General features: G+C 43.4%; 10 protein-coding genes and 1 long non-coding RNA gene across 15 annotated transcripts in view; 7 read left to right on the top strand and 4 right to left on the bottom strand.

The window, feature by feature from the left end:
• LOC138766195 (oocyte zinc finger protein XlCOF7.1-like) overlaps positions 1–2754 on the bottom strand; it is an 11363-nt gene extending 8609 nt beyond the window's left edge. Inside the window, exon 1 of one of the 4 annotated variants that reach the window (XM_069943588.1) lies at positions 2652–2754. The gene's annotated coding sequence lies outside the window, so the exon portion shown is untranslated. Of the gene's footprint in view, positions 1–604; positions 930–1523; positions 1724–2639 lie in introns of those variants that run through there. The other 3 variants (XM_069943591.1, XM_069943590.1, XM_069943589.1) reach the window with 3 other exon arrangements.
• Positions 2714–17300, top strand: LOC138766197 (gastrula zinc finger protein XlCGF66.1-like). 2 transcript variants are annotated; one of them, XM_069943595.1, is made up of 7 exons: positions 2714–2892; positions 5874–5974; positions 6871–6930; positions 8220–8367; positions 9569–9679; positions 11229–11318; positions 16237–17300. In XM_069943595.1, the coding sequence occupies exons 2-7, from the start codon at positions 5891–5893 to the stop codon at positions 16953–16955; spliced, it is 1212 nt and encodes a 403-aa protein (XP_069799696.1). In that variant the 5' UTR covers positions 2714–2892; positions 5874–5890; the 3' UTR covers positions 16956–17300. The 2 variants fall into 2 exon arrangements, with proteins under 2 accessions (XP_069799696.1, XP_069799695.1); XM_069943594.1 differs by having other exon boundaries at positions 2714–2910.
• A 12181-nt stretch (positions 17301–29481) lies between these two features.
• LOC138766446 (olfactory receptor 6C1-like) lies at positions 29482–30426 on the top strand. Its single transcript, XM_069944040.1, has one exon. It carries the CDS (start codon positions 29482–29484, stop codon positions 30424–30426), a length of 945 nt encoding a protein of 314 aa, XP_069800141.1.
• A 4756-nt stretch (positions 30427–35182) lies between these two features.
• Positions 35183–36133, top strand: LOC138766445 (olfactory receptor 5AR1-like). The gene has a single exon (XM_069944039.1). It carries the CDS (start codon positions 35183–35185, stop codon positions 36131–36133), a length of 951 nt encoding a protein of 316 aa, XP_069800140.1.
• A 7050-nt stretch (positions 36134–43183) lies between these two features.
• Positions 43184–47040, top strand: LOC138766444 (olfactory receptor 8D1-like). Its single transcript, XM_069944038.1, has 2 exons — positions 43184–44094; positions 46935–47040. Exons 1-2 carry the CDS (start codon positions 43184–43186, stop codon positions 47038–47040), a joined length of 1017 nt encoding a protein of 338 aa, XP_069800139.1.
• Positions 47041–47877: 837 nt separating this feature from the next.
• On the top strand, positions 47878–62403 carry LOC138766194 (zinc finger protein 436-like). Its single transcript, XM_069943587.1, has 8 exons — positions 47878–47914; positions 53820–54343; positions 54429–54514; positions 56385–56441; positions 58322–58460; positions 58559–58666; positions 60098–60199; positions 60855–62403. The coding sequence occupies exons 2-8, from the start codon at positions 53830–53832 to the stop codon at positions 61619–61621; spliced, it is 1773 nt and encodes a 590-aa protein (XP_069799688.1). The 5' UTR covers positions 47878–47914; positions 53820–53829; the 3' UTR covers positions 61622–62403.
• An 8525-nt stretch (positions 62404–70928) lies between these two features.
• Positions 70929–78771, top strand: LOC138803046 (oocyte zinc finger protein XlCOF6-like). Its single transcript, XM_069986872.1, has 2 exons — positions 70929–71078; positions 75972–78771. Exon 2 carries the CDS (start codon positions 76025–76027, stop codon positions 77585–77587), a length of 1563 nt encoding a protein of 520 aa, XP_069842973.1. The 5' UTR covers positions 70929–71078; positions 75972–76024; the 3' UTR covers positions 77588–78771.
• Positions 78772–83863: 5092 nt separating this feature from the next.
• OVOL3 (ovo like zinc finger 3) lies at positions 83864–92704 on the top strand. Its single transcript, XM_069943597.1, has 5 exons — positions 83864–83943; positions 84208–84311; positions 88865–88923; positions 89764–89926; positions 91344–92704. Exons 2-5 carry the CDS (start codon positions 84212–84214, stop codon positions 91664–91666), a joined length of 645 nt encoding a protein of 214 aa, XP_069799698.1. The 5' UTR covers positions 83864–83943; positions 84208–84211; the 3' UTR covers positions 91667–92704.
• Positions 84953–88110, bottom strand: LOC138766201 (uncharacterized). The gene is made up of 3 exons (XR_011358701.1): positions 87933–88110; positions 85523–85642; positions 84953–85415 (listed from the first exon to the last, which is right to left on the bottom strand). It is a non-coding gene; the product is annotated as an uncharacterized lncRNA (long non-coding RNA).
• Positions 91740–97074, bottom strand: POLR2I (RNA polymerase II subunit I). Its single transcript, XM_069943598.1, has 6 exons — positions 96895–97074; positions 96097–96151; positions 93859–93932; positions 92966–93040; positions 92801–92852; positions 91740–91888 (listed from the first exon to the last, which is right to left on the bottom strand). Exons 1-6 carry the CDS (start codon positions 96978–96980, stop codon positions 91826–91828), a joined length of 405 nt encoding a protein of 134 aa, XP_069799699.1. The 5' UTR covers positions 96981–97074; the 3' UTR covers positions 91740–91825.
• Positions 97075–117438: 20364 nt separating this feature from the next.
• Positions 117439–136033, bottom strand: LOC138803042 (sphingolipid delta(4)-desaturase/C4-monooxygenase DES2-like). Its single transcript, XM_069986869.1, has 4 exons — positions 135950–136033; positions 135037–135148; positions 122193–122935; positions 117439–118432 (listed from the first exon to the last, which is right to left on the bottom strand). Exons 2-4 carry the CDS (start codon positions 135116–135118, stop codon positions 118289–118291), a joined length of 969 nt encoding a protein of 322 aa, XP_069842970.1. The 5' UTR covers positions 135119–135148; positions 135950–136033; the 3' UTR covers positions 117439–118288.
• Between the last annotated feature and the right edge of the window lie 8146 nt (positions 136034–144179).

The following is a 144179-nucleotide window of genomic DNA, read 5'->3' as shown; positions in this document are numbered from 1 at the left end:
ACAGTTCCTGACATGGACAGAGGTGGCAGCAGAGAGCACTGTGTCAGACTGGAAAGAATACACCACTTCCTGCAGGACATACAGTAGCTGATAAGTACTGGAAGACTTAAGACTTTTAAATAGAAATAACCTATACATGTGCATAACTTTCTGACACCAGTTGATTTGATTTTTTTTTCCCTCCAGAGTTGGCCATTCATTTCATATTACATAGACACGTGCACCTGAGAGCTAAATATTTTTCGTCAGAATTGAGCAATCGGCGAACGAGCGAGAGCTGACCCCAACCCTCTAACACAGGGCAATATCTGCCTGATCTAACAAATCACCCCCTTTTCCCATTTAAAAAAAAAAAAAAAATGTAAACCATAAACATATTTGGTATCGCTGCGGGCGGAACTGTACAAACTATTAAAGTACAATTTTCCCTTACTGTGATCGGCATAAATGAGAAATGATACCAACAATAGTAATACTAATGTCAATTGCCAGAATTGCTGATTTCTGGTCATATCATACTTCATATAAAATTAATGGGAAAGTCCAGCACTTTTTAAAATTTGTCAGCCGGCAGGGGGGAACATGATAAACAATCAATACTTACCTCTCCCTGTTTCTTTGCAGCGTTGCCTTGTCACTCCAGGTCCCCCACCAATCTCCTGGATCTCCTTGGGCTGGAACGTCATGACCTTACTGATGGGCTGCCCACTCTGGGGTGGGATACCACTGCAGTCACTGATTGGCTGAGAGGGCAATCCATCAACCGGGTCATGACATCATTGAAATAAAAAAAAAAAAAAGCTTTCGGCAGGGGTCCCAGGGCCTGTAACATGGCACTTCGCCGGAACAGGGAGAGGTGATTGTTTAGTAAAGGTAACCAGTCAGCCCAATTGGGCTGATATGTTCCCTGGAGTGCTGTATAACACTCCTGTAGCTGGTACGTGCCGCGGCTGTTGCAGAAGCTTTATAAAGGAGAAAACCGAGTTTAATAACCTGGGCACGTGACAGGCAGAGGCGGGGAGGTTGTCATCTGGGCGGCCCCCGCCCATCACTAGTCACTAGGCCAGTAACGGAGAGCTAGAGAGCGGTGACTAGTGATGGGCGGGGAGCCGCCCAGATGACTCCCCGCCTCTGCCTGTCACGTGCCCGGGTTATTAAACTCATTTTTCCCCAGTATAAAGCTTCCGCAGCAGCCGCGGCTGGTATGTGCTGCGGCTGCTGCAGGAGCTTTATACATTGCTCCCTATAACTTCCCCCCTGCCAGTTGACGAATCAAACATGGTGTAAAGTGAAACTGGCTCAATTGCCCCTAGCAACCAATCAGATTCCACCTTTCATTCCTCACAGACTCTGGAAAATGAAAGGTGGAATCTGATTGGTTGCTAGGGGCAACTGAGCCAGTTTCCCTTTACACCATGTTTGATAAATTTCCCCCATGATGTTTTTTCTGCGTTTTTATCCCCGACAGCCCACTCAGCCAATCACTGGCTGTGGCGGTCCTGGCCAGTGATTTGCTAACTAACCTGTCAGTTCAGAGACTGCTCAAAAGCTACAGCGACGACTCCGTGAAGCGAGCAGAGGGCTGAAGAACACCGGGAGCGTGGGGAGGTCATGAATACAGTTATTCTTTGTACACAATCGTCAGCCTAAAATCGTCTGCAGACTGCACATCACTACGTGTATTAGCGATGCACGGTCGGCAGCTGACGATTTTAGGTGACGACCAAAAGACGCGATCAGCTGATGACCGTTGTCATGGTCTGATTGTTGTTTCTTATGCTGCGTTTACACAAAGCTATAATTCGCCCAATCGATCGTTTAACGATTTTGAAGTAACTATTTGGTTTTATAACGATCAGCGTTTAGAAGAATAAATCGTTAGAATAATCATTAGAATAATTGGTAGAAAAATCGTTATTGCGATCGTTTTTTAAATCGCTTAAGCCCATCTCAAGGGCCTATTACACGCGACAATTATCGTGCAAAAAATCGTTATATCTTTCGAATTTAAACGATAATCGTTCTGTGTCATTGCAGGCAACGATCGAAAAATCGTTTGTGTGTGTCGTTGATCGTTTATTTAGATCTGAACCTAAAATCATCGTTAAACATTCGCTAAAAAACTAACGATTATCGTTCTGGGTAATATGGTGAACGATTTCAGGTTAACAAAAATAATCTCGTTTGTAATTGCTTATCGATAGTCGTTAATGTTTACACAAAGTGATCTGCGCATTTTCAGCAAACGACCAACGTCGATTTGAGAACATGTTGAAAGATCACAATTAACGTTTTTTTGCTCGTTGCTTGATCGTTCACTGTGTTTACGCGGAACGATATCGCTCAAATGTGATCGTTATTGCGAAAATTCGAACGATAATCGTTCCGTGTAAACACACCATAATACACAGTGATAATCGGACTGATATGGCTGTAATAAGGCTCATGAAAACGATTGGTGGTGTTGCCTATAGCAACCATCTTTTCCCATTGGATTATAGGTTGCTATGGGCAACTGCTTCAGCTATTTCTTTTGCCTTATAAAGCTCCTATTTATCTGCATACACAGAACACTGTGGCCCCTTAGGACCCTGCTGCACTACACAGAGCCCCCACACTGCGGGGCCGCCACCTCTCACCCCTGCATTCACCTCTACAGGTTATTCACAAGCCGCTGTGCTAAACTTCCAACATCTCTTCCCTGATTGGCTGCCTCCAGTCACGTTACTCTTTCAAACTGCCGTCTGGGAATTGTAGTTTCGGTTTAAATAAACTGTAAAAAATATAAGTTCTCCCAAACTACAAATCCTACAATGCACTTGGTGAGGCTCGTCCTCCTGTCTCCTACCTTGCTCACCCCTCCCCCCAAAGTTCACTTCCTCTAAACACAACGTGAGTGACTTCTGAGAGGTATATAGCAGCTTCTGCAGCCTTGTCTGTCTGTCCTTGTGTTGTGGCACTGCAGTATATGTGTCTTTCTTCTGTTACTGTGTCTCAGTATGTATTACTGTCAAAGTCTGTGTCCCAGGACTTGCTGTGGAACTATAGGTGCCAGCATGCCCTGTCACCTAAGGCTGGGGGGGGAGTGGAGTGTAGGTCACCACATATATATCTATCTATCTCTGTGCAGTAAGATATCACAGCAATATCACAGCAGCACAGAGTGTTTACAGCTCCACAATAAGTGCTAGGGACTGTGTGCTGAGTTCTGCTAAAAATCCATTGATTTCAATGGGAATTTTGTCAATCTATAAGCAGCGGAGCCTTATATACAATGCCGAAATGGATATCAGACACCATTAGTTGGACGCTTTCACTTCAAAAACTTTTCATGTGTCCTAGAGACTTGTCAAAAGTTTTGATTGGTGCTTAAAGGGGTTATCCAGCGCTACAAAAGCATGGCCACTTTCTTCCAGAGACAGCCCCACTTCTGTCTCCAGCTTGGGCGGGGTTTTGCTGCTCAGTTCCATTAAAGTGAATGGAGCTTAAAGTGACTGTACCACCAGGCCCAGGCTGAAGCACTGGAGGCGGCCGACCCACCCTTAGTGGGAAGAAACCTCAGCCCCTCCATGATGTCACTCCATTAAAATCAATGGAACCCTATCATAGAGGGGCGGGGGGTTCCTCCCTCTAAGGGTGGGTCGGTCCGCCTCCAGTGCTTCAGCCTGGGCCTGGTGGTACCGTCACTTTAATTGCAAACCGCACCTGAACTGGAGACAAGAGTTGTGTTGTCTCTGAAAGAAAGTGGCCATGTTTTTGTAGCACTGGATAACCCCTTGAAAGGGATAATCCAGCGCTACAAAAACATGGCCACTTTACCCCTACTATTGTCTCCAGTTTGGGTGGGGTTTTGAAACTCTGTTCCATTGAAGTAAATGGAGCTTAATTGCAAACCGCACCTAAACTGGAGACAACAGTAGGGGGAAAAGTGGACATGTTTTTGTAGCGCTGGATAACCCCTTTAAGCCCCCCACCCCACCGATCACTATAAATAGCTGGGAGAAGCTTGCGCTTGGCACTTTCTATTTCATATCTGTCCTCATGCCTTTTATAGACAGTCTATGGCACAGGTATCAAGCTCATGATTCTCCTCCTGTTGAAAAACTACAATTCCCATCATGCTTAAGCTTTGGCTGTCCAGGTATGATGGGAATTGTAGTTTTGCAACAACTGAAGGACCGCTAGTTTGACACCATTGGTCTATGGGACTGTCTGCTGTACTACATATACACAGTGTGGGGAGAAGCAGCCCTCCGCCATGTGCTGAGCACCCAAACTCCCGCCTAACAAAACTTATGTTGTAATGGGTAAACTTTAAGGGAGGCTTCTAACACTTATCTCCTATGCATGAAGGCTGTTCACGCATGATGTTTCAGTATGTCATTTGGCACATATTAAAAGGGTACTCCAGCATTTTTTTTTCTTTCTTTCAAATCAGTTGATGTCAGAAAGTGCCAGAGTTCTCTTTTATTTTACTTCTATAAAAAAAAATCTCCATTACTTATCAGCTGCTGTATGTCCGGCAGTAAGTGCTGTATTCTTTTCAGTCTGACACAGTGCTCTCTGCTGCCACCTCTGTCCATGTCAGGAACTGTCCAGAGTGGAAAGATGTGTACACCCTTCCTGCAGGCCATACAGGAACTGATAAGTACTGGGATACTTGAGATTTTTTTAATTTTTGAGAATTTTTTTAAAAAATTTGCTGGAGTACCCCTTTAGGTGCTACGTAATCATAAAACATAATTTGGCTGCAAGACCTGACCTGACTGCAGGTCTGATGGCCTGAACTAATAACTGTCAATAAGCCCTATCATATCTGGGCTACAAAAAGTCATTGCCTATCCTCAGAATTGGCCACCAACAGTAGCTCGGGGAATATGGAGTGGTAGTGGCTCGAGATTCCCTGATAATTGTGTCCAACGCCGGGACTCTACACTGCTTAAAGGAGAAGGGGAAAGCGCAGCAGGCGTGGGGGAGGGACAATATAAACAAACGCTACTTATGTCTCCCTGTGCACAGACTTCTGGACTAGAGATGAGCGAACCGGGTTCGGGTTCGAGTCCATCCGAACCCGAACTTTCGGCATTTGATTAGCGGTGGCTGCTGAACTTGGATAAAGCTCTAAGGTTGTCTGGAAAACATGGATACAGCCAATGACTATATCCATGTTTTCCACATAGCCTTAGGGCTTTATCCAACTTCAGCAGCCACCGCTAATCAAATGCCGAAAGTTCGGGTTCGGATGGACTCTAGCAGGCTCCAGGTTCGCTCATCTCTATTCTGGACGCCTGTCGGAACTTATTTCTCACCTTCCCAGTTCCCATGTCGTCACGACTCCGGGGGAAAATACCAGACCTAACTGATGGACTGCCCACTCAGCCAATCAATGGCTGCTGTGTTGTCCCACCCCAATCACTGACTAGCTGACACATGCTATTACATTTGCGTGTAAAAGTGCTGTAAGGCTGTGTTCACACATTTGCAGTTTTGTTGTATTTCTTTGTACACATAATTAGATTTCAATTGATTATGTGGACTCTAAATTAAAGCATTTTCTCTAAATTAAAATTATCCAGCGCTACAAAAACATGGCCACTTTTCCCCTACTGTTGTCTCCAGTTTGGGTGGAGTTTTGAAACTCAGCTCCATTGAAGTAAATGGAGCTTAATTGCAAACTGCACCTGAACTAGAGACAACAGTAGGGGGAAAAGTGGCCGTGTTTTTGTAGCGCTGGATAACCCCTTTAACTGTCTGACTCTGGGCTTTGCCATGTGATCAGCATTACCAGGCTTCTTTGCTGCCGTTTTTTGTAACCTTGCCTATATAGTAATTTTTTCACGTATAGTAATAACACCTGACTTTATTATTCGCAGTCTGTCGGGTCTTTGGGATGATTGACAAAATGAACAAAAAGCAGCTGACTGAGAAGATTCTGAATCACGCCCTGGGGATCATCTACCTGCTGACTGGGGAGGTGAGTGGAGGTCCTCCTATGTACATCCCATGCATGAATGAAACATCCCATATTAGATAGGATACTAGGCAGATATTTTCTGTTTTGGATGTTGTATCGATTCTTCACAAAAATCCACACGTGTTTCATGCGCTTGCTGTGGATTTATTGGATTTTACCTGTAATCATTGCAGACGAAATCCACAGGATTACCGCATGCTGTGACTATGAAAACCTGCCACATGGTCATTTTTCTGAGCAGAAGATTTCCATTAAACGTGGAGGCCATTTTTGCTGCTCGATCCACATATACTGTCATTTGCTGCAGATTTTCAGTGCAGAATTCACACCGCAAACCCACCAACTCTGGATCAAAGCAATCCAATATTTGGCGGGAACACTGCAGTCCAACAGCAAAATCCCCAAAAAGTTCAAGACGGAGCCCTTTGATGCACAAAACTTCAGGTCAAATTAATGCAATGTTCCTCCCCGCCTTCTAAGAGCCATAGCGCTTTTATTGTTCATTCTACAGGGCTGGTTGGGGTGTCATTTTTTGCGCCATGATCTCTAGTTTTTATTAATGTCATATTGGTGTAACAGAAAAATTTTGATCGCTTTTTATTAATTTTTTTCTGATATCTAATTTAAAAAAATTCATCAAGCCGGGTGTATTTTTTTTTTTTTTACGCTGTGTTTCGGTCCTGTATTAAGTCAAGGCGAAACGCGTTGTCTGTAAAATTAGTTTTTTATTTTTGTCCAAGATTGCATAATGGATTGGTGATGGGCGACAAGCGCTCACTCCTATGTACTGCAACACCTGATGTCTACACCTGCGCCTGGTTCACTTGTAGGGTATCCTTGTCCCAGATGGCCTCTGCTGTGTTTCCATCTGATGTGTAACATCTCTCTTTATATAGGAATATGTGGTTATGAAGAAAAATTCCCCGCATGGCACCTCACAGCTTCTGAACGGAGAGGTGAGATGTACTATGACTGCAATTAAGAAAAATTAAAGAGTCTTTCATAAAGGCCAATTATTGATCAAATGAGTGTTTATAGGGTCACTCAATAATTGACCTGTGTAAAAGGGCTAACAATGAGCCAATGATCATGTATTTATGCAGCAGGAAAAGTCGTCATTATCAGCCACACATCACCCCTTGTAAATGGAGGATGTCCGAGCAACAATGATAAAATAGCTAACTGAATAATCCAGCAGTTGTTCATATAGTCCAACCTGCAAAATAGAAAGGGTCTGTGACCGTTCAGAATACAAGTGCCACTTAGTATAACTACTATATTTCCAGTGCCAAGAAATCTGGGGCCTCAAATTTTTCACACAGGGTAACAGAAATTGGTGAAACCTGATCCAGAAAAGCTTAAAGGGAACCTCTCACCCCCCGTGCCGGGGTAACAGGCTCCCGACCCCCCCGTTAGAGCCCCCTATTCTCACCTAATCCCGCCGGGTCCCGCTTCTGGAGGTGGTCGGGTGATGAAGATCTCAGCCACTGCAGCCCGGCGCGCGCGCTGAGAGATGAGTCCAACGCCCATAGAGAATGACAGGAGAGTCCAGCGCTCCGTCATTCTCTATGAGTGACCCGACCACCTCCAGAAGCGGGACCCGGCGGGATTAGGTGAGTATAGGGGGCTCTAACGGGGGGTCGGGAGCCTGTCACCCCGGCACGGGGGGTGACAGGTTCCCTTTAATTCTAAACCATCTAAACAATTTTGTGGAATAAGAAAATAAAAATAAACATTTAAAGTAAAAAATAAACATAATTGATATTGTTGCAGCTGTAAAAGTACTAACTATAAAAAATATCCCATTCATAACAAATGTGAAAATTGTTATTTCATCTGCCACCTTCACCCAAAAGATGGAGTAAAAAATTATAAAGTTATGGGTTCCCCTAAAAATTACCACTTACAACTACAGCTAACTTCACAAAAACAAGCCAGCTGTTGATGGAAATTGTTTTTTAAAAAGTCCGGAGAAAGCAAAAGGGTTTTTTTTACTTTAGGTAGTTAACGTTAACCTGTCAAAAGTCTGTTTAAATAAATCCCTGCCAAAATGTTACTATGGTATATTTAATAGTCCAATTAAAATACAACTGTCAAAAAAACCCTCATACAGCTATGTTGGCGGGAAAAAAAAAATATATATATGGCTTTTGAATAATTGGGGGCAAACAAATTAAATATTTAACTGGACACCATACCAAGCTGTTATTTTATTTTTTTATTTATTTATTTTTTTTTTTTTTAGGTACCAGTAAAATGTGGAGACATCTCAATCTATTTCTCAATGGAGGAGTGGGACTATATAGAAGAACACAAGGACCTTTATAAGGATTTGATGGCTAAGAATCACCAGCCTATCAGTGCAGTGAGAGTTCTATCGAACCTAAGCTCAGGTGATTCAGATTTACATATTCATTACACCAGCCTGGGACTGCCAGGGCATCCTGGTAATAGTAGTTTTACTGCAGCTGGAGAGGTACTGTATTGTGATTGTTAAAGGGGCTTTCCAGAGCTGTCTGCTTTCTGTTCTGTTTTAGGTTGGGTTCACACTATGGAATCCATGCAGTTAAGTTTCGGTGGATTGCATCGCTCGTACCCGCTCTCGGCCGCGTGCATATCCGCCCGTGCCATAGACACCATTCTATGGCGATGCCAATTCCGCTGGCCGGCAAAAGAATTGACGTGTCAATTCTTTCGGTGGAAGGCATAATCGGCCCAGCCATAGAATGGTGTCTGTGGCACGGGCGGAGAGGCAAGCCGCCGCAAGCGGGTACGAGTGGCGGAATCCAACAGAACTTATCCGTGCGGATTCCGTAGTATGAACCCACCCTTACTGTATTATAGCACCACAGCTCTGGCAAACAGTGTATTGGTGGGGATGCCGGGTATCATAACTTATCTTGAGTATAGGACATAGGTGCGGTTTGCCTGGAAAACTCCTTTTACGTTTGTTGCTCTTAGAAGAGGTTTTTTGTTATGACGCTGTAACAAGGTTAAGAAACAGGTGAAGGAAATAACTAAATATCCTGTTATAATGGTGTTTATATTAGGAGACAAGTAAACAGACAGTTCTTGGAAAAATAAGCCAATGTAAGGATCTAAGTGACAAGGGCCACACTGTGATAGCTAGATACCTGGGTCAGAGCACCTCCAAAATGGCAGGTCTGAAAGGGTGTTAAACATCTGGTAAGTGATGTGGTCCAAAAAAGGACGACTAGTGAACCAGCAACAGGACCTTGGATGCCCCAAGGCTCATGGCAGACATGTCATCAGTCAGGGTCTGAGTGCTTAGACCCTAATCGTTAAGTAGAATAATCCGGGAGACTGCTGCATTCTCCTATCCCCACTCTGTGTGTGAGAACCCATAGACTTACATTGTAAGTCAGTCTAGGTCTTAGGACACAGAGCCAGGTGTGAACACAGTGCTTATCCTGGCTCATTCTCCCAATTGATCCGGGTCTGAACACTCCGGCCCGACTGATCAAAACTTTTCACATGTCTCACATGATAGCAACCATTTAGACTATGTCTTCAAATGCAAATATCTGTAAAGTGCATTTAACTAGCTATTGCTTTTACTGCTTTTATTTTCAGACTTGCAAGATGATGATGATCTGGACTGTTCGTCACTTAAGGATGGAGCAGAAGATGCCGAAAATACAGAGCAGGTGGAGCCGCCTGCAAATCCTACAGAGATTGTGATTAGTGAGTAGCAGGATAATTAATGTGTTAGAAAGACATATAAGGGGGGATTTATCAAACATGGTGTAAAGTGAAACTGGCTCAGTTGCCCCTAGCAACCAATCAGATTCCACCTTTCATTCCTCACAGACTCTTTAAAAAATGAAAGGTGGAATCTGATTGGTTGCTAGGGGCAACTGAGCCAGTTTCACTTTACACCATGTTTGATAAATCTCCCCCATAATCTGTATAGGAAGACAATTCAAAATGCACGGCCTGAACATGAGTGTGATTCTCATAATGCATGTTTAATGAAACCAGCTGGAAAGGGAAGTGCGTTCATATGTCACATCCCACCACACAGCCAGCTTTAAACTAGATGGCCCCTAGGAAGTGCTTATACTGATAGACTGTGTATGGAAACAGTAAGCCTTAGAGTGTTTTTAACCCCTTCAAGACAGATGCACAAAAGTCCAAATTAATGCAATGTTCTTCCTCGCCTTCTAAGAGCCATACCGGGTGTCATTTTCTGCGCCATGATCTCTACTTTTTATTAATATCATATTGGTGTAGCTAAAAAATTTTGATCGCTTTTTATAAATTCTGCACGCTACGATATGTAATATGTTCGTTTATTTTTATTTTTTAAATATTTTTATAATGGGCAAAGGGGTCTTTTAAACTTTTATTAGGAGGGGATTTATAAGAGTTTTTTAATACTTTTAAAAACTTTTTATTGCACTTTTTTTTTTTTTACACTTTCACTGTAAAAGATGCAATCAATAGATTGCATATACTGATCTATGCTATGCTATAGCATAGCATAGATCACTGTTATTGTCGATCTATGTATAGAGAGCCTGAGAGCAGACTCTATACATGGATCGCCGATCCGACAGGACGGAGGTAAGAAGCTTACCCCCGCCTGTCGGCACAAGCGATCGGGACCCCCGCAGCGTTTAAGGGGTTAATGAGATGCAGCTGCGGGATCGCAGCTGCCTCTCATTACCTCTGGCCCCGGACACACTGGTGTGCGGGACCGCTCTCACTGCAGCAGTCCCACACACATCAGAAGCCCCTGTAGTCAGGAACATATATATACATTGCTACTGCACGGGGTATGTGCAGTAGGAGCGTATATATATACAGATTGCTGACGGTAAGGGGTTAAAGGGGTGATTCAGGCTTAGCACCAATCTTGTCTTAAGTTTGAGTGCAGTTTTTCAGCTCAGTTCCATTGAAATAAATGGAGCTTAATTGTAATACCACACACAGGGGTGGTGCTGTTGGTGCAAGAAAGTAGCTGTGTTTTTTTCTAATCCTGCATAACCACTTTAAACGGAACCTGTCACTGATTTCTACTGCTTGAAGCACAAATAGGATGAAACACTGATGGGCTCCCTTACCATGGTGGTATGAGAGAATCAGGCAGTGTATGGCAAAACTAACAGGAAAGTAAAAATAAATGTGAAGTTCCCTGAATGTTTGGAAGCTGATACCTGATCTATTTCTATCAGATGTAAAAATAATTTTATGATACACGTAAGATCAATAATAAACTTTACATTTACAGGTGAGGTTGGTGGAAGCATACAGAGTGTTGAACAAGTGGAGGAGACTGTGAAGGAAAGTGAGAAGGAAGAGGAAGTCATTGATATCACAGGTGAGGACTTCAGCACATATGTTATCTTCTGTCCCGCTAATATCTAAGTACAGTGGTATCTTGGTTTTCGAACCTAATTGGTTCAAGAAGGCAGTTTGAGAACCGAGCAGTGTTTTCCTATAGGAAATAATGGAAATGTGTTTAATTGGTTCCAGCACCCACCAATAATTACCTGCAGTACTCATATATTACATTGATATGTGCCCAGTTTAATCTATACAGCACACTACAGAACAGCACTATACTTTACAGGACATTTTACACAAGAAACATTCAACAAAACCAGCAATTATAGTACAGTAATCACTAACTCCTCACTGATCATTTACTGTATAGTGACCCCCTACCCCTGCACTGTAACAGATAGGAGATGGTGGTGCACTGACTGTACTACTACTGTACTGTATATGCACTCCAGCAGTCTTATACAGTACAGGATGGGAGATGGTGGTGCACTGACTGTATTACTACTGTACTGTATATGCACTCCAGCAGTCTTATACAGTACTGTACTGTATATAAAGCCTCACCAGGTACAAACCCACCATCCACGCTTGCAAAAACGTTCAGATACCAAGTACTTTAAACTGGGTGCCCGAAAAGATTTTGAGAACCAGAGCAAACTTTCCTTGAAAATAAAGTTTGAGTTCCAAGCAGTTTGTGAACCAAGGTACCACTGTATATGTAACATTTAGCCATGGTTGCCCAATCTAACGGTCACATAATGACAGGTCCTCTTTAAAGTGAATCTGTCAGCTGTAATTCACATTCCAAGCTGACACTGTGAGATAGCTGTTAGGATAAGACACATGGCGGCACATTTAGCAAAGCCAGCCATAACCCTGCACATCTCATGTGTGTGTGTGTGGGGGGGGGGGGCACAAGACAGGCAGGAGGCATGGCCTTCTCATGCTCCTTAGTTATCATGGTTTTCACTTGCAAACCGGCATAAACCATGCAGAAATCTACACCTGCTCCCGAGTTTTCTCTTGATAACAACTATTTAACAGTGTCAGCAGTTTGGAACATGAATAGCAGCTGACAGATTCCCTTTAATATTAACGGGGCCTTTTAACATGTAAGGAGTGTCCAAAGTGGGGAATTCCTTTAAAGCGTAACTGTCATTTTTCTGAAAACATTAAATATCAACAGTACAAGCGTTTGTTAAGAAACTCTGTAATAGGTTTTATGTACTAAAAGAGTTTCCTTCTGTAGTAAAAAAGCAATCTCCCAGCCTCCCCCCTCACATCAAATGAAGCAGGATTTCTGTCCCATTATGTGGCTATGGAGAGGGGAGGGGCTGTAAGGAGTGATTGAGCACGGAGGATTTCTGCAAAGCACAACACCCTGCAATCTTCTCTCAGTAAGTTCGTAGATAAGCACTGACCTTTCTGACACCTGAATTTAGCGTTTTAGGTGCCCAGAGAGTCTACAAACAGCTGACCTTCATGTCACCTCTTCCTGCTCCCTCATCTCCCTCAGCCCCTCCCCCCTTCATAGGCTTACAATGGAGAGAGCAGAGCCCGTCTTCACTGGCTTCTCTGTAATGAAGACGTGTTTGCCTGATAATGCACAGATAAGAAGTCAGGGGGGGAGGCTGGGATATTGCTTCTTGAGTACAGAAGGAGGCTTTTTTGGCTGATGAAACCTATTACAGAGTTTCTTAAAATCGCTTATACTACTGATTTCTGCAATAAAAAAAAAAAACATGACAGTTACTCTTTAACCTTTTAACCCCTAGACGACCCAGATCGTATAGTTACGCCATTGAAGTCTGTCCCCAGACGACCTAGGGCGTAACTGTACGCCCTGGGTGTTTCTCCCGCTATGAAGCGTGCTCCGGAGCGGAGCGCGCTTCACAGCAGGTGGGGGCCGGCTGCAATCAGCAGCCGGGACCTCACCGTTAATGACACGCTGCAGCGATCGCGCTGCCGCGTGTCATTAACTCCTTAAACGCCGCAATCGTGGCGCGACCGCGGCGTTTAAGTGTAAGTGACAGGGGGAGTCCCCTGTCACTTACCGATCGGGACCCCCGCAGTGTGACTGCGTGGGTCCCGATCGGTAAAACGGGCCGCCGGAGGTCTCTCACCTTCCTCCGTGCGGTCCGATCGGCGATCTGCTGCACTAAGCCTGCACAGGCAGGCTTAATGAGCAGATCGCCGATAACACTGATCAATGCTATGCCTATGGCATAGCATTCATCAGTGTAGAAATCAAACTAATCTATGTAAAAGTCCCCCAAAGGGACTTCAAATGTGTAAAAAAAGTTAAAAACACTAACACACTACCCCAAAACCCCTCCCCCAATAAAAGTTGAAATCACCCCCCTTTCCCATTATATAAATAAAACATATAAAAATAAATAAACAAATAAACATATAATATACCGTAGCGTGCGTAATTGTCCGATCTATTAAAATATAACAAGTGTCATTGCGAACGGTAAACGGCGTACACGAAAAGAGGGAAAAAATTGCGCTGATTACGGATTTTATGTTACATTATATATAAAAAAAAAATTAATAAAAAGTGATCAAAACGTCCGATCTTCACAAATATGGTATTAATAAAAACTAGAGATCATGGCGGAAAAAATGACACCCCATACAGCCCAATAGGTGAAAAAATAAAACCGTTATAAGCGTCACAATAGGCCCATTTTATTTATAATTAATTGCCAAAAAAAAGGATTTCATTTAAAAAAAATATATAACATTAGAGAATCTGTGTAACCTGCATATGGTTGTGTTCGGGCTGACCTATAGAATAATGGTATCCTGTCGCTTTTACCATATAGTGCATTACGTAGACACAGGAACCCCCCAAACGTTACCATATTGCATTCTTTTTTGCGATTTCACCAATTTATATCTTCATAAATAATATATTTGGGATTCCATCATACATGTTATGGTAAAATGAATGACGCCATTACACAGTACAACTATTCCTGTAACATACAAGCCATTACATGGCCCTGTAGATAAAAAACTGAAAGTGCTAGAGCTCTTAGAAGGGGAGGAGGGAAAAACGAAAACACTAAGGTCAAAATTTGCGCGGTCCACTGGGTCATTTTGGGCCTGGTCTTCAAAGGGTTAAGGACGGGGCCAATTTTCGTTTTTGTGTTTTCAGTTTTTCCTCCTTGTGTTTAAAAGGCCATAGCACTTGCATTTTTTCACCTAGAAACCCACATGAGCCCTTATTTTTTGTGTCACTAATTGTACTTTGCACTGACAGGCTGAATTTTTGCATTAAGTACACTGCGAAACAAGAAAAAAATTCAACGTGTGGTGAAATAGAAAAAAAAAAACGCATTTCTTTTATTTGGGGGAGATGGTGTATTTACGCCTTTCGCTGGGGTAAAACTGACTTGTTATATATGTTCCTCAAGTTGTTACGATTACAATAATATCTAACATATATAACTTTTCTTGTATCTGATGGCCTGTAAAAAATTCAAACCATTGTTAACAAATATATGTCCCTTAAAATCGCTCCATTCCCAGGCTTATAGCGCTTTTATCCTTTGGTCTATGGGGCTGTGTCAGGTGTCATTTTTTGCGCCATGATGTGTTTTTACTATCGGTACCTTGATTGCGCACTTTTTGATCGCTTTTAATTAAATTTTTTCAGGATTTGATGCGACCAAAATGCGCAATTTTGCACTTTGGGATTTTTTTGCGCTAACGCCGTTTACCGTGTGAGATCAGGAAGGTGATAAATTAATAGTTCGGGCAATTACGCACGCGGCGATAGCAAACATGTTTATTTATTTATTTACTTTTATTTAAAACCTGGGAAAAGGGGGGTGATTCTGACTTTTATTACGGGAGGGGGCTTTTTACTAATAACAATACTTTTTTTTTTTTTTTTTTTTTTTACACACATATACTAGAAGCCCCCCTGGGGGACTTCTAGTATATACACTTTGATCTCTCATTAAGATCTTTGCTGTATACTTATACAGCAAAGATCAATATGATCGGCACTCGTTTGCTTTCAGCTGCTGCAACCGAAACCAAGCGAGTGCCGAACCGAGGACGGCGCCATATTGGAGCGGTCCCCGGCCGGCAGCAGTAACGGAGATCGGTCCCGGAGGAGCGATCTCCACTAGACACCAGGGAAGTGCTGCATCCGGTAATCGGATGCAGCTGTCATGTTTGAGCGGGCACGTCGGTACCCACGGCTAATACCCGCGGTCCCGGGCTACAAGCAGCACCCAGGACCGTGGCGGTTCAGAGCGGGGTCGCCGCGCTGCCCCGCTCTGAACACCTCTTACGGGCGCATGACGTACCAGTACGTCATGCGTCCTTAAGAGGTTAAAGTGTCACTGTCGTTTAAATTTTTTAGTTATTTTTTTTGCAGAAATCAATCGTACAGGCGATTTTAAGAAACTTTATAATTAAGTTTAATAGCCGCAAAATGCATTTTTATCATGAAAAAGCAGTTTGAAGCTCTCCCCCCTGTCTTCATGGTTCTCTATGGAGAGGGGAGGGGTGGAGGGAGATGAGGCACCAAAACAGGACAAAGAGTTAATTTACAGCTTCATCACCGGGCTATCTCCTCTGACAGTCAGCACTGACCTATGAATACCAACTTTTACACAGCTCCCACTGTGTAATCCTTTGTTCTCTGCTCTCTGCTGGCGACTAATCTTCCTCCTCCCCCTCCATAGGTTACACAGGGCTCAACTGATGTAAAAGAGTCGAGATTTCCTGATAATGAGCAGTGAATGAGAGAGAGGGGGGGGGGGGACCTCGGGAAAGTCTTTTTGAATACAGATAATGGCATATTTGCCTAATAAACCTAATTACAAAGTTTATTAAAATCACCTGTACTATTGATTTCTGGGGGAAAAAAGCAAACGACAGTGACACTTTGAGACTCAATTAACAACTTAGTTTTCTTCCTTTAACAGATCATTCTTTGGTCCCGGACACATTACAAGAATCCCACCCAGCATCCTGCCTGGAAAGAGAACCTATACAAACATCCTACGTCTCTCAAGAATTCCATAGAGAGGACTATACTAATAACTTTCCCTGTGATCCCTATGATGTGGTAAATCTTATTTCTAACTCTGTTTCCGATCATCATAAACCATTCTCTCTGGGCGAGAATTTTCTCCCTGAACATAGTGCATCATGGGAAAACATCCATACAGCGAGGAGAAAAAGCCGGAAACAAGACTTACATTCCAGGAACGATTACCTAGAGTACGAGCCCATAAATGAGGACCCGCTGGATGACTACGAGAATGATTTTTCCTACAAGTCTTGCATTACTTTACACCAAGAGTCATTGACTCCTTATATATGCGGCGAATGCGGAAGATGTTTTAATTCCGAGCCTTCTTTGGCCGAGCATATGAAGACACATTCGGCAGAGAGGCCGTATAGATGCAACGACTGCGGGAGAGAGTTTGAATACAGATCACGACTCATTGTCCACCAGAGAACGCACAACGGGGATAGGCCTCATAAATGTGAAGAGTGCGGTAAGGACTTTAACTACAGGTCTCGCCTCCTCGTGCATCAGAGGAAGCACACGGGAGTGAAGCCTCATAAGTGTCACCAATGCGGCAAACAGTTTGACTACAAGTCCCATCTCCTTAGACATCAAAGAACACACACATGAATTGGAGGCGCCCTTCTGACCGCCATGAGTGTTACCAAGCAGGGGTCGCTCCTTGCTTTTGCTCACACGCAGGAGACGGCTGTCGGAATATGACAGATGTATGGCGTATGTGCTGGGGCACGGCCTGTGCTGTTGCCATGCAAAGCAATGGAAAATACTAGCACTGTTGATGCGGTTTAATTGTGATTTGAGAAGAATGGATTAAGAGATTTCTCGTCTCTGGAAGAAGTTCTGAAACCTTTACCGACAGGCCATGTGGACTGTTCACATTCACGCAAGAGATTTTCAGTAATGCAAACCCATACACGTGTCGACTGCATTAAAGTTATCATTGTTGTTCTGACATTTTCCACCTTACATGTGCAATTTCTTATATACACTATAAGATGGTGGTTTGCAGTACAAAGCAGCAGTAATAAAAGATTAAAAAAATGTGTCCTTAACATAAAAATGCATCCAAGCCATTATAACAGGGTACATATAGAAAGGTTAATGTATAACCCAGGAAGCTATAACGAGACCTGATCCAGAATTAATTGATGGAGATGTGTGGATAAGGAGTTACATGTTCAGACTTATATGGTTTAGTCTTAAAGGAGAACTCTGGTGAGAAAAACCCACTGTGGGCAAGGAAGTGCAGTAACATAATAAAGAATCTATACTTACCTGTCCCCGTACCCACTCTGACTCCCACTGGTCTCTTGCAGCTCCCGCCATGTCATGACCCTGCTCAAGAATGTCTGCTCAGCCAGTCAGTGATAGGGGCAGGCAGTGGCGGATTAAATGTACCCTGGGCCCCGGGCTGTCCACCCAACCTGGGCCCCCCCCCCAGCCACCCCAGCAGGCTGTGTGGGGTATATAAGAATACATAGGTCTGAGGGGGATCAGTATATAGAAGTGACCCCAGAACATCACTAATAGGGGATAGGGGGGGTGTTTTTGTTCTATCCCCTATTAGTGATGTTCTGGGGTCACTTCCCTGCACTGAGCCCCCACAGATCTATGTATTCTTATATGCCACAAAGAATCCAGTGTATGATGCACCTAGGACCAAACTACAACAGCTACATGCACTACAACTCCCAGCATGTACTGACAGTCTGCAGCCCTCATAATATGCTGGGAGTTGTAGTGCCTGCAGTTGTAGTTGGGTTCTAGTTTAAAAGTTTTCGCTAGTGTACTGTAGTGACCCCGGGGCTGTGTCAGTACACTACCGCAAACAAAACACTGACCCATTTAGACCCCAATGGTACACAGGCTCTGCACACTATAGGGCTGGGTTCACACTATGTATATTTCAGGCAGTATTTGGTCCTCATGTCAGGTCCTCATAGCAACCAAAACCAGGAGTGGATGGAAAACACAGAAAGGATCTGTTGACACAATGTTGTAATTGAGTGGATGGCCGTCATATAACAGTAAATAACGTCCATTATTTCAATATAACAGCCATTGTTTTAAAATAACAGCAAATATTTGCCATTAAATGGCGGCCATCCACTCAATTACAACATTGTGTGAACAGAGCCTTTCTGTGTTTTCTATCCACTCCTGGTTTTGGTTGCTATGAGGACCACAATACTGACTGAAATATACTGTGTGTGAGCCCAGCCTATAAGTGATTACAGTGCAGTTACTAATGACTCACAGGTGACGTCTTCTCCGATTGCCGTCGCTCACTTTTTCCTTTCCTCTCTATTTGGCGCAGCATCATGAAGACTTCTCCGGCCCCAACTCAACTGCAGGCGGGGAGCTGGGGGTGACTGGGGAAGGGAGGCAGCTGGGGCGACAGGGGGAGAAGCTGGGGCAAATGAGGCCGGGGAGGGGGGGGGGAAGCTGGGAAGGCAGGGAAGCAGCAGGGGGTGAACATGATGGGGGTAGCAGCAGGGGGAGAAGATGATGGGGGTGGCAGCGGGAGGAGAAGATGATGAAGGGTAGCAGCGGGAGGAGAAGATGATGAAGGGTAGCAGCAGGGGGAAAAGATGATGGGGGTAGCAGCAGGGGGAGAAGATGATGGGGGTGGCAGCAGGAGGAGAAGATGATGAAGGGTAGCAGCAGGGGGAGAAGATGATGAAGGGTAGCAGCAGGGGGAGAAGATGATGGGGGTGGCAGCAGATGATGAAGGGTAGCAGCAGGGGGAGAAGATGATGGGGGTGGCAGCAGGGGGAGAAGATGATGGGGGTGGCAGCAGGGGGAGAAGATGATGGGGGTAGCAGCAGGAGTAGAAGATGATGGGGGTGGCAGCAGGGGGAGAAGATGATGGGGGTGGCAGCAGGGGGAGAAGATGATGGGGGTGGCAGCAGGGGGAGAAGATGATGGGGTTAGCAGCAGGGGGAGAAGATGATGGGGGTAGCAGCAGGGGGAGAAGATGATGGGGGTAGCAGCAGGGGGAGAAGATGATGGGGGTAGCAGCAGGGGGAGAAGATGATGGGGGTATCAGCAGGGGGAGAAGATGATGGGGGTGGCAGCAGGGGAGAAGATGATGGGGGTGGCAGCAGGGGGAGAAGATGATGGGGGTAGCAGCAGGGGGAGAAGATGATGGGGGTGGCAGCAGGGGGAGAAGATGATGGGGGTAGCAGCAGGGGGAGAAGATGATGGGGGTGGCAGCAGGGGGAGATGATGGGGGTAGCAGCAGGGGGAGAAGATGATGGGGGTATCAGCAGGGGGAGAAGATGATGTGGGTGGCAGCAGGGGGAGAAGATGATGGGGGTAGCAGCAGGGGGAGAAGATGATGGGGGTATCAGCAGGGGGAGAAGATGATGGGGGTAGCAGCAGGGGGAGAAGATGATGGGGGTGGCAGCAGGGGGAGATGATGGGGGTAGCAGCAGGGGGAGAAGATGATGGGGGTGGCAACAGGGGGAGATAATGGGGGTATCAGCAGGGGGAGAAGATGATGGGGGTAGCAGCAGGGGGAGAAGATGATGGGGGTGGCAGCAGGGGGAGAAGATGATGGGGGTAGCAGCAGAGGGAGAAGATGATGGGGGTATCAGCAGGGGGAGAAGATGATGGGGTAGCAGCAGGGGGAGAAGATGATGGGGGTATCAGCAGGGGGAGAAGATGATGGGGGTAGCAGAAGGGGGAGAAGATGATGGGGGTATCAGCAGGAGGAGAAGATGATGGGGGTAGCAGAAGGGGGAGAAGATGATGGGGGTGGCAGCAGGGGGAGAAGATGATGGGGGTGGCAGCAGGGGAAGAAGATGATGGGGGTATCAGCAGGGAGAGAAGATGATGGGGTAGCAGCAGGGGGAGAAGATGATGGGGGTATCAGCAGGGGGAGAAGATGATGGGGGTATCAGCAGGGGGAGAAGATGATGGGGGTAGCAGCAGGGGGAGAAGATGATGGGGGTAGCAGCAGGGGGAGAAGATGATGGGGGTAGCAGCAGGGGGAGAAGATGATGGGGGTAGCAGCAGGGGGAGAAGATGATGGGGGTAGCAGCAGGGGGAGAAGATGGGGCGGCATGGAGAGCAGCTAAGGGGCAAGGGGTACAGCCGGGTGGCAAGGGGTATATTCGGGCGGCAGGGAGCCAGGGTGAGCTTCCGGCAGAGAGAGCAGGCCGGAAGCTCACAGTGCAGCCCCGCGGTGCCCGAACTTCTCTGCTTGGCGGCGCGCAGGATGTGACGTCATCACGCCGCCAGGAGAGAAGTACGGGCACCGCAAAGACGGCAAGGAGAGAGGGGGCGGTGCCGCGGCGGACTCCGACAACAGCGCGCCACAGCAGAACATCACTCGGGGGCCCATTGGGCCCCGAAAGTGATGTGCTGCTGGCGCTGCTATGCAAGATCTTAATGTGGGCGGCGCGGGCCCCCCCCGGAGCCTTGGGCCCCGGGCGGCCGCCCAAACCGCCCACATTATAATCCGCCATTGGGGGCAGGACCCATCTACAGTCACTGAGTGGCTAAACAGGTACTTTCCTCTGGGTTGTGACAATGAAGGATGAGAGCAAGCGTGGTGCTGCAGGGGGCGTGGGGACAGGTAAGTATAGATTCTTTATTATGTTCTCACACACCCCTACCTGCAGCGGGGTTTTTTTTTTTTTTTTTTTCCTTCGTTTCTGCCGTAAATTTTTCTCCAGCGTTAGATGCTTATGCTAAACTATGTTTTGCAACCTATATGAAAGGTACATTTTGGTACAAAACCTTTAGTTAAAATAAAAATTGGACCCTTTTCAGTGCCAGTTCATTTGCTTTGCTTTGTTGTAATTTGTTCCATATTACTTTATCCCCTGCAGGTTCAGTAAGTGTTCAGCCTTTTGTAATCTCTGTACTTAATCTGAAGTTGGGGGAGGAGGGATATGATGCTGCAAACTATCTGCCTCAGTTTAGACTGTGGGAGACTGGTGGCTATAAGAGTTAGAATGGCACATAGAGAGAAAACTAATATCTATGGAGATGGAGAAAAATGCACACAGCTTTACATTAATATCAGTCCCGCAAAATTAATCTATATTGAGGAAACATACCAAACACAGTCATTTCATACTACATTGGTCCTTTAAGGTCCCTGGGCCCATCAGAAGTATGCTTTGGATTATGCCAGCAACCTTATTTCACATGTACTGTGGGCATGGGGAAACAACATAATGGTTAAATAGCCTAACACTCTTGAATCATGATACTGGAAACTCTGAACTCCATTCCAAAGCACTTGATCTGTATTTACAGGCCGCACGCGGAATATGTGAATGTCCCTTTAACCCCTTCGGGACCAGGCTAATTTTCGTTTTTGCATTTTCGTTTTTTCCTCCTTGTGCTTAAAAGGCATTTGCACTTGCAGTTTTACACCTACAGACCCACATGAGCCCTTATTTTTTGCGTCACTAATTGTACTTTGCAATGACAGGCTGAATTTTTGCATAAAGTATACTACGAAACCAGAAAAAAATTAAAAGTGTGGTGAAATTGAAAAAAAAAACGCATTTCTTTTATTTGGGGGGAATGTGTTTTTACGCCATTTGCCCTGGGGTAAAACTGACTTGTTATGCATGTTCCTCAAGTTGTTACGATTAAAACGATATATAACATGTATAACTTATATTGTATCTGATGGCCTGTAAAAAATTCAAACCATTGTTAACAAATATACGTTCCTTAAAATCGCTCTATTCCCAGGCTTATAGCACTTTTATCCTTTGGTCTATGGGGCTGTATGAGGTGTCATTTTTTGCGCCATGATGTTTACTTTCTATCGATACCTTGATTGCGCATATACGACTTTTTGATCGCTTTTTATTACATTTTTTCTGGATTTGATGCGACCAAAAATGCGCAATTTTGCACTTTGTTATTTTTTTGCGCTGACGCCGTTTACCGTGCGAGATCAGGAACGTGATTAATAGTTCGGGCGATTACGCATGCGGCGATAGCAAACATGTTTATTTATTTATTTACTTTTATTTATAACCTGGGAAAAGGGGGGTGATTCAGACTTTTATTGGGGGAGGGGGCTTTTTACTAATAACAATACTTTTTTTTTTTTTTTTACACTTATACTAGAAGCCCCCCTGGGGGACTTCTAGTATATACACTTTGATCTCTCATTGAGATCTTTGCTGTATAGATATACAGCAAAGATCAATGAGATCGGCACTCGTTTGCTTTCGGCTGCTGCAGCCGAATACAAACGAGTGCCGAGCTGGGGACGGTGCCATCTTGGACGAGTCCCCGGCCGGCATCAGACAGGGAGATCGCTCCTCCGGGACAACGTCCTGGAGGAGCGATCTCCGCCACTAGACACCAGGGAAGTGCTGCAGCCAGTAATCGGATGCAGCTGTCATGTTTGACAGCTGCATCTGATTACTGTATTAGCGGGCACGGCGATCGGACCGTGCCCGCTAATACCGGCGGTCCCGGGATACAAGCGGCACCCGGGACCGCCGCGGTTCAGAGCGGGGTTGCCACGCGGCCCCGCTCTGAACGCCCGCACCCGCGCGAGGATGTACAGTTACGTCCTCGTGCGGCAAAGGGTTAATGTACATAGGCATGTTGCTGCGAGGCACATTTTAGAAAACAGGGGATGTAGTTGGGCCATTTCCTGTCTAACTTCCTTTTTTCTATTCTTGTGGAGAAGTTTGTGTAAACCGTTAAAGGGAACCTGTCACCCCCCGTGCCGGGGTGACAGGTTCCCGACCCCCGTTAGAGACCCCTATACTTACCTCATCGCGCCGGGTCCCGCTTCTGAAGATGGTCGGGTCCCGGAGATCTCAGCCGCCGCAGCCCGGCGCGCGCGCTAAGAGATGAGTCCAACGCTCATAGAGAATGACGGAGCGCTGGACTCTCCTGTCATTTTCTATGGGTGTTGGACTCATCTCTCAGCGCGCGCGCCGGGCTGCGGCGGCTGAGATCTCCGGGACCCGACCATCTCCAGAAGCGGGACCCGGCGCGATGAGGTAAGTATAGGGGTCTCTAACGGGGGGTCGGGAGCCTGTCACCCCGGCACGGGGGGTGACAGGTTCCCTTTAAAGGGGTTGTCCAGCGAAAATCATTTTCTTTCAAATAAACTGGTGTCAGAAGGTTATATAGATTTGTAATTTACTTCTATTAAAAAATCCCCCCCCCCCTTCCTTCCTTCTACCCATACCGTTTGGTTATATATAACTTCATATGATATGTTCCCTACATCTGTTTGTTCACCCTTATTTGTTTAATAAAAACAGATTTGATTAAAAAAAAATTTTATTCTTCCCATACTTATTAGCTGTTGTTTGTCCTAAAGGAAATATTTTATTTTAAGTCTGACACAGTGCTCTCTGCTGACATCTCTGGCCGAGACAGGAACTGTCCAGAGCAGGAGAGGTTTTCTATCGGGATTCATATAAAACCGAGACAGAGTTCCTGTCTCGGCCAGAGATGGCAGCAGAGAGCAATATAGGACATACAGCAGCTAATTAGTATGGGAAGACTTGAGATTTTTTAATGGAAGAAAAATACAAATCTAGATAACTTTCTAATATCAGTTGATTTGAAAGAAAAAGATTTTTGCTGGACAACCCCTTTAAAATAATAAGCCTGGATGGATGTTGTGATGGATCTTGCCTAGTTTTTTGTAAAAATATTTTTAAAAATGCTCTGAACTATATGGGCTTCTATAAAGCAGTTATATTAGAGTATACATGAAATTATTTTAATAGTTATCTACTTACAAACCGGGTTTAAAAACTACAGACAGCCTACTAGAGCCCAGCATTGTTCTCCAGTCTATTTTGCAGCAACTCAGCACGGAGATATTATTGAGGCAGCTGTATGACACCCAGCTATTTCCATGCTCAAGCCCTTTTATAATTAAAGGGCTTATCCAGGATTAGAAAAACATGACGTGTTCTTCCGGGAAGCAGCGCCACTCTTGTCTCTGGAATGGAGTTGCAAAACCACACCCAAATTTGAGACGAGTCATGTTGCTTCTGGAAGAAAGCGGCCATGTTTCTCTAATCCTAGATAACCCCTTTAATAGGACTTATACATGAAAATTACTGGGCGGCAACTGTAACACCTAGGGAATGCAGTGAAGGAAGAGCAACACTGGATTTACACTAAGGTGGGTTTACATGTACCGGAATCACAGCAGATTTCATGCTGCGATTCCCAGTACTGTCTGTTTGTTGGGGTTTAATGCGCTGCGGTCAGACAGCGCACTGATTGGCTGAGCGGGACGTGAGGGAGCCAAGAGCCACAGAAGTAGTCCAGAGCGTGGACGGGTAAAGTATTCACTGGGCAGCAGTGGTTTAAAGGGGCGGGGTTTACTTACTGGAAAAATCCAGTATCCACTGCAAGTATGTAAACCCGTACAAACTGACAGTGCCGTGAATCACAGCGGATTTCGCTGCAATTCCCGTACCTGTGAACCGACCCTAAGGGTACGTTCAGAAGTATTGCAGTGGATTTCATTCTGCGAGGCTTGCAGTGGCTGATGAAACCTATTACAGTGTTTCTTAAAATCGCTTATACTACTGATTTCTGCAATAAAAAAAAACAAGACAGTTACGCTTTAATTATTGGAGCTTTTATTATTGGAGCTTTTATATCAAGTGAAGTTCATCTCAACCAGTACTGCATTTTATTTTTTTTATCCGAATGTGGGCGCATTCGGGTGTGCCCGCATTCCAATTACCAAAAGCAGACAATGTAAAGTGCAGCTGGAGCCGCACTGTCAGTCTTGTGTGGCTGCTATTTAATGAATAGCAGCTGCACAAAACTGACATGTCAGTTTTTTGTGTGGCCGCATGGAATCCCAGCCGGAGTGTATACTCTCCGGACGGGATTCCATAGCAATTTAAGGGATAGTAGATTAATTAAATAAAGTCCGTGGTTGCAAACCTGCACCTACAGCCGTTGTTTAATGAATTTATACATTGTGTGAACTTAGCCTATGACTGTATCCATGTTATTCAGGACTCCGTAGGGTGGCATCAAATTTTTATAGCCGCAGGGAATCAAAGGCTGAGTGTTCGGGTTTGGAGAACATTGGTGAACTTTCCGCTCAACACTAATGAGGCCCTTCAGCTGTTCCAAAACTACAATGGCAGGACATAAATGGGTGACAATATATATCAGTGAAGTAGTCTACCTTTACTATAGAAACTGACCAACATGATGCAGCCTTTTTCAGACTTTTTTTTAATACGGTCAGAAATTCTTTTTTTCAAATATGATTTTCAAGAAAAAAAAGCAGATGCTGTTTTTTTCTTCCATAAACTTATTTTCTATATTCCTATGAGAGCAAATTAAAATGTTTACAAAAAAATCTTCTATATTATCTATTAAAGACTAATTGATCCTCAATTCTAGATCCCGTCCGCTGAGGTTGAGCCTCCCGGGACAGTAAATGATTTGTAACATTTCTATATATTTGCCATGTACAATAAAGAATATTTGAAGGGATTATTTTTGCTGGGATTTTTTATAATACCTTTTAGCAGGTCAGGTAAGCCCATAGGTTGTACTAAGAGCTGGGTTACTTTCAATATAGAATAAGATGGAAGCTTTTGACTGCCATTTATTTATAGAGAGAGTAGGTACATTTTAGGAAGGCAACTAATTTATATAGTATGTACAACAACATCTACCCCTAAAAAACACCAGGTGGGACCAGATATACTCTGGAAAATGGATGTTCTAAAGACAAAAATTGTCACCAGCTGAACATTTGCACATATGGTAAATATTCATATATCTGCCGATCTGTGAATTTGCTATATATTCTGTAAAATTTCACTCTTTTTTTGCCAAATGTATTCATTACATATGGAGGATTTGACATTATACTGTTACAGGAAGGGCCGTATTACCAGCTGCTGCTGCCCTAGGCACTAAACCTGGGGACGCCCCATCTTCACTCACCAATTAGCATCAGGATTTTCTAGTTTCTGAACATCATATTGATATCTGATCAGTCTTAGGCCGCGTTCCCACATTTACTGTGCGTCACCTCATGCGGTAACCAATAGGTGTATAGCCAATAATCCTGGTAACAGCACATGACTACTGGGGAAGCAATGGGAGCCTGGTTTTAGCCACATACATTTCTCTACATGTAGAAACATTGGGGGAGATTTATCAAACATGGTGTAAAGTGAAACTGGCTCAGTTGCCCCTAGCAACCAATCAGATCCCACCTTTCATTTTCCAAAGTGTCTGTGAAGAATGAAAGGTGGAATCTGATTGGTTGCTAGGGGCAACTGAGCCAGTTTTACTTTACACCATGTTTGATAAATATCCCACATTGTCTTAATCACGTTTTTTAACTGCTTAAACATAAATAAATTTCCACATTGAATCAATGATTAGAGACATCAGCATATTGTCTGAGGGAATTCACACCAGACCTGACCAATACCGCCATACTGTGACTGGATAACACCACCACACCAGACCTGACCAATACCGCCATACTGTGACTGGATAACACCACCACACCAGACCTGACCAATACCGCCATACTGTGACTGGATAACACCGCCATACCAGACCTGACCAATACCGCCATACTGTGACTGGATAACACCGCCATACCAGACCTGACCAATACCGCCATACTGTGACTGGATAACACCACCACATCAGACCTGACCAATACCGCCATACTGTGACTGGATAACACCGCCATACCAGACCTGACCAATACCGCCATACTGTGACTGGATAACACCGCCATACCAGACCTGACCATACTGTGACTGGATAACTTGAATGGAACTTTAAAATAGACACACCCAAAAAGAGTGTATAAAGCTGCCTTGTTGAACCTGAACTTGAATATTGTATAATGAATAAGGGTATGTGCACACAGAAATTCAGACAGAACCTCTGTCGTGGAATTCCCAGCTTGCACTCGCTCGCGGGCTGCAGCGGGTGTGCGTGTCTCCGCCCATGTCATAGACTCCATTCTATGCACGGGCGGATTCCTTCCTCCATCCAAAGAATGTAGTATATTAAACTGCTCCACACTGAAGATGAAATGTCCACTACTTTGCAAAGCCTATTTTCTGAAGGTCTGTGCACACTGAGGAAATTTGTTGGAAAATCCGTTGCGGAATTCGATGCTCACAGACTGCGGTGTGTCATAGACTCTAACCGTCATTCTTTGGACGGGCGATGGAATCCACCGGTGCATAGAATGGAGTCTATGACACGGGCGGAAAAACGCGCACCCGCCGCAGTTTGCGAGTGGGCGCGAGCGCGAATTCCACAACAGATTTTCCGTTGTCGAGGTGCCTTCCCAAAGAAGGCCTACTGTTGTTGGCTGTCTCCTAATTGAGTTGGAGAATGGGTCCGGATCCCCTCTCCCACACCATGCACTTAGAATGAAGACACAGACAACGTATCTTGCAAACAAGTCTGGTGTGTCCTGCTATCTCTGAGAACCCACCTTTATTTATACAGAAAAAAACCAATGGATATGAATGAAAATGCAAAGTCATACACTATGCAAGTCATCAACTTCAAAGAACGGATAACTACAGATATGTTTTGACAGATATGGACATACAGTAAGATTAAATGTTCAATTAAAAATTGTTTACATAAGGATGTTGATATTAAAAAATTGTTTACATAAGGATGTTGATACATGAACATTTTGTTATCTGCTTACAAAAATGTGAATAATAAAATAACATTAATTATCTGCTAAAAACAGGTGGTGGACCAGCTTTATGGCCTTGAACAGGATTCAGTTCAAAAATAGGAAAGTTCATCAGAAAAGAGTTTATTTTTCTTCTATTAAAAGAGTTTATTTTTCTTCAAACTTTGGATGGATTAACTCATTCCTCTCACCGTCAAGTTTCCTCAGCTTGCACATACCCTTAAATGGAATAAACACTGTCTGATTCACCGGTATTTTGGAGTGCCGCAAGATTTTGTCCTGTCTGCTTAGTGCTTTTAAGGAGAGAGCAGTCTTATCTCCAGCGATTCAGCTGTGCAGCTGTGCATCTGTGCATCTGTAAGGCTGGGTTCACACTACGTATATTTCAGTCAGTATTGTGGTCCTCATATTGCAACCAAAACCAGGAGTGGATTAAAAACACAGAAAGGATCTGTACACACAATGGTGAGATTGAGTGGATGGCCGCTATATAACAGTAAATAACGGCCATTATTTCAATATAACAGCCGTTGTTCTAAAATAACAGCAAATATTTGCAATTAAATGGCGGCCATCCACTCAATTTCAACATTGTGTGAACAGATCCTTTCTGTTTTCAATCCACTCCTGGTTTTGGTTGCAATATGAGGACCACAATACTGACTGAAATATACATAGTGTGAACCCAGCCTCATTGTGGATTTTATATATTTCTGTGCTCAGTTTTCAGATGACAAGGAGCAATGTATACTTACCATCCACGTTATGATCCACCATCCAGGCCTCGAGTCTTTCCGCCTTAAATCTTAAGACCTATTCTTTCCCTTGCTATCAATCATTCTGGAGGAGGTGGGTCCTAAAGATACAGCCGGAGAATTGAGGAGACATACCGGATCACAAGCAGCGCAGATGGTAAGTATACACTGCTGCTTGTGATATGGAGACTGACAGCACAGATATATACATATCCTATACACATATCTGTACTGTCAGTTTCCTTTCACCCTTCTCTGCCACACAAAACCCTATTTACACAGAAAGGTGTGTGGCCGACAATGACACATTTTAAAACCTGTTCTAAAGAACTGATCAGCCGAGATTGAACGTGAAGTGGCCTTTGGACCTCATAAGCATTGTGAAGACATATGACAGAACTGTAGATATTCTGTGTACAGCCGTATGGTGGGGAGAGTACCTCCTCCTAGGTGTGAATACCTCCGTAACAGAGCATATAGTAGAACTTTTTTTTTCCCATACAGATTCATGGACATGGGTACAATATCGGCCCATAGCTTTCTATAGGTGGACTGTCTCTAATCCATAAAACGCAGATCTGTAATCCGGTTATGTGCGTGAAGCTTTATATTGATCTCTAGAAATAAAATACGGTATGTATATTCTACACAGTTTATTATTTTAACACATTTTCCTATAAACTTCACAATTATAATGAATCCAATGAATGAGACAGCGGTGACCTTCTTTATTATTAAGGGGATTTCTGATAACCCAATCCTCCAACCTCTAACCTTTCTTCTGGTTCTCCTGATGTATATAGTAATCCTTGGTGGTAATACGACCATCCTTATAATAGTCTGCCTGAGTCCTCAGCTCCATACCCCCATGTACTTCTTCTTGTGTAACCTGTCCATCTTGGACGTATCTTCTAGCACAGTCACTCTTCATAAGACTCTTAGTAGCTTCTTATCAGGGGATAAAACCGTTTCCTCCCATCTTTGTATAGCTGAAATGTATATTTTTATTTCTCTGGTTGGCAATGAGTTGATGTTGTTGACAGCCATGAGTTATGATCGCTATGTTGCCGTCTGTAAGCCGCTTCATTATTCCTCCGTCATGGGCCCAGGCCTGTGCGCCGCTTTGGCCACTCTATGTTGGGTATTTAATTTTATAGAATCGTCTCCTATTTTTATTTTAATTTACAGATTTTCTTGTTATAAATCAAACATAATCAACCATTTCTTCTGTGACATAGTGCCCATAATGAAGCTTATATGTAATGACACTTCACTGACCAACCTCTTCATTTTCCTCTGTGGACTCTTCCTCTCCATCTTCCCCTTTCTGTTCACGTTCATCCCATATATTTTTATTATCATCGCTATACTGAAAATTAGTTCTGGAAAACGTAAAGCTTTCTACACGTGTTCTTCCCACCTCAGTGTGGTCATACTTCTCTATGTGACTCTTATCTGTCAGTACATGAGGCCGGTTTCAATGGACGGTTTGGATTCTAGCAAGCTTTTCTCTCTGTTTAATACGGCTGCAGTCCCTCTACTTAACCCCTTGATCTACAGCTTGAAAAATAAGGATGTAAAATCTGCACTGAAACATCTCAGGCATCAAATGGCCAGAAAGCTGGGCAAGGAGTTCTGAAACTTTTTGTAAATTTTGTGGCAATTTATGTAATTCAGAGGAAGCGAGCTGATAAGATCATAAAACAAATACATGTCAAACCCCAAAAATCCATGCCAAGGCTATAGTTAAAGAAGAAGTCCAGCAAAAATTTTTATAAAAGTATTGTATTGCCCCGCAAAAGTTATACAAATCACCGATATACACTTATTACAGGAAATGCTTATAAAGTGCTTTTTCCCTGCACTTACTACTGCATCAAGGCTTTACTTCCTGGATTACATGGTGATATCACTTCCTGGATAACATGGTGATGTCACTTCCTGGATAACATGGTGATGTCACGACCCGACTCCCAGAGCTGTGCGGGCTGTGGCTGCTGGAGAGGATGATAGCGGGGGAACACTGAGGGATACAGGGCACTGGAGGGACACTGAGCATCCCTCTGCCATCATCCTCTCCAGCAGCCACAGCCCGCACAGCTCTGGGAGTTGTGTCGTGACATCACCATTTTTTCCAGGAAGTGAAGCCTTGATGCAGTAGTAAGTGCAGGGAAAAAGGCACTTTATGTGAATTTCCCGTAATAAGTGTATATTGGTTTTTGCGGGGCAATACAATACTTTAATAAAAATTTTCGCTTGACTTCCCCTTTAAAGGTGAATGGGCCCCAATGCAAAAGCTTGACTTGCCCCTTTGTTCATGGGGGATAAGCTGCCGCCAGAGCTTTAGCAGGTCAGGCATGAGCAGTCAAGCCTAACATGGTTTATGGGCCAATTTTTTACTCTTGATATTTACATGTAGGTGACCATAGATACTTTGTGCCTAATGTTATTCAAGCTGATGATTGGCTTCTTGTGATCAAGTGCAATAAAATGGTATTTGTATAATGCAATCTATGTGTTGAAGTAAGATAAACCAGCTGTATTTCTCTTGGTAAATGCATGTTACAGCATTTACACAGTGATGGTCGTCCAAATTGGAGAGTGCAGCATTTGAATACTGGTGGTTGAAGAAGTTGGATGCAGCCCTAGGGAGTCCTGGAAAACATGGATACAACCTATGGCTTACATATTCAAGGATAGCATGTATTCCCAGAGGTTGCCGTTTTTATCTTAGATATATTTTTTGTTACTATACTCTTTCTGTTTCTTCCATTTCTTGGTAGCTGTTTCCATTTTGTCATACATTGTGCTATCATTTAGTCACAGAGTCACTACCAATGCATAGTCACCACTCTGCCTGAGTGTGTGGTACTAGACCGGTGATGTACTAAGATGTTACTGGTGACACCTCTTCTGTGGTGGTTGGTCGGTTTTGTTGTACAGCTCAGCCAGAGATGGTATTGTCGTGATGTCAGTGTTTATCCAGTACACGTGATGTTGGAACCTGCTTTGTGTTGTGACTGACTGTAGTCCCCAAATGTGATGGGTCCCTTGGGCTCTTGTCACCGTAGTCCTGAGTGGCAACTGACCCACCCCAACTATCGGTTGAGTAGAGTTAGACAATACAAACACATGGTACATAGAAAACGAGTAGAGTTAGACAATACAATACAAACACATGGTACATAGAAAATATTAGCCCATTAGAACCTTCAGCTGTGCTTGCATAGAAATACATATACATATAAAAGATACTGACATCTAGTGGCAAAACTGTAGAACACCTTCATCACCACTTAACCTGGAGTGAAAAGCTTTTTGACGGGTGCAAAGGAGAGACAAAAACCGTGGTGGGACACCACAAGTGTACATACCTAAAGGGAATGAAGGGTTAAATTACATGGCCTGAACAGCAATGCAATCTAGCAGCAGATCGGTGCTCACTTACTGGACCTATTACACGGCTCGACTATTGTGCAGCAGGGGCTGTATCTATATATATATATATATATATATATATATATATATATATATATATATATATATTATTATTATTATTATTATCAGCAATGTCCGCAGCCCTTGCCTTTAGTGTAAAATAATAAAGTATTAACATGCCTCTCCATGCTCTCTGGTGCTTCTGCCCACTCCTTATTATCTTCCTGGCTTCTGCCCGCTGTCCGCAGCCGCTGGTGGAACTTCAGAGCCAGAGCGTGGACAGATTTCCTTTATACAGTCAACCGCCACGCATCGCTATTACACGTGGCGATGCGCAGAACTCCTCCTGTTTTGCTCAGTGTGAACAGACCCTTAAAGGGGTTATCCAGCGCTAGAAAAACATGGCCACTTATGCCCCTCTATTGTCTCCAGATTGGGTGGGGTTTTAAACTCAGTTCCATTGAAGTAAATGGAGCTTAATTGCAAACCGCACCTGAACTGGAGACAAGAGAGGGGGAAAGTGGCCGTGTTTTTGTAGCGTTGGATAACCCCTTTAAAGAGTAGGATCACTCACTATGTTACAGTCCCAATCACTGAGTAGTCTGAATCTGACTGAATCACTAAATCAACTTTGCCCACGGAGCTATATATCAATCTGCTCAGCTCCTTCTTCTCTATAACATGAGGTCTGCAGATTGGAAAGAATTTTTAATGTGCAACCAATCACAGCTCAGCTTCCATATACCAACAAGATCCTGTATAATTAAAGCGGAGCTGTGATTGGTTGCTGTGGGCAACAAAGACAATCTGACTATAAGACGTCTTGATAAATCACCCTCTTGGACTTTCTTATATATAGTCATACATTTTCTTTGAATCAAAAACCAGTGTATTTTTCTTTTGTTTCATAAACTTATATTTTTCTATCCCTATGAGAGCAAATTAAAATGTTTATGTTCTATATATTATCCAATAAAGAATAATTAATGCTTAAAAAATATTTTGACATCAGATACAGTATAGTATCTACTGAGATTGAGCCTCCTAGGACATAGAATGTTTTGTACCGGTTATATATATTGGCTGTGTACAGTGAAGGATATTTTATAGGATATTGCTTTTGTATCATGTTTAGAATTCTTTTTGCTGCCATTCTTGACTTTATTTCACCTTCCTTGTGTAATATATCTGCTAATCTCCAACAAGCCAGGTATTTTAGATGGTTATGTGCAATGCAACTCTGATTTTCTTTTTTCCTGAATACCACAGACACATTAATTGATGTTCCAAACTGCTGATACTGTTAGATGCTGTTAGGTCAAGGAGACACATAGTACCTTTCATTTATCCAATTGTGCTTCCAGGACGTAGAGAAATGCTTTTAATCTCTGGCACAAAGAGTCTTTCCCCATCCCCCCATCCCCATCCCCATCCTGCTTGATTGAGACCTGGAAGCTAAGTCCAAAGTAGTATCAGGTATGGGAGTGGGAGCAAGGAGGTGTAACAGCTTGCAAATCAGGAGCTCAGAAAAACCTCTTTTGACTTTTTGTACCAAAAAAAAAATCAATGCATTTTTCTACCTTCTGGAAGCACATACAGTTATATAAAAGTTACCATGTGTCTCCTTGATCTAACAGCTATTTAACAGTGTCAGCAGTTTGGAATGTGTATTGGAGCAGACAGATTCTGTTCACACGTTCACAGGGTCAGTTCACACGTACAGACTCGCAGCGTAAAATCTCGCTGCGAGTCTGTCAGGTCCTGGCAGTTCACTGTCACTACATACTTGCAGCTGTCTGAACGACCGCTGCGTGTATGTAATTCTGCCGGCCCCTTAACCCCTTCTGCTGCCACCCTGGCTCCTGCTCCACTCCTGCTCTGTATACATTACCTGCACGGGGTCCTGGCGTACTGCTCTCCGGCCCGGCCAATCAGTGGCTGGGCAACACACTGATTGGCCGGGCTGGAGAGCAGTACGCCGGGATCCGTGCAGCGAGGAGAGGTAATGTATACAGAGCGGGTGTGGAGCAGGAGCCGGGCGGCAGCTGAAGGGGTTAAGCGGCCGGCAGAATTACATACACACAGCGGTCGTTCAGACAGATGCAAGTATGTAGTGACAGTGAACTGCCAGGACCTGCCAGAGTCGCATCGACATTTACGCTGCGAGTCTGTACGTGTAAACTGACCCTAAGGGCTATAGTGGATGGCCTGACAGGCGCAGTAAACTGGTAGATTGGCATTTTAGCTTCTTTTTATCATGCGCCAACTATACTTGTTCTAAATTTATATATAATGCACATGCAGGTGCTGACGGTGAATGTCCTGTACATTTTCAGCTTATATAAAACATACTCATATTACGTTCATGTTCGAGGTTACAATATAGAATAACAACAGATTTCATTACAACTTAAAATAATAGTTTTATTTAGGTACTTTGTCAGCAATTACAGCTGGTGTCTGGATACTGTATGTCTCATCCTTGTACATACAGACATGTTTCCCATTTTTTCCCCTGAAGATGTATTATTACCATGCGTGAGTCAAGAATTTATTTCTAACTTGATTTGAGATCTTTGACTTCACTACTTCAGGATAATAAAGAGAATGTACCAATAGGTACATCACTTAGGTGTTTTTTTCATGAACAGACTGGTGACGGTGCGGGGATGCCAATGCTGTGGTCCTTTTTTTGAACCGCTGCCCAATTCCCACACACAGCGCCGGTCTATTCCCGAGCACCAGCCGGGCATGAAGCACTTCAGTGTGACTGAACCCCCTCCCCTCTGCCCAGCAGGCCTGCCTCCAGTGCTTCCCTTTCTCCGGCTATAGACCAGCGCCAATACTAAACACGTCATCATAAAACAATGCTGAAGTGATCCATACAACAAAATACTTCAGTATGGCCATGTACCTGATGCTTTACATTGCATTTCTTTCCCAGGTGGTTCACCTTAATGAACTCTGCAAATCAGACAGCGGTGACCTTCTTCATTATTAAGGGGATTTCTGATAACCCAATCCACCAACCTCTAACCTTTCTTCTGGTTCTCCTGATGTATATAGTCATCCTTGTTGGTAATCTGACCATCTTTATAATAGTCTGCCTGAGCCCTCAGCTCCATACTCCCATGTACTTCTTCTTGTGTAACCTGTCCATCTTGGACATATCTTCTAGCACAGTCACTCTTCATAAAACTCTTAGTAGCTTCGTATCAGGGGATAAAACCGTTTCGTCCTATCTGTGTATAGCTCAGACACTCATCTTTGTATCTCTATTGGGCAATGAGCTGATGTTGTTGACAGCCATGAGTTATGATCGCTATGTTGCCGTCTGTAAGCCGCTTCATTATTCCTCCGTCATGGGCCCAGGCCTGTGCGCCGCTTTGGCCACTCTATGTTGGGTATTTGGTTTTATAGAATCGGCTCCTACTTTTATTTTAATTTACAGATTTTCTTGTTATAAATCAAACATAATCAACCATTTCTTCTGTGACATAGTGCCTATAATGAAGCTTGTATTTAATGACACTTCTCTGACCAACCTCTTCATTTTCCTCTGTGGACTTTTCCACTCCATCTTCTCTTTGCTGTTCACATTCATCCCATATATTTTTATTATCATCGCTATACTGAAAATTAGTTCCAGTTCTGGAAAACGTAAAGCTTTCTACACATGTTCTTCCCACCTCAGTGTGGTCATACTTCTCTACGGGACTCTTATCTGTCAGTACATGAGGCCGGTTTCAGTGGACGGTTTAGAATCTGGAAAGTTTTTCTCTCTGTTTAATACGGTTGCAGTCCCTCTACTTAACCCCTTGATCTACAGCTTGAAAAATAAGGATGTAAAATCTGCACTGAGACATCTGAGGCATCAAATGGCCAGAAAGCTGGGCAAGGAGTTCTGACACTTTTTGTAATGATCTAGAGGAAGAAGTGAGCAAGCAATACTAACTGTCATAAGATGTGACCATTTTATGCAAAATCAATTTAATCATTAATTTTTCGGGATTGCCTATTAATCGGTGGGGCACCATACCCCTATATCTGGCGTGGGTTCAGGTGCTGGCCCACTACATACCCACTGGCTAGAAGGTTTGGGGGTGCATGTTGTCTCGAATGTTATTTATCCTAGCAAAGGAACCCCTGGCGGTAATAATAAGAGAAAATAAGCTAATTTGTGGGTTTGGAGGATAGGATTAGTTTGTATGCCAATGACATGCTGCTTTTTTTTTTTTTGTTAGCAATAGATCATATAATGGAACTCATTGAGAACTATAAAAGATATTCAGGCTTGGGAATAAACTGGAGTAAATCGAACTTGGTGCCTCTTTCTGGTCCATGGGTGGGAAAACGAGGTCCCCCAGTACTTGAAAGTAAAGGTATTTTAGGAGAGCTTTCAATATTTATGGGTTAATGTGTCTGCAAAGGTAAAAGAATTTACAGGAAGGGTACAAACACATGTATTGGATCTGCTGCGGATCCCTTGCTGGTCATTTTGAAGGAGAATACATACTCACAGCAAGTATATAAGTGACAGCCTTGTTAACCCCCCGCCGGCTGGAGCATACTGTACTTGCTCCACGATCCAGCTTGCTTCGAGGGTTTCCGTCTGGATGTCCCCCTCAGACAATCAGTGCACTGCCCTGTTGTAGCCAATGATGGGCTGAGTGGGATGTCCAGACACCAAGAGCCCCCAAAGCAAGCTTGACTTCTATGCAACTTATCTTTTGTATTAATCATGGCTGTTGCCACAACAGCCGTGATTAGTACAAAGAATATGTTGTGTGAACATAGCACAAGGTAAAAAAGAAAGTAGGCGCCTCAATAAATTATTTTTTGTAGCAATATTACAAATAGTCATGAGCTGGACATCAATAAGAGTGCAGAGTATATATATATATATATATATATATATATATATATAGAGAGAGAGAGAGAGAGAGAGAGAGAGAGAGAGAGAGAGAGAGAGAGGTTAAGATGGTTAAAGAGGTAACCTAATAGCTATGTATAAATATATTGGGGGGCAGTACATAGATTTCTCCCATGATCTAATCCAGGTGTGTCAAACTTAAATACACAGTGGGCCAAATTAAAAAAATTGGACAAAACCGCGGGCCAACCTTGATAATTATTGAACCACGAATGGCACTGTCAGAGCAGCGTGCGTCTCCCAGCCCCGTGCACTATGATAAATGACATGATAAATTGCTATGACATGATTATGCCCCAACCCATATAATAGCCAATCCCCCCAAAATTTCCCCACATATTAGCCAGCTCTTCCAATAGTGCCCAAATAGTAGCCAGCCCCCCAAGTTTCCCACATAGTAGCCAGCCCTCCCCAATAGTGTCATATAGTAGCCAGCCCTCCCCAATTTTCTCATATAGTAGCCAGCCCTTCCCAATAGTCTCTTATATAGTAGCCAGTCCTCCCCCATAGTCTCATATAGTAGCCAGCCCTCCCCCATAGTCTCATATAGTAGCCAGCCCTCCCACATAGTCTCATATAGTAGCCAGCCCTCCCCCATAGTCTCATATAGTAGCCAGCCCTCCCCAATAGTTTCTTATATAGTAGCCAGCCCTCCCCCATAATCTCATATAGTAGCCAGCCCTCCCCCATAGTCTCATATAGTAGCCAGCCCTCCCCCATAGTCTCATATAGTAGCCAGCCCTCCCCATAGTCTCATATAGTAGCCAGCCCTCCCCCATAGTCTCATATAGTCGCTAGCCCTTCCCCATAGTCTCATATAGTAGCCAGCCCTCCCCATAGTCTCTTATATAGTAGCCAGCCCTCCCCCATAGTCTCTTATATAGTAGCCAGCCCTCCCCCATAATCTCATATAGTAGCCAGCCCCCCCCCATAGTCTCATATAGTAGCCAGCCCTCCCCCATAATCTCATATAGTAGACAGCCCTCCCCCATAGTCTCATATAGTAGCCAGCCCTCCCCATAGTCTCTTATATAGTAGCCAGCCCTCCCCCATAGTCTCTTATATAGTAGCTAGCCCTCCCCCATAGTCTCATATAGTAGCCAGCCCTCCCCATAGTCTCTTATATAGTAGCCAGCCCTCCCCCATAGTCTCTTATATAGTAGCCAGCCCTCCCCCATAGTCTCTTATATAGTAGCCAGCGCTCCCAAATAGTCTCATATAGTAGCTAGCCCTCCCAATAGTCTCTTATATAGTAGTCAGCCCTCCCCCATAGTCTCATATAGTAGCCAGCGCTCCCAAATTGTCTCATATAGTAGCCAGTCCTCCTAAATAGTCTCATATAGTAGCCAGCCCTCCCCCTATAGTGTCTTATATAGTAGCCATGGCGGGCCAGATGTAACTCTGAATTGCCTGGCGGGCCAAAAATAGTGACACCACGAGCCAGAGCTTGAATGATCTAATCATACCAAGGACTGTCAAAACTGTTGACACTTTTCTCTGACTTGAGGAACCAGGTCTGTGCCTGAGAGATAGTGGGGATGCACGCTGGAGGGTTGGCTATCCCAGTACTGACCAGCAAATGCCAAAAGAGAAAGGAGTCCATCAGCTTCCGATGAGCTTCAAAGTGTCAAAACTTTATTCTATCACCAAGCCAAATACTGCAACGTTTTGACCCATTGGGTCATAAAGATCCAGTGGGTCGAAAGGTTGCTGTATTTGGCTTGGTGACGCAATAAAGTCATGACACTTTGAAGCTCATCAGATGCTTTGGGGCTCCATTCTAATTTCTAAAGTTTTTTGTAACAACAGTGACACTTATATTAAAATATATTTCGCCCATCCCGTTTACACATTTTGACGCTGCACAAAAGATTAGATCATATAGGCTGTAAGGGTCCATTTACACAGAAAGATTATCTGACAGATTATCTGCCAAAGATTTGAAGCCAAAGCCAGGAGCAGACTATAAACAGAGATCAGGTCATAAAGGAAAGCCTGAGATTTCTCTTCTTTTCAAATCCATTCCTGGCTTTGGCTTCAAATCTTTGGCAGATAATCTTTCTGTGTAAATGGACCCTAACACTGGGCGACTATTGGCTGAATGAACGTTTCTAGCAACCCTCATTGCCGATACCTTTCCCGGGCTTTATTCCCTGGAAATTCTATGTAATTTTATACTGATGTGGTCTTTATGATGTTATATTTGCAAAAAAATGTATAAATATTAATAAAATTTTTTTTACAAAACCTAAAAATGAGTTCAGCTTATATAACTATATAGTATAGTATCACAGTGTCTCCTAATAAAAATCTACTTGTATTGTCTTAGATCTAATTGATCGTAGGAAAGAACGCCATCTAACCTGCAGAGAGTTTCCCTCTGGAGTATTAACGTCTTCTCACTTATTATAAATATTCCTATTATGTCTAGTTAGATGGTGTTTGCTATGGATCATGTAATATTCACATGGTACCATTGTCACCATCAGCCGTTTCATACCGGGGTAGAAGATGGCCGTTCTTCAGACCTGCTGCTTCTCACATCTGTATTCTAATGTTATAGGATTTGTCTCCCTGTAAATTACTACAGACTGAATACATTACTGTATGAGCTTTAGTGACACTACAAACTCCTGTATACTGTCCAGTCTGATCCATGAAACAGCTGATCTTATATAAATGTAAGTAAATGTGTTAGTATCACAACTGCTGTCCACACAGGCGTAATTCTTCATCAGCCCCGTCAGATAAGCAAATCTCAGGCACTGCGGGTTAGAGGTCTTCTTTATATTGTCACATATTGGAAGCTCCTCATACATGTGTGCTATGTATGTCGAGACATATCAGTTGTCTTCCAGGTTTTGGGTGTCATTGGGTTACCAGCAAGCCATTCTGTCCTTGCCAAGGGCAATGGGATACAAGGCTAGAGCAATATAAAGTGTATGGGGGACTCCAGAATCTTGAGGGTATAAACACACACCATATACGCAGCGTATTTACTGCTGCGATACGCAACAAATACACAACAAATACGCAGCAGATTAGATCTAAATAACTGAACACAGCATCAAATCTGCACCATCAAATCTGCTGCAGATCTGCTGCGTATTTGCTGCGTATACGGTGTGTGTGTTTGTACCCTGAGGCTATGTTCACACTACGTATATGTCCGGCCGCATATTTTCGCGGCCGGACATATACGTGTTAAACTCCGGCAGGGATTTACGTAAGTTGCGGCCGGCTACGTACGGTCCGCGAACTTACGCCCGCAGTCTACTTACGCTTCCCGAGCGCCCTACGTAGCGATCTGACAGCGGTCTTTTACTTGGAAATCTTCGCCTAGCCCCGGACACCCCACAGAACCTTTTGGATCAGCAAAGAAAAGTGCAAAAATGAAGAAATCACCACTACGTACGGGACCGCATGTTACGCTACGGGCGTAAGTTACGGCATTTTCGTCCTCAAACAATGGTCTGGTTCATTTTTTACGGCGCCGTGTACGATCCTGGCGTAAGTTCTTACGTAGTGTGAACTGTGCATCCGTAGATCGTATACTTTCCATTGTACGCAAACTACGTAAATCTCCGGCCGCTTATTCACGGAATGCGCTACGTCCGGAGACTTACGTAGTGTGAACATAGCCTAAAAGGTGTATAGGCACCTTATTCTGTAGGTCTGACTTCTGTGTAGTTATTGCTGAGCTCCTGGGCAACAACTTTGCAGGGAATCAGCCATACTGAAGACTTATCAGTGACTTTGCCTCTCATGAGTTCTACACATAGAACCCCACTAATGCCCAGTACTTATCACAATTCAGCTATAGTTCCTCATAAACAATAGTCACAACACCCTCATTACCACCAACCCCAGTGCCCACATTTTTGCCAGTTTTAATGCCCTAAACAGAAACAGCTACTCCTAGAATTCAGGAATCTACATGTAAGTCATATGTCTACCTATAGGCACATAGGCGCATGCTTTTCTATACAGTAAAAAGGTAAAGGTTTACGGACATGTAATAGTTTAATGGGGCCATACGGGCATTTGTAGTGGCTTTAATTAGGGGAATTGAGCCCAGTGGTTGCATTTAACCTATTTGCCTGGGGCTCTCCCAGCCTATGCAGCAAACCTAATGCTGCGTTTACACGGAGCGATAATTTGCCCGATTATACGATTAACGATTTCGAAGTAACGATTTTTTTTTACAACGATCAACGTTTAGACGGAACAATATATCGTACAGAAAAATCATTTTGCAATCGTTTTGCGATCGCTTAAGCCTATCTCGCACATAAGTTAAATCGGTGAACGACTGTTTACACGGAACGATCTGCGAATTTTTTGCAAACGAAAACGACAATTTAAGAACATGTTGTAAGATCAAAATGAACGATTTCTCGCTTGTTGTTTGATTGTTTGCTGCGTTTACACGTACGATTATCGTTCGAATTTGATCTTTATCGTGCAAATTCGAACAATAATCGTTCCGTGCAAGCGCAGCATTAGGCTATGTTTACACTTCGTAAGAGACCGGCTGTTCCGTGACCCCGGCCGGGTCATGGAACGGCCGGTCTCTGCCCGGATCATCGCGCCCGATACTTAAGATGATATGTCCGGCCGCAGAGCTCTGATGCGGGCGCATCAGTGTGTGCCCGCATCAGAGCTTCTCCCTGCACACTATGGAGCGAGCGGCCGGAGCTGCTCGCTTCATAGTGTGAACTGACAGGGTTTCCTATGGCCGCAATTCATTGAATTGCGGCCGCAGAAAACTGACATGTCAGTTATTTGCGGGGCCGCACGGGATCCCGGCCGGAGCGCATACGATGTGTATACGCTCCGGCCGGGATCCTATTGAAACTAAGGCATTGTTTCACCCTGCAAAAACTACGGCCGTTGTTGCCATCGGCAACAACGACCGTAGTTTTACATAGTGTGAAAATAGCCTTAGGCTCAAAAATAACATCAACTGAGCCTGAGCAGCCACCAGAGGGCACTCCACATTCTGCTGTCACTATAGGGCTGCCAAGTGAATGCGTTATACTAGTGTGGGTCATGGTTCACCTATACCAGTCCACATAGCACTTTCATAGGATGTAGTCTGATTGTTCCTGGGCTGATGGGTTCTTTGTGATCTTCTGTTATCTGTCGCACCTTGCCTAGTGTAAATTGGTGATGCGCAGACGACAATGAAAAAATTAAAAGGCCACATTTGTGCGGTCCAGCTTTATATTGTGCAGAGAGTAAAAGAGAGGATATAAAGTAACGGCCATACAGGACTATGTTATTTTTGCCTCGCACATCCACTATTTTGTTCTATAGGAACATTAATTAATGTCTACCAGCAGGGGTGTAACTGTAATTTATTAGGCTCAGTAACAAAATTAAATGGCGTTTCACCATCCAATATCAGCATAAGGAGCAATAATAACAGTATGGATAAAGCACTTTATATCTATACAGTAGTGCCAGATGTCAGAAAGTTAACAGCTTGTTAAAGGGGTAGTTCACTAACATTTTTTTCTTTCAATTCAACTGGTTTCAAAAAGATTTTTAATTTACTTCTATTAAAAAATCTCCAGTCTTACAGTACTTACCAGCTGCTGTATGTCCTGCAGGAAAGGGTGTATTCTCTCCAGTCTGACACAGTGCTCTCTGCTGCCACCTCTGTAAGGTAGGTGCACACAGCTGCCCACATCTCTTCTTTTTCTATCCCTGTGATTGACTGGGATTGCACTTAACTATGAATATGAGTAAATTTATCCTATAGGACGTAATACAATTGATGAAAAGTCACAGCTATCGTCTAATTTGCTCCTGGACGAAATCCCCCTTACTATGTAAATTAATAATATTGGGGTCTTCTTATATGGCTCATAGGCTTTAAGGCCCAGATACAACTACCGGCTCTCCACCATATTCAGCTACACATGTATGTACATTTTTTTCCTATATCCATTGCTTACTAAGTTTGATTTGTATTACGAGTAATCCACATTTTATTTACAGATATAGACAATTCAGCCAAATGAATTCAGCAAATCACACAGCATTGACCTTCTTCATTATTAAGGGCATTTCTGATGTCCCAAGCCTTCATATCACAATCTTCTTTGTGGTTCTTCTCATTTATCTTCTTACTATTGGCGGTAATATGACCATCCTGCTGCTGGTGTGTGTGGATACCCAGCTCCATACTCCCATGTACTTCTTCTTGTGTAACTTGTCCATCTTGGATATGTCCTCCAGTACGGTCACTCTTCATAAGATCCTCATAAGCTTTTTATCTGGTGACAAGATGGTTTCCTATCAATCATGTTTGGCCCAGATGTTTATGTTCACCTCCCTAGTGTGCAATGAGTTATTGATACTTACGGCCATGAGCTATGATCGCTATGTCGCCATCTGTAACCCATTGCGGTACTCTGCCATCATGAGTCGCGGTCTTTGTTCTGCGTTGGCCGTAGTCTGTTGGGCGTTGGGCTTTGTAGAATCTCTACCTCATCTTATTTTAATTTCCAGATTCACTTGTTATAAATCCAAAGAAATAAATCACTTCTTCTGTGACATTGTCCCGCTAGTGAAACTTTCTTGTAACAATACTTCTCTCTCAGAATTCTTGATTTTTATCTGTGGACTCTTCCTCTCCACCTTTCCCTTTCTTCTCACATTCATCCCTTATATCTTTATTATCCTTAACATAGTGAGTATCAGTTCTACCATTGGTAAGCATAAAGCTTTCTACACATGTTCTTCACACCTCACGGTGGTCATACTTCTCTATGTGACACTGGTCTGCCAATACCTTAGACCAGCTTCAATGGACACATTAGAATCCAACAAGCTTTTCTCTTTGTTCAACACGGCTGCCGTCCCCATGCTAAACCCACTGATCTACAGCCTGAAAAATAAAGATGTAAAAGCTGCACTGAGACGTAGGTGGGTTCAGGTGACCATGTAACTGCCCGTACACACAGGCCCGCTTCTGCCATGAGGCGGAATGAGCCTTCTGCCTCAGGCGGCAGATTTTGCGGTCCTGCAGGGGGCGGCATTATGTCCCCCCTGCTGTCATTTTTGTTAAGTATCACTTAACAAAAATGACAGCGGCCGCTCACCTGTCCCGTCCCGTCAGGTCCCGCAATGTCACCCTGCAGCTGTCACGGACCTCCAGGCTGTGGTGAGTGCCCGGGTCTGTGGGGGACGCGCTGGGGTGATCGGGTCACGCGGGGCGGCCCCGCGCGACCCGATCACCCCACTCACTCACCACAGCCTGGAGGTCCGTGACAGCTGCAGGGTGACATCGCGGGACCTGACGGGATGTGGAGACAGGGGAGAGAGTGGGCCGGCTGCGGCGTGGGACAGGTGAGCGCGGGGGATGCCGACCATCACTCGGGGCGGCTGCCTGAGGTTTGCCTCAGGCGGCAGAAACCCCAGAATCGGCCCTGCGTACACATTAGGAAAATGTTGTCTGTATGCAAAATTTGTTATACACCATCTAGTGTATATGGGAGGGAATAGAAGGATCATGCATGTCGGATAACAACATGAGAGGTAGGGGTCCTTTTAGACCTTAAGATTCTCATCCGCCCATAGTCACAAACAAATAATTGAGCACCCAGGTCACACAAACGATCCCACGCAGCAATTTAAAGAAGGGAAACTAACAGGGCGTTAAGGCATATATATTTGTGCTGTCAGTTTCCAGATGCCTAGCACACAAGCAGTGTATACTTAGCATCAGGGCTACTGTGTATTCTGTCATCTTCACCTTCTTTCTGAGGGTATGTGCTGAATTCCGCACGGAATTCCACTCATTTTATAGCGCTTACGGAATTGTCACTGAATTCCGCACAAAAAATTAACTCCCGTAGAGTTCTATAAGAATGTTCATTCTTTGGGCGGGAGGCGTATTCCGAGCTGAATCGGGTCGGACTTCCGGACGGAAATTTCTGCTGTGAGCTTGGACAGACGGAATTCCCATTTTACTCTATAAAAAGGAGCAATGTTGCATTCAAACAGGCGGAATCACGCACGTTTTTTTGGCGGAATCTGCGGGAATTGCTCAGTGTGCACATACCCTGACAGTTTCACAGATCTTCTGCCCCCGCTATTCTGATTGTCAATAACTGTGGAGGAGCGGGGGCAGCTTGAAGATACAGCAGTGGGTGGACAGCGTTGCGAGAGCATCTGTGACACTGTCAGAAAGAAGATGAAGATGCCGGATCACACAGCAGCGCTGATGTTATGTATCCAACAAGACCCATCCAAGTCTTCCTCACCTCATTGAAGAAACATGCTTGTTCTGCTCAGTCTTTGGGGGAGTAAAAGTATGTACATACTGAATAAATGTGGCAGAATTCCACAGCGGAATCCCGCCTGCCTCAGTGTGACACTGCTTCTCTGTGGGGGGGCTCACGCACCTCAGGTCTCCTCCGCTCAAAGAATTGACATGTCAATTCTTTGAGCGGAAAGCGGGAGGAGCTTAGGCACGCTAGCTCTCCCATAGACAAACAGTGTCACACTGAGACAGACGTGATTCCACGGAGAGCTCCACTGTGGAATTCCGCCACATTTATTCAGTGTGAACATACCCTAAGTGAAAATAGCTGTTATCCTCAAGAAGTTATCCCACTATTATATCAACTAGGATAAATACCTGATTGGTAAAGTCTGTGGCCATCAGGACAACCAATGATCACAAGAATCGGGGTCTTGACTGTCTTAGGCAGGCCCTTTGCGAATGGGTGGCAGTTAAGCGTGTGGATATCTTTGTGGATCTGCTAATACTGTACGCTTAGTGCGGGCTTTCACCCATACAGCATGAACTTAACTGAAGAGTGATAAGCATCTGTAATATTGTGCCATACAGAGGCCCATGAATTGCCTGTGGCTTCATAGTACAAAGCGTTAAGCTCTCCATGTGGCTTTGTTGGCGGTGTGGCTCAGGCGTTGGATCTGTGTTTTATATATGGTGGGACTGTCCAGTCTTGCAGTCGTTTTGGAAAGCAGTTTTTCAGATTTATTCACAGGTGACCGCCTCTGACATCATGCCTACCCCGAAAATCCCTTTCTAATTGCCAGTTTATATCCTTCGCGTTATGTGCTCTGTGGGTAGTGGTGCACAGCATAAGTCCCTACTCCTCTACAATGGACCAAGGAGCCTCGTCTATTCCTCAGAATCTGTGGACTTCTGATTGGACTTGGCGATTTTGTTTCACATGCTCTGTTTGGTGTATATCTGTGGAAGGGTTTGCTGGCCTCTTTTCTTTGTACTGAATGCATAATTTGTACAAATCTTTTCGTAAAAAATTAAAATATATTTACAAAAAAAAGATCTCCATGTGGCTCCGTACAGGTCCGTTACCTATTGGCCCTGTGTAGGTCCCCTTCAACTGGGAACACACTGCAGATGTCTTCATTAGAAAATGAACCAAAGGCAGAAGTGGATCCAGTTAAAATAGAAAATACAAAGGAAGGTGTAAAGCACTAAACCAAGCCCTCAGTTCCTCACCAAAAACCACATACAAGATTATCGGCAACTTTACTTGCTTATTGGTAACCTTTTAGGGGTGTAGTTTTGGCCACATGTGGGGACCTTGGCCATGTATGTGTGATTGCATCAATCTGCAGCAGGTCCTGTATGTGTGGAGTATCAATCTGCAGCAGGTCCTGTATGTGTGATTGCATCAATCTGCAGCAGGTCCTGTATGTGTGACTGCTTCCTTGAATTAAAAAGTATAGAAATGTCTGTAAAATTTTCTTAGGCTGAGTTCACACAGAGTAAAACTTGCGGAATTCTCTGCCGTGGAATCCTGCCAGCCTCCGTGTCATATTGGCCGTCTACGGGAGGCTCGCGCGTCTCCTCTCTCCACTCGGAAGAACTGACATGTCCATTCTTCCGCGCAAAGAGAGGAGGTCGGCGAACCTCTCATAGACGGACAGTATGACACGGAGGCTCCCAAAAAGTTGGGAGGTATGCAGTGAAGCAGTTGCCCTTAGCAACCAATCAGATTGCTTCTTTCATTTTTTAAACAACCCCTGAAAAATGAAAGCTGGCCTGCGATTGGTTGCTACGGGCAACTGATCTGCCCATGTACAAGAATTGATCATTCTCGCCCAGGGATTTTTTATTATCTGAGAACAATTCCACTGTATGAGCCGTCTGCTGCCTAGGAGCGCGGGAGTCCCATAGATGTAACAGCAAAGCTCAGGAGTCCAGCAATGGTCGCTCATGTTATAACTGCAGATGATACATCTGTATGGAATCCCCACAAGCTGCATCATCACAGGAAGTGTAAGCTATCAGCACCAGAAGAGTCTCATTGGTAGAACTGTTATGGTTTGTCACCAGCGCACAGGGATTATGGGCACTGTAGTCCTCCTCCCACCCAAATGTGTATAGTCTGCGAGCGAAATAAACTACATATCCCAGAAGTCTCTGTTTCCTGCCCCCGTGCTGTCGGCCGCACATCAACCAATGAGCGCGGTCAGATTATCATATCCCTCCGCCTACCAGTACAGATCCCTCCGCCCACAAGCACAGGCTGAGTCCTTGATTTACAATAAGGTAGGGTCTGAATTGTGTGTTGTGGTGAATTGTGTCCCAATGTCACGATATATCTCATGACAGTAAAGTGCAACTACAGCAAAGCAACAATGTGTTACTGTGTATAAGCTGAAAGTAGATCTGCAGCTATGTCATAGGCAGAAAGCAGAGCAGAAGTTCCTGTCAGTGTGCACTGCAACTTGTTTCCAGTGTGTAAGTACACAGTGAGGTTATGTGTGTGGTGCAGCACTATATTGTCAGCTTTATACTATGTGTGTGGTGTTTGTCACCACTGTGGTGCAGCACTATATTGTCAGCTTTATACTATGTGTGTGGTGTTTGTCATCATTCTGTGTGTCAGCTTTATACTATGTGTATCTGGCCTCATACCTGCAGCACATAGAGAGTCATCCATCTTTATTGCTTCTATGTTGCTTTTAGTTTTTGTTGTAGCAGAACTGCATAGACAGGTGATGTCACTGATCGTACATATATCACTATATACTGAAGGGGTTGTCCCAGAATATAACATCACCTACAGGTGGGGGACAGATCCCTGGGGACCCCCATAGGATAAGGTTTCCATTATCCCAGGCGGCAGTGGGCATTCTTATGGTGGTTTTACACGGAGCAATAATTCGCACAATTAACGATTTTGAATGAACGATTTTTTTTTCTTATAACGATCAGCATTTAGACGGAACGATACATAGTACGGAAAAATAGTTATGCAATCGTTTTGACAGATCTTTGAAGCCAAAGCCTGGAACAGACTATAAACAGAGAAAAGGTCATAATGGAAAGACTGGCATCTATCCTCTTTTCAAATCCATTCCTGGCTTTGGCTTAAAAAACTGTCAGATAAATCTCTGCAAACGCACACTTTATTTATCATGGGGTTTTATCACTGATGGTTTATTCTTCCACCATTATTAGATTGGTGGGAATCTAGCAGCTGTACCCCCACCCATTAGCTGATTGAAGCAGCTGCAGTGCTTAGGTAATGGTCCTTTTACACGGAACGATTGATCGTTCGTTTTTGCGCGATAACAGTCGAATTCGAACGATAATCGTACGTGTAAACGCAGCAAACGATCAAACGATGAGCAAAAAAAACGTTCATTTTGATCTTTCAACATGTTCTCAAATCATCGTTGATCGTTCGCAAAAAATTTACAGATCGTTCAGTGTAAACAGTCTTTCAGCGATTTCACCTATGTGTGAGATAGGCTTAAACGATTGCATAGCGAATTTTCCGTACGATGTATCGTTCCGTCTAAACGCTGATCGTTATAAAAAAAAATCGTTCATTCAAAATCGTTGATCGGGCGAATTATCGCTCGGTGTAAAAGTAAAAGTAAAAGTGTTTACAAGTATTTATAGAACAGAGAGCTAACCTATTATCAAAAAATATGGGATGCCACCAGTGTTTTCAACCAATAAACATAGTACAAAAACAGAAAAGACACTAAATGGTGCACCCACAAATGATCAACAATTCAAATAATTTTTATTAAACATCAATTATTCCTATACAAAAAGCTAGACAAACACTTAAAATACACCCACATGGGTGAAGTATCCACAGAAGCAAACATGATAAGTTGAACTTCTTACTAGAGTGCCACCTGTAAAAATGCTATGGGATCCACAACCATAAATATAAAAATATACACCTATTCCCTCACTGCTGAGGATGAATGTCCTCTAAAGTGCTCTGTGCAAAAGCAACAATAAATACATCATATACAGTGCTTCCTAATATTAATAACCTCATGAATAATAAATGAACGCCAATAGTGAAACCAAATCTACATCCCCCTATAATACAAGGAAATAGACATCATCCATCCCCACAGCAGCAAGAAAATGTCTCATAATATCAAAAGCGAATATCACCCAGGATCCCAGTGGACTGCTCTAGGACAAAACCCTACGCGTATCGTCACTCCAGAATGGTGACTTCATCTGGGGCAATTAATCACTAGCAATAGTCTATCTCTTATATCATGAATACCAGAAATAAAATAATATACTTTACCCATTCAGTTATGGAATTGGAGTGCAATCACCGCGCATGTGGTGCAGTCATTCATGGCCGTCCGTGGCGTGCGTTCCACACATGGCGCATGCTTCGACGGGGTAATGATCCATCATATGATTCACAGCGCATAAGGACTAAGCATAACGTCTTGCGCTCCATAGTACGCACAGCGTGCCCTTACACGTCGTTGGTCATGCGCACACGATCCCTATGCATTCCACCACTAAGTCTCCCAACTCAAGTATTATCAAAAACCTCACATATATATACCTATCAAATAAACCCAATTCAACTAATCCCAATCTCATTCACATACATTTATCATGGGTAATACTCAATGCGCATGTGCACCTTCATCTCAAAATCACTACACTCAGTGGATACCTAACCTTCAAGAGTATGGGTATTAGTCAATATTAGTTAATGCTGGAGTATAGTTATACAATAAACAATACATATATGCACATGCACTTGCACACGCGTACATGCACGCACACATATGTACACACACGTACACTATAGTGCCTCCCCCATGTATATACAATAATACTTTCATTGCATTGTTACTATCAATTATCTTATTATATTTTGTTGTATTGTTACTTTTGATTCTCTTATATTATATCAATTCCTTAGCCTGATAGTTCTTATATTCATGACTTATACAACCAAGCAATAAGATCCACATCCCATACCTAATATGCCCAACAATACAATAAAAATAGTCTACAAATTACTCCCGTTTTCCAACATTTCTGCTAATCTTCATGATTTATATATTATTGATAACATGATTACAAATTCCTGTATATCCCTATGGTGAATATCTGGCACCATATCTCCAACCTTGTCATGTGACCTAATTGTGTACCCAGAATTCATTATACTGCCACAGGTATCTAATTTCACAATTTCACATGTTATATTATTGGCACCATGATTAAAGTATCCCGTATGTCCCTACGGCGAAAAATATCTAACACTATATCTTCAGAATTATCAGGCAACACATGATTAGGTTCCTGGTTGTATATCCAAAATATGTTTACCCCAGTACAGACACTCAATATAGTTTCTTTTCCCATCTACCACTTGCTCATCGATGTTATTCTTGACTATAAATTTGTCCCAGAGATATCCACATTTCCATGCAACAGGCTCTCTATCATCCATACAAGTTATCCCCGTCATTATTCCCTAACAGTCAGACTGGCAATAACACTTTATCATGTACACTCATACTAACACCATAATCCGGTGCATAACCCAAACAATAGGATACATCCTCCACAATCCTGCTGATACATACAACCTAAGAAATACATTGTTATAAACCGAAGTTACATTTCTTGGATCGCTTAATTGTTTTGGCTGTAGAAAATATATGCTGCTACCAAATATATCAATAGTCTCACGTGTGCCATGTTTACAATTGAAAAATACCAGACTCGCCACATACGCGGCTGCCTCCACTCCAAATCACTGAAAAAACATGTACATAATATATGAATATATATATAACACATATTTATATCAAAAGCGTGCAAAGCAATACATGATTTCATATAAGACCTAACCATATTTGCTTGGCTCTAATATCTTGCTATAATTGCATCACATATCCCACATAAGTTCATATTGAATGTCCCAAGGGAATACATCATGTGGTTGCCTTCTTCCTCCTCTTTATTCTTTATCCTAGTATTCATTCTCTGAATGTGTTGATCCATGTTACTTCCCTTTTATGGCTCAATAAAGAGTCCTAAATCCCCATCAAGATCTGATCCAATTTGTGAAACATTGTAAAGTCTTAGGGCCACATGTATCATCCGGCGAATGGCTGATTTTCGGCGGAAAGTGCCGATTTGCGTATTTTTTTAAGCAAAAATGGCGGATTTGCGAATAAAATATTCGCAAATCGGCACTTTCCGCCGAGTACGCCAGGGGGCGGAAAAGGGGCGGAGAGTGGGCGGAACGGAGGGCGCGGACTCAGAGTCCGCGCGATTTATCATCCGTTCCGCCAAAATGTACGCCGAAAACCTACTCCAGTCCTCAGCTGGCGTAGGTTTTCGGCGGTGCGCAACGGCGCGCACGGGATTTATGTAGAGGCAGTCCGCCTCTACATAAATCTCCGTAGCGCCGGAGCTGCGGGGGCATTTTTACGTCCGGCGTAAAAAACGCCGGACTTAATAAATGCCTCCCTTAGTTCTTGGTTAAGGTCCAGTCACCAAAGGTCCAAATTTCCCAGCTTATTTTAATGTTTTATCTTTTATATCAAGGGAGATGCATATAGAAAGACCAACGGCCGACCAGAAGCCGAGTCACGTTACCACAGGGGATTAGTTCAATACAGCGACTGTTTCTTCCAATCATCCTCCAGTTGTCATGTGTTTACCCATTATAAGTTATCATCTGGTGCAGCGGCCCCGCTATAAGACCAATCCTATCTCTACTTCTATTATTATGACACTCCAATTCCCCCTATTCTTAAAAACAAAGAAAAAGAAATACATCAGAACAATATAAGAACAATAAAAAAGACTACACCTCTATAAAAGAAAACACCCACTGAAAATATGTCTTGTGTGATGATAATAATAGTGTACAAAAATATCCAACACTAAATATAATGTGTAACTCAATACTTGACTATAGTGAATATCCCATATAATCACAATCACTCCCTCCATTTAATGTTCTACATAAAATTAGTGTATCTACTCCTTCAATATATAAAAGTTAAACTGTCATAGTGAATTAACACCCTCAATAGAATTAATATTGTGTACTCATGGTAAACCTGTGGGAAAAAAAAGAGAAAGAAAGGGAGAAAAGGAGGTAAGTGTTTACAGACACAGCACTATACATTTTGTAGTGGCCATCCATGGTACTGCAGTTTGCACAAATCATTTACAGCAGCACAGTCGTATAACATCAAATATCAGTGTGTAATTACTAAAAGTGGAGATGCAAAATCAAACGTTGTAAGTATATGGGGTTATCCCATAGCCTTTACAATAAAACCAACATTTTAAGGTTCCAGCACCAACACCATTATATAGACAGTGCTCAGATACCATGGTGCAACATGGGCAGGGAGGGGGACCATCATCAAGTACAGAGGAATATTGTCAGCCACTCCACATTTTCTAAGGATTTGCCTCCACCATGGTTTTAAAAAAGTGCAAACCATTGAGCCATAAGGGTTCCTTTATTAAACACATCAAAAAGGAGAAGAAAAGTCTCATCCCCAGGTGAGATCAGAAAGTTTTGGTCATTGGTTTGCAATCTTTAAAGGGGCTTCATTCTCCAATGTGATTTTACAATTTCACATGATAGGGGTTTGAAGTCCCCTGGGGATTGTGACTGATAAATTTGAGTTATTTTTGCACTAGCATGGATATGTTTTATATATATTTTACTGCAGCTCAGTTCCATACACTTTAAAACGTCACTGTCGTTGAAATTTTTTTTTTGCAGAAATCAATAGTACAATCGATTTTAAGAAACTTTGTGATTGGGTTTATTAGCTGAAAAATGCATCATTATCATGAAAATGCAGCTCTCCCCCCTGTCTTCATGGTTCTCTATGGAGAGGGGAGGGGTTGAGGGAGATGAGGCACTAAAACAGGACAACAAAGCGTTTATTTACAACTACATCATCGGGCTATGTCTAAAGTCAGCACTGACCTCTGAATACTGTCTTTCACACAGCTCCCGCTGTGTAATCCTTTGTTCTCTGCTGGCCACTAATCTCCCTCCTCCCCCCTCCCCTCTCCATAGGTTACACAGGGCTCAACTGATGTAAGAGATTTCCTGATAATGAGCAGTGAATGAGAGAGAAAAAAAAATACGACAGTGACACTTTTAAGCTAAGTTGCAGTACCAGGCACAGCCACAACCAAATGTGCAGCGTTGTGTCTGATAAACAGTAAAGAGACCCGCAGCATTTGTCAAATCCCTGGCATGAAGTGTAATCTGAGGAGGTGGTCAGAGTTGGTTTTCCGCTCTGAAATTAAAACTGAAAACCTATTTAACCCTTTCATTGTAATCATTATTTCTTTTTCTCTTCAGGGAAACCACAATGACCAAGTGTTTTGTGAAGAGCTGCTGCAGTGATTCCTCATGTGACAGCGAGGTCACGTTTTATGGCTTCCCAGGCTCCATTCACATGATTAAACTATGGCTCCAGCAGACTGGTAACCAGTTCACTGACATGGATGCGTTGCTGCAGAATATCCTACAGTCCAGCAGAACTGGGGTCTATCAGATCTGTTCAAAACATTTCTCGCCAAAAAGTTACATGTTCAATGGCACAAAGATGGTTCTGAAACCTGACGCCGTCCCTACAGTCGATGTGCCAAACCTCTCTGAGGTACAAGAAGTCTCCAAGGCTCCATCCTGCACAAAGGCCCAAATAGAAAACCTGTCACATGTCAGCTCCTGTATACAAGCCGTTCCCCCACAGATCGGACCGTCCTTCAAGGGGCTGATGAAGGGAAACCCAGAAATCTCTGAATCTGGGGATATAAAACATGATTTGACATTGACCATTAAATCAATGGTGGACAAATCGATTGGCACAGATCCGCACAGCGGTAAGGGGTATGGGTGTGAACAGTGGTTTATTATTTACCCATCAACTGGTTTTAAATATTTGTTTTTCTTTTTTTTTTATTTTAGATTTCATTGAAAACAAGAATGAGAAGATAATGAATAAGAGACTGTTAAAACTAGCCATGGAGATCATCTCCTTGCTGACCGGAGAGGTGAGAGAGGAGTCATGTATGACAAAAATCAAGGTCTGGCTCATTTACTATAACTTATCCCAGTACATGGGGGGAGATTTATCAAACATGGTGTAAAGTGAAACTGGCTCAGTTGCCCCTAGCAACCAATCAGATTCCACCTTTCATTTTCCAAAGAGTCTGTGAGGAATGAAAGGTGGAATCTGATTGGTTGCTAGGGGCAACTGAGCCAGTTTCACTTTACACCATGATTGATAAATCTCCACCATTGTCTGCATTGTAGTTGGACTCAACTTTTAGCTTCAGAAACGAAGACAACCATAGGTATATCTATTGCGTGACATGCACCTCTTAATAAATTTGGTCCGTCTTACTCCAGTAGATTTATACTTACCTGGTGTATGAAGGAATGGTCTTTAGTTATTATCCGCCTATGTGACTCCCTATAAAACAGGGATGGGAAACCTTTGGCCCTCCAGCTGTAGCAAAACTACAATTCCCATCATGCTAAGCTTTGGTTGTCCAGGCATTCTGGAATTGTAGTTTTGCAACAGCTGCAGACCTGAAGCTGTCCTATAGCATCTTATAGACACTGCTTCATGGACCCATACTAGACAGATTGATAATACAACCATTCTTATGACTTGTTAGAGTTGTTCTACCCCCTTAAAGGGGTTGTCCAGTGAATATATTTTTTTTTCTTCAAATCAACTGGTGTCAGAAAGTTATATAGATTTGTAATTTACTTCTATTAAAAAATCTCAAGTCTTCCCATACTTATCAGCTGCTGTATGTCCTACAGGAATTTTTTTTTTTTTTTCCAGTCTGACACAGTGCTCTCTACTGACATCTCTGGCCGAGACAGGAACTCTGTGTCTGTTTTCTATGAATCTCCATAGAAAACCTCTCCTGCTCTGGACAGTTCCTGTCTCGGCCAGAGATGTCAGCAGAGAGCACTGTGTCAGACTGAAAATAAAACATTTCCTGCAAGACATACAGCAGCTAATAAGTATGAGAAGACTTGAGATTTTTTAATAGAAGTAAATTACAAATCTATATAACTTTCTGACACCAGTTGAATTGAAAGAAAAAGATTTTCGCAGGACAACCCCTTTAAGGGCCCCATGTACACATAACAATTCTTATCCGCCCATTGCCGCAAATGAGTGCTGATCAGCAAGATTGCTGCTTATTTTCATGGCATAATTAATCAATGGGGCTGCACAAACCGTGTACTGTTCATGTGGCCATTTAATAAAGGGAAACTGTCAGCACGGATATGCATGTATCTGCACATATATACCATCAGAGCTGTGGTGTGATCCGGCATCACCACCTTCTTTATCCCAGGCTGCCAGTGTCACAAAGGCGGGTCTGTGACACTGTGCTTCTGTCCTGGCTGCTGCTGTATCCTGATGATACAGTGGCACTGGAGAGCAGCTTAGTGTCACAGAACCGCCTCTGGTACCGCTGGGGTAAAGAAGATGAAGATGTCAGAACACCCCGCAGTGCAGATGGTATGTATGCGCTGCTTGTGTGCTAGGCATCTAGAAGCTGGCAGCACAGATACATGCTGTCAGTTTCCCTTTTACACAGGGAGATGTACGGCCAATAGCTATATATATATTTTGCCATTCCTCAGCTGATCGCGGCTACTTTTACATGGGCCAATTATCTAGTAATGTTCCTGGCCTTTGTAAAATGTTATTATAGTATTATATTTATTCCAGCCTTGGGGTCCAGCTGTACAATCTTTTCCGTTTCTCATGTTGGGCCACAAAGATAGGCATTGGTATTATACCTTATACCTTCCTATATTCTATATCATACAATGTATAGTTCCCTTGATCATCATGGAGATGCTAAAATATATCCATGTCTTGCTCTTTAGGAATATGTAATGGTAAAAAAGAATTCTACTCCACCCAGCAGTGCACAAAATGGAGAGGTGAGTACTACTGCAATATACTGTCTGATATACAGCAAGATGGGTGGGGGAGTAGTATAACTAGGTAGTATATATTGTAGGTGAGAAGATTGTAGCCATTGTTAGTACTTCACCTAAGTACTAGGTGTTACTCATTGATTCTAGTAACCTTCTCACTGCCCTAGAACACCAGGGATTCTGATATTAATACTAATAAGAATATTATGAAAATCCCTAGTGATATAGAGCCGTACAGGTAATATCATCTTTATGACCCTAGACCACCAGAGATGTGAAACTAAAGGAGTATTCTGCTCAAACTAAACTTTTCATATGTTGCTGCCCATGGTGAGACTAACAAATCATTCCATACTTGTTTTTATCTATTCAGTCTCCTTCCCCCAATTCTGAGCTGCTGTTTTCTGCTGAAGAGACAAAAAACTGTTTAAGCTTTTTCCGTTTCTCCTCCTCCCCCCTTCTTTTTGAGACTGCTGATGTAAACAAGTCCCTGACTGGCTTTATCTTCAACTCTGTAGCTTCTTTGTAATGCTGGGAGGGTTAATCTGAGGTTAAGTTGCTGATGCACTCACTGTGATGCTACAAAGTGGCAGTCAGGGACTTGTTAACATCAGCCATCTCAGAAGGGTGGAGGGAGATGGAGGGAAAAGCTCACACACAGATTTTTGTGTCTTCAGCAGAAAGCAGCAGCTGAGAACTGCGGGAAGGAGACTGATTAATAACAAGTATGGAAGTAATTGTTAGTCTCACCATGAGCAGCAACATATGAAAGGTCATGTTTGAGCGGAATACCCCTTTAAGTCCCCTGTCCATTGTACGCTGTATTGGAAAAAATGTAGCACTGTCCATATTAAGTGTCAGGAAACAAAGAGAGTCGAGAAGGCACTCTATGGTAGTCTTTTTATTCTTGCAAAATACATCAAATGCATAGCAAACAGCAAGGATGCTAAACAATAATGGTGCTATTACCATGGAATGGTGAGTTCCTTCTCAACCATTTGTTTGCTGGTTCATCAATTTGTTTACTGCATCTACAGAGAGGAGCACCCCACATGTTCGTACCTTTGCTTTATTAAAAACTATAAGACTGTCTTCCTATATTGTTGCAGTGCCGGTTACATTTTCTATTGTTTTTCTATATGTCAATATTAAAGTGTCTCTGTCGTTTACATTTTTTTTGCAGAAATTAATAGTACAGGCGATTTTAAGAAACTTTGTAATTAGGTTTATTAGCCAAAAAATGCATTTTTATCATGAAAAAGCAGTTTGAAGCTCTCCCCCCTGTCTTCATGGTTTTCTATGGAGAGGTGGAGGGAGATGAGGCACCAAAACAGGACAACAAAGAGTTAATTTACAGCTACATCACCGGGCTATCTCCTCTGAAGTCAGCACTGACCTCTGAATACCGGCTTTCACACAGCTCCCACTGTGTAATCCTTTGTTCTCTGCTGGCGACTAATCTCCCTCCTCCCCCTTCCCCTCTCCATAGGTTACACAGGGCCCGACTGATGTGAAGAGTCGAGATTTCTTGATAATGAGCAGTGAACGAAAGAGAGGAGGGAGGGTGGGACCTAGGGAAAGCATATAATGCAGCTTTTGAATGCAGATAATGGCATATTTGCCTAATAAACCCAATTACAAAGTTTCTTAAAATCACCTAGACTACTGATTTTTGCAACAACAACAACAAAAAAAAAAAGACAACAGTGACACTTTAAGTATGCTGACAGTCACTGCCGTAGACCGCTAAGGTTATTAATATTACCATCTTCACCACACTGGGCTACATTAAATGTACCATTCTATTAATGCTAGGGTGCTACCAGGTGACCAGAGTGTATAACCCACCTTTCAAGTGAGGTCCAAATTATTTTTAATTTCAGGTTCCTATAAAATGTGGTGATGTCTCCGTCTATTTCACCATGGAGGAGTGGGACTATATAGAAGAGCACAGAGACCTTTACCAGAAGGTGGTGAAGGAGAATCATCAGAGATCCAGCAGTCCCCTCCTAGAAGAACCAGGCAAGAACTTGGCAGATTTGGACTTCTTAAAGGGTCTGTAGTTTCTTATATGAACAGAAATCTGTTGCTTAAAAACTTTTTTTTTTTTTACATATCAGAAATGTGCTCGGAAGATGTAAAGACTATTGTGGTCACAGAGGAAGAAGATGAAAGCCAAAGCAGAGACGAAACTGAACCAGCAGATGAATCAACCAGCACTTATGCAGGTGAGTAATAGTTTTGTCCAGTACCCTGTGGGTTAAAGGAAGACTATTAGGAGATGTATGCTGCCTGAACTACGGACAGCATTAAATCCTGACAAGCGCCCTTGTTTTACACAACTATGTTTTACTCCATACTAACATTTTGAGGATTAAAAAAAAGTTTTTTTCAGGCAATAAAAAGTCTAAAACTTTCCTGAAAATTTCTTTTGAAAAATTAATAGCTGTTTTTTGGTGGAGAGAGCAAAAAATGGCTCATTCAAATTTATGCCAAAAAAACAGTTCACATAATCCCATGCACTTAATTCTATGGCCGTAACAATTAGACCATGTTCACACACCGGACCTTCTCTGTGATGTTACTTCACTTTCTATTAATTGGAATGCGGACGCATTTGGCTGTGCCCGCACTCCAATTGACCATGGCACACAATGTATATTACGCTGGGTACCATACTATCCATTGTGTGCACAGACTATTTTGTGAGGCCACAATTCAATTGCGGACGCACAAAATATACATGTCAGTTTTTTTGTTTGGCCGCAGAGAACAACGGTCGCACTGTATACAGTGCAGCTGATGTTCCATAGACATAAATGCAGCTGGCAATAAACAACGGCCGTTGCAGCGATCTGCAACAATGGCCGTCTTTTTTTTTTTTTTTTTTTATGTTGTGTGAACGTGGCCTTATAATATAAAATGAAGCAGTATGTGAACCAAAGGGGGAAAAAATGGCAATTTGGGGGGGGGATTTGTGTCTCAAAAATACAACCTAATTTTACACGTACCGGATCTGCACCGTTTTTTTCTCCTAAATAACTGAAAACAGCATCAAATCTGCTGTGGATCTGTTGCAGATCTGCTGCGGATCCTGTACGTGTAAACGGACCCTAAGGCTATGTTCGCACACAGTATTTTTGCTCAGTATTTTGTTCAGTATTTCGCTACCAAAACCAGGAGTGGATTGAATACATAGAAAGGCTATGTTCACACACTGTTGAAATTGAGTGGATGGCCAATATTTCATGTCAAATTACAGACGTTATTTAAAAAAAAAAAAAAAAAAAAACAGCCATTGTTTTAAAATGCCGGTATTTATTTCGGTGTTTTCAATCCACTCCTGGGTTTGATTGCAAAAATACTGTGTGTGAACATAATAAAGAAGAAAAGACTGGATTCCTTCAGCTCACGTAAAATCATTCAATTTTATTTCAATAATTCATTAAAAAGACAGACTGTGTGTGAACATAGCCTAAAACTGGGGATAAACCTAGGGAAAAACTGTGATATATTTTAAACTGAGCTGTGGCTCTTTATTAAGTGCCATCTGGGTGGTCGTCCTGGCATCTCCACACCTGACATTCTCTCTATACACAAATACCTATTTTTTTTTTCTCAATAGTTTTTTTCATTAAAGTTTTTGTTCCTTGTTATAGCTGAATACAGCGCAGACTCTGAAGCAGTTGGTCAAGCAATGGAGGAGACATATGTGCTGAATGCTTGGGAAACATCTGTCGTCCAGGAAGCCACCTGCACAGGTATGTTAGTAGAATAAGCACTGCAATATTGTATATACAGTATTTGTGCTGTCTAAACTGGCATAGCTAAAGGGGTTATCCCTTCACGGCTATGCCCACTCATAAATTAGTCCTAAACATGGCATAAAAACACTGGCATGCAACCCATAATAAACTGTATCTATTTATTATATCCTTTACAGATTTGCTCTTTATAGTCATAAGATGCGAAGCATTATATTCTATATGAATGTAGAGGAGCAAAGAGGTGGCATTCACCACGTTGTTGCCGATGATCGTCATTATTGTGTTCACTGGGGATTCAGCATGGAAGGGGGAAGATGGAAGAGCGGGTGCATTCCTAGACAAATGTTTGCATGCTGCTGTAGCACTTTGTCTGGTCTGGTCTGGAATTCCAGACCTCTATCTTCCCTCTTCTGTGCCGAATCCACAGTGAACACAATAAAGACGATAATTGGCAACGTCGTGAGTGCCGCTTCTTTGCTCCTCTAGCAATTTGTGCTAGATTTGCAGAGCACCTCCACGAGCCTGAACCACTGTGTTGCTACATTACACTGCACCTGTTCCTATCCGTGATCTAGTGTGGAGTAGTGCGGGCTACCCTATATCTCCATTTCATTATTATATTCTATATACTTTTTGCATCTCTTTTTAGAGGACGAGCTGCAAGAAGACTCCTACCCCTTGTCATCATCATCCAGTAACGTAGCAAAACACAATGCCACCTCATTTCATGGCTCCCAGTTGGAGGACAGTGGAGAAAATTTTTCTATTGCGTCACCTAGGCATGCTATAGATGATGGCCTTGCTTATACGTCTACATCAGAGCAGTGTGAAGAGCAAGCATGGACTGCCTACACCAGATACTGCGGTGACTCCAACTTCACATCGGTAGAACATCCACAAATAAAAGAGGAGATCAATCAGTATGGTTACATATATGATGAAGAACAAGCATATGCTGATCACAATCCCGTCCGTGTCTGTGAAGAACAGAATCAGTTGTTTGAGACCATGAACAGTCTTCTCATCCATCAGATGGCACAGGGCCAGTCTTCTTCAGTAGATAAGCCCTATTCCTGCAACCACTGTAACAAACGATTTGCCAAAAGGTCTCATCTGGGAATGCATCTTAAGACGCACACAGGAGAAAAGCCGTACGCCTGCCCCGACTGCGGAAAGAGATTTAGTCGAAGGTCAAATATGGCAACACATTACAGAACACACACCGGGGAGAAGCCATTTGCTTGTCCCAAGTGTGGTAAACGTTTCACCCAGAGTTCCCACATGGTGACACACCAAAGGACACACTCCGCAGATAAGCTCTTCACTTGTCCCGAGTGCAAGAAATGCTTTACAAAGTGGTCATACCTAAACTTTCACCTAAGAACTCATGGAATAGAGAAACTGAGTGTGCCATGATTGTGGAATGACTCTCAGACCATATGTCTGGAAGATGCTATCACATCTACCTTTGTGTAGACCCTAAAACTAACTTATCCTGAGTGCCAGGGTGGTGGTAAGCACCGTTTGTGTTGTGCTCCAGAAGGTGCGGAAAGAGCTGGTGGGACATGAATCTTTCAGTCCACCTAAAATTTGCCATTCACGTTATAGAACTTACGTAAGGGAAGACTTTGGTGGAAGCAAGGGCTTTGAACATCACATGTTCATGAACCCATAGACCTTTCAAGATGTAAAGCACATGATTAGTTGGCTCCAACGTTCATATGAAGTTGACCCGCTAGTATCTGCAGCCCGCACCTCACGGCTCAATTCATCTGTTTGTTGTTAATCTTGAGTTATTAATATATTTCTCCATTATGTTTTTGTTATTTTGATGGTTTTATGTGTTATGTTTGGATGTTTAATTTTTATCCTCACAGAACACAGAATATCCTATTCTCTTATTTCACCATTGACCAGTTGAAGAGGCCGGCTGCTCATTATCCACTACTAAGTGGCAGTATCACAGGATTTTCCATCAGGCTTAAAAGTAGTAGTAGACCTTTACATAGCCTACAGAGCTTTAAACATCCTCACGTAAAGGTCTTATTCATAAGAGTAGGCATAGCAGTCATGGTATTGAGTATTCCTCCTGTTATTGCCTTGTGCATTCATCCTCTGTGTCTCTGTAAATATTGCCAGTGTTGGAGAATTGTACATGATAAAATCATTAAACACTGAGGATCATTTCTTATTCTGCTTTATAAAAAAATATATATATATATATCAGGATCGTAAAGATGTTTGAGATCAGTGGATTGTATGACTTTAGGACTATAGGCCTACCAGGGCAATGGCAGTGTGCAATGCCAGAGAAACTATTGCTTTAGGGCCTGTTCAATATGAATAAGAATCCTGCCTGCTATCTGTTTGAATGGGAGGGCTTGCACGCCTCAGCTCAAAGAATAGACATGTGAACCCATGATTAAAAATTTATGAGAGGGGGAAAAAAGCAAAAAACTTGAAACTTGCTTATACTCAGTTTTTGCACGCAGTGTTTAGAATTTCATTTGATTTTGAGCAGTTTAAAAAATTGTGCAGCAGTACTCTACTCCTACACTCTTGTGGAGTTCTTTTTAGCCAAACAATGGCACAAGCTTTATCTATGCCAGTACTTCTCAATTCCAGTCCTCAGGCCTCACCAACAGGTCGTGTTTTGAGGATATCCCATACAAAGAACACCTGTAATAGAACCTGATGCACTGAGTATAATTAAATCACCTGACATACTAAGGAAATCCTCAAAACATGACCTGTTGGTGAGGACTGGAATTGGGAAATACTGATCTAGGCACTTGCACCTAATGATATTTTTTTTTATTATTATTCATAATACAGATACACTTTCAGTAGTAAAATTATAGTCTAGTTTAACCTGGTCCCATGTTTTGATTTTCCCTAAAACAACCACACCGATTATTAATCTCAAACCCCACCTCCAAACAAATTATACAATACTCCCAACCTTTTAACTTCCACCAGCCGTATATGGTCTCAGAGGGGGGAGAAACTGAAGAAGCCCTTCAAATTCAATAACCTCTTTATTTCACGCCAGGTTCTAACTAGGGCATAAACCATGAGCCATTCAGCTCTCGACCCACCTTCAAGAATTCCAGCATCTAACTTCTGAAAAATATCCAATTGTGTATCTCTTACATCCTCTCCCAAATGATAGGAAAAAAAACTATCCTTCCAGTCTAGGAGCCAAAAGGCCTGGGAACCCAGAAAATATACTTCCATTGCCGGAAGTCCTAATCCACCTTTCTCCTTAGGGGCAATCAGCAGTTCTAGCTTTATTCGGACATGCCCAAATAAATGAATTACGTGCAATTTTAATCCTCTTAAAATCCTTCTTTGCAACCCAAACTGGGGTTGCCCCGAAAATATACAGAAACTTAGGGAGGCATACAGCCTTCAGCAAAGCAACTTATCTACTCTAGACAACGGAAGTCTGAGCCACATCTCCACCTTCTTTATCATTGGACTAAGGTTGAGTTTGCTGAAGGCCGCAATGTTCCAAGACACCCGAATCCCAAGGTATTTGAAGGAATCCCCCACCCCCAACACCTTAAGCTTGCGGGAAGGTCAGTTCCCCCTCTGTACCCACTTGCATTAGCACAGACTTCCCCCAGTTAGTCTCCAAACCTGAAAACTGCCCAACATTCTGTATCAGGCCAATAACTCTTGGGATGGCTACTACATGATCACGGAGGAACAAAAGCATGTCATCGGCGTAGAGAGACACCTTGTCCCCCTCACCCCAAAACCAAGTATACCGAGTCTAACCTAATCAGACTAGCCAAGGGCTCTATACTAAGGGCGAACAGTAAGGGGGAGAGGGGACATCCCTGCCTTGTCCCATGACTCAACCCAAATGAGGCAGAATGTAAACCATTCACCGTGACAGCGGCCCTTGCCTCACCATATAATAACTTCTCCATACCTATATACTCGCTGCTTAAATAAAATTTTTCCATTACCAACCACAGAAATTCCCAGAGATAGGCCTGTAGGATTCTCTCTAGGGGATGTTTGCCTTCTTTTAAAATCAGAATAATCTCCACCTCACCCATAGATCTGGAAGCCTCCCACCTGTACCGAGTGTTCTAACACCCGCAGGAGTGCCGGAAGCAGGACTTTTTTGTGCTTTTTTTAATCTCAAAAGGTAGATAGTCCTGTCCAGGAGATGATCAGCCAGGGGTACCAGCCAGGGCCTTTTCCAGCTCGTCTACAGTAATGGGTGCCCCAAGCATCTCTCTTTGTTCCTGTGAAAGCTTAGGCTGTGAGGCTGACTCAAGCAACACCTCTAGATGTCTATCCTTTTCTTTACAACTGGACCTATAGGTTTCCCGGAAGTATTCCCTGAATTCCTCCAAGATGCCGTTGATTGTATAGCCCTCTGCTGAGCGGATGGCATAAATCTCTCTACTCCCCTCCTGATTTTTAACTAACCTCATGAGCCCTTTATTGGGAGTTCCCGACTCTAAATAATTTTTCCTAAATGCAAAGCCCAGTTGTGCACGAGCTTTATCTTGGAAATATTTGTCCAGCTCTTCCTGACCTATAGTTAAATTTTGTTGTGCCACTGGTGTTGGATCCCCCCCTAAACTTTTCATCTAGTGACTGAACTTTTTTCCTTAAATCTTTTTCTTTCAACTTATACTGTGCTTTTTTGCCTTGTAATATTCCAAAATATTTTCTCCTAATTAGCGTTTTAATGGTATCCCAAACTATTTTTAATGGTGCACTACCTAAATTTAACCTCCAAATTTCGTCCAGTTCATTGTCTAACGTGAGTGAATCTTCTATTGGGTTTAACCAATGTGCGTCTTAAATGTGCGTCTTGTCCTACATCCCTGCGTATCCAGGTCAAGCAACAATGGGCCGTGATCCGATAAGCAGACGAGGTAGGTACTTTATATCCCTAACCCAATTTACCATACCAGTGTTTACTAAAGCCGTGTTTATGCTGGACTGTGTATTACTGTGTTTATTCCAGCAGAAAAAAACTTTTCGCCACCAGGTTTCTCTCACGCCATAAATCGATCAATTAAAGCTCCCGAACTAGTAAGGGGAGGGGGACAGTGAAGAAAAATAAATCCCCCCTCCTCATCAATTATCTGATCCAGTTATCTGGACCCATTTTATCTTTTTATGGACCATGACTGACACCCCCGTAGCATAGTTAGAATAGGTCGTATCAAACTGGGCACCCCACCATGGCCTATGGACCTTGGCCTCTGTTTCTTTGACCAGGTGAGTTTCCAACAACCCAACTATACAAGGTTGATAATTCTTGAGGATATTCATTATAGCGCGAGTCTTTTACATTTCTCCCCTAATCCTCTAGTGTTCCATGTCAAAACTTTGACCATTAACCTTTATGAAGGGAGTGTGAGAAGGAAAACTCCAAAAATGGTCAGGACAAAATAATACTTAGTAGCACAACATTTAGACAAAATAACTGCGAACAACTGCTTCCGGTAACCATCAATGAGTTTCTTACAATGCTCTGCTGGAATTTTAGACCATTCTTCTTTGGCGAATTGCTGCAGGTCCCTAAGATTTGAAGGGTGCCTTCTCCAAACTGCCATTTTGAGATCTCTCCACAGGTGTTCTATGGGATTCAGGTCTGGACTCTTTAGAAGTCTTCAGTGCTTTCTCTCAAACCATTTTCTAGTGCTTTTTGAAGTATATTTTGAGTCATTGTCCTGCTGGAAGACCCATGGCCTCTGAGGGAGACCCAGCTTTCTCACATTATGCAGCAAAATTTGTTGGTAGTCTTTATAATGCCATGCACATGGTCAAGCAGTCCAGTGCCAGAGGCAGCAAAGCGACCCCAAAACATCAGGGAACCGCCAGCATGTTTGACGGTAGGGACTGTATTCTTTTCTTTTGAAGGCCTCATTTTTTTCCCCTGTAAACTCTATATTGATGCCTTTTCCCAAAAAACCAGAGAACATTCTTCCGAAAAGTTTTTGGCTTTCTCAGGTAAGTTTTAGCAAACTCCAGCCTGGCTTTTTTATGTCTCTGGGTCAGAAGTGGGGTCTTCCTGGGTATTCTACCATAGAGTCCCTCTTCATTCAGATGGCGACGGATAGTACGGTTTGACACTGTTGTACCCTCGGACTGCAGGGCAGCTACAACTTGTTTGGATGTTAGTCGAGGTTTTTTAGCCGCCATCCGCACAATCTTTTGTTGAAATCTCTCGTCAATTTTTCTTCTCCGTCCACATCCAGGAAGGTTAGCCACAGTGCCATGGGCTTTAAACTTCTTGATGACTCTGTGCACGGTAGACACAGGAACATTCAGGTCATTGGACATGCCTTGAGATTGCTCATGCTTCCTCACAATTTGGCTTCTTAAGTCCTCAGACTGTTCTTTGGTCTTCTTTCTTTTCTCCATGCTCAATGTGGTACACACAAGGACACAGGACAGAGGTTGAGTCAAATCCATTTCAACTGGCTGCAAGTGTGATTTAGTTATTGCACCACCTGTTACGTGGCACAGGTAAGTAACTGGTGCTGTTCATTACACAAATTAGAGAAACATCGTATAATTTTTATAAGGGTGCCAATACTTTTGTCCACCCCCTCTTTTATGTTTTGTTTGTGGAATTATATCCAATCTGGCTTTTTGACAATTCTTTTTGTGGTTTTCCATTGAAGACAAATTAAATGAAGAGATTAATACCAAAGCATTTGTGATTGCAATCATTTTCTGGAAGAAATTGAGTATTTTCTGAAAGAATTGCAGGGGTGCCAATAGTTTTGGCCAGCACTGTATAGCCTGAATCTCAAACTTGGAGCAAAAAGAACCCTGCCGACCTCTTATTATCTCAAGTAACCATTAACATAACTAAAATTTCATGGCCTTCTACAACCCCTTCCGTTTCCCTTGGGGTTCCAAAGAACCAGGTCTTCTCCACCTAGCCAGAATCCTGCTCCACACTGATGAGGGGTAACACCCCGAAACAGCTGTTTGTGGATGGTTACCTGGCCTTGGTTTTTCCCTTGTCATTACATTGACTTATAGGGCCACTTAATATGGTGGTTTCCTTACAGGAGCCACCGCTTGGCTGGGTCCTTCCCGGAGGGATATCTGGCTAGTCCTGTGTTCCGAGACTCTTTGATGAGGCTCCACGGACTCTTCTTTTGCATATTTTCTTTATATGTGACTCTAATTGTCCGCCGCGGAATGCCGTTATCCTCCCTCTCATAATGGGAGTCTATGGGAGGCACGCGCTGCTGCTCTCCCCACGCTGAAGAATGAATGTTCATTCTTCAGCACAGAGAGACGATATGAGAACAGCAGCGCGCGCCTCCTATAGACTGCCATTATGAGAGGGAGGCTAACGCCGCAGAATTCCTCTAGTTTTGCTACGTGTGAACAGGGCCTTAGATGACTAGGGGTATACAGCATAAACACTCCGTGCAGAGACACTTCTGCCCTCCCATATTGGGATACCAAGTCATCAACCAAACAGGTCAAAACTGTTTGGACATATGACCAGGTTAATGCAGCACAGTTAATGTAGCCACTTAAAGGATTAGTTTTAAGATATTAATGTCCCAGGCCTCCCTCACAGGATAGCATTAGCTGGCATTGGTAAGTTCATGATCCAGTGCAAATAAAGGGACCGCATTAACGTGTTTCCTTTGGGGAATCTGTGCCCCTCAGCTTCATACACACAAGGAAATATTACATCAACATCCTTTGTTACCTTCCTTTATGTGGCGCAAAGCTTCATCCTATTCCCGGCTTTAGGGACCGTACCGTCCGGACTGTAGATTAAAGCGCCAGCACCATGTCGCACCACGCGGTAGTTGCAATCGGACCCTCCTAGAGAAGCATACAGCTCCTCATTTGAACTCCAAAGGTGCCAATATCCGACAGCCCTTCGGATAGCTTTGCTGTGTCGCGATGGCTCAGACGCAGGGATGTGCCTCCGGTGTTTCAGTCCAGCGTCTATCTCCAAACGAGCTGAGTCACTCTCACCGACCCAAATTCTGCACTCGGATGGCCTGTCACATCTCCCGGTAGTAACGGGAAACTCCACAATGGACGGCACGGCAGCACGTTCCTATCCTGAGAGAGCCAAGTCTCTCTCACCAACCCCCGAAAGGATCACCACAAAGTGGGGTGAGTAGCGTGGACCATACCACATGGCCATGAGTCTGACAGAGGAGGCGACTCCTACTTCTGCCTCATACTCCTCCCCCCAACTCCGCCTAGCACCTAATGATAATTTTGGCGCAATAACTGTAAACTTTTGCACAGTCCATAACGAGTACCACCTGCTCAAAAATGTTTCCGATCGACTGAACTCGAGCATGCTCAAGTTGCGCTCATCTCTATTTAACACTATCAATAAAGATGAGTGAATTTACAATAATAACTAAAGGAAACACTTTATCTCTGCAATCCGCTTATCAGCCGGCTGCCTTATAACTCTCTGCCTCACCCCTCACTGCCTGGAAAAGCTGGACCCAGTCCTGGGAGAAGTTTGAACATTGTGAATGTACATCGGCTTTAATGGGCTTTCCGCTTCTTTGTTCACATGGTGGAATTTCCGCGCTGAAAATTCCACAGCGGATCCGCTTTTTGCCTGAAAAATTGACATGGCGAAGAAATTCAAGCAGAAAACTTTGCTATCTCACTGAACACTCACCTATTCCTCAGCTGAACATACCCTTAGGCTACAAACACACACACCGTATACGCAGCGTATTTTAGATCTAAATAACTGAACACAGCATCAAAGTTGCACCATCAAATCTGCTGCAGATCTGCTGCGTATATGGTGCGTTTGTACCTTTAGGCTATGTTCACACTACTACGTTGTTGCCAGCGGCCGTACTTTGTACGGATGAACAATGCCTATTGTTCTATGGGATCCCGGCCGGAGCGTATACACTCCGGCCGGGATCCTGCACGGGGCCGCAAAGAACTGACATGACTGAAATGAATTGCGGCCGTAGGAAACCCTGTCAGTTCACACAGTGAAGCGAGCGGCTCCGACCGCTTGCTTCACTGTGTGCTATGGGAGGTTATGATGCGGGTGTGCGCTGATGCGCCCGCATCAGAACCCTGCGGCTGAAAGATCATCAGGATAATCCGTGCAGAGACCGGACGTTCCGTGACCCGGCCGGTCTCTATACGTAGTGTGAACATAGCCTTAGGGTACAAACCCACACACCGTATACGCAGCAGATACGCAACAAATACGCAGCAGATTTGATGGTTTAGATTTGATGCTGTGTTCAGTTATTTAGATCTAATCTGCTGCGTATTTGTTGCGTATTTGCTGCGTATCGCAGCAGTAAATACGCTGCGTATATGGTGTGTGGGTTTATACCCTGAGGCTGGGTTCACACTACGTATATTTCAGCCAGTATTGTGGTCCTCATAGCAACCAAAACCAGGAGTGGATTAAAAATACAGAAAGGCTCTGTCCACACAATGGTGAAATTGAGTGGATGGCCGCCATATAACAGTAAATAACGGCCATTATTTCAATATAACAGCCGTTATTTTAAAATAACAGCAAATATTTGCCATTAAATGGCGGCCATCCACTCAATTTCAACATTGTGTGATCATAGCCTTTCTGTGTTTTCAATCCACTCCTCGTTTTGGTTGCAATATGAGGACCACAATACTGACTGAAATATACGTAGTGTGAACACAGCCTTATACTGTAAAGTCACTCATCTCCAACCAACATTTGTTGACTTTGTTTGCAGAATGCGCCAGTGTTTTTAAAGGGGTTATCCAGCGCTACAAAAACATGGGCACTTTTCCCCCTCTCTTGTCTCCAGTTCAGGTGCAGTTTGCAATTAAGCTCCATTTACTTTAGTGGAACTGAGTTTGTAACCCCACCCAATCTGGAAACAACCGTAGGGGAATAGTGGCCATGTTTTTTGTAGCGCTGGATAACCCCTTTAATCCTTTTTGCCGTTTCTCTTCCCATAGATCTCTATAGGTTGTAAAAAAAAATTATATTTAACTCCATACGTGGGTGTTTTTTTTTTTTTTTCATCGCATTCTTCAGAAAACATTTTTTTAATCACATGACTTGAAATGAGAAAAAAACACAAGGGGGGAAAGCTGCACAAAAAGATGTATAATAATATTAATATATTATATTTTTTGGGGGGGGGATATAAACTATATCATGGAGAACAAAAAAAGAGCCGGCAGGTGTTTTTGTGCTAGTGTTGGTTTTTATGCAGCCGTAAAAAAAAAAACCCCACAGAACATCTGTTATAAATAATGTATAATATAACTAAGTATATAAATGACTAATAATATAAATACTGCAAATGATTAATGTGAATCCGGTTACAATATAAAAGGACAAACTAGACTAGTAAGAGTGGCTCTGCAGCTGTTGGAAAACTACAACTCCCAGCATGCCCTGTAGCACTGGTGAGGGAACACTGTGGTGAATAACAGTTCTTTATTATTGCATCCTATGAGTAATAAGGAGATTGTACAGATTTGCCGCTATGGCTGCGGTACCGTCTCCACGTGCAGCCTCTCCACGCCGGTAACACAATGTAGCCACACACAGTGGTCCCGGCCCTCCCCCCTCTCCTCCTCCATTCCCTCCACACACTGGTCAGCAGCTGCGGGAGAACAGGAACCAGGTCAGGACTGGGGATAGGAAGTAGACGCGTCGGGGCAGCGGAGCGTTGTGCGCATGCGCAGTGCGGCCGCTCTTGCCCCCCTCGTACAGTATGTTTTTTCCTCCCGCACTACATGACCCATGATCCTCAGCGAGTTGCAGCAGCTGTTTTTGTTGTGATCGTGAAGTTTAAGTGGTGTGGACGGGCAAGGTCTCCGGTGCTGGGATCGGTGATGATCGGTAGATGTGAGTGCTGCTTCTCTGTGTATGGCTGTATATGGGGACGGACACTGATGGCTGGCACTGCAGCCCATGTCACCTTAGACCTATAGGGGGAGACTTGTGGCCATTGGCTGGCCATTACTTTCCTGCATTTATTACTGTGTAGATGGTATTAACCCTATAGTGCTGAGAAAGTATATTGGGGTCCTTTATAATTTCATATACGTCAACTTAGCATAATGGCATTGAGAATGCTGTTCGTACTGACCGCCATATTGCCCAGGCTCCTCCCCCTATGGCGTCTCACCGCAGGTTAGTCGCTGCCCCCCCATTCATCATATCACTGTACCGCCTGCTATAGTGCGAGGTGCTGTTCGGATCACGTATGGGATATTCATATATACTGCCTTGTCAGCTAGATATATATATATATATATATATATATATATATATATATATATATATATATACACGTTTAGGTGCCAAATTTAAAAAACCTATACATGATTTTCCTCCGTTAGTGCACCCATAGCTTCCCTGGCCCCCTCTATTCTCTGTACACGTCCAGCGATGACAGTAGTCACATGATCAAGGACTACAGGCGCTACGGAATTTGTTGGCGCTATACAAATATATTATTACAGGAGGTCGCGTGGAAATAGCCAAAGTTTCCCAATGTAGTCCCAATATTTGTGCATCAAAATAGTCATACAGGTAACGCAACTCGGTCCACTCTGAATCATACTGATTGACATCTTTTTTTAAGGGGTTGGCCTGAAATGCGTCGCGCAGCTATTGGGGGAGGAAATGGCGCCAGACCTGGAAGTGTTATGCACTTTACTCACCTGATCCGTGTCAACCCTTGACCCCCGCCCCCCCTCTGCCGCGTCATCAGCTGTTCAACCGTGATTGGCTGAGCATAACTGTGCTCAGCCAATCGCGGCTGAGTACAGTTATGACGCGGCAGAGGGGGGGCGGGTACGAGGGACAGATGGAGCGGTTCGGCCAGCCGCCTGAAGACGACATCATTGTCTCAAGATGGCGGACGAGGGTCAACACGGATCAGGTGCATCACACTTCCGGGTCTGGCGTGCGTGGGGGGAAACACGGGGAAGGGGGCCATTCACACATAACATACATTACAAAGTTGTATAAATTTGTAGTGTGTGTTATTTTGTGAATAATTGTTTAGCGCCGCACTACCCCTTTAACTTCAGCATGCTTGAGTTGCGCTCATCTCTAGTGGAAACCAAGTCTATGAAATATTGTCAGGCATATTGTAATAACCAATTCGACTCCATAGCTGAAACCCTACAGGTGGTTCTTCTGTCTGGATTGCATGTAACTTTAGAGACTTTGATTGGCCCAGGCCGTGAAATGTAGATTTATGGATTTGTTTATTTCTTTTGGCCATGGACACCTTTCAGTATATTTTCTGAAGGGTGTCAGTGCTATAGAAATGAGCTGGAAAATACATAGATGTCCTACTTCTTACTAGATTTTCAGCATGGATGAGCCCATAGAGAGAGTACATTTTTGAATCAGGAAATACGGATGCATTACAGACTGCGGTCAGGATATATTGAATACTACAGATCCTTATTGCAGACAGTAAAAAAAAAGAAGAAAAAAAAAGCATGCAGTCATGTGCGTATGGTCTTATAACAGGGAGATCACTGGATGTTCAGGGCAGTGATGACCATAATAATTGATCAGTGAATAATAGAAATGATTGGCTGCATGGGTAACGCCATGGATGATACAGGCTGCTACTTACCAGCTGCCCTCCACTCATTGAGAAGGGGTACTAAGCTAGAAATGCATTGACGTGCTATATAAAAGATTGTACACAGGGCAAGTCCTGATGTAACAGGGAGACTAATTGTGTATATGCAGCAATCCCTACTCTAAAGGTCCCCATACACTTTATACTTTTGTCGGCACAGGTTAATCCTTGAGTACAAATCTGCTGACTCTCCATTGACAGATGATGTTGCTGGAAATGGGGATCAGACAGATGGAAAAGCACTGCCTGACCCCTTGTTCTCAGAGAAATAAGCCAGAGAAAATACAGGAACACTTGGCCTTCCTGTGGATAGGAGAGAGAATTGTCGGCTGGACAATCATTTGGCCAACAGCTATTGAATGTGCGTGACCGCCTTAAGAAAGGGACCAGAACCCCTCCCCTTTGTAGGAGGTCCGGCGATTGGACCTTTCACCAATTGTGTTTTATAGTCTATTAGTAGGACTCATGGATATAGCTGTATTTAGCCCCTTTTTACACAGTTCGACAAATCGTATGAAAGGAGCACTGATCAGTGAGAGCAGCGTTCGTGTGCAGAGCCTTTACAAGGATCAATCAATTGAACGGCCTACTAGCGTCAACATAGACGGCTGAAATCATTACTAGTCAGCTGCACATCTTCCGCTGCCGATGAGACTGTGCGGCTGACTAGTAATGATTTCAGCGTCAGCATAAAAGATACAATCAGCTGATGAACTAACGTTGTCTTGTTTTCCGGACCGTTTCCATTGCTCAGTTACCATCAGTGATCATTCTGCCTGTCACTAATCAGCCCTTACTGTTCTTCCTAGCCTATTGGCCGTCTCTTGCTTCTGTATTGCTACATTTACATCCAGAGGGGCTCAGGGTTTTTCATATGTAACACATAGTAGCATGTTCTATGATATACTTCTATTGCTTCTATAGTGTTGACATGTTCTGCAGGACGTAGTACAGAGCCCTGTTCCCTCTTAGACGCACTGTTTCTAGAAAAAGAGATCTTGAACATGCATCACCACTAAGGGTCGTATGAGAAGGCCCAATGTCTCCTGTAAATGAATACTGATCTGCTAGATCGGCGCTTGCTTACATAGCCCATTACACGGCTCCATAATTGTTTAGCAAGAGCTGCATGGACATCGCATTGTCCATGCTTCCTTAGGCTACGATTACACAGAACGATAATGGGCCGAATCGGCCCTATCCGGTCGATTATCGTTCCGTGTAATAAACACAACGATCAGCTGATCGTTGATATAGGTTTGGACCTATAATTGCCGCGCACCGCTATTACACGTAGCAATGCGCGGCTGACGATTTGCAAAGTGCATACATTACCTATCCATGGTCCAGGGCTCTTCTTGCGCTCAGCTTGTTCCCAGGTCCTGCGCTGCAGCTTCAGAGTGGCCTGTCTTAGCTGACCGGCCACTCAGCCAATCACTGGCCGGGACCGCCACGGCCAGTGATTGGCTGAGCGGCCTGTCAGCTAAGACAGGCCGCTCTAAAGCTACAGTGCGCGGGACCTGCGGAGAAGCAGACCACAAAAGGAGCCCTGGACCATGGATATGTAATGTATGCAGTTTAAAGCGACTCTGTACCAACAATCTGATCCCCCCCAAAACCGCTTGTATCTTCAGATAGCTGCTTTTAATCCAAGATCTGTCCTGGGGTCTGTTTGGCAGGTGATGCAGTTATTGTGCTAAAAAACAACTTTTAAACTGGCAGCCCCATGCCCAACGGGACTATCTGTGCCCTAACTTTGCACCACCCCTCTGTCCCTCCTTCCCACCCTCTTCATCATTAGGAATGCCACTGGAACATTTTCTCCATGCTGAACATTTGTACAGGTGTCTTAACCATCCAGCCCATGTGCCGGGCTGACACAGGTGGGGAATAGTAGGCAATCTGCCTGGACCATTCCTAATGATAAGGAGGGCGGGAAGGAGGGACTGAGAGGTTGTGCCAGCCTAATGCATACACAATCTAGGCCACTCCCATTGGACACAGGGCTGCAAGTTTAAAAGTTGTTTTTTAGCACAGTAACTGCATCACCTGCCAAACGGACCCCAGGACAGATCTTGGATTAAAAGCAGCTATCTGAAGGTACAAGAGGTTGTTTTTTTTTTGGGGGGGGGGGGTCAGATTGCTGGTACAGAGTCGCTTTATCGGGGCGTGTAATAGGCCCAGTAGACGAGCACCGATCTAGTAGATTGGCGCTCGTTTACAGTTATTATCAAGCCCCCATTGAGATGTGTAATAGTACCCTTAGGCCTTGTTCACAGAGTGCATTTTTCATTAAACAACACCTGTTGTTGCAGGTTTTCAATAATGGCCGATGTTTAATGACATCGGCCGATTACATTACAGCCTGTGGAACCACAGCCATAGTGTATACACTCTGTGTACATTACGGCCAGGATTCCATGTGGCCGCACAGAAATCTATCATGTCTATTTTGTGCAGCCGCGATTCAGTGAACAGTGGCCGCACAAAATAGACTGTGCACACAGGCCGCACTTTACATTGTGTGCTATGGCTAATTGAAGTGTGGGCACTCGCAAATATGCCCACATTCCAATTAAGATGAAGTGATGTTCACCCGGCTGTTACTGCAGTATCACCCGGGTGAACATGTCAGACAGCAGCCGTGTCACACAATGGCCGTTGATGGTGCCATTTGTGAACATGGCCTAAAACTTTATCCATTATCTCTCCACGCTCCACGTTATTCTGCCCTCGGCTCATCTGCCTGCTTAATATGCAGATGAGCTGAGATGAGTCCGATCATGGCCATAGAAAAATCACTGGAGCATTGTTTTCCTATGGCCATCGGACTGATGAGCCGACTGCCATATCTCCGTGGCAGGACCGGGAGCGGGAAGCGCAGGAGCCATTGTGTATGCCGGGCCCTGTCCGACAGTGGGTTTGGTTCTTTTGGGGGACACATTAACAGATGATTTTCAGATTTTGACTATGTATATGTGCCTTGAAGGTATAACAAATGGTGTAAACCCAACATAACCATATATTACTACTGTAGTTCCCCACCTCCCTAAGATTGCCTATACCTCTGAGTGTCCATACTAATATATGCATATAAACATGCCAATTTTGTTTGTTTTTTTCCCTACTAGACTGAAGATGCTGCAGTTGTTTATCCGGTGATCACCAAAAGTCTTAATTACAAATGGACATTGATCCCATGAGCGACTTTGTTCCAGTCAACAACACGTTTAATTACAAAAAATATTTGAATCTATCAAAAATGAATGAAAACTCATTTCCAGCACCGATAAACCTCTCATTGCACAAATATCATTGTATTGTTTGTGGTGAGAGCTTTCATAATGAGGCTGCCTATCTATCCCATCAGTTGACGCACACCATAAAAGCGGAGGAGGACTCTCCTACACACGTGAGCGATTTCGACTATTCATCTGAAGGTCTGCCGAAAACCGAACCGGTGCAGTGTTCTGAATGCGGGGATTTTTTTTCATCCCTTTTTCAGCTTCACGTCCACTATAAAACCCACGTTCGAGAGCGACCTTTTGCTTGTTTACAATGTGGGAAGAGTTTTAGCTGGAAGTCGAATCTTAAAAGGCATGTGAAGATTCACATGAAGGAAGACTTTGATTTCACAAGATGCGTTAATGGAGATACATGGGAAGATCTCGAGACCGAAGTCAGACCTTTCCCCTGTTCTGTGTGCGGAAAGAATTATACGTGTATTACGTCACTTAAGAAGCACCAGAAGCTACACTCATCACAGGGGGCCTATGCCTGTCCCGAATGTGGAAAACAGTTCTCCTCCAGCTCCAAGGTCAAGAGTCACCTAAAAACTCATTCTGGTGAGAAACCATTTCAGTGTATGAAATGTGGGAAACGATTTGGCTGGAACTCTAATCTCAAGAGACATCAGAGAGTCCATATTGGAGGCAAAGGATGCAAACCGTTTAATGTACCTTCAAGCTCTAATATGGACACCCAAACTCTCAATGAGTGTGCTGAGCTGTTCACCAAGAACGTCTACTACGTGAGCAATGATGAGATCCACACAGTGGTTAAGCTCTTTCCCTGTTTAGAGTGCGGAAATTATTTCAACAGCTGTATAGAGCTAAAAAAGCACCAACGGGTCCACAAAAAGCAGAAGACCTTTATCTGTAGTGAATGCGGGGTAATGTTCACCTGCAAATTTAAGTTCCGCAGCCATCTGAAGGTTCACACAAAAGAGAAGCCGTTCAGATGTCTCACATGCGGAAGATGTTTCGGGTGGAAATCGAACCTCACAAGGCACCTGAAGGTTCACGTCAATGAAAAGCCTTTGGTCTGTCAGGAATGTGGGAAGAAATTTTTGTCAAGCTCAAACCTCATGAGACATGAGAAAATTCATATAGGACAATGGGCTGTGGCGTGCCCTCAGAACAAGTCCTCCTTGACCAATAGCAAGATTAGTTCTATTGCAGCCAAAATGGTTCAGACAAGGTACAGAGAACTCGCACAGACCGGGCCAGACGGTTGTTTTATGTCCGTTTCTGAGAAGCAACACTATACTCCCCCTCTAGCCAAACCCTACGGATGCATCAAATGCGGTAGAAGATTCTGCCAGTACTTTAATCTTTTCCTTCACAGAAAGAATCATAAAAAGGCAAATCACTTTACATGTTCCGAATGTGGCGAAAGATTTTTAACTAAGAGACATCTTCTTCAACACGAGAGAATTCACAGTGGGGAGTATTTCGTCATTTTATGAGAACATTTTTTTTAAAGTTTCCTTTAGCAAAAGTACATGATGTTCACAATGCTAGAAAAGCTTATGTAGAACTTGTGTTTAAAGACCAAAAACTTGAAATAGATGTTGTGTGTATGCAAGTTTCATGTATTACGTATTGTCGAGATGGTGAATTTGAGGACTTAAGTAGGAGATAGTCGTCTAGCTAGGAAATGTACATCCTGTATCACCAGTAAGAAAGGCGCTCGGAAGTTGAGTTGGGTTTACATTCTCCGTTTTTGCTTAGATCCAACTTGGCCATTAGTTCCATTTTTCACTTGGGTGCAATTACACTATATTAGTGGTGCACCACTTTTTTATGACTCCTCTGCATCTAAAGTATAAAGAAACTTTTCAGATAGCATTGATGGGAAATAATCTGGGACACATGTATGAAATGTTCTTGTGTCTACATAGTACAAAACTTTCACCAAATTCAGTACCCTCTTGCAGCTTTTATGTAACTTGGATGCAAAAATGAAATTTAGGAGCATGCTCACTGTGGCCTATAAAAGCTTACAAGTGTAGCAGAGTACGTAAGAAATATTGCATCTGTGACTAGATCAGTTACGGTCTGGATCCTCCACAAACTTGAGCTTCGCTACGTCTGGCCCATTATGTTTACCTAAATCACAATTCTGACCTATGTCCACAGTGACCCAGTGGAGCACAGGTAAAATTTAAAATAGGATATCTGAGTACAGAAACTGAATACGTTGAGCCTATTGCTTAAAGTGTGCCTCCAGTTATAAAAAAAAAAAATTCTGCAAAAATAGGAAACTTTGTAACATATGACAGGGCCTAAAGCAATCTGTAAATGAGTGCCAGTCTCTGTAACAGGTGCTAGTTTATAAAGTCTTTACAAGGCCATTGGCTCCAGATCCCCTATCACACAGAGAGATATGTGGACTTTTGACAGCAACTGTAATCTGATCTCTCAGTGAAGCTAAAAATTAATTTCCTCCCTGCTTTATATGTACATATCCAGTGATATAAGAACAAGGGATCAATGCAAGAAACATTTTTAATAAATTCTCACTTTATTACATTTTTCAAAAAGGAAAAACAGAGAGGAATACAATTGCCAAAATGGCAATAAATAAAGACGTCAGAGAAGACAACTGTCAGTAGGGGCCAAGGCCCAACCAAAGAAAGAAAGGTGTAGAGGCGGAAAGAGGCGGAGCTGGCTGGCTCAGTCACAGAGAGGTTTTGTACTCAGCGGTGTCCATCAACTGGTCCCAGTAGTACCACGTCCGGAAGAATCAGGCAGAACAGACATATATCTGAGCCGTGAATGTATCTTCTCTTTGTACTATTTACAACTGGAGGTACACTTTAAGGCTGGGTTCACACTACGTATATTTGAGGCTGTATGTTTGAGGCTGTTTAGCAAGCAAAACAAGGAGTGGATTGAAAACACAGAAAGGCTCTGTTCACATAATGTTGTAATTGAGTGGATGGCCGTCATTTAATGGCAAATATTTGCTGTTATTTTAAAACAACGGCTGTTGTATTGAAATAATGGAAGTTATTTACCGTTATATGGCGGCCATCCACTCAATTTTAACATTGTGTGGACAGAGCCTTTCTGTGTTTTCAATCCACTCCTGGTTTTGGTTGCTATGAGGACCTGACATGAGGACCAAATACAGCCTCAAATATACATAGTGTGAACCCAGCCTAAAGGAGTCTTCAGAGTGTTATTCCTATTGCAGGGCCTAGAAAGGGACGGTCGCTTGCATGGCTCATTGTCCGTTACCAGGTAAACAGTATTGGATCTGATTGGAGTGTTTCTGTTAATGGGGTTTCTTATGACCTTATGTTTTTTCATGGTAAATAGTCCTTGGGGTGGTTCACATGTTGCGGTTATATTGTGGTTTTTGCAAAAACTATAATTTGTGATGTATGAATAAACCCCAGGGAACACGGTAAAAAGGTAATCTGTACAATTCTGTACAATGGACTTTTCATGTAACATTTGCGGAGGAGTGGCCTTTCCCAAGTCCATTTACATACTTTACTATAAAATATTACTAACCTATTTTAACTTAAGTCAGTTGTCCTAAATGTTTTTTTTTTTTTCAATACTTCCCAATTAACCTGATATAGGGAAATACATTTAATATTGTAAAGGGTGTCTCAGTAGTATGAAATAAGGCAAAATTAATGGCACTATGGTTGGTGTACATGTTTGAATAGTGCCACCATAATATGCCCCAGATGTATGCCGTTGCATGCCTATATGGTTGCATACATTTACTGTTAAAGGCTATGGATAGCTGTTTTTTTCTGTTTGTTCATTTCCAAATAGCAGCAGGAAGGGGTTTACATCAGCTCAGATTGTTAACAGGGGGAGAGGATCCTTGAAGGGCAGGCAGCTGGAGGGAAAAGAGCAGATACAAGGCAATTTCCAGGGAAGGGAAGAATTCCTTGGGCTGTAGAGAGAAAACAGAGCACCCTCAACAAACTGCAGAGGCTGTAGAAGAAAAACTAAACATTATTTTAATAGTAAAGACTTATGGAGAAAATGTTTTACACCATGATAAGTAAAAAGCAAGAATTTTAAATAGATGATTTTCAAAGGTGTCCATAGCTTTTACGACTCGCATGTTTTTATGTGTTGAAAATCCTAGTTGACTTTGTGTTTCAACACAGTTGAAATAAAAGTATACTAATGTTGTGTATCAGCCAAATGTATATGAAAAAATTACATTGTAGTGACCTACATCAGACACACTGGACATACACTCCCAAAGTAGGCGGCTGGTCAATAGGAAGGATGGAATTTATTAATGTGGCCATGACATTGTTTATCATGTTCTTTATAGAATATACTTATTACGTAGAATCTAAAACTACTTGTTACTACATCTTATTCCTTTAAGATAACATAAGTTTCTTTGTCTTAATCCGGTAATTCTGTCACAAGCTGAAAACTAGACTTAGGGTATGGGCACACTGAGGTCCTCCACGTGTTTTCCTCAGCGTGCACATACCCTCATAATACAGGATCTGACAACCCTGTGTATAAAGATATAGCTCTTAGGCAGTGCATCCCTGATGTTAACCTGTAATCCAGATGGGCACTGGCCTTATCTGGCTATTCGGCCACTCCACATTTCACCCTGTATTATTACTAAGCAGGTATTTGTAGAAGTAAATCATGGCAGAGAACCAGTATTAACTTAGGCTCCTAACATCTCTTTTATGTACTAGGTTGAATGTTGTAAACATTTTGTAGAGTTTTGTTCTTATGTTTTAATAAAAAGACTATTTAGTTGTTTGTATTTAATTGTGTGTAGTTCTCTCATTTTATTTTCCATCATCAAAAACAATTCCAGAAACTTTGGTCAAGAAGAATCATCAATTAGTAGAGAATAATGGAAGAGGTTCTTGTTTATGCCTTATGTCTGTGCTTACCTGTTTGTATGCATGGGTTTTCAGCCATGTTGATTTCTATTTCCACACTGAAATGATTTTCAAATGCTGAATACACTGCTGAGATTCCCACCAATCAGGAGAATGGAAATCTCAGACCAGTATAGCATGGTAATATGTGTGAAATGCCCTTGTGGCTGAGCATTAGAACTGCAGGGTGGTAAATAGTACCCTATTATGGTAAACTCCATATGTATCCAAAACCAATACATTAGTATAGAGGGAATGTATAAGCCTGCAATGTAATGTGAACTTTATGCAAACATTCCTGCCACAGCTCTGTCTTTGCCTATATAGTGCCAACATATTGCATAATGCTGTTCGGGGATTGTGATTGTTTAATATTCCCTATCAGATTCAGGCTATGTTCACACAATGTTTTTTCAGCTCCATTTTGAGTTTAAAATGACAGATGTCATTTCGCTGTCTGGCTGCCCGTCAGTGCAATGACGGTTTTTGGTACATTATTCTAGTTTGGGTAGATTAATAGCCTTTTGGGTGTGTAATTGAAAAGTCAATTGAATTTAATAGTAAAAACTGTGCAGGGACGGTGAAAAAAGAAACTGTGTGAGCAACAAAACATGACGTACCGGTCATGCGTCTGCAAGAGGTGTTCAGAGCGGGGCAGTGCGGCGACCCCGCTGTGATCCCGGGACCGCGACTATTAGCGGGGACGGTCTGATCGCCGTGCCCGCTAATTCAGTAATCGGATGCAGCTGTCAAAGTTGACAGCTGCATTCGAATACTGTATGCAGCACTTCCCTGGTGTCTAAGTGGGGTGGATCGCGTTGTCCCGGAGGAGCGATCCACACATCCTACTGCTGCTGGGTTCTTCGCCAAAATGGCGCTGATCCCAGCTCGGCACTCGGATGCTTTCGGCTGCAGCAGCTGAAAGCATCCGAGTGCCGATCTCATTGATCTTTGCTGTATAAGTATACAGCAAAGATCTCAATGAGAGATCAGTGCACTTATACTAGAAGTCTCCAAGGGGGAATAACCCTAACCCCATGGGGAATAACCCTAACCCCAGGGGGGCTTCTAGTATAAGTGTAAAAAAAAAAGAAGTGTTAGTAAAAAGCCCCCTCCCCTAATAAAAGTTTGAATCACCTCCCTTTCCCATATGTTTTAAATAAAAGTAAATAAATAAACATGTTTGTTATTGCCACGTGCGTAATCGCCCGAACTATTAATTAATCACATTCCTGATCTTGCACGGTAAACGGCGTAAGCGCCCAAAAAAATCCCAAAGTGCAAAATTGCGCATTTTTGGTTGCATCAAATTAAAAAAAAATGTAATAAAAAGCGATCAAAAAGTCGTATATGCGCAATAAAGGTACCAATAGAAAGAACACATCATGGCGCAAAAAATGACACCTCACACAGCCCCATAGACCAAAGGAAAAAAACGCTATAAGCCTGGGAATGGAGCGGTTTTAGGCTGGGTTCACACTACGTATATTTCAGTCAGTATTGTGGTCCTCATATTGCAACCAAAACCAGGAGTGGATTGAAAACACAGAAAGGATCTGTTCACACAATGGTGAAATTGAGTGGATGGCCGCCATATAACAGTAAATAACTGACATTATTTCAATACAACAGCCATTGTTTTAAAATAACAGCAAATATTTGCCATTAAATGGCGTCCATCCACTCAATTTCAACATTGTGTGAACAGAGCCTTTCTGTGTTTTTAATCCACTCCTGGTTTTGGTTGCAATATGAGGACCACAATACTGACTGAAATATACGTAGTGTGAACCCAGCTTAAAGGAACATATATTTGTTAACAATGGTTTGAATATTTTACAGGCCACCAGATAATATATAAGTTATACATGTTATATATCGTTGTAATCGTAACGACTTGAGGAACATATATAACAAGTCAGTTTTACCCCAGGGCGAATGGCGTAAGAACAAATACCCCCCAAATAAAAGAAATTATTTTTTTTGTTCAATTTCACCACACATTGAATTTTTTCCTGGTTTCGCAGTGTACTTTATGCAAAAATTCAGCCTTTCATTGCAAAGTACAATTAGTGACGCAAAAAATAAGGGCTCATGTGGGTCTCTAGGTGGAAAAATGCAAGTGCTATGGCCTTTTAAACACAAGGAGGAAAAAACGAAAAAGCAAAAACGAAAATTGGTCCTTAAGAGGTTAAATCGTGGCTATAATGGGCGCCTTTTCTCTTTTTTTGACTTTGTGTGAACATAGTCTCAGGGAGAAGTGTATGTCCTTCTTTATTTTAATTTCCTTTTAGATTTTGACTTGTACTAAAAAAAAAAATTTCATCCAAAAGAAACAGTCTAAAACTTGAAACACGGTATTTTTACACGAGGGGGAACAAAAAGCCTGTTCTGCGCTATAGAATCGACAAGTTGCCTCCAAGAGGTTAACACGCTACGAATCTCAGCTAACAAGGTTTGTTAATCAAATAAGGCACAGGGGCAACGGGGCAGTCAAATGAGGCTGGAGCGGCGGCTAATGTCATCCCGTTAATTCCAGGATTGTGTATAGGACAAGGTATACAAACAGCATGAATACACACCCAACTGGAGCTCAGGGCTGTCAATGCGAAGGGAAGGTAATGGGACACCTGCATGGCCGGGCGGGGGGAGCTGTTAGTATAGAATAGAATAGAAAAATCCTTTTAAAAATGAACTGTACTATCACACATCCCCACCCCTCCCTGTCCTGTGTCCGTCTGATGGTTTTGCATGGGAAGGAAGAGCCGTTTTCTCTTATGTATTTGACCAGAGCCACTCAGCTTCATATGCAAACTTCTGGGACATTCAAATGATTAGAAACCAATAAAAAGGTTGTGATATCCTGATGTCTCCCATAGAGAACATCTCTGCACTGATTGACCAAGGACCTTCAGGACTGTGCCATCCAGGTAGGATCTACACTTCTCTTCTGCCAGTGAGAAACTACAACAAAGAACTTAGCATCCTCCAATGGCTGATCAAGTGCGTGATCTTCCATATCCCTATCTTTAGTCAAGGTCCAATCCTGGATGACCCCCCCCCCACCGTACCCTATAATTAACCATCAAAAATCTACATAATGGCACCTTTTTTTTTTGCAAGTTAACAATTTTTTAATTTTTTTATTATTATTATTATTATTATTATTATTATTATTATATTTTTACAACCAGGAACATGCCTCGTTCATTCTTAGTAAAGAGACACCGAATGGTTATGGGGGTCACAGGATGGGGGCATCTTACGGATGCTGAAAGAGGGGATTTCTATATACCAGGTAAGCATGATTGCAAATTAAAATGATATCATGATAGTAATATTAAGGATTGTCAGTGAAGAAAAAATTCAACTTTTTTCCTTTTAGAAACTATGGGGGAGATTTATCAACCATGGTGTAAAGTGAAACTGGCTCAGTTGCCCCTAGCAACCAATCAGATTCCACCTTTCATTTTCCATAGAGCCTGTGAGGAATGAAAGATGGAATCTGATTGGTTGCTAGGGGCAACTGAGCCGGTCTCACTTTACACCATGTTTGATAAATCTCCCCCTGTGCAAATACAGTGGCATTTGCTACTGTTCACTAGAATGAGGCTGAGCTGTAGTACCTGACACCACCACGCAGATTGGAGCAGCACCAGCATTAAAGGGGTTATCCACAATTAGAAAAACATAGCTGCTTTCTTCCAGAAACAGCACCACACTTGTCTTTTGTTTGGTACTACAGCTCAGTTCTATTGAATTGAAAGGAGTCCAACTGTAATACCACACACAGCCCGAGGATAGGGGTGGCACTTTTTTTTTTTTTTTTTTAAATAAGAAAGCAGCTTTGTTTTGCTAATCCTGGATTACCTATTGAAAAGGAAAACGCTGCCCAATTTTTAGACATTCCCTTTAAATAAAAAAAAAAATAGGCAGAAATATAAACCTGTAGTAGTTTTATTACTCCATTCTTTGAGTGGTCATGCATTGCGGAAGTAAAGAAAAAGGCCTTCAGGCTTCATTCACACACATCAAATATTTTCCATATGGCTATAAATGCTGACAATTATCCAGGTGGAAATTTTGCAGTAGAAAATCCAAGGACTACTGCAACCAGCCAGGCGTCTAAGATGGCCACCATAGAATACAATGAATGAGAGCCGGTTTCGCACTTTTATATACATACTGGTACCTCTATTATCATATTATATAAATCATTGTATCTGGTGTCACTATAAGATGTAGAGTATTGTGGATAATGGACGGCGTGACACTTCCAGGAGACGGTTGCCATTGATGGCCAAGGACAATGTTCTGTTACAGTCAAATGAGCTTAAATCCCACCATTCACCTGCACAATGGATGGATCCTTTGTATTGTTTCCTTTCATGTCTTCCATACTCTGTAGGTTGTATAGAGAGAAGCCACAATGTATTCCCAGAATCAGAGCTGTTTACATATAGGGATTAACAATGATAAATCTGTATGTACACCACGACCGGCACTCACCATGTCCCATTTTGCTGCGTCTATCGGACAGCTTTGTGAGTACAGCTATGCAAATACAGAATGAATGCTAGTCACTGATGGTTATTCCGGCATTTACACCAGCGGTTACCCAAAGAAAACCTAAAATAAAGAATAGACCATTACTATGCATTGCAGAAGTCAGGAATCATACTGCTTACTGTTACAGACAGAAGAGGCCGGCGGTCCCCTCCACCACTAAAAACAAGAGGTCAGGGCTATTTAGTTTTATTAAATCTTAGAAGACCAATGCCCTGGGCCTATAGGTCAGTATGCTAGCCAAGGCAGAGTATAGGGTTAAAGAAATAAAACTTACCCCAGGACACAGGAGGATGTTCTGTTGCTTCAAATGAAACAGAAACTCTGGTAACAAATGCTTCAGAAGATGTGTTTGCCATGTAGTGTATCGTTTTCTTTTGTTTTTTTTTGTTCTAAAAGTTGGCCATAACAATGACGGTATAGTGTTTGCATAAATTGAGCCAGTCCCAGTTGCAGGGGTGATCAGCTGTTATTTCACAAAAGCATGACCTCTTCAATGACCTGATACCTTCTCCCCCAAATGTGACTTCTGGTATGAGATGTATTAGAGGAGCAGGTCTACGGTGACAGGCAGAGACAGACTGACCATCTAAGAATTTGGGCAAATGCCAGATGGGCCAGTCCATGAACACCTTGATGGCTGGCTTTTTCCCAGCACAGCACCCTCCCTGCACTTAACCCCACAGTAAGGGCCCTATTCCACCGGACGATTATCGTTTGCATAATCGTTAACGATTAACAATCTCAAACGACCGCTATTGCGAAAGACCTGAAAACGTTCACTCATTTCCATGGAATGATAATCGTTACTTATGATCATAATTGCGATAGTTTTTTCTTCGCTATTTATTCGCTATTGCGTTTTTATCTATTGCGAGAGACCGAACAATGTCTTATTCAATGCGAACGATTTGCGAACGTTTTGCGAACGAGGAACGATAAAAATAGGTCCAGGTCTTATAAAGCGATCAACGATTTCTCGTTCAGTCGTTAATCGTTAACTGCAATTTAACCGAACGATTATCGTTTAGATTCGATTGATTTAAAGATAATCTGAACGATAATCATCCGGTGGAATAGGGCCCTATGTCACTGTGCAAGTTCCCAGCAGACACAACCTCCTCATGGTGGCTGCAGGTCTGACCTTGGAAGACTCAGTACTGGTCCAGGCAGGGGAGACAATCAGAAGAGAATTTAATTAAAAAACAAAAGGCTTAATGCAGAGCAGGGATGTATAACAAAGGGGTGAGGCTTAGAAGAAATAGAGACAGAGCTTAGTGGTGGACAGGAATCTTATGTGCAGGGGTCCTGCCTAGAGATGATTGAACAGCGGAAAATCTTAGGTTCTATAGAACTCGAACCTTGCCGAACCTTCCGCATTTGATTCCCGATACCTTCCCGGTCCGTGGGGAAGGTGGAGACAGCCCGGGCTTTCCTATTACAAGGTTCATCAGTCAACAACAACAAAAGCAGATGAGAATAGCAATGTGTACTGCTGATGGATATGTGTAGTAAGAGATGTATTGTCCATTGTATTTTAAATATTTCTAGAATACCAGCCCTTTTTTCTGGGTGCCTTGCTTAGTCTGGCCTCTCCCCATTGACCTGTCTGGCACGTGTGACCCCGCCAGGAATATTACTCCCACCAGCTTAGCTCATTGGATCACCAAGGCACGCAAGCTCCCTCACCACGTCAAGGTGAAGGCACCATGAGGGAGCCCCTCCACCCTAACCCGATTACCCATCCCAAACCTTAATTTACCTTTCCTTCACTAAAACCCACCTAGAACTCCTAGAACTCCTTAAAACGGTGAGCCCAAGTCCTTCCCAGGCCAGCCCCCTAACCTTCCCAGTCCAGGCCTGCCCCAGCCCCCTAACGCGGACCCTCCCGTCGCCCTTCCCCAACATTTAATGTGGACACTCCCTTTACTAAAGCTCATTCATATATATATATATATATATATATATATATATATATTTTTTTTTTTATTTTTTTTGAAAGCTGAGCTGTGATTGGTTGCTATGGCAACAGAGGACGTTCCTACTGGAAAACTGCTTGATAACTCTGCCCCTATACTTTGTAATATGCAGTCTGCTTAGAGCAGCACAATCTACTATTGAAGAGGCTGCAGACACCCTGTATTACTCTATGAGCCAGATTAGAGAGCTGTGTATTATCTGAATGGCGGCCATATTGTGTATTGGATATCTTTCCTTACCAATGTCCATATCCGCCATTATGTATGTCCTGTACTGATCAGTCTTTTTACATGGCCCCCTAACATGACCAGTCTCCCCCAGTGATCAGTGTCCCTCTCCGCTGACCTGTGTGCGGTGTACCAGTAATACTTACCTGTAGATGCTCTGGGATGATGTACCGGGGAGCTGTGCCGTCCATCAGGCGTCTGTGACAGGAGAAATGGGCAGAGAATTGCCCCTCAGACGCCACAGGACTTGGTTACATCTCCAATGATGGTGGCAGTTGGTCGCCAGCCTCACCCGACAGCTCAAATCATAACAGTCTGTGATTTGTTTTACTAAAATAGCTTTATTAACAGCAAGTTGTTTTTAACATAACATCCATACAATGTACTGTGCAGCAGCTCCAGCTAAGAAGCACCATAAATTAGTACTAATGCCATACATAGCAGGACAGTATAAGGACCAGTTCACACGAGGCAAAATCCCGCCAGCCTCCGTGTCATACAGGCAGTCTATGGGAGGGCTTGTGCGCCTACGTTCAAAGAATTGACACGTTTTGCTCTATATGAACTGGCCCTAACACAAGGATCTCTACGCTATACATCAAACCACATCATATTGCCAGGATTTGAATTTTTCCCAGGGACACTAATGCTTCAACAATAAGGGGTGTGGCTTATTGTGAATGTGGCTTGTGTGTGTTTAGAGAGTAGCTCTTCATCACAAGGGTTTTTTATGATTTTTTTTTTTTTTACTAGGGTGATTCTATTTAGTTTCTATCTGACTGGTAGAAACTAAGAGGGGGGCCCTATTTGCCTCCCCCCTCTTCTACAGCATGCTGTAGGTGTATGCTATATTGTGGATGTTTAGTTACTATTTATAAGCCTGGGGGGTCATGCTCAGTGTTTTGCTGGCCAAAAAAAGAGATTTTTTTTTTTTTTTAGCAATGGCCCAGGAAGAGCCTCATATATGACGTTCCCGTACTAGACTTATCTACAGCTACCTTCCATATAAAGGGTCTATACATTTGCAGTAATACTGTGTATGTATGTGGATTTCAATAATTTTCTTTAAACCCTCCAGATTCCATCCTTTGGCCTCACCCGCCTCCAAAACCAGCGTTATCTCCGGCAGTATCTGAGGTACGACACCGTAATACCTTACCCCTTAGTCCTTCTGTTTTATAAAGAGGGTTTATTTTCTGTCAAATTATACATATGCAGGGGGCATAGCAACAATATAAAAACAGCACTTGAATGAAGGCATCTGAGGCTACAAAATACAAAAAAAAAAAAAACTCAGAAAACTCAAAAATGGCAGATAATACTGATCATAGATTATATAATAAATATATAGTACAAGAGCATATTCACACTTGTGTTGTTTGGTGGCAGCTTTCTCCACCAGTAGTACCAACTAGGTTTTGGGGGGGGCCACTTTGAGTTTGGTCCTGTGACATTGGGGTTGCAGGGCCATTCCATGGCCTCCCTTCCCTGCTTGTGCACCCTTTGCAGGGTTAGCGGTCGCTGACCGACACAGTGTGGGGTTAGTGTAGGGACCCATGTGAACGAGGAGACCGGCACGTGGTACATGGGGCAATATGGTTTGATCAATTTTTATACCAACATCCTGGTGTTGGTTTTTAAATGTAGCCGAGTGGCATTCGTGTCAGCCATAGGTGTGAGGTGCAGCAGCTCCTTTCTCTCCATGTAGTACTGATCATAGATGCTCTCTTAACAGATTTTTACACGTCAAAATCATTATGTTGAGGGAGTCCTCAGGGCAAAATACTGTAAAAGGTAGTGTGCAAATTATTAAAAAAGTGTGGAGGCCTATAGATCTCCCAGACATCAGTGCCATATAGCCATAGCCTGTATCCATGTTTTCCAGTACTGCATACAACTTTTTTTAGCCACCAGTAACCAAATACCAAACAATCGGACTCATCTGATTATGTGTAAAGTAAGCATGGTTTCTCCTAGGGTCCCTTCCCCTGTCGAGCTTGCAGGAAGACCTTCCCACTCCAGCGCATGTTGACCCGCCACCTGAAATGTCACAGCATCCAGAAGAGACATCGCTGCCCCTGCTGCGGTAAAGGCTTTAATGACACATTTGACTTGAAACGCCATATGAGGACACACACCGGTGAGTATGTCACTTACATAGTACAGCATGCAGCATTTTCCTGTCTTAGGGCACGTTCAGACTACGGAATCTGCACAGAGAACATCTTGCGCATTCCACTGCTTGCACCCGCTTGACTCTCCACTGGTCCCATACACTCCACTCTAGGGTCAGGCGGATTCCACCGTCCGCCCAAAGAATTGACATGGCGATTCTTTGTGCAGATGGCAGAATCTGCCCCATCCTAGAATGGAAACTATGGCATGGGCGGAGAGTCAAGTGGAAAAATCCGCAGGATGTTCTCTGCACGGATTCTGTAGTCTGAACGCGCCCTTATGTTTCAGTTATGATAATTACAGAAAAAGCTTTAATTTATAGGAAAAAGTACATAGGCCAAAAATGAAAAACACCTGGAGCTCTACCATCACACCCATTTTACAAAAATACTTGTACTCTCGATAAAATATAAGAACACTGCATTAACCTCTCCTGTTCTGACAGTATCCAGTGGACTGTTAGCAGAATCACTGAAGCAACACCTCTTTGGCAACAATAAAGGTTAACACCCAGTTGCCATTTTATTGATACAAAATTCTATTGTTCCCTGCTTAGCCACAGAGTGATGACAAGTCATCTTGCAGCCACCTCTAGGCATAGCTTATTGGATATGCTTTTACCTTCAGTGAGCTCCACTGCTCCCTGGAGTAGAGGTTGCAAGTAAAGAGGAGTGATTTGACAGTATAAGAGAAGCACTTTGTTAGCTTATCAGTCGGCTGCCTTTGCCACTCCTGGTGCCTGGAAAAACTGGATCCAGCTGACTGATAAGCTAACGGCTCAGCTAATAAAGTGCTTTGTTTATATTATAAATTCGCTCATCTCTAGTTGCAGGCACCAGAACTGTATATAAAGGTGACCCTACATTTGAACAGTTATTCCAGTGAGAATATGAATATACACACACACTTTATATTAAAAAGCATACTTACCTGTCCTCCAAACCACTACTACAGCTGGCATTTTGACGGCTCCTGCTTCCTTTGACCTGCCAACCCTTAAGCAAATGTCCACTCAGCCTGTCAGTGGCTGCGGCAGTGACTTACTTTATCCAGTATTCGTTTCCTCTAGGGTAGGGACTGGGGGCCCAACAGCAGGCAAGTATGTGCCTATTTAAAATACAAAAAATCCTGTCTGGACTACCCTTTTAACTAGTAAATCAGCATATGATTTTACTTTGAATTAGGTGTAGTGGTATCTGATAAAGAGATAAGAAGCTGATTGGTTTGGGACCAGTGCTTGGCAATGTTTAGTGGTCCTGTAGAGAATGAACTGGTGAGTAACATTCATGCTGGGAATAGATTTGTCCCGTTCACAGGATAGGTGGGGGTCCTAGCTGCCAGACAGATGACAATGGTATTAAGAATAAAACTTTCACTCACAGGAATAAGACCATACAAGTGTCCAGCCTGTGACAAGTCCTTCACTCAGCGCTGCTCCCTGGAGTCTCATCTGCGCAAAATCCATGGTGTATTACAGAGCTACGCCTACCGCCAGCGCCGCTCCAAGATCTACGTATGTGAGGACTGTGGATTTACATCATCCAGTTCTGACACCTACAACCTGCATCTTCTCGAGGTGCATCCAAACAACCCAATGCTCTCCAGACATTTACGGAAGAGAGGATCTGGAGGCCTGAGAGGAGAGATGGGGGTCCTGCTGCATCCGACGCCATGTTACCTGCCAAACCTTGTCTCCACCAGATGACAAACAATACGGAAGACTGCTCACCGTCACTCTCTGGTGTAAGACTTTCTTCGGACAAAACAAATCGGCACAATTTTATGTAAAAAAATTAATTTATTTTAAAACAGACCTACAAAGAAGCAAACTATGAACTTCCAGAAAAGAAAAAAAAAAAAAAAATCACTCCGTCCATCGATGACCACAGTGTGGAGCAGTGCAAACATAGTACAGCCTCATGGCATCCTAGAGGGAGAACAAAGTAATGTTCATTCTGGTCGTTTTACTGCAAATTTGAGTTTGTTTTATACAATTAGGGAAAAGTTATACATAGGAAATGCACAAAAAAAATCCTAGAAATTTTTTCCTTAAAGGGATATTCCAGGAAAAATGAACTTTTCCCCCATCCACAGACGCCCCACAATCTCCTACTTTTCTGTGGATAGGGGAAAACATTTTTTCCTGTAAAACCTCTTTAATCTCCTACTTCAAACCTGCTGCAGTGAAGCCTTGATGCAGTAGTAAGTGGAGGGAAAAAAGCACTTTATGTGCATTTCCCATAAGAAGTGTATATTGGTGATTTGTATAACTTTTTGGGGGCAATACAATACTTTAATAAAAATTTTTGCTGGACTTCTTTAATGGAAACGAGTTGCAAAACCCCACCCAAGCTGGAGACAAGAGTGGTGCCCACTCTGGAAGAAAGTGGCCATGTTTTGCTAGCGCTGGAAAACCCCTTTAAATCACACATGCTTTGTATGGACGCCTTTCTAAAGCATTTTCTGTTCCTGCTCTGTACTTTATTTTGCAAAAAGTAACTACTCCACAGGTCTTTATTAACTCCCCTGCTTATTTTCTCTTCTAAACCCGGCCAAGTTAGCTGTGCTAATTCAGGTGTGTAGCATGCCTTGTATCTGCTCTCCGCTCTCTGTGCAAAACCTTAGAAAGGCAGGGAGACTGAGCTTTTAACAGAGCATTTATAAGTGTGTGACAGGTGCTGTATAATGATCATCAGTAACTGATAGAGGTTTCTGTCTCCCGCTTGTGTGTGATCCCATTAACAGCACAGAATCAATTTCCATAATACATTATTATAAAATCATGGGAGTGCTTTTTTTATGATGCTGAAAAATGTATAAAAAAAAATGGAAGGTGTACCTCAGCTCGAGCACTGTGAGACTGGAAAAACACCGCTTCTTTGTGTCCGCACCTGCAGGCGACAAAGTCATAGCATACAGCTGAGAAAATAGAAGCAAAATTGACACGGCACACAGAAGGCAAAGACTGGGGGAAGATCGGTCTAATGGGGGTCACGTGACTTACTTTGCGCAGGGATGATCCTCTGTACGAGGCAGCGTGGGGTCCTGAGACACGTCTGCAATGATCTGAGTCAGCTCACTGGTAGGGGGTGACACAGATGTTACTGAGGAGTCATCACAGCACAGTAGTACATTTAGGGATTGTTCACACTACCTTTTCTGTAGGTGTCAGGAGTGCTCACCACATACATGCTTAATATGTCTAAAGGCTTTTATAACGTACAGGCTATTACCATGTTTCCCTGAAAATAAGACCGTGTCTTATATTAATTTTTGCTCCCAAAGATGTGCTAGGTCTTATTTTCAGGGGATGTCTTTTTCCCATGAAGGAGAATTCACGTCACATTCACAGCAGGGACAGAGTGTACGGTATGGAAGCTTACAGCCACCAGTGGGAGCTCACCCCTGCACACTCTTACAGCACAGCAGGGACAGCGTACAGTATGGCGGCAGGTGACGGGATAACAGCAGACTGTGTGCAGACGGTCTGGCAGTAGGGGACAATGGGGATGGCAGCAGGCGACAGGCATCTTGATGCCTTGCTTGCACATTTACAAGTGACCGCCGCGGAAGGGAACATCGGGGTTTGTGGCAGGTGGCGGTCTTTACGTCCTATGTGCAGCTGCTGTGCAACACAGAGAAGGTTAGGGGCCAACAGCAGTGGGCTAAAAAGAATTACAGCTGCATGCCCTGGTGTTCTGTTCGGCGGCCATGCTTCCAAACACTTTGCTAGGTCTTACTTACGGGGGAGGTCTTATATTTAGCAATTCAGCAAAACCTCTACCTGGTCTTATTTTTAGTATATGTCTTATTTTCGGGGAAACCAGGTAGGACATCTGTTTAATGGATACATCATATAATGGAGAATGGTGAAGACAGCAAACCAGTAATACTCACTCGACTTCATGCGTGATCTTATTCACATATATACAGCTGTTATCTGCCTCCTGCTGGTAGTCACAATTTCGACACTGGAAATAAACAGACATTCAGTAATACAGCCGGGCAGTGAGGAAGTCGCAGAGCTGCTCTAGTATCAATAAAGGGTTATAAAGGCAAAATGACATTTTAGGACAGGAGGGGGTGGTGAAAACATAATACAAGTTATATTCACCCATCCTGGTCCGCTGCAGCCACAGCACATTCCTGGTCCCCCCTACTTCCAATGATGTCACTACAGGACCTGCCTGCTCATCCAATCAGTGGCCACAGTGGTATCCCACAGATTAGCTGAGCGGGCAAGTCTTATGGTGACATCATAAAAAAACAGGAGACAAGGAGCAGTGCTTGCAGGGGACCGGGACAGGTGATTATAACTCATTATGTTTACGCCATCCCTTGTTGTCCTATAGTATTTTATTTTGCCCAGACAACTCTTCTAAGTAATTAGAGCTCTTCCATCCTACACATTCACAACTAAACATATCCCATCATGCCCCAGAGCTCTGAAACTGCTACCAAGCATTCATCTGAAAGGCTGCCAGAAGTGTAGTGCTCTATACTCACCTGATCCGTGTTGACCCCCGTCCGCCATCTTGTGACAATGATGTCATCTTTGGGCGGCTGGCCGCACCGACCGTCCCTAGTGCCGGCCACCCTCTGCAGCATCATAACTATGCTCAGCCAATCGCGGCTGAGCAGCTGATGACGCGGCAGAGGTCGGCCGGCACAAGGGACGGTCGGAGCGGTTCGGCCGGCCGCCCGAAGATTCCATCATTGTCACAAGATGGCGGACGGGGGTCAACACGGATCAGGTGAGTATAGAGCACTACACTTCCGGGTCTAGCGTGGGTGGGGGGAAACACGGGGAAGGGGGCCATTCACTAACATACATTACAAAGTTGTATACCTTTGTAATGTGTGTTATTTAGTGAATAATTGTCTACCCCTTTAAACCCACCCCTGCAGTCTCTAACTCTGCAGCAGATCTTCTATGAATACATGGAGTCTGTCCGCTCTGCTCCCTGTCCGCATCTGCTCATTTCCCCTACTACACGCATCCTCCTCCCCCAGCCTGCCCGCTATGCTCCCAGTCCGCCCCGCCGCCTTATTCCTGCTGGAAGGTGTGCCGCTCTGCTCCCCGTCCGCCTCCTCTCTGCTCTCCGTTCCGCTAGTTTCCCCTGCTACACGCCTCCTGCTCCCCCGGCCTGTCTGATCTGCTCCCCGTCCACCCCTGCATGCCTGCCGGAAGGTGTACCGCTCTGCTCCCAGTCCGTCCCTCCCCATCTGCACCAGTATGCCTGCCGGGGAGGTGTGCCTCTCTGCTCCCCCGTCCACCTCCGCATTCCTGCCGGAGTTCCCGTCCGCCTTTGCCGCCATATGCCTGCCAGGGAGGTGAGCTGCTCTACTCCCCGGTCCACCTCCGCCGCCAAACAGAGCCGCCTGCACCTCGATTGTTCATTCCATCATTTCCCTGAAAGGGGTCAGTGATTTAATCAAATCCCTAGGGAAATGATGGAACATGATGGTCATTTCATCATTTCCCAGGATTTGATCAAGTCCCTAGTGATTTGATCAAATCCATGGATTCTATCATTTCACTGCAACACATAGATCTTATATGAATATATGGAGTCTGAGTTATTATACAGTACATCAGCTCATCTAGTGTATAGATCTTATATGAATATATGGATTCTGAGTTATTATACAGTATACAGCACATCAGCTCATCTAGTGTATAGATCTTATATGAATATATGGAGTATGAGTTACGCTATGTACAGCACATCAGCTCATCTAGTGTATAGATCTTATATGAATATATGGAGTCTGAGTTATTATACAGTACATCAGCTCATCTAGTGTATAGATCTTATATGAATATATGGAGTCTGAGTTATTATACAGTACATCAGCTCATCTAGTGTATAGATCTTATATGAATATATGGAGTCTGAGTTATTATACAGTACATCAGCTCATCTAGTGTATAGATCTTATATGAATATAGGGAGTCTGAGTTATACTATATACAGCACATGAGCTCATCTAGTGTATAGATCTTATATGAATATAGGGAGTCTGACTTATTATACAGTGTACAGCACATGAGCTCATCTAGTGTATAGATCTTATATGAATATAGGGAGTCTGAGTTACAGGAGTTTGAGCTTATCAGAGTATAGATCTTACCGCATACAGGAGAATCCGGTTCTCTTTGTCTTCTTTAGGATACAACATGTTATTGCTAGAATAAAAAAAAAAACACACCACCAGGTAATTATAGATGATATGGGACCTGTCACACTGCCAGCATGATGCTATAGGAGGAGCTGAGCAGACTGATCTATAGTTCTGTGGGAAAAGTTCCAGGATCTCTCGCCATTCATGTAAAACTCTGCCCAGTAGTCATGTGGGCGGTCCTACTCTGTGATTGACAGTTATCGGTGTAGAATGGTGCATAGAAAGAACTGTCAATCAATGAGTAGGACCGCCCACATGACTACTGGGCAGAGTTTTACATGCATGAATGGTGAGAGATCCTGGAACTAAACTATATACCCAATGCGGTCAGGGAATGCTGGGAATTATAGTTTACTGACAGAAGATAACAGATACAAGCCACATACCCCATGATCATACAGTCATAGACCAGGGGTAGGGAACCTTGGCTCTCCAGCTGTTGCAAAACTACAACTCCCATCATGCCTGGACAGCCAAAGCGTTAGCTTTGGCTGTCCAGGCATGATGGGAGTTGTAGTTTTGCAACAGCTGGCGAGCCGAGGTTCCTTACCCCTGCCATAGACTGTAGTCACATAGCCCAGACTCTTAGGCTCTGTTCACACTAGAGTCACCACTTTCCAATATAATGGATTCATACTAGTTCTGATATCTGGGTTATAAATTTCTGCCTCAAGTCATGTGACCGCCACACAGAGCACGTGACCTCCATCTATCTTATCACTGTAGCCGCGGCTCTCCAGCTCTCACCATTCCTGACAGAACCGGATCCCCACGAACCCCTGCTCATAGGTGCCGTCTGCCTCCATCCCTTGCTCCGGAAGTACTGCGAACATGATTGCCCCCGGACGTTACGCGGTGCACACCCGCCCAGCCAATCACACGCACCCTGCAAACGAGAATACTTTCTCGCGACCACGCGCCGGCCTAACCACGCCCTTTTATAGATATCGCCCAAGAAACCACGCCTACTTTGACCCGCGACAACCACGCCCCTCTATGGCTATATGCATAAACCACGCCTACCTTTAATAACAACACAGCTATTTCCACGCCCATAATAACGCCACGCCTATTTCAAGCAGAAGGCGTTCGTTGCCCGCGAAAATTCTTCAGACGCTGATTTTTGTCGCCGCTAGTGCGACGGCCATTTTGTTGGTTAGACTAATTTGTATCCAAAAATGTATGTATATATATATATATTTTTTTTTTTTTTTTTGTTTTTTACTCAAATTTTCAAACCCTATTCTCTTATTCTCTCCTTTTGCATACCAATGCTATATTTTTCTTAAAGGGGTTATCCAGCACTACAAAAACATGGCCACTTTTCCCCCCTCTCTTGTCTCCACTTCAGGTGCGGTTTGCAATTAAAGGGGTTATCCAGTGCTACAAAAACATGGCCACTTTTCCCCCTACTGTTGTCTCCAGTTCAGGTGCGGTTTGAAATTAAGCTCCATTTACTTTAATGAAACTGAGTTTCAAAACCCCACCCAAACTGGAGACAACAGTAGGGGGAAAGTGGCCATGTTTTTGTAGCGCTAGATAACCCCTTTAAGCTCCATTTACTTCAATGGAACGGAGTTTAAAACCCCACCCAAACTGGAGACAAGAGAGGGGGAAAAGTGGCCATGTTTTTGTAGCGCTGGATAACCCCTTTAAGGGGTCTGTTTATCTCAAGAACTATGTTGTGTACATAGAGTAAGAAAAGATCACCATGTGTATGTCCAACTAAAGCTGTGTTCACACTGTACTGTGGGGCCTTGGTGGTTTCCACTATTAATTATTGTAAGGGTTTCTAAAAACAGGTCTTGTTTCTTCCAAATACCTGCAGTTCAGTCATATTCCTTCTGATGGAGCTGAGCTGCAATACCAGACACGTCCTGAGGACAGGTGAGGTGCTATTTTATGAGATAAGGAAAAATATATTTCAAATCCTGGACATATTCCACTGTATAACAACGTCATCTATAGCCTGATGCTAGACTGCTGGGTTCGCACCTGTTTGGGGGGCCCTGTTGGTGCCTCATTTGCAGTTTTAGTGCAAAATATTCTATTGTCCTGTTAAATACCATGCTGGAATATTGATGGACCCCGTAGACTCAATGGGGTTTGTCAGGTGCTATGTGTCCAGAACGTAAAGGGATGGGGAACATTCGGCCCTCCAGCTGTCCATCATGCCTGGACATATCTGATTACATGTCAAAAATGACAGCAATGCTTTAAGAAAATATATCTGCTTTCTTTGAGAAACAGCACCACACCTGACCTCAGGTTGTGTGTGGTATTACAACTTGGCTCCATTCACTTCAGTGGAATTAAGCTGCAAAACCCCCACACCAAAACTGAGGAAAAGGTTGGCAATGTTTGGCAAACTGAGGCAAGGTTGGCAAAGTAAATAACGTTACCATAACGTTAAACAAGTGCGCACGGCGAATACCTTTCTCCCTTTGAAAATCTGACTCTAAGCAAGTAGCCATTGGCTTGAATAGATCTGCCCTTGACTTTTCCATAAAAGCAATTTAGGGTAGCTTCACACGTACCAGATCCACAGAGGATTTTACACTGCGAGTTTGCAGCGAAATCCGCTGCGTATCCTGATAGTGTGAAGATCTATGGGGTTACATATCGCGGCCAGTATGTGACCCAGCCCCTTTAACCCCCCGCCTCCTGCAGTCCCCGGGCCAGAGCATACATTACCTGCCCGGGGCCGCGGCTGTGTGTGAGGCTCCCCTCGCTCACCATCAGCCAATCAGTGCACAGCAGCACTAATTGGCTGATGGGGACCGACGGGAGATTCACACACAGCCGCGGCACCAAGCAGGTAATGTATACTGCGGGCGCCGGGGGGTTAAAGGGGCCGGCTTACATATCGCTGCGGATACGGTACGTGTGAAGCTACCCTAAAGTGATTATCCCACAATATAGCGGAATGTCAAACTCAGGCCCTCCAGCTGTTGTAAAACTACAAGTCCCATCATGCCTGGACAGCCAAAGCTAAGCTTTGGCTGTCCAGGCATGATGGGAATTGTAGTTTTGCGACAGCTGGAAGTCTTGAGTTTGACCCCCGTGGTATAGACGGTAAATTTCTGACTGCAGGGGTCACACATTTTGGACCCTCGTCAATCATGTGTCCCCTGTTTGAAAAGAGCGGTGGTCAATGATATGTACTGCTGTTGCAAAGTCTACTAAAGAAGAAATGACCTACAGCGAGTGGTGATCTCTGCCAGGTCCATAGAATTTGAATAGAGAACCAGAGTCCCCCTTTATTGCTTCCCCTTTCAAACAAGAGACATACTACCCCCCTTCTTATTACCCTGCTATTATAATCTATCTTGCAAACAGGTGATAATTTATGATGTTTTAGTATTGAATTTATGTATTTTTGTTAGAATTGTGTGTTAACCTGAACCTACCTGTAGGTGGCGCTAGAGACTGCAAAATCAGGAGTGGAAACCACAGGGCAAAAATTATAATGGAAAGATTTGCACAGTTTCTGTGTTTTTAACCCATTCCTGGTGTTGGTTGATAAAAGACTGACGGAAATACTATGTGTGAACACAGCCTTAGGATGAAAACACAATGAGTCAATGTTCCAACTCAGTTTTGCTCAGTATTTTTCAACCAAAACCAGGAGTGGAAAACACAAAAAGGCTATGCTCACACACTGTTGAAATTTAGTGGATGGCCGTCAGTTAACAGCCGTTTTTTAAAAATAATGGTATTTATTTGCCATTAAATGACGGCCATCCACTAAATTTCAACAGTGTGTGAGCATAGCCTTTCTGTGTTTTCCACTTCTGCTTTTGGTTGAAAAATACTGCCCAACATTCTGTGTGGGAACATAGCCTCTCTAGCCTGTGTTTTCATCCTAAGGTTATGTTCACACATAGTATTTCCCTCAGTCATTTATCAACCAAAACCAGGAAAGCGTTGAAAACACAGAAACTGTGTAAATCTTTCCATTATATTGGTTGCCCTGTCAGCTCCACTCCTGGTTTTGATTAAAAAAAAGACTGTCCGAAAGGTTGACGGAAATACAATGCGTGAACATAGTCTAAGACTGTATTCACACATATACTGTGCTGCAGTGTTTTCACATGTGTGATCACAGCCCGAGGCACTTACATTGCAGTACTGTCATGGTACTTCATTAACATAGAAGATACTCTACAGTACCGTGATGGTCCCGCAATGTGTGAACACACTTGTCATATTAGGCCTTTATTAGATATAATATATATAATATACACATATGAATGATAAGTTTTGTTATAGTAGGTAGTATAGCCCTACTGAGCATGCCCATTATTATCCTTCTTGCTTGTATTATCTTCATGACTCAGTACAAAGTAATCACTGGATGGCAGCATTATGTACTTACACTGAGTATAGAACATTATAGTATATACTGAGTATAGTACATTACTCATAGCAGCACCTGACCAGAGGTCACTGCACCCAGCAGGTCATAGACGTCTATGTGCTGCATCATATTACCGCATACAGCGCACAGATTACATGTGACATGAGGGAGGCTGAGTAGTAGGCTATTAGACTGTCTTATATTGGAGCTGTGGCTGACTGTTATGGGGGCACAATGACTGATGGTGATATGGGGGCACTGCAGCTGAGGGTGATATGGGGGCACTGTGGCTAATGGTGTTACGGGGGCTCATGGCTGATGGTGACATTGGGGCACTATGGATGATGGTGTTATGGGGGCACTATAGATGATGGTGATATGAGGGCACTGAGGCTGATGGTGTTATGGAGGCACATGGCTGATGGTGATGTGGGGCACTGAGGCTGATGCTGTTATGGAGGCGCAGTGACTGATGGTGTTATGGAGGCACTGAGGCTGATGGTGATATGGGGGCACTGAGGCTGATGGTGATATGGGGGCACTGAGGCTGATGGTGATATGGGGGCACTGAGGCTGATGGTGATATGGGGGCACTGAGGCTGATGGTGATATGGGGGCACTGAGGCTGATGGTGATATGGGGGCACTGAGGCTGATGGTGATATGGGGGCACTGAGGCTGATGGTGATATGGGGGCACTGAGGCTGATGGTGATATGGGGGCACTGAGGCTGATGCTGTTATGGAGGCGCAGTGACTGATGGTGATATGGGGGCACTGTGACTGATGGTGATATGGGGGCACTGTGACTGTTGGTGATATGGGGGCACTGTGACTGATGGTGTTATGAGGGCACTGAGGCTGATGGTGTTATGGAGGCACATGACTGATGGTGTTATGGGGGCACTGTGACTGTTGGTGATATGGGGGCACTGTGACTGATGGTGTTATGGGGGCACTGTGACTGTTGGTGATATGGGGGCACTGTGACTGTTGGTGATATGGGGGCACTATGACTGATGGTGTTATGGGGGCACTGTGGCTAATGGTAATATGGGGGCACTGTGGCTGATGGTGACATTGGGGCACTTTTGCTGGCACTATTCTGGAGGCACAGTGACTGTTGGTGTTATGGGGGCACTGAGGCTGATGGTCATATGGGGGCACTGAGGCTGATGAAATTGTGGGGGCACTGTGGCTGATGGCATTATTGGGGCACTGTGGATGATGGTGACATTAAGGCACTTTGGCTGACACTTATGGAGGCACCGTGACTGATGGTGTTATGGAGGCTGATGGTGATATGGGGGCACTGAGGCTGATGGAGTTGTGGGGGCACTGAGGCTGATGGAGTTGTGGGGGCACTGAGGCTGATGGAGTTGTGGGGGCACTGAGGCTGATGGAGTTGTGGGGGCACTGAGGCTGATGGAGTTGTGGGGGCACTGTGGCTGATGGAGTTGTGGGGGCATTCCACTGTAGTTGGCTTTGTTATACGGCTGGTGTAGGTGTCACTTCATGGTGGCCCTGTGTTTGTCACCATTATAAGGTCATTCTGCCACCTAAAAGTGTGCCCCACCGTGTTATCCTTTCTACATGTTTACGCTGACAGGCAGCTCACTGACACTAATAGTGACTGACATATTGTTTATTAAACTACAGGTTTGTCACTCGGGTGTGTCTAATCTCCAAGTGTACATGAAAATTATGCTTTACAATGCTGAGGACTATGAGCAGACAAACACGGTCAGTGAGAAGGCATGGACAGGAGAATGAGCTGCAGCCTGGCCACAGAGGCTTGTCCAGTGGATGGCTTATTTAATTTGTATGATTGCTGTAGATTAAAACAAAAAGATCACTTTAAATTTAAAGGGATTCTCTTGAGTTTTATCTCTGATGACCCAGACCAAGGAAAATTCACCTGTGAGGCTTCAACCCCCATGACCCCCATTGATCAGCCCTAACTATGCGTTGGTGTAGATATAAGTAGATGTGAGTGCTGCTTGTCACCATACGCACAGTCACAACGCTTAGTACTTAGAGAGCAGAGAAACTCCCTGATAATTGTGGGACCGGAAATGGCCGTCAGACAAATCACAGTGTAAGAGTTTTCACGCCCATATTTTATTCAATCTTTATATAATAATAACAAGAACAATAATTATTATATGTTCCTATTCCTCATGATTCTGTCATCTGTCATGATTCAAATCTCGCTTCTTTAAATCGGACCTTTATGGTTTTATTACATTAACCCTTTGAGGACCAGGCCCAAAATGACCCAGGGGACTGCGCCAATTTTCATTTTTGCGTTTTCGTTTTTCCCTCCTCCCCTTCTAAGAGCTCCAGCACTCTCAGTTTTCTATCTACAGGCCATGTAATGGTTTGTTTGTTACAGGAATAGTTGTACTTTGTAATGGCGTCTTTCATTTTACCATAACATGTATGATGGAATTCCAAATATATTATTTATGAAGATATAAGTAGGTGAAATCGTAAAAAAGAATGCAATATGGTAACGTTTGGGGGGTTCCTGTGTCTATGTAATGTACTATATGGAAAAGGCGACATGATACTATTACTCTATAGGTCAGTCCGAACACAACCACATGCAGGTTTACACAGATCAGATTCTCTTATGCTATATATATACAGTAATACCTCGGTTTTCGAACGCTTTGGAACTCGAACTGCTTGGTATTCGAACGAAAATTTACCCAGAAGTAGTGTTTGGAATTCGAACTTTGCTCGGTTTTCGAACGTTTCTCTAACGTTTTTGCGAGCGTGGATGGTGGGTTGTACCTGGCGAGTTAAGCAGTGGTGTGGCTTCACATACAGTACAGTGCTGTATAAGACTGCTGGAGTGCATATACAGTGCAGTAGTAGTACAGGCAGTGCACCACCATCTCCCATACATTACAGTGCTTGGATGGGGGGGGACGCTATACAGTAAAGGATGGGTGAGGAGTTGGTGACTACTGTACTATAATTGCTGGTTCTGATGAACATTTCTTATGTTTAATGTCCTGTACAGTATAGTGCTGTTCTCTACTGTACTGTAGTGATTATACTGATTACTTATCAGTGTAATAAATGAGGATTGTAGGTAATTATTGGTGGCTGCTGGAACCAATTAATCACATTTACATTATTTCCTATGGGAAGACACTGCTTGGTTCTCAAACTGCTTTCCGGAACCAATTAAGTTCGAGAGCCGAGGTACCACTGTATTTTTTTTACAAAATCCTTTTTTTTTTTGTTGCAATTAATTATTAATACAATGGGCCTATTGTGACTCTTATAACGATTTTAGTTTTTCACCTACGGGGCTGTATGTGGCGCCATAATCTCTACTTTTTATTAATACCATATTTGTGTAGATCGGACATTTTGATCACTTTTCATAATTTTTAAAAATATAAAGTATAACTAAAAATTGGTAATCCTGGCGCTTTTTTCCCTCTTTTCATTTACGCCATACACCGTACGGGATGGTGATCATTATATTTTAACAAATCGGACAATTACATACGCTACAGTATATAATATGTTCATTTATTTATCTATTTTTATATGTTTTATTTATACTAGGGGCTTTGGGGTATTTTTAAAAACATTTTTACTTATTTTCTTTTTTTTTTTTTTTTTACACTTTTTAAGTCCCCCTGGGGGACTTTACATGCAATCATTAGATTGCATACCCTGATCATTGCTCTGCCATAGGCATAGCATTGTTCAGTGTTATCGGCGCTCTTCCTGTGGCAGACTCAATCAGCAGAACACTAATGAGACCACATGGAGGAAGGTAAGAGACCTCCAATGGTCCGGAAGAGCGATCAGGACCCCCACAGTCACACTGCGGAGGTCCTGATCGGTAATTGACAGGAGCTGCTCCTGTCACTTACACTTAAACACTGCAATGTCAAGGGTTAATGACACCGTTCACGCTGCAGTCTCTCATTAACAGTGAGGGCCCGGCCCCCACCTGCTATGAAGCGTGCTCCACTCCAGAGCGCGCTTCATAGCTGGATAAACACCCTGGTGACAGTCGGCCAGGGCGTACTGGTACGTCCTAGGTCGTCTAGGGGTTAAAGGGGTTGTCCAGTGAAAAAAATTATTTCTTTTTCCAAATCAGTTGGTTTCAGAAAGTTATGTAAATTTGTAATTTACTTCTATTTAAAAATCTCAAGTCTTCCCATACTTATCAACTGCTGTATGTCTGGCAGGAAGTGGTGTTTTCTTTTCAGTTTGACACATCACTCTCTGCTGACCTCTCTGTCTTGCAGCACATCTCTCTCTGCAGCAGCAAATCCTCTGGATAGTTCCTGTCTCAGACAGAGGTGGCAGCAGAGAGCACTGTATCAGACTGAAAAGAATACACTACTTCCTTTAGGACATACAGCAGCTGGTAAGTATGGGAAGACTTGAGATTTTTAAATAGAAGTAAATTACAAATCTATAGAACTTTCTGACACCAGTTGATTTGAAAGAAAAAGAATTTCGCTGAATAACCCTTAAAGGGTGTTACCAATAAAAACCACAGGATAGGGGACAAGTAAGAGATTGCGGAGGATCCGACCTCCGTGCCCCCCAATGATCTCGGCTCTCAGCCTCCTTGTTTTGAATACACCCAAAGGCCCGTGACCATTCTTTATTCTCTATGGAGCCGCTGGAAAGAGCCAAGTGCTGTACTCAGATCTCACTCTGGCAGCTCCATAGAGAATAAATAGAGCTGCAGGTCATGGGTGTATTAAAAACAAGGAGTCAATCTGGAGATCGCTGGGGGGGACAATTACTTTTTAATTAGAAAACCCCTTTAAACATATTCTTTAAGAATTTGTTGTAGCTTTTTCTTCTTTTCCATGTTTCTTTCTATAATATTTTGATCACAAAGCCTAAAACTAAGATGACACTTCCTGGACAGATCACATTTCCCAGTAGTGCCCTCCTTATCATCACAGGCAGACATTCAGGTGACACTAACCTTTATCTATAGGACACTATTCACAATACACCAACCTATGTCTATAGGACACTATGCACAATACACCAACCTATGTCTATAGGACACTATGCACAATACACCAACCTATATCACATCACATCTATGGCTGACACTAATGCCTCTCGGCTACATTTAAAAACCAACGCCAGGATGTTGGCATATAATATGATCAAACCATATTGCCTCATGTACCACGTGCAGGTCCCCTACATTAATTCACCACTGTGTCGGTCAGCTCTCCATGTCCATATTTTACTTTCCTCCCCTTTCTGAGTGGCTAGCCCTCCTCCTTGTAAGACCCATGTGACCCCAATTAGCAGGAAGCACCTGTGCACACATGGTAAGTACCTCCTATTTCTCCCATTCTACATCGGGTGCAGTGGTGAATAGTAAGATTTTTCTTTACTTTCTTTTGCTTGGTGGCTGCTTCCACCTCCGGCGCCCGCTGGGTTTGGGGGGCCCTTGGGGATTGGTCCTGTGACATTGGGGTTGCAGGGCCATTCTGTGGCCTCCCTTCCCTGCTTGCACTCACTTTGCGGGGTTGGCGGTCGCTGACAGACACGGTGTTGGTTTAGTGTAGGGACTCATGTGGGCCAGGAGACTGGCACGTGGTACATGAGGCAATATGGTTTGATCAAATTATATACCAACATCCTGGCGTTGGTTTTTAAATGTAGCCGAGAGGCATTAGTGTCAGCCATAGGTGTGATGTGCAGCAGCTCCTTCTCTCTGTGTCCGTATATCTATATGAGACTATTCACAATACACCAACCTATATCTATAGGACACTATTCACAATACACCAACCTATATCTATAGGACACTATTCACAATAGTTGAAGCTCAGAACTCAGAGCTTCTCCTTCTGGTAGAATGCCTAGATGACAGGGCATGCCTAGAAAATGCACCCAGTCAATAGGGTCTGCTCCAGACTATTGTGTCTTCATGTTAATGATACAGCTCCTGTGTACTGTGTCTATGTCTATTGGGTTTGCTGTAAAACAAATCTCTAATTGCTGTTAAAAAACATCTCAGGCTAGATGGCTGCTCCCTAATCAATTACAATTAGAAAATAGTAATAGACCATAGAAGATTTCAGTATAAAAGCAATTCAATCCCCTTAAAGTCCCAAGGTCATGAAATGCGACAAGTCCTTCTCAAAATGCGCAGCTGAAGGGCGTGTTATTATGTGTGGCAATGTGATCCTGCACCCAAACACCAACATGTTTACCGCACGCTCGCCTATTGTTAACCAATAAAATCAACATTGAAACATGACCTATAATCAGGACTAATTGCCTCACAGCTCTGAGTTTCCGCGAAAATCTCAGGAACACCTTCCAGTTCTTTTACTATGAAACATAATACAAAGGAAATAATTGTATCTCGGGACAAATCCTACGTATGACGAGTTAGCAAGGTGCCCTTTTCTTAAAGGGGTAGTTTACAAAAAAAATATTTTTTAAATCAACTGGAGCCAAAGATTTGTAATTTACTTCTATTTAAAAAATCTCAAGTTTTTCAGTACTAATCAGCTGATGTATGTCCTGCTGGAAGTGGTGTTATTTCCAGTCTGGAGAGCAGGAGAGGTTTTCTATGGGGATTTGCTGCTGCTCTGGACAATTCCTGACATGGACAGAGGTGGCAGCAGAGAGCACTGTTTCAGACTGGAGAGATGACATCACTTCCTGCAGGACATACAGCAGCTGATAAGTACTGGAAGACTCAAGGTTTTTTTTAATAGAAGTAAATTACAAATTTCTGGCACCAGTTAATTTGAAAGAATTTTTTTTTGTGAACAACCCCTTAAAAACTCCACGGTAAAACGATCACTTATCTCAGGGAGACCAGCAAAAGATGACAATTACAGATGTGTAATATATGTCTATTTAAAAATCTCTGTATGTCTTGCAGGAAGTGGTGTATTCTTTCTGACACAGTGCTCTCTGCTGACACGTCTGGCCATGTCAGAAACTCTCAAGAACAGCCGTAAATCCCCATAGAAAATCTCTCCTGCTCTGGACAGTTCCTGTCTCGGAGAGAGGTGGCAGCAAAGAGCACTGTGTCAGACTGAAGAAAACACCACTTCCTGCAGGACATACAGCAGCTAATACGTATAGGAAAACTTGAGATTTTTAAATAGATGTAAATTATAAATCTATAGAAATTTTTGAAACCAGCTGATCTGAAAGAAAAAGATTTAATATGGTGGTTTTGGTGGTCTTCTTACAGGAGCCACCCCTTGGCTTGGTCCTACCCTGCATGGACACCTTGTTAGTCCCATGTTTTGAGACTCCTAAATGAGGTTCCACAGACTCTTCTTGCATATTTTTCTTAAACAGGTTTGGCAGTTAATACGTAAAGAATACTGGCAATCGTATAAGACATGTATTGTCCTTTTTATTAACATTGCAAACAAGGCTATTTATACCCCTGCAATAGAAAAGAACACAGGCCGCAGGTAACTAAAAGCTAGGGGGTGGGTGCCTGGAGATTTTCCCTCCATGCAAAGTCCAGGACCGGCTAACATGCCATTGGCCAGGATATCTATATACAGGCTTAGGGAATAAAATAAGTGAAAAAAAGCCTACTTATGACTTCACTCTAGCTTTTAAAGGGGTTGTCTGGCGAAAATCTTTTTCTTTTAAATCAACTGGTGTCAGAAAGTTATATAGATTTGTAATTTACCTCTATTAAAAAATCTCAAGTCTTCCTATATTTATCAGCTGCTGTATGTCCTGCAGAAAATGTTGTTTTATTTTCAGCCTGACACAGTGCTCTCTGCTGCCACCTCTGTCCATGTCAGGAACTGTCCAAAGCAGGAGAGGTTTTCTATAGAGATAGAAAACCAAGACAGAGTTCCTGTCTCGGACAGAGGTGTCAGCAGAGAGCACTGTTAGACTGAAAATAAAACATTTCCTGCAGGACATATAACAGCTGATAAGTATGGGAAGACTTGAGTTTTTTTTAGTAGATTACAAATCTATGTAACTTTCTGATATCAGTTGATTTGAAAAAAAAAAAAAAGATTTTCGCTGGACAACCCCTTTAAAGGGCTTATCCAAGCTTAGTAAAACATGGCCACTTTCTTCCAGAGTCTCCAGTTCAGGTGTGGTTTACAATTAAGCTCCATTCAGTTCAATGGAATTAAAGGGGTAATGCGGCGCTAAACAATTATTCACAAAATAACACACATTACAAAGTTATACAACTTTGTAATGTATGTTATGTATGTGAATGGCCCCCTTCCCCGTGTTCCCCTAACCCACGCTAGACCCGGAAGTGTGGTGCATTATACTCACCTGATTCGTGTCGATTCGTTGTTGTTATTATAATTATTATTCGTGTCAACCCCCGTCCGCCATCTTGGGACAATGATGTCATCTTCAGGCGGCCGGCCGAACCACTCCATCCATCCTTCGTGCCGACTCCCCTCTGCCGCGTCATAACTGTGCACAGCCGCGATTGGCTGAGCACAATTATGCTTAGCCAATAGCGGCTGAACAGCTGATGACGCGGCAGACGGGGGGCCGGCACGAGGGACGGATGGAGTGGTTCGGCCGGCCGCCTGAAGATGACATCATTGTCCCAAGATGGCGGACGGGGTCGACATAAATAATAATAATAAAAATAACAACAACAACAACAGCTCCTTCTGCGATGCCCTGGCCCCTGGGGGCCACTTCCGCAGTGCTGATGTTATGAGCGGGCAATGACCGGGGCAGCTGCAGGGGTTATACTTGTCACGGTATAGGCCTGAGGGCCGCACAGCTGTAGGGCCGGTCTGTGGAATCTGCGGGTGATGATGGGCATGCGATTCTTCGCTGCACCTAGTCAGGGCACCAGTTAGTGGACACCAATGCCAGGGTTCAGTAACAGCGGTTTTATTAAAGTTGAAGTAACTTGTAGTAACGAGTTCCTCCGGGTATATAGCAGGCTTAGACAGTTAGTGCAGGAGTGATGCTGCATAGGCTGCGGAGATACGTGCCGGATGTTGGGAGTAGTAGTATGAGAAGAAACTAGCGTTGCTGGGTGGACAAACTTGGGAGTAATACTTGCTGTGGGTACTTGTAGAGATGAGAGATATATCCGCACGACACCCAGATGAGAGAGAAGAGGACTCCGGACACTTGTATAGGCAGGCAGCCGTTTACTGGAACGCAGCAGCAGAATCAGTCACTCTTCTTATGGTGAAAAGGCTGCAGAGACGCTTCTGTCCCCTTCTGAGGGAGAGGACAGAGCAACACAACCTCCTTGCTTGAAAGCAGGAGCTGAACTCCCCTGTCAGCAGGAAGTGGGAAGTCACATGGTTGCTCCTGGCCAGAGCTAGTCGGCCATTGGAGGAACCATATGGTTACAGGGCACTGGCACGTGATCCACAGCCTTGCATACCACTGTACAAGGTAATAATAATACACAGGAATATATATATATATATATATATATATATATATATATATATATATATATACCAAGATATACATGAGAATACACATAACCAGGGAATATCAGGGGGAAAACTAGCAGCAGTTGCAGTGTGCACAGTTACCAGAACCAGCATGGACTAAATGATAGAAATGAGCACGATAGGAGTAGTAGTCCTTGCGTTCTGGGACACTGCACTTCTGCTCTATAAGATGCTGCCAATAGCCTACAGTAGATATTATTTTCATGGTGACAGGCTTCTGTGTTATGTACATAATATTTTTTGTGACATCTTAATTATTTATAATAACTGTTTATACTGTGTGGTTACAACTTGTATTTATATACTATGTCTGTTCCGTCTGTGTGTTAGCAGTAATAATAATGTGTATCTATTTCTGTTCCAGTATACTTACTTGTGTTTAGTCCTGTATAATTTATTATAGAGAGTCTCCATTTGATGTATATTTTGTCCATTTATTGTGACGTGTTTCTTTCATTGTTATTGGCTGTTGTAAAAGGCTCTAGTGTGAGCCAGAAGGCATACAGTATTGTTTCCCAATACTATACCAGCACCCTAGAATGTGCCTTTTCTTGCTGCAGGAGACAGACAGAGATGTATGCAGCCTGTCTTGTTTAATGAGAAGCAAGATTGGGGAGAAGCGCTTAGTCTACAGCTTCTACCTGCTCACTCTAGCAATTAGTGGGCGTTAGAGCACCCACACCCTGTACAAATAAAACCTTTAGACATGTCAAGTGACAGAAACTAGCATGAAGGTCTCCTTAATAGCATATCCATAGGATATGTAAAAAATACCTTATAGGCATGGGTCCCATCTATGACACCTATCAGGAAAGTAGAGGCCCCCTGGGTCCATTTACACGGAAAGATTGTCTGACAGATTATCTGCCAAAGATTTGAAGCCAAGGCCAGAAACAGACTATAAACAGAGATCAGGTCATAAAGGAAAGCCTGAGATTTCTCCTCTTTTCAAATCCATTCCTGGCTTTGGCTTCAAATCTTTGGCAGATAATCTGTCAGATAATCTTTCTGTGTAAATGGACCCTTACTTTCTGATACAAAGTGGACACTTTGTCCGAGCTTGTGCATAGCTCTCTCCATTACTGTTATAGTAAGAGGCCAGCACTGCTTGCTGTGGATATTCCATCAATGTGTCAGATGGGAACATCAATTAGTTATCATGTAGTAAATTATTGTTGTTGTTGTTATTATTATTATTATTATTATTATTATTATTATTATTATTATTATATTAGAGCCATCAGGGCTGAAAGAGTTGTGTGCTCCTCTATGACTAATCTGCCCCTAGGACCTGATCACTTACAGTGACTCACCAAGAAGAATCTGACATTGGGACAGGACCAACTGGATAAACCAAGGTTGTTCTTAGAAATCTTCTAGGAGATTTTGCACCTTCTACTATTTTGTATATATATCACAGGTGTAATTTTTACCTATTTTCAGTAGAACCTTAGTAGATCTAAATCTTGCATCCATTAGTAAGGTGTAGATTTACAGCACCGTGATCCCGTTACCATATAGGACAGGGTTAGGGAACCTCCAGCATTCTTTAGCGACACTAAAACTCCCATCACCCTGTCCATGCATGATGGGGATTGTGGTCTTGCAACAGCTGAAGGGCTAAATGTTGTAGTGTCCCAGCACAGGTGTGCCACTAAGTCTTTATACACCTGGGTAAAGTAACTCACGCAGGTTCTTACAGAAGGGGCTGAAGGTCTCATGGGTTAACAGTTTTGTGTCACCTGCTATGTTTTATCCAATCATAGGTGCAGGCTTGTTTCCCTTACTTCTCCTATCTTGTCCATCCTCCCCTATACACACATTGCCCCACCAATCACAGGCTAGCTAAGGTACCCCTATAAAAAGAAGCTAGTTCCTGGTGGGAGGGTCTTTTGTCAGTAAAAGTGGAGAGAGACACAGAGAGCACAGTTCCTGCTGCAGTGAAGCCAGGGCGTGGCTTAAGCCAGGACCCTTGTTGGATACCAAGAGAGGCTTTTTCTTTTATGCAAGTAACTACCGCTAGCATGCAGTGCTAGAAATCTACAGAGGGAGTGACGTCCTCTGAGGAAAACATTGTCCACGCTAGGTATACCTTCTGTAACACACAGGGCAGTCACCTGGCGTTAGGTACTGACCCCAGTAAGACAAAAAACTTGTATGTCGAAATATGCTTCTGCAATGCAGGGCTGTTCTGGGAAGTCTGGAAAAGTCTGCTCAGCCTAGCGCAGGGACCTGGGACCTCGTACAACCCTAGCAGGACAGGTAACCTGCCACTATAGGCCAAAAGGTTAGATCAAAAGCATCTATATGTGAGTATGAATATCATCTTCTTCTGTCACTTCTCTTCTCTACTATGCTATCCCGGCAGAGTACGCTGCTACATTGGACAGGGCCCTCAAGATGTTCCTCTACTTTCCCTTGTTGTCACAACTCTTATTACTACTACCTCTTGTCTGCAGTTACCAAAAGTGTATTTATCTTGTATTTGCACTGAAATTCTTGCTAGTAAACCAATTAATCTTGTAGCGGCTAGTAAATAAGTCATTGGACTAAGTCATTGGTCAATTATTTTTTGCACCTGCACCTGTACACCTGTTCACACTTGGGTAACCCAAACCTCAATCGCATTGCCCGCTTGTTCGGGGGTGGGTTTCACCACCACTCCTGGCCACTGTGACAAGTACCCAAGTGACCCTACACCCACACAGCAGCCACAACACCGCATAGCTACCCCCATCTTAGGCACTACGGCTTGTAATGCCTATACTTTGAGTATAACACCTATTATGTAACATACTACTATAACAACACATCACTTATATGACACCAAAATTCCAATGAATCACTGACACTGTTACAGTATTATTCTGACTAAGTGGTATGGAATCACGGCTTTGATTATTAATAGAATGGAGCCTGAAAAACTTTGTATCAGCTATTAGTGAGACACAAGTACTTGTCAAACATGGAGACTACAAGCTGCTGTTCAAGAGGAGGACATCATAACACTTCCTGGGCCGAGAGCCAAAGCTAATGTTACTGCACTGTGGAGAGCAGGTATACTTTCCTTTGGTTCACACTTATTAGGAATAAAGGGGGGTCTGCCCAATTGTGGACCCTCAATAAGAGCACAATGGTGGGTGACATGTAATGAGGACTCAATGAGCACTTCCAGGAGGTCAGATGACCTTGAATAGCCTTCTTTGCCAAAGAGTCAAAAGTCATTCATTGGAATAAACCTCATTCTGAAAACTTTTTTTAACCACTTCATATCATCATATCCGCCATAAGATAATCATTTAGAAATAAATTAATGTACAAAAGGTAAAAGTACATCCCTTTTACTTAAATTCTGGCTATTCCATGTGTGAAATTTTTAAAGGGGACCTGTCAGCAGCTTTTTAATGGCTAAACTTAAAGGGGTTGTCCAGCGAAAATCTTTTTCTTTCAAATTAACTGATATCAGAAAGTTATATAGATTTTTTAATTTACTTTTATTAAAAAAATCTAAAGTCTTCCCATACTTATCAGCTGCTGTATGTCCTGCAGTGAATGTTGTTTTATTTTCAGTCACAGTGCTCTCTGCTGACATCTCTGGCCGAGACAGGAACTCTGTCTCTGTTTTATATGAATTCCCATAGAAAACCTCTCCTGCTTTGGACAGTTCCTGTCTCGGCCAGAGATGTCGGCAGAGAGCACTGTGTCAGACTGAAAATAAAACATTTACTGCAGGACATACAGCAGCTGATAAGTATGAGAAGACTTGAGATTTTTTTATAGTAAATTAGAAATCTATATAACTTTCTGACACCAGTTGATTTGAAAGAAAAAGATTTTCCCTGGACAACCCCTTTAAGGCTGTCTACAATATGGTCTCTTACCCTGAATCACTTATTGCTGAGATATAAACACGCAAATTAGGGGATAAAGCCCAAAGGGCGTTCCCCGGGGCTGTAGTAGCTTAGTACAGTTCTGCCACTTCACTGAGCGGTGCATGTGCTCTGATCTGCTCTTCTCCCCAGTGGCCTTAGAGACCGCGGCAGGTATGCTGAAAAACTACAGACACGCTGTCCTCTCACCATGCTGATGGTAGATGGAATTCCCAGAAGCCCCGTAGACTCTGACAGCCGCAGGAACATTTATTTCCATACGGCCGATTCGGGGTGTGTATGGAAATCAACTAAGCATTGATTTCCATACACACCACGGATGAACAGACTGCAGCCGTTTGCATAGACGATTAATAACGGCCGATGTTCGTGGAACAACAACTGTTATTGACATGATCATTCTTTTGTATTGCCGCACCGAACAACGTGTACATGAAACGAACAACATTGCTTTGATTTCAACGCAATGCCGCCCAGGCTGAAAAGAACGGCTGCTGTTTTCATAGAAAATAGTATGTTGTGTCCAGAGCAGAGCTGTCCAGATCAGTAGCAAATCCCCATAGGAAACCTCTCCTGCTCTGGACAGTTCCTGACATGGACAGAGGTGGCAGCAGAGAGCACTGTGTCAGACTGGAAAGAATACACCATTTCCTGTAGGACATACAGCGGCTGATAAGTATGGGAAGACTTGATATTTTTAAATAGAAGTTAATTACAAATCTATTTAACTTTCTGACACCAGTTTATTGGGGAAAAAAAAAGATTTTTGCTGGATAACCTCTTTAATAAAATTCATTGAAGTCAATGGAATGATGGCCACCCATTGCACACAGTGTATTAGGTAACAGATGCTGTTTGCTGGGACGTCAAAATAATGATGACAATTATTTGCAGATGTCCTTTGCAAACAACTGACGTTATTTTTTAGTTGTTCACAGTTTTCTTTTTTCACCGTCCTTTCTCTATCAATACTATTAAATTCAATGGAAGACACACCCAAAGGCCAGTCAGTCCACCTGAACTAGAATAATGCACCAACAGCCGTCACTGCACTGACGGGCGGCCAAACAGTAAAATGATGAACGTCATTTTAAATAATAATAAACGGATAGGAAAAAAACGTCATGTGACCACAGTCTATAACTGTAGAATCACAGTACACACAGGGTTGTTTGCTGTCTATAACCCTGAAGACACATAGGTCTGGATAGGAGCTGTATATGCAGAATGGTAGAGTGTCTTTATCTCTTTGTATAGTTGCTTCATATCATCTTTAGGCTATGCTCACACCACATGTGTTGCATTGGCGTTAATGCAAACGACGGTCATGGTTTCACACGATGCATTGAACAATGTCCGTAGTTTGCTACAGCCGTTGAATTAATTGACATGTTGCGCATTGATTTCAATGCAACGACGGCCTTTGCTTGACTTAATACAACACAGTGTATACATAACCTTATGATGAATCGGAGCAATATAACATATACATAGCAAAATCAAGCAATAAGTCATCATTTGCACCCGTTTCCAGCTTTCAGCTAAAGTTTCGCTGCTTTTGCATGCCATCCATCACATTTTGCATGTTTGAGCTTTTTCTGCTTCTTAGTGACGGATGCAAATGCTACGACATTTTTCTTTTACAATAGCTGTTAAACCTGTTGTGGACAGTCGGCTCTAATGTGAATGAGACTAGGTGTGGTTGCTAAGTTTCTACTGTCTTCACATGCGTGTCTAATCCTCCTTGACCTAGCATGGATAATAATGCAAAGACACTGGAGTGATATCTACTGCGGGAGACCTGGCATCGCGTTTTCTCATTTATGGAATTTATCAAATTGGTGTAAAGTGAAACTGGCTCAGTTGCCCCTAGCAACCAATCAGATTCCACCTTTCATTTTCCAAAGAATCTGTGAGGAATGAAAAGTGGAATCTGATTGGTTGCTAGGGGCAACTGGGCCGGTTTCACTTTACACCATGTTTGATAAATCTCCCCCTATGAGAAAGTGTGAGTCTGGCACCACCTACACACAATATATTGGTTGTGGAATCCCCAGTCCAGAACATACAAACTCGCACCAGAGGGGTGCTCACTTAACACGTTACAAGCTACAATATTTCACAATGTAGTGTAAAAGCAAGTGGAACTCACCTCATCTTCAGGTGCAATAGCTTCTCGTTCACACAATGTAACTTTACTATTATTCACAGCCGTTGTTGCCACAACGGTCATGATTAATAGAAAAGTTATATTGCACTGCAGTCAGAGGAAATCCCAGACAGAGTGGGATGCCCAGCGGCCGCAGCAAAAACTGACATGTCAGTTTTGTGCGGCCGCTATTCAGTGAATAGTGGCCGCACAAGCCTGACAACTAACACAGTGGAGAGTGTGGCTTAATTGTGTGCTAAGGTGAATTGAGATGCGAGATGCGGGCGCACACTGATTCATCCTAATCCAGCACAAATGAAGTACTGCAGAACCGGCCGGGATGAACTTCACTGAAACCAACGGCTGGGTCACAGAAGGGCCGGTGTCATATGTAGTGTAAACCCAGCCTTAAGAAGTGAATGGAGAAACCATTGCAACTAAAGACACGGTGAGTGCCACTTGCTTTTTCTCTGCATTGTGAACTATTGGTAGAGAACGGTTAGCGATTAGTGCGGGTATGAACTCCCAGACCTGGACAGATAAAGATTTTTGACACTTATGATTTTAACATGGCTACAAGTCATCTGGCAGAACATATTTACAATATGGTTGTTATGCCGTACTGTTCACTAGTTATGAGCTGCGAACATCTAACAAGAAATCAATCTATTGGGGTTAGAAGCAAGCCTATACCTAACAATGCTTATCAGCTGCTTTTCATGGACGATACTTTCTCATATCCTGAGGAAGCTATAAAACATTTATAAGCCAGAAAAACAGGATATAGCCAATTCACCCTATATACATGTCCAGAAATGAAGGAAATTAAATCATGTTTTTATCTGTACACTTCTCCTACTATACATGGTGCCCTGATAACTGTGTCATGCAGCAGCTGAGTGCACAGGATATTGTCATTATACAACAATGGTCTCACAAGGCCTCATTATTATAGTGGCGGCTGAGGTGAGGAGCCTGGAGGTAGGGGAGGTTGTATTCTCATTTTAATGGTTGGTGAGCAGTAGAGAATTATAATAGGTCCTTTTTGAGCAGTGACCCAGGGCCCTGAGCTCCTGGGGGGCCCAAGGCCACCCAAACAGACTTATACTTTCAGTGGTATATTGTCTTCTCGCTACAGTTCTGACATTATTTGGAGAAAAATCAGTCCCGTAAATTTGGGGAATATGCTAGGCCCAAGCCCGGGGCCTATGTTGAAGTTAATCCGCCCCTGTTGGTGAGAACATGAATTTCCACAAGGGATGAGCACTTAACTAGTGCTATACAATCTTGGCAAAGTAGAAACTAAAAATGTACATGAGACATGAAAATTGGATGGGACCGCCAAGACTTCTTTCCATCTATTTGCCTTAAGCTTCCATGACGAACAGCCCATATAAGAATGAATACTTCACATTCATGGACACTTTTGATGTTAGTTGCAAATTTTAATAATACGTTCCACATACAAAACATCATCTTATTTGTAACCAAACACAACACTACACTAAATTCAGTGTGCCGTCACATCATTATACGGTGTAGTTATTATAACAATTTTCTGCACAATAATGTTAGGACTTTAAAGTATACCAGACGGCCGCGGGAAACCTCTTTTCTGCAATGAGGACTGTTCAAAACAATCTGACCGCAAATTCAATGGTCCTCCACCTCAGTCCATAAAAGTCATGCCGGTCCTATGAGCCGAAAGCTGAGGCACTTTAAAGGGCATCTGTATTATATTTAGAGATGCAGACATGGGCAGATGACAGGGAATAAAACTAATTATACCTGTCTCTTAGTAAATTACTGTTTTCAGAGTTATAAAATCCTCTTTTATTTCTAAGCTGCAGCATGCAAGCCTCCTCCCTCCTCCACACCACCCAGCTTAGCTTTTAGCACTGAGGCTTGTACATCAATCATAAAAAAAGGGAGTGGTGGGGAAGGGAGGAGGCTTGTATACTGCTGCTCAGCCCAGCCTGTACAACTCTTGAGCTTAGAAGAAAAACATGATTTTATAAAAACTCTAGACAGATTCAATTATATTTGATTAATTATGATTCCTTCATAGCCTCCTAAATTAGAGAGTAAAATATACATCTTTAAGTGATGTTATATCTGCAGTGAGATAACGGAGGCTCCGAATGGCAAAAACACACAAAGCCCTAAATCTTCGGGTGGGGTTGTTTCTCTAAAACACTTCACTTCTATAAAAATTAATACAAAGAGTATCTTGCATTGACAAAGAAATAAATTAATTCATTATCCGTAGGAGTTTTAGTCCTTCTTGGCCAGCTCACATTCCCTCTTCACCCGGGAGAAAGGTCCAAGTTCCTTGCAGAATATAAAATCCCAAAGGACGCGCCCCCACGACGTATGGTAAGGCAGGGTGTCATAGTATTCCGCAGCAATTTTACGGACCTGTCAAGGTGAAGAAAAGAATGAATATATAATACGTACATAATTTATTGCAGTAGGCGACAGTGACAAAGGACGGCAATTGAGGACACGTTTGGCCATAGTAGTAAAGACAGAGATAGGTGAAAACTATACTACTGACTGTGGCTGTAATACAAAACCTTGGCAGACCCAATACAAAGTATAAAATGTATGTGAGTGTTCATGTGCACTATATTTCAACATAAGAAAAACAAGTACAGACATCTAAAGCCACAGCTAGGCTATGGTGGAGTCAGGGGGACGGCTATCTAAACTTTATGGCTAGCTTTATAAAACATGGCTTTTTAAACTGGCAATATGCAACTTCTAATTCTTGGATGTCCGCTGTGCTTAAATGGGTTGCCCAGCGCTAGAATTTTTTTCAAAGGGCTTAGAGGAAAAAAGTATAATCAATTAGCCATGCTATCCCTGCTGATAAGAGTTCCCTGTTCTAAGGGCCCTTGCACACTGAGCAAATCACTCAGATTAGTTGCAACGGATTTCGTTGCTCCCCCACTTCCCCCGCTCCTACGTGATGGTGCGCCTTTCCCATAAACTCCATTCTATGTTCAGGCGGATTCCATTGTCCGCCCAAAGAGGTGACATGTCAGCCATTAGATAAGCTGCTATTTCCTTGGGTCCTTGGCCCAGGAATCACCAATCAGTGAGCAGTGGCCACCAGTGGAATAGCAGAGTCTGGGAAATAGGCAGGTGAGTAACGCTTTAAAAAAAAAAAAAAAATAAAAATAAAAATATATATATTATCTATATGATAGAAATCTATATGATTAGTCTGATTAATATCCCAATTGTTTAATTGGTCAGAAATCGTGTACAGTGCACAGCAGACTAATATACTTTATTGTAACTCCACAGATAGATGTAAACCATGTCTAATGAAAAATACAAAAGTATATAAAAAAGAAAATGAATTAAAAAAAAACTGGATGAAACTCTAGAGTTAATCAAAGAGCTCCTCCAGTTATATGAATGAGCAGGCACCACATATACATATATACCTGAGCAGGCACCACATATACATATATACCTGAGCAGGCACCATATATACATATATACCTGAGCAGGCACCATATATACATACATATCTGGAAAGGCACCATATATACATACATATATGGGCAGGCATCATATATACATACATATCTGGGCAAGCACCATATATACATATATTGGTCGGCACCAGGGTGATCGATGCTGTCGTCTTACAGGGTTAAAATCAGACTGGTGCCATTTTCAGCTATACATTTCAATCCCATGTACAATATTAGGCTATGTTCACACAATGTAAGAGATCGGCCATTCCATGACTCGTCCGGGTCGTGGAACAGCCGGTCTCCGAAAAGATCATCCTAGCCGGTACTGCACTACCGGCCAGTTGATCTTTAGCGCCGCAGAGTTCTGATCCAGGCGCATCCGTGCACGCCCACATCAAAACTCCCCACTGCACACTATGGAGCAAGCACCCGGAGCTGTACACTGCATAGTGCTTAGTGACAGGGTGACATGTCAGTTGTTTGCGGCACCGCTAGGTATCCCACATAGTATACACATAGTATACGCTTCGGCCGGGATCCCATAGACAGCAAGGTAACGTATATTTTCGTAATAATCATAGCCGTTGTTGCAATGTGCGACAACGGCCGTGGTTTTACAAATATATACGTTGTGTGAACATAGCCTTAAGGCCCTATTACACCAACAGATCTGACGACAGATTATCTGCCAAAGATTTGAAGCCAAACCCAGGAATGCACTATAAAACAGAGAACAGGTCATAAAAGAAAGACTGAATTTCTCCTCCTTTCAAATCCACTCCTGGGTTTGGCTTCAAATCTTTGGCAGATAATCTGTCGTCAGATCTGTTGGTGTAATAGGGCCTTTAGTCATCATGTGCAAACATGGCTACAGTGAGACATATCAGAGAATACTATCAGGGCCATTATTCTCTTTCTTGGAAAAACTTCTCTCTGACAATCAAGGCGCGTTAAGTAAATCATGGTGACAGAAAGAGTACGGTGTTAGGTCACACATTCCATAGCTGAAACGACACATATAAGAGTAGGGACAGAAGGAGTAGGTATTTACAGAATGAGGAAAGTTTAGTAGCTTAGGGAGATTGCATCATGGTGGAACTCTGACATTTATGATGCAGTTAGGTAATGTGTTACAAAGAGATCAATCATGCTGACTGCAAAGTCTGATCTACCTGTCCTACCTGAACTTTGGATTCTGGTCTCCGGCCCCTAGCAGTGCCTGTGGCTATAAGGTTGGACTTTGGCTATTTCGGCCCCCATAGCTGTATTCAGAAACCCACTTTTAAGAGTAGGCCCTACATTACCAGCTTCTACAATAGTGGAAGACAGCTTTAAGTTCCACCCTTATAAAATGTATTATGTTTCCGTTGCCCATACTTTATATAATAATAACTGTCTCCACCATTGGGTAACTTAGAGCAATGAGCAATATACAAATTATATTTTGCAAAATCTATATTACTGCTCTGGTGTATATGATGAACAGTAGTTATTAAGTTTCTGCTGAAGACGCCAATAAGGTGAAGAGATATCATCACTGGACAATCTGTTTCAGGCACAATGAGAACCCTGGGAAGAGTAGGACGAGCTAGAACCTGTAGTGCTACTGCAACTTCCTTTTGCATGGCGTATATTGATGGTCAAAATTTTGAACTTTTGTAAGATATGTCTGAGTTTGGATATAAATCAAATCCTTTAGTCATCAGGGGCATAGTTGGGAGGAATGAGAAACATCTCAGCCTTGGCTGGGGTATTTAGATACAGAGCTAGGAAAGAAGCCTGAATCTCTGCCCTGGGTTAAGTACAACCATACCACATCATCACCTTTCCTATCCATCCACTCCCTCCTCTGTATGTCCCCCATACATAGAGGAAAATATCATTTCTAACACCAGGAGAGCAGTGATATAGTAGGTGAGTCCATGCATTGATGAGCATAGTTCCCTGCCTCACATTGCCAGTCTCCTCTGTGTGCAGTCTGTAGTGTATCTTGTGATATATAGGCTGACACTGCTCTCCTGTTTGTATGAGATCACAAGGAGAACCAGACATAGGAAGACCAGCTGAAGCTGCATCTCATAGAATACGCTATAGTGTGAGTTAGGGAACAGAAGTTCTTTGTCCCTGATCTAACACTTGCTGCACTAAGCAGTAATGAGTCTCTAATCACTCAGTCACTGAGGCACCATGGAAAGTGTAGGCTGCATTATAAATAGAGATGAGCGAACCTGCCGAGGTTCGGGTTCGTATGAACCTGAACTCTCGGCTTCTGACTGCCACTCTCTGCCCGCTCCGTGGAGATGGTGGATACAGCCGGAGGACCATAGCCATAGGCTGTATCCCAGTTATCCAGGCGGTCCTCCGGCTGTATCCACCCTCTCCACGGAGCGGGCAGACAGCGGCAGTCAGAAGCCGAGAGTTCAGGTTCATACAAACCCGAACCTCGGCAGGTTCGCTCATCTCTAATTATAAGATGGGAGCTTATCTATGACTAAGAACAAAGGATTAGGCATGCTGAATTAAACATGAACACGCTTATTTTCAGTCAATATCTGCCAGATATTGTATGCCCACTACTAAGAGAGTTGTCAAAAATCCGCAATATCAGCTAACTTCCCCTAATATGTAGCCTTTAGTAGAAGACAGCAATATACAGGTCTAAAGCAATGTAATGGATCCAGTCTTACCTCTGGAAGCTTGCTGCCAGGTATACTTGGAAAGTCATGATGTTCCATGTGGTAGCCAACGTTGAAGGTCAATAGGTTTAGTGGTCCATAGTAAGAAAAGGTTTCATAACCCTTTAAGAACATATAGTGTTCTGCAATGAAATGTCCAGATATTGGATGCAAACCCATAGACAGGAGGGATCCAGCTAATAAGTACACAACAGGTTTCAATCCCCACAATGAGTATATGACCAAATCAAAAGAAAACTGAACAAGTGCATTGATAACCTCCATATGTGTGATGGGTTTGGGATTGACATATAGCGGTCTTAAGACATAGAGAAGAGGTTGAATAATGATCCAAATAATCTTGCGTGTAGGTGTGCAGAAGAACCTCCCCTCGAAATCTGTCGGGATATCCACATCCAAGCCATCTCCCCCAAGATACCGGTGATGGTCAATATGGTATTTCTTGAAGGAGGTTGAGTAAGGGACTCCAATGGGAAGGTTAGCAAACATTCCAAAGAAACGATTCCAACGTGCTGACTTGTTACCAAAAGCAACATTGTGAGAAATGTCATGGATGGCAAGAGTCAATGAATGATTGATCACCCCTCCAAATGCATAGGACCAGAAGAAAAGCCATTTCCAGGAAAGATCACGGATGAGATAACAGCAAAGTATCTGAACAAGTACCATGCAGGAGACAGTCCATTTAAGCTGTGGGTCTGGTCCCATCAAATTCTTGATCTGTGGGTACTTAGCTGGGGAGAAAAAAACAAAAAACATATTAATTGGTGATTGATCAGTGTGATGCAACGTATAAAGTCAATTCTAAAAAGATACAAAACATAGTGGAAAAACTTAAAGGTGTATTCCCCAATGCGATCTTGAGAATGAGGTCCTGAGTCTACTATTGGGATGGAGTAGTGGGTGTGCATGCACAGTCATTGTCTATAGGAGATACTGGTGATGGCTGAGCACCATACTTGGCTATCTCCTGGGAATAGGGAATAGCTCCATTCACTGATCCCAGTAAATTTGTATAACTCCATAGGAGTTTATAGTACCCAGTGAGTGAATAATATGGACTGTGTCTTTACTGGTCCAAGTGAATTCCTATAGGCACCCAGTTACTTGTAAACTGGACATTGGTTGGCAGCTACAACAAAAAATCACCCCCAATAAGCCCTCCTCTCCTCTCCTCTCCTCTCTGCCCCTATATCTCTCTGTTAGTCTCTCCCTGCTCTGCTCTAGCTGCCTGCTGCCATCCTGCTCTTTCTTCCACAAACAGCGACTGGCCACCTCCGTTACTGAACCTCTTTATATAGCGGGTGCTGACATCACAGAGGGGCCTGCAGCTGATTGGACGGGCGCTAGGGATTATGGTTAATCCATTTCTCCCTCCCAGTGACGCTCCAGACAGCATGTGCGGCCGCCATTTTGTTTTTTGTGAATTTCCTTAACAAATGGGCAGGAATTCGCTTTGCAGAATGAATCGCATTGACAGCCGGATTTGCAGCAAATCTTGCTTCACTCATCTCTACGTAGAATCGAAGGATGTTTTAGGGTGGTTCCCACATCATAAAACCACCCTGCAAAACTGCAGCAATTTGCAGTTCATCGTGTTTGCCTGTGAACCCAGCTTTATTAACAACAGCCAGTACTGACGCTTAGATATGTAACCAATATAGACATATAATCTCTTCATCTTTTGGCTCCAAACATGTAAATTATAAATTCTTTGCCTTGGATTACATCTTTACGTTGGAGGTACAGCGTCTGAATCATGGTTATACAACCTTCATTATACACTGAGGTCGAGATTAGTTCCCCTTTACGGACATTTAAAAATGCCAAATACTACTGATAGCAAACCGGACTAGTAACTAGATGTGGGTTTGTTAGGTTTGGCATTGGAAGGCTTTTCCACTGTAAACTGTGGAGCTGGATTGCACAAAGAATTCCCCCATGCCTTTGGCCAAGTAAACACCATTGGTATAAGGGTGTGTTTTTTGTCAACATTTTGCTCACATTCCCTCTCCATGTGAGTATAATTAACAGTGTGATCAAAGCCTGGAGGGTAAAGAAGCAAGGAAAATATTCAATGTAGTTTGTACACGTTCAGTTACACCAGGGTAGGGAACCTTGGCTCTCTAGCTGTTGCAAAACTACAACTCCCATCATGCCTGGACAGCCAAAGCTAAAGCTTTGGCTGTCCAGGCATGATGGGAGTTGTAGTTTTGCAACAGCTGGAGAGCCAAGGTTCCCTACCCCTGTGTTACACTAATCAATAAATGACCATCATTAATACAGCTGCATAAAAGGAGTGTTCCCATCTGGATATTTATGGAACATCCATAGGAAATGCCATCAATGTCTTATAACTGTGGGTCCCACACCTCACTCGAAATCTAGGGTCCCCCTGACTCCCTTCGGTCTGCAAAGATGATTGGAAACTTAAAAACAACTGTTGCGTAACTCCTATTGACATTATTGAGAGTTGCATAAACAATGTAGCACCGCAACCTATGCTGTATCCATAGATCATAGATTTCCAATGAACCTCTATGGGAGTTATATAAACTGTGCAATACAGGCTGCAAGCAAGATGGTGAGGAATCAAGATTTCAATATAATTGTGGGTCCCCATCTATAAGATATTAAAGAGAACCTGTCACCTCTACTTATATGTCTGGTTTAGTAAATCCTTGTATTCCCCATGAAATAACAATTCTAAAACATTTCTAGCTCTGTGATGTGCCGTTCCTCTGTTATTTTTGTTTAAAATGTATGACTAAATAGCCAACTGGGTGGTACCAGTTGGGGGCGTGTCCCTACACTGTTGGGCACTGACATCTCTGATTGGATAATGTGAGACAGTGTAGGGACACGCCCTAAGTTGGTAACACCCAGTTGACTATTCAATCATACAATTCTAGTAAAAATAACCGAGGAACGGCTCATCACACAGGTATAAAATCAGGTGATCCAGAATTGTAATTTCAAGGGCATTGCCTGTATTTGCTAAAAAGGACAGGTCAAAAGGGATGACATGTCCTCTTTACGGCTATATACTGTGGGAATGCCATAGTTCCCAGGTAGGACAATCAGTAAGAAAACATTTTTATCGTTTATCTGGGTACAGAGACCTCAACCATTTGTTAACAAGCAGAGAGAAGGCTTGGCCAAGCAATTAAGATCTAAATATGGAGAGGGGAAAAGGAAGCTGCCAGACATATTGGTTAGCAGCTTATCTCCCTGAGCATAAAAGGATCAGGCAGTTGAAATCCAAAATGCCGGATCCTTCTCTCTATATAATCTGCAGCTAGGAGAGCATTGGATGTATATACAGCTTAGATAGATGTCCTGTACTCCCACTCTTGTCAGATCTATTTATGGGAAAGTTAGGTTGCAGTCAGTATCACCAGCATGGCATCTTCATCATATGTGTCATTCAGCCTTTCTAGAGACCATAATAGAAACAGATCAATAATCTCAGGGAGACCAGCCAAAGACAACACTGTCGGCTGCTGGTTAAAGCGCTCAATACAGTGAAATCCTAGGTGCATTGCTCTCTGGGAAACATGAATATGCAAACAAAGAGCCAGTGGAGCCTTATTTAAGAGTCTCGAAACACAGGACTAGCCAGATTTCCCCCCGGAAGGGCCAAGCCAAGGGGTGGCTCCTGTAGGAAAACCACCAAAACCACCATATTAAGTGGCCTTATAAGTCAATGTAATAACAAGGGAAAAACTAAGGTATCCATCCACAGACAGCTGTTTCAGGGTTTTGCCCCTCATCAGTGTGGAGCAGGATTCTGGCTAGGTGGGAGCAAAGCCTAGTAGAGCCATAAGAGAAACAGATCACTTATCTCAGGGAGATCAGCTGACAGTGTTATCTTTGGCTGGTCTCCTTGAGATCAGTTTCTCTTATGGTTCTACTAGGCATTGCTCCCACCTAGCCAGAATCCTGCTCCACAGATGAGGGGCAACTTCCCGAAACAGCTGTCTGTGGATGGATACCTGATTTTATATCCATATGAAAGACTACTAGTGCAAGAGCCACTTCCATTCTACTTAGGTATTTTTCCGCTCATAAAAACATTTGCAGTTAATCAGTTACTTTGTTGCTGATCAATCAGAATGACGGTGAATATCATAAAGTTTGGTAATAATTATCAGGATATAGTTGTGCTCATTGAAGCTGAAGCCAACTCCTCTGCTAGAACAAAGAACTGGTGATCCGATCAAACAGTACATTTATGGCCTTATATTTGTACCCAGCTACTTCTCAGTCATATCAGAATATGAGCATTTACCAACAATTTTATAAGTATGATATGTAGAACAACAGCCACATAATGTAGTATGTCAGACGCAGCTATGACATCATGTTGGGGAGGAGGAACTACATTCATAAAATTGCTCAAACAGGTACTTTGACCGCTCATAGAGATAACAATCCCCTCAGGCTATGTGAGCTTTATCGGCTTCCCTACCCCCACCATGGGCTCTTCTTTGTAATGTACATGGTTGTATGCATCCCACAGGAGTTTTTTGTGGCATACAATATGTATATACCTAATGCATTACTTCTAGGGTCCCTGTAGGGCCCTATTACATACAGCTATGAGAACCATGTCATCTTGTAGTTCATTGTTTCTTGAGCTTATTACAAGGACTGCATGACCGATCACTGGATCATCTGTGCAATGCTCTGCACTATCCTCTATTACAGGAGGAGTTGGGCGGCCGGAGACGCTCGCTCCACAGGGTGCATTGACAGGGTTTTCTGCGTGCTTGCTCCATAGTGTGCAAGTGGAGAGTTCTGATGTGGGCGTGTACGGATGCACCGGCATCAGAACTCTGCGGCCCTAAAGATCATACTGCAGTACCGGCCAGGATGATCTTTTCACAGACCGGCCGGGTCACGGAACAGCCGGTCTCTTATGTAGTCTGCACATGGCCTTACACAGCTCTCTGTGTACCTCGTAGAACTAAAATCATACTCCCCTCCTCCAGGCTGTGCTGCCCTTCTTTGTGGTGATTCAGTCCATAACATGGCTGGCATGTGATCCTGCCCCTTCGTCTCTGTCCTCTATAGACATATAGAGGCTCAGTGAGTACACTTACTAATACTGGACACTGAACAATTTTACTGTAAAGTGGCCAACCCTTTATGCCGCAGCCACACAGCTCCGGCGGCAGCTTATCTCTCTGAGAACAAAGGGGTAGGGCAGTGATATTTTTTTTTTCCCCATCACGCTCAACCCCGATCTCAGGAGACCTGGCCCATACACTCCCTCAAGGGAGGGAAGCACCCCCGTCTCTTCCTGATCTCTCCCTCCTCACATTTAGGCATTAGTAGGAAATATACACTAATATATATATATATATATATATATAATTATACTATAATCCTATGAAATACAGTGTCAGTCTTACAAAGGCATTTCACGCTTCCCTACATAGGGAAGTGCAGTCATATCCAATGTCTACCATGACACCTGTGAAGTGTAAACTCGCACCTGTCTTCCACCCTGACAACAATTGATTTGTTTCTTGTTTGAGGCCTGGTGTCGCCATGACGACACACGTCTGCGTCCAGGTGAAGAGACACAACATCAAGGGTTGTCCGGTGTAGGCTTATTGTAATCTCCCCATCTCACTAATCCCTTCTTTACAGTCAGTGCGGTGTATAAATTCCAAGGCTGAATAAGATATGTGGCTATACAATTTTGCCCTCACCAATCCTTCATTTTTCCCTCATTCTAAACACTTGTGGCTGTCCAGGCATGATGGGAATTGTAGTTTTGCAGCAGCTGGACGGCGGCAGGTTCTCCTTTCCTTCTTTCATGAATTTTTAGTGTTTTTCTAGTATCTTTTACATCTTCTCCCTCCACCGTTTTTCACATTACAAAGCACATCAAATCATACAATTACTTATTGGAAAAACACCCTATAAAAATGCCAGCACTTAAATAAAAAAAGTCCAAAAAAACAAGAAATAACGCATGGCAGGATAGTAGGAAGAAAAATGGTGGTTCTTTTTGGCGCCATACCCTCAGTAATGGACCCAATGGACAGGCCTTAAACACTAGAGGAAGATGACACGAACACGGAAACCAAACTTTAAGCTTAAAGGGACTATATCGTAACACGTTTCAAGGAATCAAAGTCCCTTTAATCTTTAAGTTTGGATTCCATGTCTGGGTTATGTTCCTCTGATGTTGGAGGTCCATCCGTCTGATCCATTACTGAGGGTATTGCGCCATTGAGAACCACCATTTTTCTTCCTACTATCCTGCTATAGAGAGACACCAGGAGGTGAAGGGCTGCATAGCCACTAGTGACATGCCTATAGTACAACCATACCAGGTGAGCATGTACCGCCACATGCATCTTTCTAATTCTTACCAGGTATAATTGTTCTGCACATGCAGCGCTTATTGTTTCGGTTATCAACCATGTAACATTTCACCCCAAAAGGCTTAGTAGCACATTTTATATTTTACTATAGACTAAAGTAATAAATGGCTGTAAAGGCTTCCCCCTAGGTCTCTGTGACCCAGATCTATCAATCTGTCAATTGATAACGATTGTCTGGTTTGGCTACAGCAACCAATCACAACTTCTGTTTTACCAGAGGTCTTTAAATATGAAGCTGATCTGTAATGTACAAAATTACGCACAATAAAAAACACCATAAAATCTATGTAAAACACTGTAAATAAACATGTTACATGCAGTAGACGCCAGCAAAAGCATTTGGCTATGGCCTTACAGAGTTCTCATTAACGGATATGTATCCACCTCTCTCCAGTCACTTGAGGGTCACAATATTACCCTATTCATTTGAATGAGAGGTTGAGTCATGTAATCTAACATGGTGTTTCATGATCACGGGACTGGGAATTGCTGTGTAGCCGTAGCCTAATGGCCAGTTCTACCAAGGTGTCATACAACTGGGTTTTTGCATCTGTATAACAACCACAAGACCTGGCCTGACCGCATTATAGGGATCTGTAGTAGGACTGCCCATGGCGGTTCTATAGATGCAGAAATATAGCCGTAAAAGTGATGTTTTTGCTAAAATTGATAGGAGGGAAGCCTTCCAAATTGGTTAATAAAAAAGTTTAAAAAAAATATATATATATATCAGTATTAAAGATTATAGCACTATTATTTACCCTCCTTTCACTCCTCCTACTTAAAAATTTCACACGACAAGCCTGGACAGGTCGAAAATCATTATGTCATTTGAATGTAAACGATAATCGTTTTGTTTAATTGCAGGCAACAATTAAATGACTACCGAGAAATCGTTGATCTCTTGTTTAGACCTGGACCTAAAATCATTGTTGATCGCTCGCAGTTTGTTTGCAAATCGTTCGGCGTAATAACACAGCGTTCGGTCATTCCCATAGGTCCTGCAGGTGTAATAGCTCTGAAAATAACAGATCAGTGAGGACATGATGACCGCAAGTAACGGCCATCAATCCGTTTGTTTGCTCGTTTATCGTTAATGGTCGAAAAATTGCTTCATCTAATAGGACCCTAAGGCCGAGTTCCCTTATGGAATTTTAATGGTATTTTTCCCCCCTTACTTTCCAGCTTTCTTGGACTGCAGAATGTCAGGGTATATACGTTCCTGTACAATGGCAACTGCCAAAAAAGGAGAGGGAATTCTGACAACAGGCCCATTGAGTTTAATGGATTGAACATAGTTAAGCAGCAACCATGCTTGGACCATTTCTCAGATGTATAGTTCTTTTTGTGAAACATACATGTTTCAAAAATGGACCGACTATAGTCACTAGCAGACTACTTTCAGTACATTAAACTCATTATGTTACGGTATGTGACAGATGTATAGGGAAATTATGACGGGAAAATAGCCTTACATGTGGAATTAAAGGAGTATTCCACTCAAACATAACTTTTGATATGTTGCTGCCCGTGGTCAGACTAACAATTCATTCCATACTTGTTATTATCTATTCAGTCTCCTTCTTCCAGTTCTGAGCTGCTGTTTTCTGCTGAAGACAGAGAGAAAAGCTCACACACAGATTTTTGTGGCTTCAGCAGAAAGCAGCAGCTCAGAACTGGGGGAATGAGACTGAATAGATAATAACAAGTATTGAAGGAATTGTTAGTCTTACCATGGGCAGCAACATATCAAAAGTTATGTTTGAGTGGAATACCCCTTTAAAATAGCCATTCACAGAGAAGCTGGATGGGAACAAATAAAGGCCGAGCTCGGCTATAGACATCCATACCGTGTCTGCTTAGAGACCGTTTCATACAGAAGATCATTAGGCTGACATTATTATCTATACGTTCTGGAAGGATATGCCTGGCAGTCATTGCATTACCTTTCTTTAGCATATTGCTTTGGCTATTAAGTGTACTAATTCCCAGTGCGTTTCAAGATGATGATGACTGTGATGAGAATAGTCACCTCTGTTCCCCATAGACTGTATAATCCCTTGGAGAAATGGCTTAATTAAAATGCATTTCTTTTAGCCTTTTGAGAAGGAGCTGCAGGTATATGGAGCCTGTACACAGCCGCCTTCTGGGACACATCATTATCTGGACCTGATGGATGGGGTGTGTTTATTTTACTGGGCTGGTTAAATAGGAAAATAAGAATTCTATCAGTATTGTGATAAGATTCCATGTGCAAGTACAAGTCATGTCAGGCTGCATATAGCTCCATATAGCTCTGCACATTTAGGCCATGTTCACATGGCATGAGACACCGGCCGTTCTGTGACCCAGCCAGGTCATGGAACGGCCGGTGTCAGAGAAGATCATCCCGGGCGATTCCTCAGTACTGGCTGGATGATCTCTACTGCCACAAAATTTGGACGCGCCCGAATCTGAATTCCCCGCTGCTCACAATGGAGCATGCGGCCGGAGCTGCACGCTCCATTGTGTGAACTGACAGGTTTTGAACGAATAGTGGCCGCAGAAATCTGACATGTCAGTTCTTTGCGGCGCCGCTCGGGATCCAGGCTAGAGTGTATACTACTATATGTGTATACACTCCGGGCACGATTCCATAGACGGCAGCACCACATAAGCTATGTAGTAATCATGGTCGTTGTTGCCGATTTGCAACGTAGTGTGAACATAGCCTGTATGTGTTAAATGTATCCATAGACCTTCATTATTCAACATAGCCCAAAAGTGTGTCTTTCTGGCCTCCACTTGGGTAGTATTCATTGGGGCTTGCTGGATGGAATAGTACAGACTTCTTTGCTATTCCGTTGAGTTTGATTGTGTTTTAACATGTGACCCTATATATCAGGGGTACTCAACAACTTTTAGTGAGAGGCCACTTACCGGGGTCTATTGTCAGGTTAAGGTCCGAGCTGAACATCAGTAGGAAACGTGTTTTGTTACTTTTCACAAATGTTCAACTATTTACATACAGAATTGCTGCTTATTAGCGGGAAAACTGGTGTTTTTCTCGCTCACCAGCACTTTGATATTGGGTACAAAGGGGGTGACTGCCCTAGTAGTATATAGCCCCCCCTGTTGCTCCCCAGTAGTATATAGCCCCCCTGTGAGCTCTCCCCCAGTAGTATATAGCCCCCCGGTGAGCTCTCCCCCAGTAGTATATAGCCCCCCTGTGAGCTCTCCCCCAGTAGTATATAGCCCCCCTGTGAGCTCTCCCCCAGTAGTATATAGCCCCCCGTGAGCTCTCCCCCAGTAGTATATAGCCCCCGGTGAGCTCCCCCCAGTAGTATATAGCCCCCCTGTGAGCTCCCCCTAGTAGTATATAGCCCCCCCATGCGCTCTCCCCCTGTAGTATATAGCCCCCTGTGAGCTCCTCCCAGTAGTATATAGCCCCCCTATGCACTCCCCCCAGTAGTATATAGCCCCCCCAGTAGTATATAGTCCCCCTGTGCGCTCCCCCTAGTAGTATATAGCCCCCCCTGTGTGCTCTCCCAGTAGTATAGAGCCCCCCTGTGCACTCTCCCCCTGTAGTATATAGCTCCCTGTGAGCTCCCCCCAGTAGTATATAGCCCCCCTGTGCGCTCCCCCCAGTAGTATATAGCCCCCCTGTGCGCTCCCTCCAGTAGTATATAGCCCCCCAGTAGTATATAGCCCCCCTGTGCGCTCCCCCAATAGTATATAGTACCCCCAGTAGTATATAGCCCCCCTGTGCGCTCTCCCCCTGTAGTATATAGCCCCCTGTGAGCTCCCCCCAGTAGTATATAGCCCCCCTGTGCCCTCCCCCAGTAGTATATAGCCCCCTTAGTAGTATATAGCCCCCCTGTGCGCTCCCCCAGTAGTATATAGCCCCCCAGTAGTATATAGCCCCCCTGTGTGCTCCCCACAGTAGTATATAGCCCCCTGTGAGCTCCCCCCAGTAGTATATAGCCCCCCTGTACGCTCCCCCCAGTAGTATATAGCCCCCCAGTAGTATATAGCCCCCCTGTGCGCTCCCCCCAGTAGTATATAGCCCCCCCCAGTAGTATATAGCCCCCTGTGCGTTCCCTCAATAGTATATAGTACCCCCCCAGTAGTATATAGCCCCCCCTGTGCTCTCCCCTTATAGATGGCCCCCAGACAAAAAAAACAAACAAACCACAACTCACCTAGCACCTCGCTCCCCCGCTGCGGCTGTCTTCTTCTTTTCTCCTGTCGGCTCGGACCCCGGCTGATACGCGCTCTCTGGGGATGTCCCGGGGATTCCCCAGCAGAGTGCGCACCAGTGACCTCGGTGTACGCCGCTGGCCTGCACTTCCCGGAAGTTCAGGACGGCGGTGTACACTGAGGTCACTGATGCGCGCTCTGCTGGGGAATCCCCGGGACATCCTCAGAGAGCGCGTATCAGCCAGGGGCCGGGCCGACACTGCCCCCAGCCCCACAGGCGTACTGACATCTAAGGACAGTACGCCTATGGGGCGGGAGGCATTGCGGTGGGGAGCGGGACACATGGGGGACACCAGGGGTCCGGACAGCTGGCCTCCGCAGTCCGCCAGTTGAGGACCCCTGCTATATATGATGGATTCCTTTAAGTGGCGTCTGTCATATACATGGAGGTGTATGTCAGGGAGTCCAACAATGCATTCCTCTGACAGTCACAGATGCAATGTGAAATCAGCCTAGACACAGATCAATCTAGAGACTTCTGTGGTTTCCGAGTAAAGCTGGCCATACATGTTCTATTCCTATGCCCTACTTGCCCTGGAGTACTGTTTTCTTTTTCTTCGGACCACATTTACCATGTAGGATGGGTTCACACTACGTTTTTGCAATCAGTTTTTGCATTTGTGTGCTTCCATTTTGATCCATTTTTCCACTGACTTCCATATATATAAAAAAAAAAGGATCAAAATGGGTCTATTTTTTTTTAATGTACGCAAAAACTTAGTCGACCTAATTTTTGTGTCCTTTAAAAAAAAGGATGCATTTAGATATAATGGAAGTCAAAACGGATGCACACAAATGCATACTTTTTTCCATCCGTTTTTTCTTCTGTTTTTCCAATGGGGTTTTATCATGATCATTATGTGCATCCGTCAATATCAATAGATGGCCGCCTTTTCACAATAAAATCCTATTGCGGGAACATAGCCTAAGACTATGTTCACACACCGTAAAATAAAGAAAAATAGGTCTCTAATTTTGAGGTTAAAATAAAGCCGTATTTTCTATATATTGAAGTCAATGGTAAATTGTCCGTAAGTGCACACACCGTATAGAATAATGTCTGTCATTTATTACGACTGTCTGAATAATGTTCATTATTTACCACCTGTGTGTGAACCTAGCTTAAAACTGGATATAACAAGACACAAAAATGATGCAGGCTACTTTTTTTCCGAACATTTAATAACATGAGTCTATGTTTCTAGATGGAACCTGTTTTTTTTTTGTTTGTTTTTTTAAACTTAAGTCAATAGCAACAAGATGTAAGAAGATAGTCATCAAGTTGCATCCTGTTATAAAGATCCCTGATTTCTAATCTTGCAACAACAAAAAAAAGGAAAGAAAACAGCGCTTGAAAATCATGGTGTGGACAATCCTATGTTTCCCAGGAGATAAGCCGTAGCTAGTTGTCCAAACAAGTACTTGCCCCGCACCCAGCTATTGTCTAGGGCTTACATAAGTGCACCTGTTACTGCCATTGTTGAGCGGACCTGTAAAACTGTTCGGGTTCAGCAATGTTCTCCAAACCCGAACACTTGGCATTTGATTCCCCGCGGCTACAGAAGTTGGATGCCACCCTAGGGCTGCCAGGAAAACATGGACAAATCCTATGGCTATGTTCCCAAAGGTGGCCATCTTGTTATAAAGATCATGATCATTATTAGCGTCTATCTATATAAAGAGCAGTTGAACTTTGTCCAATATGTTCCCAAAGTTGGACTCCCTAGGGTGTCATCCAACTACTGCAGCCAAGGGGAATCAAAGGCAGAGCTTTTGGGTTTGGAAACAGTATGACAAAAACATTAGTTAAGGGTTTGCAATTTGGCACCATAGAAGTAGAGGAAGTTTATAAGGTGAAAAAATCTTGGGTTACATTGTAGTTCCCATGTGGCCATGATTATAAAAACTTGTAAAAAAAAAACTCAATACCACTTCTTAAAGTACTAAGGGTTAAGATCTGATGAGTTAGTCCTTGTGTAAGCACAAAAGTCGTGACATCACATAATGACATCACTAAGGTATGTACAGTATCTACCTAATGGGCGCCTCCATTGTGTGTAGAGGACGCAACTAGCTGCCCCCGTACCTTCTGTTTCTAAGCGATATCAGGACGTGCGTGACACGTACATCAGTAAGTCAACATAAAGGAATGAATCAGTTTTTTCCATCGCTTCTGCATCTCAGTCTGTACTCACCCAAAATCTCTTTTCTTCTGTCTGAGTGCGGCTGGTCTGTATACACCCACTCAAAGTTATCCCTTACCACTTTATTACCCATAATGGTAAATGGTATGAAGAATGGGATCACCTGTGGAATGATAAGATAGGGATCTTTACAGGTCAGCTTCTAAAAGAATGATCACATATCGGGTACCATCTTAGGATTACATTCTTCCATTACATTCTGTTTTACTTGTTCACTATCATGGTTGTGCACTCGCTCCATACCTTTTCTTTTTTTTTTTTTAATTCTTTATTTCTTTTCACAATTTTACAATTTATCCCAATATATAGTCGCAATAATAACATAAACATAACAATCTTCATACATTGTACAAAAAAATAAAACCTTTTTAACCCTAGAACCCCTCCCCCTCCCACCCCCCGGTCAGCCGGGAAAAAGAGAATGGTTGTGCACTTGCTCCATACCTTTTCTTTTTTTTTAAATTCTTTATTTCTTTTCACAATTTTACAATTTATCCCAATATATAGTCGCAATAATAACATAAACATAACAATCTTTATAAATTGTACAAAAAAATAAAACCTTTTTAACCCTAGAACCCCTCCCTCCCCCACCCCCCGGTCAGCCGGGAAAAAGAGAATGGTTGTGCACTTGCTCCATACCTTTTCACTTTCTAAGCTTTGATATACAAATTAATGGTATTATATAGCATAAAATAAAGCACTAAATAAAGTCTGGGTTTAGCATATTTGCACCATCTAAACTGCACCTATAGATGACTGCAAAATATATGCAGTGTTACCTAATGATATAGGACATACAGATAAAAGTGTGATAACACCATCTAAGTGGAGACGATAGCTACTGGCATGGTGAGCAGGTACTAGACCCCACACTTAAGAGTATCAGTATATGGTACATTACCTGTGATGTGTCCTATTGTCAGCAGTGCAGCATGGAGTGAGAAAGAGAGAGAGGGAGGAAAAGAGAGAGTGACAAGGTGTGTGACAGTGTCACCAGCAAGGGGAGGATCTGTCTCACCTGTACTCTGTACTCCTATAGGATACGCCCTCTGTGTCAACAGAAAACCCTATTACAGATAAGATATCCATGTGACTACGAGTAGAACCTGTTAGTCCTTTAAAGCGCTGAATACTCCCCAATACATTGTCACGCCTAGCATACTGTCACCTGTTCAACCTGTTCAGCCACATCCTGCAGGGAAATGAACTTTTCTCTATGAAAATCAATGGACCCAGTTATGTTGCACCTTTTAACCTTCTTTAGGGATTGTAATGAGGGTAACGGGCGCAGTTACGTAACAGGTTCTTACATTCTTAAGAGATGGTGATGAGGGTGGTGGGGGCGCATAGCATTAATCCAACCTAGGGGGAGCAGTTCTTACTTCCACTTATTTCCAGCCTTGTGGAAAAATGTTTATTTGGTGCTAACAGGACTTTAAAAAATAAAATTTGCTAGGCTCTGTTCCCATGGTGAATATTAAAGGAGAAGGCACTTTCCTCCGAGTTGTGATGATGCTCCAGCTGATGGACTGCCCACTCAGCCAATCAGTGACTGGAGTGGTTGAGCGGCTAGTCCATCAGCCAGGTCATGACGTTGGTAGCACAGAAGATCCCCGAGCCCCGGGGGCCCAGGGCCGGTCAGATGGTAGATCGCGGGCATGGGGAGAGCTAAGTTAGTGCCATTTGTTGTTTTCACTCCGTGCCCTGCCATGTAGAAAAAAAAACAAAAAACAAAGTCCGGCTTTCTCCTTTTATGCAGATTTTAGAGTAATTTTTTAACCTTAGGTGTGTTTGTTTTTTCTTGTTTTTGCCTTTAGCATTTTTGATAAGAACAGAATAAATTCTATTGAACACTACAAGAGAGAAAAGCCACATGCTGCATTTTGCCACAGAGCAAAAAAAAAAAAACAAAAAAAAAACACCAGAGAAGATAGAAAACTGCCACAGAAAATTCCTTCTGGCTGCTGTATTTTTCCTTGAAAAAACGCCAGGGCGTATTTACAAAAGTTTCAGCCAGCTTGAAACCAGCCTGAAAGTTAATGTTTTTTCTGTGTTTTGTGGAATTTTTCACAGCCACATGACATGTAATGAGAGGAAAAAAAGCCACTGCAAAAACTTTTGGAAAAATGCTACAAAAGTGATGATGCACAAGTCGACTGATCATGTGACACAGAGCTGGGAGAGGACCGTTCGTTCTCATGATCGGTATGGGTCTGAACACTAAGACCCAGGCCGATGAAAACTTTCGACATGTCTCTATGACATGTCAAATTTTTTTTTTATAATGACAGTGACACTTTAAAAAAGCTACCCCCCCCCCCTAAAAAAAATACTTTCATTGCCCCCCTGCTGAACAATGACATGTATGCTTACCTGCGATGAACGCTGTCCCACAGTGCAGCGTTATTCTAGAGCTATGACATTCTGCTGGCACTGCCGTCATGGCTCTTCTTCTGACCCTTTTTATCCTCCTGTCTTCAATTAATTTCTTCAAGAGTGTTCTAATAGAGATGCATAAATTTCACTGGAATGGATTTCAAGGGCCACGTCGCATTTACAGAGCCCTCGTGCTGCCAAAACACTGGAAACCCCCCACAAGTGACCCCATTATGAAAACTACACCCCTCAAGGAATCTAACAAGGGGTGCAGTGAGCATATGCACCACACTGGTGACGGGCACAAATGTGGAACAATGTGACGTGAAAGTGAAAATTTTAATTTTTTCACTTTCACGGCACAAATGTGCCCGTCATCAAGGGGTCCATATCCTCATTGCACCCCTTGTTAGATTCCATGAGGGGTGTAGTTTCCAGAATGGGGTCACTTGTGGGGGGTTTCCACTGTCTTGGCAGCACGAGGGCTCTGTAAATGCGACATGGCGTTCATCATCCATTCTAGCCAAATCCAACCTCTAAAATCCAATTGGCGCTCCTTCCCTTCGGAGGCTTGCCCTGCATCCACATGGAGCTTTATGTCCACATGTGGGGTATTTACGGACTCAGGGGGAATTGCTATACACATTTTGTTTTTTTTTTCTCTTTTAACCCCTTGTGAAAATGATAAATTCAAGGCTAGACCAACATTATAGTGTAAAAAATGTAATATTTCATTTTCACGCCACATTGTTCCACATTTGTGCCCGTCACCAGTGGGGTCCATATGCTCACTACACCCCTTGTTACATTCCTTGAGGGGTGTAGTTTCCATAATGGGGTCACTTGTGGGGGGTTTCAACTGTCTTTGCAACACAGGGGCCTTTTAAATGCCACATGGCCCCTCGAAATCCATTACAGCCAAATCCAGCCTCAAAAAACCAAATGGCGCTCCTTCCCTTTGGAGGCTTACCCTGCACCCGCCTGGCGCTTTATGTCCACATGTGGGGTATTTCCGTACTCAGGGGAAATTGCTCTACAAATTTTGTGTTTTTTTTATCTTTTAGCCCCTTGTGAAAATGAAAAAATCAAGACAAGATCAATGATTTAGAGTAAAAATTTTTAAAAAATTACACTAAATGTTGGTCTAGCCTTGATTTTTTTCCATTTCCATATGGGGTTAAAAAAGAAAATGAACGCAAAACGTGTAGGGTAATTTCCCCTGAGTACGAAAATACCCCACATGTGGACATAATGTGCCATATGGGCACAGGGCAAGCCACCAAAGGGACAGAGCGCCATTTAGAGGCTGGAATGGAGGATGGAGGCCATGTCTCAATTACAAAGCTCCTGTGCTGCCAGGACAGTAGAAACCCCCCACAAGTGACCCCATTCTGGAAATAACACCCCATAAGGAATCTAACGAGGGGTGCAATGAGCATATGGATCCCACTGGTAACAGGCACATATGTAGAACATGTGCTGTGAAAATAAAAAAATACAATTTTTTTCATTTTCACGTCCCAAATGTGGCCATCACCAGGGGGCCATATCCCCGCTGCCCCCCTTGTTAGATTCCTTATGGGGTGTAGTTTCCAGAATAAGGGTCACTTGTGGGGGGTTTCTACTGTCCTGGCCACACAGAGGCTTTGTAATTGCATCATGGCATCCTCTTATGGGAATGGCGGCCATACCTATTTAGTTGGGGAAAAGGGACAATTACTAATTTATGTGGGGGTATTAGGCCAATTATTAGTTTATAAGGTTGAAAATGACAGGGGTCAACAAATTCAACCTGTGTTGATCCAGAGGAAGGCAAAAACCCTCGTAAGGCAGACGACAGTAGCCTCATCACAGGGGAAAAATTCCTTCCCGACTCCATAATGGCGATCAGAATAATCCCTGGATCAACGTGACCCCTGAAATAGGAATAAGGGACAGAATTTAGATAATGTGGAACTCCAATGACGTGTGGTGCGCCTTGAAGCGATCAAGTATGCAGAGGCCGGGGCGATCAGGACAGGTGGCACACTGGAACAATAGGTAATTTTCTGAGCCTAGTTAAAGTGAATCGGTCACCGTATAAATGCTAATCAACTATGGGTAATGGAACCCCATTGGCCAGCCACTAATCTATGGTATAGAGGATAGTGCACGTCTCACCCAACGGGACTTGTCTGTCTGGAATCAATCCAACAAAATGCTATGGAGACAACACTTCAAGTATAAAAAGATGAGATTCCTTATTCACATCCTCCGCATATTAAGATGTAAATAAATAGTCACATTTTCCCTTACTTGAAGCGCTGTCTTCATAGCATTTTGTACCATATAAATGCTATTTAACCTATCGGCATCATGTTAGAGAAGGAGAAGATGAGAAGATTGGTAGATATCGGTGTAAGAAAAAAATCAGTAGAACTTATTGAACTGCTCTTCCTATTGTTAGGAGTCCAGTGGGCAGTGCCAATGATAGGGGATCAGTTACTTTAACTTGCAATACCCCTTTAAAGACAATAAAGTGAAGGTAATAGAGTGGCCATCAAAAAGCCCTGACCTAAAGGGGTATTTTGGTATAAGAAAATTGTATTTAAATAAAAGTATCACCCCAAGATATATAAATTTCTAATGCAGTGTAATCACTAATACTATTGGTTTCAGCACTGATAATATGGTATTGTCTCCGGCTCCCTGGCTCCTCCCTCTTTTCTGAGACAACGCATCACCCTCTGATGTCAGAGGAGGCTTGTCTGAATTGTATCTCAGCTCTAGCCCCGCCCCCTGAGTGATGTCACCATCTCTCACCAGGCCGCTCCAGCCTACTTTACCATAGGGGTACATAGAAGACCAAAGCATAGAGGACGATCGGGGGGGTGCTCACATGATCCACATTGGAGACAGAACAGCCTCTGAATCAGGAAACAACAGTGTTGAGACGGATCAGCTTAAGGGGCTTTTATCAACCAAGAGATTTGCAATAAATCCTACTTTGGCAGATAGCCAATGTTAAAGTGATGGCGATCAACAAAGGACGGGCAAAACGCCCGCTCCTCGGCTGATTAAGGCAGGATTTAAAATTTCTGTCTTCGGCCAAACATCTTGTGTAAACAGGGGATGTAAGGCTGAAAGAGACAGCACGGATATACATATACCTGTGCTGTCAGTTTCCATATCACAGAGCAGTACATACTCACCGCTGCTGCGATCTGGCATCCTATTCTCCATCCTATTCTCCTGTCCATCTGCTGTGTCCTCTGGCTGGCTGTCAATCATTCTGGAGGAGGCGGGGCAAGACTACACAGCACCCAATTGGAGACCTGGAGGAAAAGGATCCTGGATCACAAAGCAGCAGCGGTAAGTATGTACTGCTGTGTAAAATGGAAACTGACAGCACAGATATATGAATTTATATAAAAATATATAAGACACCGGTGGGGTGTACAGCAGATGAGGGTTATGCCTGTTGTCATATACGGAGAGAAACGAGCGCTGCACCTCACACCTATGGCTGACACTAATGCCTTTTGGCTACATTTAAAAACCAACGCCAGGATGTTGGTATATAATTTGATCAAACCATATTGCCTCATGTACCATGTGGACGTCCCCTGGTTCACATGAGTCCCTACACTAACTCACCACTGTGTCAGTCAGCGACCGCTAATCCCGCAAAGCGTGCACAGACAGGGAAGGAAGGCCAAAGAACGGCCCTGCAACCCTAATGTCACAGGACCAATTCCCAAAGGCCCCCCCAAAACCCAGCAGGCACCGCTGCACGTGGTACATGGAGCAATATGGTTTGATCAAATTGTATACAAATACAACATCCTGACGTTGGTTTTTAAATGTAGCCGAGAGGCATTAGTGTCAGCCATAGGTTTCAGGTTCAGCGCTCCTTTCTCTCTGTGTCCGTATTTTACGTTTCCCTCTTTTCTGAGTGTTTGCACTCCTCCTGTAAGACCCACGTGACCACAATCAGCAGGAGGCACCTGTGCACACATGACTAGTACTTCCTATTTTTCCCATTCTACCTGCAGGAGCAATGGTGAGTGATAAGACCATGTTTACACTTGTGTTGCTTGGTGGCAGCTTTTTCCGCCGGCGGTGCCTGCTGGATTTTGGAGGGGCCCTTGGGAAATGGTACTGTGACATTGGGGTTGCAGGGCCGTTCTATGGCCTTCCTTCCCTGTTTGTGCTCGCTTTGTGGGATTGGCGGTCGGTGACTGACACAGCGGTGAGTTAGTGTAGGGACTCATGTGAACCAAGGGAACTGCACGTGGTGCATGGGGCAATATGGTTTGATCAAATTATATACCAACATCCTGGCGTTGGTTTTTAAATGTAGCCGAGAGGCATTAGTGTCAGCCATAGGTGTGAGGTGCAGCGCTCCTTTCTCTCCTTGTCCGTATTATCCCTGTTGTCATTCACTGAGAATAATCCTCTGTGTTTCCATCCACATTGGGGCAGTGGAGCAGGGCGGTTACCAGTGGTGTCATAAAATGTCTCTATGGACAAGGGGTTTTCTGATCAACATAGACTGATGAGCTAATAAAATGTATGATATTTGTTCTATTGATGCCTGCCTGCAGTTTTAGCAGAAATGGTTAGCCGTCACTTTCCCCTTAACACCATGTGGGAAAGGGATTTTGCAGAGTGACAAAAATGTGAATAAAGTTTTTATTTAAAAATAAAAGGCAAGATTAGAGAACAATTAATGTGCACAACTCACCGTAACTCTCAGTGATGTGTATGCGGTGTGTTTACTATGCAATTATTTACCTTGGCATGTTCTGTTCATCCTGTGATCGGCTACAAAACATGTTACAATCAGGCAGAGGTTGGCACCACTTTTATCTCCTGGCACACCTCTCAGTAAAACTGGCCTGACCTGCGCGAGCAGGCTTAAATCAGGGTAAATCCGGCGCTGGAGAAGGCTCTCTCCAAAGATTTTCTTTTGGGTTCAGGTGTGGACACTGGTAGGCAACTCCAGGACCTTGAAGTGTTTCTTACAGAGCCGCTCCTTAGTCGCCCTGGCTGTGAGTTTTGTGTTGGTGTCATTCTGGAGGACCAGCCATGACCCATCTTCAATGCTCTTGCTAAGGTTGCTGGCCAAAATGTTGTGATACATCCTCCCATCAATAGGGTGCAATACCCTTCCAGAAAGGTTTGCCCTGCAGGAGTTTAATACATGACGGTGTAGTGTGTTTGACTAGGTCATTGGCTAGGTCATCCCATGTAGTTCCGGGCTGATACCTGACCTTTTTCAAAATCATCCTTACCCCAAGAGACAAGGTATAGCATTGAGCCCCAGACTGAGGAAGATTGACAGTCATCTTGTGTTTCTTCTCATTTCTAATAATTGCTCCAACAATTGTTGCCTTCTGACCAAGCTGTGTGCCTATTTTTCTGTAGCCCATCCCGGCCTCGTGCAGGTCTACAGTTTTATCCCTGGTGTCCTTAGACGACTCTTGGATCTTAGCCATGGTGGTGAGGTTGGAGCGTGATTGAGTGTATGGACGGGTGTTTTTTTTATACAGGTAACAAGTTCAAACAGGTGCAATTAATACAAATTATAAGCGCAGACTAACAGGTCTGTTAGAACCAGACCACTGTCTGCCAGCTTTTAGAGCTAAATGATGGTTGGTAACCTAGACAAAGAGCTGTCAGTAACGGGAAGGAAAGAATGGACAAATTAGAAGAAGGAGGCGAGTTTTCTAAATTATTATATTTGCAAAAATATTTAACTTGATGAGTCCTACAAGTATAACTATATTAGATGAGATGGAAATACACCTTTAAAGTGACTATACCACCAGGACCAGGCTGAAGCACTGGAGGCGGGCTGACCCACCCCCAGTGGGAAGAAACCCCCACCCCTCCATGACGTGACTCCATTAGAATCAATGGAACCCTATGATAGAGGGGCTAGGGTTTCGTCCCACAAAGGGTGGGTCGGCACGCCTCCAGTGCTTCAGCCTGGGCCTGGTGGTACAGTCACTTTAAAGGGAACCTATCTCTCCCCGTGCCGGGGTGACAGGCTCCCGACCTCCCGTTAGAGCCCCCTATACTCACCTAATCCCGCCGGGTCCCGCTTCTGGATCCGGTCGGGTGACGGAGATCTCAGCCACTGCAGCCCGGCGCGCGCAGTGGACTCTCCTGTTATTACCTATGAGTGTTGGACTCATCTCTCAGTGCGCGCGCCGGGCTGCAGCGGCTGAGATCTCCGTCACCCGACCGGATCCAGAAGCAGGACCCGGCGGGATTAGGTGAGTATAGGGGGTTCTAACGGGGGGTCAGGAGCCTGTCACCCCGGCACGGGGGGTGACAGGTCCTCTTTAAGGCTCAGTTTTATACTTGACTGTGGTGCCTAGGACCTTTGTTCTAGGTTTACCATTTTGTGTTATTTCAAACCTGACAGGCTTTAAATTTCATGTCAGACAACTGGTTACTCAATCACTGAATATTCACAGACAGAATCTGAATAGATCTTTAAAGGGGTTCTCTGATCAAAACGTGCTTGTCCCCTATCCACATGGTAGTAGAGATGAGCGAACCTGGAGCATGCTCGAGTCGATCCGAACCCAAACTTTCGGCATTTGATTAGCGGTGGCTGCTGAACTTGGATAAAGCCCTAAGGCTATGTGGAAATCATGGATATAGTCATTGGCTGTATCCATGTTTTCCAGACAACCTTAGAGCTTTATCCAAGTTCAGCAGCCCCAGCTAATCAAATGCCGTACGTTCGGGTTCGGTTCGAC

The sequence above is a fragment of the Dendropsophus ebraccatus genome, chromosome 10 (genome assembly GCF_027789765.1).
Source record: "Dendropsophus ebraccatus isolate aDenEbr1 chromosome 10, aDenEbr1.pat, whole genome shotgun sequence".
Classification (NCBI taxonomy): domain Eukaryota; kingdom Metazoa; phylum Chordata; class Amphibia; order Anura; family Hylidae; genus Dendropsophus; species Dendropsophus ebraccatus.
Note: the sequence above shows the minus strand (reverse complement) of the source record. Positions and strands in the feature narration are given on the sequence as shown.

Bases quoted from the DNA above. Each gene is read 5' to 3' on its own strand.
- LOC138766197 (XM_069943595.1), top strand. From the start codon at position 5,891: ATGATTGACAAAATGAACAAAAAGCAGCTGACTGAGAAGATTCTGAAT. The intron at 5,975-6,870 runs GTGAGTGGAGGT...CTCTTTATATAG, and splicing joins TCTACCTGCTGACTGGGGAG to GAATATGTGGTTATGAAGAA. The intron at 9,680-11,228 runs GTGAGTAGCAGG...TTACATTTACAG, and splicing joins TCCTACAGAGATTGTGATTA to GTGAGGTTGGTGGAAGCATA.
- LOC138766446 (XM_069944040.1), top strand. From the start codon at position 29,482: ATGAATCCAATGAATGAGACAGCGGTGACCTTCTTTATTATTAAGGGG.
- LOC138766445 (XM_069944039.1), top strand. From the start codon at position 35,183: ATGAACTCTGCAAATCAGACAGCGGTGACCTTCTTCATTATTAAGGGG.
- LOC138766444 (XM_069944038.1), top strand. From the start codon at position 43,184: ATGAATTCAGCAAATCACACAGCATTGACCTTCTTCATTATTAAGGGC. The intron at 44,095-46,934 runs GTGGGTTCAGGT...GAGTTCACACAG, and splicing joins AAAGCTGCACTGAGACGTAG to AGTAAAACTTGCGGAATTCT.
- LOC138766194 (XM_069943587.1), top strand. From the start codon at position 53,830: ATGACCAAGTGTTTTGTGAAGAGCTGCTGCAGTGATTCCTCATGTGAC. The intron at 58,667-60,097 runs GTGAGTAATAGT...TCCTTGTTATAG, and splicing joins ATCAACCAGCACTTATGCAG to CTGAATACAGCGCAGACTCT. The intron at 60,200-60,854 runs GTATGTTAGTAG...ATCTCTTTTTAG, and splicing joins CCAGGAAGCCACCTGCACAG to AGGACGAGCTGCAAGAAGAC.
- LOC138803046 (XM_069986872.1), top strand. From the start codon at position 76,025: ATGGACATTGATCCCATGAGCGACTTTGTTCCAGTCAACAACACGTTT.
- OVOL3 (XM_069943597.1), top strand. From the start codon at position 84,212: ATGCCTCGTTCATTCTTAGTAAAGAGACACCGAATGGTTATGGGGGTC. The intron at 84,312-88,864 runs GTAAGCATGATT...TAAACCCTCCAG, and splicing joins AGGGGATTTCTATATACCAG to ATTCCATCCTTTGGCCTCAC. The intron at 88,924-89,763 runs GTACGACACCGT...GGTTTCTCCTAG, and splicing joins TATCTCCGGCAGTATCTGAG to GGTCCCTTCCCCTGTCGAGC.
- POLR2I (XM_069943598.1), bottom strand. From the start codon at position 96,980: ATGTTCGCAGTACTTCCGGAGCAAGGGATGGAGGCAGACGGCACCTAT. The intron at 93,933-96,096 runs GTAAGATCTATA...GTTTATTTCCAG, and splicing joins ACCGGATTCTCCTGTATGCG to TGTCGAAATTGTGACTACCA. The intron at 91,889-92,800 runs GTACACCTTCCA...TTCTCCCTCTAG, and splicing joins CTCACAGTGCTCGAGCTGAG to GATGCCATGAGGCTGTACTA.
- LOC138803042 (XM_069986869.1), bottom strand. From the start codon at position 135,118: ATGGGTAATAAAGTGGTAAGGGATAACTTTGAGTGGGTGTATACAGAC. The intron at 122,936-135,036 runs GTGAGTACAGAC...TTTTCTCCCCAG, and splicing joins CAGAAGAAAAGAGATTTTGG to CTAAGTACCCACAGATCAAG. The intron at 118,433-122,192 runs GTAAGACTGGAT...TCACCTTGACAG, and splicing joins CTGGCAGCAAGCTTCCAGAG to GTCCGTAAAATTGCTGCGGA.